The 144,179-nt window shown below is 36.8% G+C and overlaps 11 protein-coding genes and 7 pseudogenes across 11 annotated transcripts in view; 6 read left to right on the top strand and 12 right to left on the bottom strand.

Annotated features, from left to right (window-relative positions):
• Positions 1–4,639, bottom strand: part of LOC106548685 (olfactory receptor 5V1-like) — a 4,671-nt gene extending 32 nt beyond the window's left edge. The window contains exons 1-2 of the mRNA XM_087714533.1: positions 4,291–4,639; positions 1–918 (exon numbers count right to left, since the gene is read on the bottom strand). The exon at positions 1–918 is cut by the window's left edge and continues 32 nt beyond it. Coding sequence (XP_087570659.1) covers positions 1–918; positions 4,291–4,639 — 1,267 coding nt within the window. The remainder of the gene's footprint in view (positions 919–4,290) is intronic.
• A 6,891-nt stretch (positions 4,640–11,530) lies between these two features.
• LOC148046125 (olfactory receptor 5BS1-like) lies at positions 11,531–17,432 on the bottom strand (annotated as a pseudogene).
• An 18,675-nt stretch (positions 17,433–36,107) lies between these two features.
• On the bottom strand, positions 36,108–37,019 carry LOC148046124 (olfactory receptor 5BS1-like). The gene has a single exon (XM_087714532.1). It carries the CDS (start codon positions 37,017–37,019, stop codon positions 36,108–36,110), a length of 912 nt encoding a protein of 303 aa, XP_087570658.1.
• Positions 37,020–42,169: 5,150 nt separating this feature from the next.
• LOC148046123 (olfactory receptor 5BS1-like) lies at positions 42,170–43,107 on the bottom strand. The gene is given in 2 exon segments (XM_087714531.1): positions 42,170–42,882; positions 42,885–43,107. Coding segments are annotated over 2 exon segments (936 nt in total).
• Positions 43,108–53,352: 10,245 nt separating this feature from the next.
• Positions 53,353–58,677, bottom strand: LOC106549771 (olfactory receptor 5BS1-like). Its single transcript, XM_087714530.1, has 2 exons — positions 58,620–58,677; positions 53,353–54,362 (listed from the first exon to the last, which is right to left on the bottom strand). The coding sequence occupies exons 1-2, from the start codon at positions 58,675–58,677 to the stop codon at positions 53,353–53,355; spliced, it is 1,068 nt and encodes a 355-aa protein (XP_087570656.1).
• Positions 58,678–62,481: 3,804 nt separating this feature from the next.
• LOC106549772 (olfactory receptor 5V1-like) lies at positions 62,482–63,399 on the bottom strand. Its single transcript, XM_014067510.2, has one exon. It carries the CDS (start codon positions 63,397–63,399, stop codon positions 62,482–62,484), a length of 918 nt encoding a protein of 305 aa, XP_013922985.2.
• Positions 63,400–70,965: 7,566 nt separating this feature from the next.
• LOC106549773 (olfactory receptor 5BS1-like) lies at positions 70,966–71,880 on the bottom strand (annotated as a pseudogene).
• Positions 71,881–78,630: 6,750 nt separating this feature from the next.
• LOC106549774 (olfactory receptor 6B2-like) lies at positions 78,631–79,767 on the top strand (annotated as a pseudogene).
• Positions 79,768–83,905: 4,138 nt separating this feature from the next.
• LOC148046122 (olfactory receptor 6B2-like) lies at positions 83,906–84,934 on the top strand (annotated as a pseudogene).
• Positions 84,935–92,790: 7,856 nt separating this feature from the next.
• LOC106549775 (olfactory receptor 5BS1-like) lies at positions 92,791–93,708 on the top strand. Its single transcript, XM_014067513.1, has one exon. It carries the CDS (start codon positions 92,791–92,793, stop codon positions 93,706–93,708), a length of 918 nt encoding a protein of 305 aa, XP_013922988.1.
• Positions 93,709–102,514: 8,806 nt separating this feature from the next.
• On the bottom strand, positions 102,515–103,431 carry LOC148046121 (olfactory receptor 5V1-like). The gene is given in 2 exon segments (XM_087711904.1): positions 102,515–102,579; positions 102,582–103,431. Coding segments are annotated over 2 exon segments (915 nt in total).
• Positions 103,432–108,553: 5,122 nt separating this feature from the next.
• Positions 108,554–108,928, bottom strand: LOC148046120 (small ribosomal subunit protein eS26 pseudogene; annotated as a pseudogene).
• Positions 108,929–112,379: 3,451 nt separating this feature from the next.
• On the bottom strand, positions 112,380–113,300 carry LOC148046119 (olfactory receptor 5A2-like). Its single transcript, XM_087711903.1, has one exon. The coding sequence runs from the start codon at positions 113,298–113,300 to the stop codon at positions 112,380–112,382; it is 921 nt and encodes a 306-aa protein (XP_087568029.1).
• Positions 113,301–116,825: 3,525 nt separating this feature from the next.
• Positions 116,826–117,746, bottom strand: LOC148046118 (olfactory receptor 5A2-like). The gene has a single exon (XM_087711902.1). The coding sequence runs from the start codon at positions 117,744–117,746 to the stop codon at positions 116,826–116,828; it is 921 nt and encodes a 306-aa protein (XP_087568028.1).
• A 3,092-nt stretch (positions 117,747–120,838) lies between these two features.
• LOC148046117 (small ribosomal subunit protein eS26 pseudogene) lies at positions 120,839–121,196 on the bottom strand (annotated as a pseudogene).
• Positions 121,197–127,154: 5,958 nt separating this feature from the next.
• LOC106537698 (olfactory receptor 8S1-like) lies at positions 127,155–128,096 on the top strand. Its single transcript, XM_014051890.2, has one exon. The coding sequence runs from the start codon at positions 127,158–127,160 to the stop codon at positions 128,094–128,096; it is 939 nt and encodes a 312-aa protein (XP_013907365.2). The 5' UTR covers positions 127,155–127,157.
• Positions 128,097–131,568: 3,472 nt separating this feature from the next.
• Positions 131,569–135,965, top strand: LOC148046116 (olfactory receptor 1E5-like; annotated as a pseudogene).
• Positions 135,966–136,424: 459 nt separating this feature from the next.
• LOC148046115 (olfactory receptor 5V1-like) lies at positions 136,425–137,018 on the top strand. The gene has a single exon (XM_087714529.1). The coding sequence runs from the start codon at positions 136,425–136,427 to the stop codon at positions 137,016–137,018; it is 594 nt and encodes a 197-aa protein (XP_087570655.1).
• Positions 137,019–144,179: the final 7,161 nt, after the last annotated feature.

The following is a 144,179-nucleotide window of genomic DNA, read 5'->3' as shown; positions in this document are numbered from 1 at the left end:
GTTTCACTTCCTTGTTCCGTAAACTGTAGATTATGGGATTGAGTGTGGGAGTCAAAATATTATATAAAACCCCCACAAGCTGATATTTTTCAAATGAATGAGTAGATGTGGGATTGAAATATGTGAAGATAGCAGAGCCATAAAACAGAATCACAACTAGAATGTGAGATGCACAAGTAGAAATGGCTTTGTGATGCCGTCCTTTGTGGTCGTTGCTCATAATAGCATGAAGGATGAATGCATAAGAGACCAATGTTAAAAAGAAAGGGCTAAGACCTATAAATATGCCAACTGTGAAAATAGCAACTTTATTAAATAGTATATCAGAGCATGAGATACTCAATAATGGGGGGATGTCACAGAAAAAGTGACTAATCCTATTAGACTGGCAGAATGACAAACGGAATGTGAGTGTTGTATGGAGAGAAGAATTTACAAAACCACAAACCCAAGATATGGTAGCTAGCTGGAGACAGGTGCATTTAGTCATGAGTCTGGTGTAGACCAAAGGGCAGCATATAGCAAAATAGCGGTCAAGAGCCATGAAGGCAAGTAGGAATCCTTCAGTGCTCATTAAGGCAACAAGGAAATAAAGCTGTGCAATACAATCTGTCAAAGAAATGATGGGACACTGCACCCAAAGACTTGCTAACATTTTTGGTACAGTCACAGAGATATAACAAATATCCAAGAAAGAAAGATTGCCAAGGAAAAAATACATGGGTGTATGGAGAGATCGATTTAACATAGTTACAGTAATTATGAATGAATTTCCTGAAATGCAGATAATATACATAGTAAGGAAAAGGATGGTGAAGAAGTTCCTTCCATGTGTAATATTTAAAAATCCTAATAATATGAATTCTGTAACAGATGTTTGATTCCCAGTTTCTGATAAGAACATGATGTAGGTTTTCACTAGATATGGAGGGAGAAAAAAAGTAGTTATTATCTTATCACATTTATGCTTAATCATGGCTCCAGCCAATTTTTTTTTATTATTACGTGTTCATGGTGGAAACTCTTCGCCCCTTTATATACCATTATTTTAGATCCTCAGTTTCTCAGACTAAATACTAAATTGTTAGTATTCTGCATTTCAACACGGTCTTCAAGTTTCATTCATTCTCCCATCCTATTTTCATGGCCAGAAGTTTAAGATGCTTTCCCCATTTCCCATTCATAACAGGATAATTTTTCCTGAAAAAGTTTTAGCTTTGAATCAGAATATTTCAAGTTAAAATCTCATCTTAGTCAATATCAGATTCAGTTTCACAATATTTTTTAGTATCAAATTGTATCATGTATATAATTTTACCAAGAAACCCACTTTTTTTAGTTAGGGAATGCAAAAGAGACTATTGCTTTTTATAAAAATATAGTTATGTTACAATCTAGGCAGCATTTGATCTATATAATTAAAAAGAAGTCTGTTAAGGAAACTTTTGGACTGTTCCTATGAGAAGATTAACTTTTTATCATTAATGACTTTGTCCCTGATGTAGGTCCAATCAACACATACTTAGTGATTTATGTGTTTTTCATCAGTTTTTTTAACTTAATTTACTTTAAGATATCTTCCCATTACTAAAATGCTGAGAAAGAAATACTGGTGGGCAGAATGGAGTATAAAAGAGAGAAGACTGTAGTGAGGTAGCTACAATGGTATAGACTACTTTAAAATACAACAACAACAACAACAACAACAACAACAATAATAATAATAATAAAATCCATGACAAAATGTAACCAAACTTAAAACAGACTTGCCCAACACTCATTTGATTTGGATATTTCTTATAATAGTATTCATTTGGTTTCCCCTACAGTCATTTTTCTTCTCTAATTGTTAGAACTAATCACTGCATTTCTTTGTGAAATAAGTTAGACATCTAATATTATTATTGTTTAAAACATCAAAGATAGATGTAATAAACACATTTCACTTCCACTAACTGCTTACTTTTCACAAGAAACATTACTCTTGCTTCTTTTGAAGCAGTATGCTGTGGTAAAGCAAAGCAAAAGATGTCCATCTATGCCAATGGATACTTGAGGAGATCTAATTGATAAGAGGTAAAATTAATCAGGGATAAAACAATAATACATTACTGAAAACAATACAATGAAAGAAAAATACATCTATAGGTGACAAGTAGAATTCATTTGTAGCAGCAAATACTTCTACCATTTACCCTCAAGTCTGCCAGTAGATGAAATGCTTGCTTGTCTCCCAAAATCTTGAAAAGGAAGTACAACAGAATAACAGTGTGAAAAAGTTGTGTTTGATCTAATAGAAGATAGCATTGGTAAAATAATATGTTACCTATTGAAATGACTCTATGGCATTTAAAACACAGGTTTCTCCCACAGGTTTCAATTTCACAACCATCTCCAAGACTTTCTGCTCCCAAGTGGGCTTTATGGTTTTCTCAGGTCTCTCAGGATCCAGGTCTTTCTGATACACATTCTGAATACTATGTGATTTGAAGATTCTGCATTTCTATTATTGTTATTATTCCTTTTCACAGGAATCTATGGGTGGAGATTTTGCCATAGTTCTAGCCATAGTTCTATGCTAGTATTTAATAACCATGCAATATATTGTGTTGAGTTACATTTTTTCTTTAGAAAAGGACCAGGATTCTTTCATCTAGTTGAAGGTTTTTATTAGTCAATATATTTTCCTGGATTAACTTGTTATATAACACCAAGACTCCTTTTGAACATATAGCTCATAACTTATATGAAGTGGCCTCTTGTTTACAAGATTTTAGGAAGATTGGTCAAACTTAAGCAGCATCCCTATCTATATGTGTCTGTGTGTGCATGTGCACACATATTTCAACAGTTCAAAAAGTTGTGCATACTTTTTTAATGGGCCTATTCATATATTTCCCTAAACATGAAAGGCTTAAGGAAGAGTGTAGAGCACAAACATGGAGACAGTTTAGTTGACATTTAGACAGATATTTTTTTAAAAAAAACTAAGTATGATTTTAGTATCTCATGCATATGCTTAATAGTGATACATGATGAAACAAATTTGCATTTATAGCCTTTTTTTAACTGCTGCTGTAATATTTACATCCTTGTTTCCTACCACTGCTACATTTCAGGTGAAAATTCAATTCATATGTGGTGTGCATACATACATACATACATACATACATACATACATACATATGTGTGTGTGTGTATGTATGTATGTATGTATGTATGTATGTATGTATGTATGTATGTATGTGTGTATGTATGCTGGTCTTGTTGTATTTGGGTCCTTTTTTATTTAAGATTGAGATTGTCTTGGCAACCTTTCGGTGAGGTCTCACTTGCCATCTTCAGGCTGGTGTTTTTGGCTTAAAGGGTGGTCGGAGCTGCTGTCTTTCTATAAATCTTAGTGGGGGTGTGTGGAGTGCTGACTTTGTTTCAGTAAGTGGATTGATTGATTGATTGTGTGATTGTATCATGATTGGTAGATTGGTTCTCACACACACACACGCACACACACATGCACACACACATACTAGCTGTACCTGGCCACGCGTTATTGTGACCCAGCCTGGTTAAATGGAAAAGAAAGAAAAGAGAAAGCACAAGTTTCTAATATGTTTAATTTCACAATGCTTGTGGGTATACAATATTCTTTGTTCTTTCATTGTCTGTGCAGATATAGAGATTGTCTGGTTTGCCGACTTGAGAACATGCACCATATAATTGTCCATGTGAAAAAAATATTTCAATTGCTGAAAAGATGTTGGACTGTACACATTTATGAATAGCATGCGAAGAAAGAAACATTCCAAGGGTGATTTCCTCCGGGCATGGTCATGCTGTTGCTAGCAGCAGCAAGGTTTGTGAGGATCTTGCCCACCTGGTGAGCCCTGCCATTCGCTGCACCGGCCATGGTTCCCCCAGCAGAGGCGGCCCCCGCATGGAAGTGAGCCACGGTGGCAAGAGCTGCCATGGAAGACGCTCCCACAGGTCCCAGCCTGACGCCCTCCAAGCTCCCCATGATGGGCAGCCTCTGGAAAGATGGGCTGGATGGGGACCCTCCAGACATGGGCAGGGGGACCCCAGTGTGGGAGAGAGGCTGGGGGTGTCCCCATGGGTATAGTGGGGTGCAGTTGGGCGCTGCCATTGTTCAGGCCTGGAGGCTGCTAGGCCAGGTGAGGCTGGTTAGTGGAGACGGCACCAGGTCTGTCGGCCTCGTGGAAGTTGTTGAGCATCTCCTCAGAAGAGCTGAACTCAAGCTGGTGGCCCAGGAGAGCAAGACATCCAGTATCTCACAGGAGGAGAAGTCCTCGGTGTGTGACTTGTCCAGGTCGTCGTAGTTCTCCATGTCTTTGGTGCTGCTGTTTTTGGAGCTGAGGCTGCCCAAGATCTGTGCTGGGGTCATGCTGGTGATCTGGAAGCTGCTCTTCATCTTCAACTGGACGTCTGCCAGACCCCCGATGCCTCCTCCTCCCTGCAAGAGCAGTGCCAGGCTCTGTGGAGGAGGCACTCTGGGAGGGCAGGAGGAGATGGAGATGGTAGCGGAGGCCAGGGGAGGCAGGCTGGGCGGGAAGTCCTCCAAGCCAGCACTGCTGCTGCTGCTGCTGCCACCAGCCCATCGAGGCAGTATCATGGGCTGTACCATCTTCTTCCTCTCCTGCGCCTCCGCCTTTGAGTCACGCTGCTGCAGCTGCTGCTACATTGGGGGCCGGTGGGAGGAATATCTGATGCCACCACCGATGACAACGATGCCTCCCTCAGGCGCCATCCCAGCAGGGCTGAGGAGGAGAGGAGGAGGAGGAGGTCGCTGCCCCCGACCCGGCTTCCCTCAGTGGCAACAGTGAGAGGAAGTGACCGACGTTCCCTGAGGAGCAGAAGGAGGAGGAACGAGCCACCCCTGGTGACGTGGATGTGAGGCAGCCCCCACCAGCCACGGCCCCATCCAGAGACACTCGCAGGGCACGCAGTGGCCGCCCCAGCTCTGCTGCAACTCAGGCTGACACCACTGCCACCTTGATGAGGCCGTAGTTGGTTGCTGTGAGGGAGATGGGTGGAGAGCGTGCGTGGCTGGTGGGGCTGAGGAAATGCTCCACCTCTGCCTCCTCTGGAGCTCTGCTGGGCTAGGTGGGTGTAAGCCGGCCGCCCTGCCACAGACAGCAAAGGCCCAGTGGGAGGGGAGGGGAGAGAGGGGAGGGGAAGGCAGAAGGGCTTTGTCTCCCTTTGGCAGAAATGGCCAAAGCTCATTGGAGGAGGTGCAGAAAGGGGAAAGGATGTGGCCGCAGCCCAGCCACACATATAAAGGGACCATCGGGATAAAGCTGGAGAGAGGCCGAACAGTTCCAAATATACTATACTCACAAAATGAATGCTATGGTAAAAGACACAGCTCAATTCCAATACAATGTTACACAAAATAATTAAATCAAAATCAAAATACATTGAAATCTATGTAAATGCAATATAACAATGCAATCAGAAACATTGAAATGGAATCGTGAAATATTTAGTATAGTGTGTGTTACTTTTATGTCCAACAGATGGCCCTGGTTTTTAAAAAAGTATGTTTTACCTGTCATAGGTGTGATATCTATATAATATAGGTATATGAAAACATGTGCGTATTCGAATGCAATGTTGTGTCAAAATTTCAAAGCAATCAGTGAAGAACTTTAGGAGATTTAAGATTTTGAACAAACGAACATTTACATTATTTATTTATTTATTTATTTATTTATTCATTCATTCATTCATTCATTCATTTAGATGGATGGATGGATGGATGGATGGATGGATGGATGGATGGATGGATGGATGATAGATAGTTTCCTAGATTTTAGGAACAAAGATTGTTATTTTTTTTCTTGTCAATTTTATTTTTCTTGTTTTAGTTCTTTTGATGTGCCAGAATCATTAGAAGTTGGGATGTACACAAATGTGATAAGTGAATAATTTGTTCACATTTCTGTTTGAAAGATATGAACGATATCATAAGGATGATATTGATAAATGCAAGTCTTCAGTGTTCTAGTCCAGAATTAACATTTGGGATTATTGAGGGGCAAACCATTGGGATTATTTTATGACTCTATTAGGTTCCTTTCATTACTGGGTACTGTGATGGAAGTAACAAATGAATTGTCAGGATTCTGATGGATGCCCTAATTAAATCATGAGTCTCGAGTCAAGCTTCAAAAGAAATCCAATAATTTATTAGAAGCTTCATCTCCACACATACCAGTGGTGTGTTGCAGGCGGTACACCTCGGTATGGGTGTACTGGTTCCTGCCCGGAGTACCGGGTACCATTCCAGTATGGTGCTCTGGAGGGCCTACCTGCCTGCCAAGTTTCTTACATGTATTTGAGCTCTTTGGTGCTTCCGCACATGTGCACACAGCACATGGTGCCTGCGTGATGCTCCACCAAACAGCTAGAGTGTTGCGGAGACTTGCAGAGGCTTGCGGAGACATCACAAGAGGTAAAGATGCATGCACACACTGCAAGCATGTGCACGTGCACTATGTGTGTTCATGTGGTGTATGCCTGGTCCCGTTGCAACTGGTACCCACCACTGACACATACTCAAGTGAAGCCAGCTCTGACCCCATGTAATTTATGGCCCCAATCATGACTCTGTTTCCCCCTCTCCCTCCACGGTGTGTCAATCACATTTGCCAACAGGGGAATTTTGTGGGTTGTAGAGACCACTCCCCTCTGGCCACTGTAAGTAACTCTGGGATACAGCCTTAAAAGAGGTAAGTCTGGAATGTGCATCTGTCTTGTGCTGCCATGCGGTTTCATCAGTTTCCCATTTCTCCCTTTCCTATGGCAGCTCAAGAGCAGGTCAGGGATGTTTGTGAATTACTTCGCCTACTTGTAGCATGTTTTAACAGAAGTAGAAGCCATGGTAATTATTTTTTTTCCTCTTATGGAGAGTTATGAAGCAGAATGAGGTAATCATTCCCAGCATAGTTTGAAATCATATTGATTATAAAAATATTTGGTAGAGCTGAATAAATTGGCCAGTTTAGTTTTCTTCTTTCCTTCTGGAAAGAAAAAAGCTTGCTGACTTCAAGCTATTGTCTTGCTTAAAGCTACACTTGTAATTTAGTAAAAGTTAAACAGAACCTAGACATAATTGTTATTAGTTAGGCTATTGACATGCAAATATTTTATTTTTCTAAAAATAATGATATTATCACTGACTTCCTTTCATATTCCACTCTTCCTTCTACCCATTCTGGATGGTAATTTAAGTAACAAACTCCATAACACATAATCAATCAACATGCAACAGTTACAGTGAAGCAATACAGTATGATGAGCCAGCATGATCATAAGATATTAATGTTATACTGAAAATGTAATTAGAGAGACATTGCAAAGAAACAATGCCATTGTTTTTCTTCTTCCTATGCCATCAATCTTCCTGTATATATCTTTGGTTTGTCCTTTGTCTTTCATCAGTTATACTCTTTTACGTTATCTTTCACTAAGCAAAACCATATTGGTTGGAGCCATGAAAATTTCATTCCATTACATTAGACTAGACCAACTGTGAGGCAAAGATTGTGGACCTTATCAGATAAATATTTCTAACTAGTGAGGTGCAGGAAAAGAGCTTTCTCTGCCATTCTTTCCCCACAGGTGAGGCAGGTAGCAATTTTGGAAAGTTGTAAAAATATGGGATCTTGCTTGGAAGCTACAAAAGAGCATGCAGATGTTAGTACCCAGAAAGCTCTTCTACCTCTTCTACCTATTGCCAAAAGTATTAACTTACAACTGAATCTGATTATTTGGATGGGTGAGCGAATATTTTGACAATATAGTGTATCTTTTATTTAATGTTTAATATTAGTTTATGAGTCTTGCCTTTTTAAATTGTAAATTTTATATTCTGATTTTATGTTTCAATATTTTTTTATTTGTTCACCTCCTAGAGTACTGTGTTAAGGAAAATGGACAGTTCCAAAAATTCGATAAACAAATAATAAGAAAAGGAAAGGAAATTTAAAGATAGTTGTCATCACTTATTATTCACTGCAAAACAGAAGACAAATGTACCATTTTATTTATATACAAGATAAAATATGCAGAGTAGTATCGAAATATATTTATTTTTACATTTGGCAAATTGAAACTGAAACCTGCTTTACCACTTAGAAAAATGATTTCTGATATTTAAAGCTGGATTCAGAAAACTACATATTTTCTTCTTCCTCCTCCTCCTCCCCCTCCTCCTCCCACTTTCCTTCTTTTTAACAAGAAAAATTACCATAAATATGTCCCATCTGTTTAAACTTCAGTAGTCAATATGCTATCACGTGTTCACTACATTTACAATGCAATTGTATGTTGGTCTACAGAGAAAAAGGACCTACAGAGTAGCAACAGTTATTTCCAGATTGAGTGATTACAAAACTGAAAACAGAAGCTAGCATATACAACACAGTTTGTGTTCCCTTTGTAATATTTTTCAGAATAAAGACGATATTTATATGATTATAATGTAACTATAGCAGCAAAAATTGTATTTGCCCAAAATTGCAAATTAAATAAGCTACCAACAGATGAAGAGATAATAAAAAAGATATTAGATTGTGCAGAGATGAATAGGTTGATAATGAAAATAAAGGATAAAGAGGAATCGGAATACTTCAAAACATGGGGAAGATTTTTGATTGACTAGAGAAAAGAAACTAGAAAAGAAAGTAGGGAGAAGCTATAGAACCCAGACGATGCACCGTTAAATGAAAAGGGGGGAGGGAAGAAGCGAAAACAGAAAAAGAATATATATATATATATATTCACACACACACACACACACACACACACACACACACACACATTTTATTTACAGTCACTGACCAAAACACGAGTACTACAAAAGAGACGTAAGATAATTGATCATAGCATCATAGCCATCAGTCACCAAAAGCTTAACTAAGGGAAGTTACAGTGTTCTCCTCTAATGGTTACAGCTCTTAGGAAAAATTTGGAAACCTGAGAGGTAATGTATGAGGAGCCAAAATATTAAATTTTAGGAAGACTAAGGAGTTCCTTTATTCAAGGAATTATTTGGTGAACAACATAAACTCCTATGGAGTAATGTAACTGTTGAAATGGAGTGAAGTTAAGTACAGCAATCTACAAACATATTGTTCCTGTCTCAATTTATATTCAGGTATTACTAAAACATTTGTGTTGGTAACATTCAACTGAGTAAAACATAGGGCAATAATTTTTAACCAGATAGCTGAAATACATAAACTTGAAGAATATATCCAAATCCAGGACCCATGAAACCTGCGGGATTGAAATTCAGCAAATGTGTAGCTTCATTACTGGCCTGGAGATTGGAAACCCCGGACATAAACTGATCCCACCCTAGCCTTGCAGATCAATCCCCCCAACAGCCCCTAGAGGGCAGATAGGTGTGGTCAAGTGAACAAGAAATCATAATTTGCTCCTACTTCCATTGTTTTTTTTCCCCTTGGTCATTTAGATTCTGCAACACTTTGAAAATTATTTGGGGAAATTGCTTTAAAGTACAGTATACCATGAACATAATACAAAACTGAAACTCTGTAAAGCATTTTCAGTATTAAAATTAAAACATTCACTGCAAAAAAAGAATACTATAGAGTTGCATAGATAATAGTAAAACGGCAGCTTGTAAATTAATTAAAAATGGAAAAAAATCTGAAAGAAAACAGTTATCCAGATAAACTGCAAAGATGGTTTGATTTGTACATCCCAAATACCAAATATATAAACTGATGATAAAACATGTTTGTTTATGTGTAGATGTATATTGATATGTATATATACAGAGCCGAGGTGACGCAGTGGTTAAATGCAGCACTGCAGGCTACTTCAGCTGACTGCAGTTCTGCAGTTCAGCTGTTCAAATTTCACCGGCTCAGGGTTGACTCAGCCTTCCATCCTTCCGAGGTGGGTAAAATGAGGACCCGGATTGTTGGGGGCAATATGCTGACTCTGTAAACCGCTTAGAGAGGGCTGAAAGCCCTATGAAGCGGTATATAAGTCTAACTGCTATTGCTATTGCTATATCATTCATTCATTCATCTATCTATCCATTCATTCATCCATTCATTCAATTTCTATAGCCACCTACCTTAACAAAGTGATTCTGGAGGGCTTAGAATTCTAAATTTCTAAAATAGTTCAAATAACTTAAAAGTATTTAAAACAATAAAACATACACAAAATAAATAAGTATAACCAGTAGCCATGGTGAATCAACTAATAGTATACCCAAATAACAGGCCCCTTCACGCATTCTGAGGCAAGATACATAGTTAAGTTTTTAAAAGTTTGTGAAAAGTAAATAGGGTTGAAGCCATTCTAAAGGGAGAATATTATATAAGGCAGGGGCTGCAGCAGAAAAAGAAAAGAAAAACTTTTCTAGCTCCTGTCAGTTGGCAATCTTTGGCTGATGGGAATTGCTTGCAGCATGCTCAATCTGCTGAATCTGATCAGACAGGTAAAAAACAATCCCTGAGCTAACTTAGTTCCAAGCCATGTAGAAGCCCCCTCTGCATCTGACCTTCTATGGACCAAGAGATGAGACACAGGATCTGCTCAAATAGAGGCAAGTCCTCAGAGTCAGGAAGAAAATGCAGCACCAAGTTCAACAAGTTGGATATTTGCTGATAAAAAATAATGTCCACACTTTTAAGAGCCATTGTTCAACAGCAATTACACAAGAGAAGCAGACAACTTCTGAACCCACACAAAAGGTTGGAAAACCCAACTTCCCATCTACATGCCCCTTGAAAACATTTGAACTTAGCAGGGTGGAGCAGGTAAAGCCTGTCATAGTTTTTTTTTTAAAAAAAAAGCAAAATAACCCTTATTCTGTCATCAAAGGCCAGTGAGCCTCCCTAGGAGTTAATGTATGCTTTAGCAGTATATTTCATCCTCCACTAACAGGAGTTTCTAGAGTACAAAAGAGAAATAAAAAAATGTCAGTGATTAAAAATGTAGGTGAGGTGTCAGATCGATGGAATGAAGAACAGATGAGGAAACAGAATATGAGTGTAGGTAAATAAATAATAGTTTCATTAAAATAGATATTCACTATTTATTAGGTTGCATACAAATTTCTCACACAAAAGTTTGCACACAAGTGGGAAAAGTTTTGTTCTTCTACCAGTTATGATCATCCTCATCAATATCATATTCTTGGGAAAGGTCATAAAAATTCATTTGTTACTTTACACAACCACAGATTTTGAGAATTCCCACAGTATACAATAACCATCTGTATATGCTTCATAAATAGATATAGGGATGAATTTTTTTAGGGAAAAAACATCTTCCAATACATGTTGTCTGACTCAAAAAAATTTACTAAGTGCAAGCCTGCCAAACTTTACCAATTAAATTCACTTGTTTTGAATTCAACCAATATATTCTACATATACCAAACAATGTGTTTTAAATATATTTCCAAAAGAATACATTCATTTCTCAATTAAATTACCATGGAATGGCTAATTTATCCAACATTCGACTAATTTAAACAGAAGAAGGAATCAAGGGTTTGTAGCCCATTAATTTTTTTTATTATTTCCTTCACTTCTCTATTTTTCAGGCTGTAGATAAGGGGGTTCAGCAAAGGTGTTGATATCTTGTTCTGAATAGAGAAGAATTCATCCATAATAATTGAGGAGGCTGAGCTGGGCCTCATGTTTCTAAAACAGGCAGTTCCATAATACAAAACCACAACAATAAGGTGAGAACTACAGGTAGAGAAAGTTTTCCTTTTTGCTTCTGCTGAATTCAACTTAAGAATAGTTTAAGGTGACCAGATTTTCAGATTGGAAAAGAGGGACGCCCTTGACCGGGGGGGGGGGGGGGGGGGCTTGATTAAAAAAATTTTTTTTGTCAAAAAGTCACCCCAGGACACTGAAACCAGCATAAATACGAATCTGTTGCCAAACAAAATTTTGATCATGTGACCATGAGGATGCTGCAACGGTCGCTAAGTGTGAAAAATGGTCGCAACGGTCGCTAAGTGTGAAAAATGGTCATCAGTCACTTTTTTCAATGCCATTGTAACTTTGGTCACTATACCACCTTTCTTGCCACAGTTCTTAAGTGAATGACTGCTGTGTAACTTGCATGTGTGAGGATGACATACAGAACTTCTTGTACCTTTGCAAACTATTCTAACTGCTGAATCATACCCAAAAATTAGGTAATAGCAATACATTTTGATCCTATGTCCAGCAGGTTTTGATTGAGTAAAAAATACACACTCTTTCAAAACTACAATAAACACATCAATCTATAAATAAGATGTGAAACCATGTGGAGACAATATGTGTTGATTAGCATATAAATCCCCTCCTCCTTAAATTAATACATGGATGTGGAATATAGTATGGTATAGATGTCACAAATCATGGTGGGGAAACTTTTTCTTATGGAATGCCACTGAAAAACAGGAAAGACAATAACAAAAGATATATGATATAATGGATATGAGGTGATCCATGTAAGTGGATGAGTTTGCAACATTTGTATCTTTCTATAATTAATTACCCGTAAATACATTTTTAATTTAACACTGATTTAATTTCACTGGTTCTGGATTGATATAATTCCAAGCAACATGCTTCTTGGCTTAAACCAAATGATAACTGCAATTGTTTTTAACAAAGCTTGGAGAACAGCTGATATAATTTTCTTTTCAAGAAGCAAGTTACTGTCTTTTCCCTTATTACGTAAAGATATGAGGTGGTTTGATTGGAATATTAAACTATGGAGGTGGTCTTTTTTGTACTATATTTCATCTTTTTGTACTATATTCTCCTTGTCCATGGCTATTATGATTAATACCATCACTACCATTTGTGCCGAGTATCTGAACAATATTTTCAAAATTAAATCACCCTGTGTTTCAGCAGTTTAGAAAAGGAGGAAGAAAAACTTGAAGCAGGGCCCAGAGAGTACTACCTCAATTTGAGGAATACATTTTCCAGGAAAGAAGTCTATGTGCCAAATATTGCAAATTAAAAAAAGGTCATGTGACCATCTTCAATGAAGTACTGAGTATGTATACTTTATTTTCATAATTACTTCTTTTTCAATCATAGGAGTGAGGGCTATGATAATTTCCCATTCCCAAAACAAGGTTTATAATGGCAAAGAAAAGAGCAAATGCCTCTTTTATATAATACCGTTTCCAGGAGAAATCAATCAAACAACTAAGCAACAAATTTTAACAAGTAAAAGTTTACTTTGCCAAATAAGATATGTTCCAAGTGGATTGCCAATATCAACTGTTTCTAGCAGCAAGTTTTGTTTTCCAATGAAGGATGGCCAGTTCTGTCCCTTCCATTGTTTGGGAAAAGATTGCTTACTACCTACATTCAGATGTATTCTAAAATTATACCACAGCAAGTTAAAATGCCCATAAAATGACTGCAAGCTTTAAAGAATGTCTTGCTGTGTAGAATATCCTGGCATAATCTTAGCTATGGCAATATTTAAATTACATGAGTGTAAAGAGATTACAAGTGGTCCTTAACTTACAATAGTTCATTTAGTGACTGTTCAAAGTTACAATGGCACTGAAAATGACTTATGACTATTTTTCACACTTATGACCTTTGTAGCATCCCCATGATTATGTGATCAAAATTCAGATGCTTGGCAACTGGTTCATACTTATGAGTGTTAGAAGTTGTTGTGGCTTGTATGTCTAATAAATGGCATTTACAATAACTGTAAAGTAGAATATCCAGTTTACTGATCTTATAAATCAACATTAATGTTTTAATGCAAGCGAAAGCCTAGGAATCTGAATCAGAAAGTGATTAAATGCAAAAATCCAAGGCTTTGAAACTTGGAAAGCACATGGCACAGAATGGTACAGAAACAAGCTGCAACTAGTTCACAGAATCACAACTGTGAGTGCATCCTTTAGTTAGAACAGAAGCACATAAAACCACTTGTATATTTTCAGACCAAAAATGAAGATTGATCAGATTTTTTGCATCCTCAGTTCTATGTAATTTTCCTTCAGAAATCAGTACTGTTTTCTACCCTATTGTTACAAGTACATCCCTATTTAAATGAAACTGAAAAAGTTCCAGGACAGCAGAAATAATGTACAAGAAAATGGATTTTATTTATTAAAGGAAACCATGTGTTTACAATGTGAATCTCAAGTGAGAGCCATTTTAAAAAAAGACAGCACAGCTGATACCTACAGATATTGAAATGGAGAACAGCAAATTCCACTAATTTAGAATCATAATTAAAATAATCCATGGAGTACTATGAATTATATGCATATTCTATGTTCCATGTTCTATCTCTCTCACACACACACACACACATCCCGCCCTCCCAACTTCCAAGTAGAAAAAGAAATCTTACAGAATTATTCAAAAAATAATTTTAAAGAGAAAACACGTCTTCATGAGGTCTCCATTCAAAACACACACACACACACACACCACACACACAGCCAGCCAGCTCCTTGTTAAAGGAAATTCTTTGCATTTGCATTCTTTGAAAGTATTCAGATGCAGTCAAACTTTAAAAGTATTTAAATTAAAGTAAGAAGAAACTTCCCACAGCGACAACAATTAACCAGAGCAACAGGAAGTTGTGAGTGCTCCGATACAAGTAGAAAAAGAAATCTTACAGAATTATTCAAAAAATAATTTTAAAGAGAAAACACGTCTTCATCTCATCCGGAGATTCCTTCCCCCCCCCCCCCCCCCCGCTTCTCACCGCCTCAAGAAAGAGAGCAAACCAAGCAGCCGGGAAATAGATCACTCAGCTGATTTGTCAGTCGCCCTGCGCTCATCAAAACAAGCATGTAGGGCAGGAAGGGAAGGCTTCTGGCTGCTCCTGGGCAGCGATCCCACTGCCATCCCCCCCCCCGCTTCTCACCGCCTCAAGAAAGAGAGCAAACCAAGCAGCCGGGAAATAGATCACTCAGCTGATTTGTCAGTCGCCCTGCGCTCATCAAAACAAGCATGTAGGGCAGGAAGGGAAGGCTTCTGGCTGCTCCTGGGCAGCGATCCCACTGCCATCCCCCCCCCCCCGCTTCTCACTGCCTCAAGAAAGAGAGCAAACCAAGCAGCCGGGAAATAGATCACTCAGCTGATTTGTCAGTCGCCCCGCGCTCATCAAAACAAGCATGTAGGGCAGGAAGGGAAGGCTTCTGGCTGCTCCTGGGCAGCGATCCCACTGCCATTCCCCCCCCCCGCTTCTCACCGCCTCAAGAAGGAGAGCAAACCAAGCAGCCGGGAAATAGATCACTCAGCTGATTTGTCAGTCGCCCCGCGCTCATCAAAACAAGCATGTAGGGCAGGAAGGGAAGGCTTCTGGCTGCTCCTGGGCAGCGATCCCACTGCCATTCCCCCCCCCCCCCCGCTTCTCACCGCCTCAAGAAAGAGAGCAAACCAAGCAGCCGGGAAATAGATCACTCAGCTGATTTGTCAGTCGCCCCGCGCTCATCAAAACAAGCGTGTAGGGCAGGAAGGGAAGGCTTCTGGCTGCTCCTGGGCAGCGATCCCACTGCCATTCCCCCCCCCCCCGCTTCTCACCGCCTCAAGAAAGAGAGCAAACCAAGCAGCCGGGAAATAGATCACTCAGCTGATTTGTCAGTCGCCCTGCGCTCATCAAAACAAGCATGTAGGGCAGGAAGGGAAGGCTTCTGGCGGCTCCTGGGCAGCGATCCCACTGCCATCCCCCCCCCGCTTCTCACCGCCTCAAGAAATAGAGCAAACCAAACAGCCGGGAAATAGATCACTCAGCTGATTTGTCAGTCGCCCCGCGCTCATCAAAACAAGCATGTAGGGCAGGAAGGGAAGGCTTCTGGCGGCTCCTGGGCAGCGATCCCACTGCCATTCCCCCCCCCCCGCTTCTCACCGCCTCAAGAAAGAGAGCAAACCAAGCAGCTGGGAAATAGATCACTCAGCTGATTCGTCAGTCGCCCCGCGCTCATCAAAACAAGCGTGTAGGGCAGGAAGGGAAGGCTTCTGGCGGCTCCCGGGCAGCGATCCCACTGCCATCTTCTTTGGATGGATGCCCAAAGCCTTCCAGCCCACTCAGGGCGAGTCAGCTGCGGTGCAGCCGGTGGTGGGCAGGAAGGTTTTCGGGCAGCTCCTGGGCGGCAGGTGTCTGGGTGGGAAGAGCCGGAGGGGGTGGCGGTGGCATTTTCGCTGCAGAGAAGAGGCGCACGATCACGAATGGACTCCGCGGCAGGAGGAGAGGGTGGGGGGGCAGCGGCAGCCGCCCGCAGAGAACCTCCACGCTGCCGCTGCTCCCACCCTCTCCTCCTGCCGCAGCGAGCGGAAAATTCTCTGATTAGAATTAGATTACTCACCAGTCAGCGCAGCTGCAACCTCTTTCGTCTTTTGGCGAAAGGAAATTGAGACTCGCGCAGGCGTGCTGAAAATTTCCCATCCCAGCCAGCTCACTGATTGGCTGGAGTCCAGGCCAATCCAATCAGTGAGCGGCAGACTGGGCTGGCTTAAATTTGTAGGTAGGTAAAAGCACGCTTTTTTTGGCGCTCGCAGCTCCCGCCCATCAGCTGCTAGCTTGCTGGGCTGGCTCATCTGGTAGAGAACAGAATGATGAGCCAGCCCAGCAAGCTAGCAGCTGATGGGCGGGAGCTGCGAGCGCCAAAAAAAGCGTGCTTTTTAAAAAAGCGTGCGGGACGCGGGAAAACGCATTAGAAAGCGGGGGTGTCCCGCCAAAAGCGGGACGTCTGGTCACCTTAGAATAGTTGAGATGATATGGATATAGGAGAAAAAGATGATAATCAATGAAGAACTTGCAACAAAGCTACCAGATATCAGAAATGCCATCCAATTGGTGGATGTTTCTGTGCAGGATAATGCAAGTAGAGATGGAAATTCACAGCTGAAATCCTTGATAAAATTTGGTCCACAGAAATCTAGCTTCAAAATAGGTAATATGTTTACAAAAGCACATAATAAACCAACTGCCCATGCACCACCCACCAGCCATTTACAAAATGATTTATTCATTATTTGTATATAATGGAGAGGCTTGCAAATGGCAGCATATCGGTCATAAGCCATTGCAGCAAGGACACAATCTTCAGTACCTCCAGTAAGAAAAACAATGAATATCTGAATAAAGCAATCAGAATATGAAATAATCTTTTTCACCCAAAAAATCACCAACAGCTTGGGAACAGTAACAGAAGACAAACACATGTCAAGAAAAGCCAGATGAGCAAGAAAAAAATACATGGGGCTGGGGAGATAACTTGTTACTACTATAATCATCATATTTGCAAATAAAGTCAAAGCATACATCAAGAAAAATGTCAGGAAGAGAAAAGTATTGACTGGATAATTGTATGAAAATCCCAAAAGGACAAAAAAAGTCACTGTGGTGTTCTGATTTTTCGTTTCCATTTCAGATATAGTAGAAACTTCAAAGTAAGAAGAAAAAATATTTTGCTACATAATACAATTCATTGCACAATTAGATAGGAGGAGGCAGAATACCAGGGAAAAAACTATAAGAGAAACTAATAGTATATTAGGGCCAACACATTTTCAAAACCATCCAAAAGGGAGAAAAAACATTTATTTATCCCAAAGATTTTTTTAAGTTGTATTAATTTCAATATATGTATTAGTTGAGATTTGGAAGGAAAAAAAATAGAGAAGAAATCATATACATAAACTGATATATATAAATCAGGTAATGCTGTAACACATTTTTACTCTTTGTGTCTGTAGAGTTCAATTTCAGGATAGCTGAGATGAAATGGAAGTAGCAGACTAGGATAATAATGTAGAACTTGCATCAAAACTACCACATATTAGGAATGAGATCCAATTAGGAAGATTTCTGTGCAGGATAAGGCAAATGGAGCTGAAAAATTAATAAACATTTGTCAAAGCTGATTAATCATTTGAACATGATTTCAGAATTTAAATAGTAATATGCCACAAATAAGTACAACATATACAATATATATTTTCCAGGGATGCTGTTTTAAAATGTATTTATTGCAATACAATGTTATGATCAGGAAATTGTTCCTTGTAATGATAATATGTACATAATAGAGGCTTAATATAAGAGAGAGAGAGAGAGAGAGAGAGAGAGAGAGAGGGAGAGGGAGGAGGGAGGGAGATGGAGGAGGAGGAGGAAGAGGAGGAGGAGGAGGAGGAGGAGAAGAAGAAGAAGAAGAAGAAGAAGAAGAAGAAGAAAGAAAGAAAGAAAGAAAGAAAGAAAGAAAGAAAGAAAGAAAGAAAGAAACTGAAATGTATCAGTGATTTTAACAAATGTAGTCTTCAACCAGAATTTATTTGTGCATTTTTGCTGTCCACCATTAATGCAAAATACAAGCCATAGGTAGGAATGAAAATACATTGTACCATTAACTCTATTTGTATAAAATTATGTATTTCATTCCCAAGGAATTTATGACAGGATAAATACTAACAAAAACTTAGCTAATTTCAATGTATAGAAAAATGGACCACAGAAGTCAAAGAAAGTAAAAAAAAACCCAAAAAAACCCAAATCCTATTTCAATATTCCCTATAATATTTCCCAAACATGTGTCCTTCAGAAAAGCTTCCACAACTTGATGAAGAATTAAGAGAATTTTTAATGAAACCTATTTAGAAGGCATTATATTGTGAAAAACTTCTCTTCAAGTATTGGTAGCAATTCTGTGGAATAGTTAACAATGTCTTATTTTTTGCTGTCTGAACAATTCACTGAAAATTACACAGAATTAATTAGATGGGATTCTGCTTTGAGCAATTTCAGAGGACTAAAGCCAAACACCAATAAATTTTACTTTAATATAACACTATGTTAGATTTTCTTTCTTTTTAGGGAAGAAACATGCTTCCTTTTCTTAGAAAACTTACCTATTCATGTCTTTCTTCTAGAAGCTCCTTTCAAGAAATCTATAATCTGTAACGATTTTGAAATTTTAAAGTGCTGTATCCTTTCTTGACTGCTGAAGATCTGTGATTTCTCATTTGATATGCAGATCAACAATTTCTTTTGGGATAAATGGTGCCATACAGTCATAGGATTAATGCATCTACAAGGAATAACATTTGAATGTATTTCCTTTCCTTATTATATTTCCAACTGAGTTGCATATAGATCATCCAGGCTGATGAATTCATAGTAGACTCCAGGGCCTTTCCCTTTCCTATGCACATTAAGTGTGCATACCCTGTTGAGTTAACAACTCCTTTTTGGGGCATTACTGGAAACCTGGTTCTACTAACTCTTGTTTTTATTTCTTCACAATATTTCCTATTTTGGCTCTCAAGCAAATGTGGCCAGGATTTCCCATTCCTTTTATCAGCAATCATAAGAGTTTTGATAGATTTATTGATTAGTTTATTTGTTCATTCCTTTTATATTAGCTGCCGAGTTCAACCAAGAGACATTAAGTGGCTTACTGTTCCGAAATTGTAAATTGATTGACAAACTTCCCCTTTCCGATAAATACAACCCAGTAGAATATAGTCTTGATGACAATATATTTAAAGAGGCTGTCAGTGAAAGGGATTGCATTGGGTGCTCTAGAAAGGGTATTAAATATAGCAGGATGTTTTGTTCTCACACAAATGGAAGAATAAATTAGACACTGTTCAAAATAAATTCCAACCAGAAGATGTCAGCAAAAAAACTCTTGTTGCATTTCTATTATTTAAGCAATGTGCTGGAACTTCTGTAGGGTTATTTGTTGCAATTCAGCCACAGGGTGGTCCAAGAATCTCTTTGCTATCCAAAAGAACTGTAAACACTTTTATTGGTATAATTGTTGCTGTTTTTGGATAAGCAAGTTTGGCTATAAGTCAGAAGTTCATGGAAAGGATTTTCTCCATATCCCTTCCTCAACATCCCCCGCCCCAAACCCCAACATGACTAAAATTTGAACATGGCTTTTATATACAAATATGCTTGATTTTACCTACTATTTTTAATCAAACACAGGTTTACTTATAATTCTTCATCTTGTTGCTCCTCATTTGTTTCCTTCTCTTTATTTTTATTTTTAAACCATTTTTAGAATTGTCAGGTATTAATGTGTCTAGAAGTGTAAGGTTCTGCATGACAATTATAGTGATATGACAATTACAGTGATAACATTACAAAAGTTACTAGCTTTTACTTCCTGGATATACAGTGTATCATTTTATTGTTACCGTAATTAGTTTATACTTGTGCAGCCTCTTATGAACTGCTGTAGCAATTTATTGGATGAATTTCCTGACTCTGGACTTGTTCTCCACATACATAACATTATTGCCCCCCCCACTCTCATTTCTATCTAAATATCTACTCTATATTCATATCTACATCTATTTGTATCTATATCTATCTGTCTCTCTCATCTCAATCTCTATATCTATATTTATCTGCATCTGTATGTATATACTGTATCTCTCTCATTTATATCTATATTATACTGTACTGTTTCTTAATACTGGTTTGTAGTGTATTCTGGCTAAATGTAAGCTGTTTATTACATTAAAAAATTGTTACTAAAAGTACAGAAAGTGGCATTCCTGCTTATAGGATATATTAAAGTGAATAAATAAATGGAAAGAAATGTTAGTATGTCATGCAATAGTATCAAATTTTTATTTCAGCATCTGAATAGAGATGAAAGCCAGCTTGAATGTTAGAAAGCCCAGTCTTCCAACCTTTTGAAAGAATTTTAGTTCAGCAGGGTATTGGCAAGTGAAGCTTTCCACTTAACAAAGTATAACTCCCCAGAAGGAAATTTCCCCCATCTGGGAAAGATCTTGAGGAGACATGACTACCCAAATAGTTTAAAGATATAGAAACACAAAAATATATCTATACTTAGTAAGGTTGGTAACTTGAAATATCTGAGCAAATGCAAACATATTTTTCAAATAGACAACTATTTGAAAACTGCCTAAACATCTTAGGGAGATATTTACACTAGCAAGATTTGAACAGCTTGACACAATGGTCAGATATAGTAGATTCCATTCTGTACCCTACCATGAATATCTCTGCATTTGTAGAGGGATAGAGGTAGAAGACCTGCATTACATCCTATTTGTTGCCTGTATAAGAGGGTGAGAGACAGGTACCTTAGTCTATATACCAAATGAATGACCCATCAGAATCCCCATATCAAAACAACTTACCTTATGTATGGCCAGAATATGAAATTAACATTTAACATAGCACAGTACTTAAGCAAAATGGTTCAGTTGAAATCTGCATATGTGGGACTGATTGGGGTAATTGGAGGAATAGCACCAAAATATAATTTTATCATATTTAATCTATATCTCAAATAATTGCATTTTACTCCAACTTCATTCTAAATTGTATTTTAGTCCAATTTCATTTTAAATTACTTTTATCAAATTTTAGTAATAATTTGTTTCTGGAACTCTGCACTTTGATGTGGCCCAAAAACTAATCAATCATCAATAAAGGTTATTAAAGTTGAAGAGACATGGGTCAAAGAGTAGCTTTGAAGAGGGCAGTCAGAGAATAGCTGGAAAGTGAGTGGCATAAGATGCTCAGAAGGGCTCTCTATAGTTTCTTGGAGGTGGATAGCATTATATTTTCAGACTTGAAAAGATATTGTCAATATAGTTTTGCAAGTAAATAAATTTAACTCATCTGATTGTGTTTCTTTTCTGGTCTACCTAGTAAATCTAGCAGCAATTGCTTTACTTATATTTGCAGGGAGGAGAGGCAATCCTATGATCTTCAGCTAACTGGAAGTTAATATGGTGGCTTCAGGTTCTGAATAAAACAGAGTGGGGTAAATAGCCCCTAGATCATGGGACCTTAGCCTGATCTTAATGGGCCCCTTAGTGCTCCAAATATATTTCAGAGATTTATGAATTTAGATGTGAAAATGTCTTTTCACATATATTAGTTTCTTACAGGTTTTTAATTTTAATTTAATTTTAAAAACTATTTTTGATAGCTGTAGTTGATGATAATTGGGGTTCTTAGATTTAGATTAGGTTCCCAAAGGGGATCAAGCCCTAAAAGGTTAAGAAACTCATGTTTTATGGGGAAAACAATGTTTTTTTTTATTTTAATGTGAAATTGATTAATTCCATGATATATCATGACACATTAAAAATGTTTAGATAAATAAATATTTCATCAAAATGAATATTTCATCATTACATGCCTGTGTGTGTGCATATATATTTTCACATGAAGAATTAATACACTGTGTTTTTTGTTTGTGAGAGAGTGTGTGTGTGTATTCTTCATCCAAAAATACTTAACAAATGGGGAACTTTCATCCCTTTAGCAATTCTCATCATTGTTGTCATCATAATCATGATCAATATCATAAGTCTTAAGGATAGCCACACACCTTCACTTATTACTTTAGGTTGTCATGAAATCAAAAATTCTGAGAAGCTCTGCTACACAAAACAACCATCTGAATGAGACTCATCAGTAGAACCTATTTGGGCAATAGTCCCAAAATATTGGGCTTCAAAAGACATTATTAAAATGACAATTGATCACAAACAAGTGATCAATTAATAATCCACTTATTTTGATTCCATCATATCTGTTAATATATATATATATATATATATATATATATATATATATATATGCAAACAACAAGCTTTGGAATACCTTTCTAAAATAATACATTCATTCCTCAACTCATTGTTTACATGTTATTCAATCTACTTTATATCAATCCATACTACAGAATACAAAAAATCAATGGATTGCAGCCCATTAGCTTTTGGATGGCTTCCATCACTTCCTTATTTTTCAGACTGTAAATAAGGGGGTTCAACATGGGTGTGGAAATACTATATTGAATGGAAGAAAGTTCATCCACAATAATTGAAGAGGCTGAATTGAATTGTTCAAGAATCCGGAAAGGACAAAGGAGGTGATTATCGTACTTCAATTTTCTTTTTCCATTTTCATATGTTGTAGCAAATGAACTGTAAATAGGACAATTTAGGGTAGAATATGGTGCACAACTAAGGATGGGGATTGATTAGCAGAGAAAAAATAGAATTGAGAAAATTATCACTATCACTTATAACACAACAACCTATTCTCTTCTTTCAAAACAATGAAGAAAATTTGAATTCTTTTTAAAGTCTGAAATTGCTTTCAAAGTGTCCAGGGCTTTTGATTTGAGCTCAACATAGATGGATTGATGGGCAGATCATCATGCTGACTCTTAGCCATCACATTTACTCCATGATTATCTTATCATACATTCTTCATAATGATCTGATCACATTTCCTCCATTATGAACTTAACAAACACATTCTGTCCATCTTTCTCCCACTTGATTCTTCAGCTGTAAATATTCAATAAAAATAAATAAAATCAGAAAATAATTTCCAGGAAACACATAGCTATTTAAAACTGTACAGAGGCTATCTATATTTTTCTGAAGCACCTTTTGCACTAGAATCTGAAGCCCCCACTAATTTAATTTCATTAAATTAAGAAAAGTGTGCAGAAATATTTACATAAAATTAACCCTAACATATACTGCACCTACACAGAATTCTCTTCTAAAGCTTTTGTTCAACTACTTCAATTAATTTCACTATTAGACTTTCTGAATAAAACTTAAACTGAAGTTGTTTTGATGAACCAAATTAGAATTGGTGATTCTAATAAATTGGTTATTCTAAGTGGTTTTGCACAATCTTAGCAAAGAGATGACATAAAGTAGCAGTAAAATAACTTTTTATGGTAATATAACAAAATAATAATTAAAAAGTATTTATTCATTTACTTACTTATTTGAGTGTTTATATTTCACATTTCTAAACCACCCATGTGCACAAAATGAAAGAAAATATTCTATATTGAATAAGAATTCCATTATTCAATAATGGAATTCTTATTCAATAAGAATTCATTATTTCAAGCTCCATATTGCTATCACATTTGGATCAACCAAATGTCCTCAAAATATAGTTCCTACCATTGTAGCTAACATATTCTCAGAGAATTAAAATATGGAAAACTGCTTTAAATTGCTGGTATCATCTCTACTTTAAGTAAAGATTTGAAAGAAGATACATGGAAATTTCTACTCTGTACTTTAAAAATTGTAGGAAAAACATCACATTTCCGTCATGTTATAGAAATATTTATGTGGTATGAGAATGATATACAAAATTAAATACTTTAGCGGAAAACTGCTGGATTTATTTCTATGAAAAATTTGCAGATGGTTTATTTTATTTGTTTGGACTTCATCTGTCACTTAATTTCAACTGTCTTCTTCACAAAAGGAAGGAAAATTGATATTTGTTTGAGATTATAGAAACCTTGGTGTCTTGAGATACCTATGTTCCTGGAACAGGGTGATCTATTAATAATGCTACACCAAGAAAAAAAAGAAAAATAGAAATAACATAGATGTCAGGCCTGCAGTGTTGGCCTGCCACACTCTCTCTTATTTCATTATGCTGGAATGTGTTGTTGTCATTCTTTTCTAGAAGCTCAAGGTCATCTTTTGTCTCCACACCTCTACACCTGACTGGAACTAGCTGGGTGGAGATACCAGCGTGGAAGAAGAAAATTGGACCATATGATGGATTTGTGAGTGTGGGGACAAGATCATGAACTTTCAACTAGGTGGGAATCCAATGTAACTTCCAGAATTGGGATTTCACAGATGTACTAAGATATCTGATTTATTAAATTGGAACTTTAAGGATCATTTTGACTTGGACTCTGATTTAATTCTACATAGCAATAGCAATAGCAGTTAGACTTATATACCGCTTCATAGGGCTTTCAGCCCTCTCTAAGCGGTTTACAGAGTCAGCATATCGCCCCCAACAATCCGGGTCCTCATTTTACCCACCTCGGAAGGATGGAAGGCTGAGTCAACCCTGAGCCAGTGAGATTTGAACAGCCGAACTGCTGAACTGCAGTCAGCTGAAGTAGCCTGCAGTGCTGCATTTAACCACTGCACCACTTCGGCTCTTACGTACATGATACTTGGAAGGCTGACATTATCCCAATTCTCTTTTTAAAATAAATCATCAGCACCCCGGCAACCGGGACTGGTGAGGGGTTGCTGATTCCCAACACTGACCTGACCTGGTCAGCATAAAATAAAAGTGAACAATTAGGAGAAAACCTTTTGAAATAAGAAGCTGAGATGAGACGCTTCTCTTCAAATCTTCAAAGGTGAGGAATTTCTTTTCAAAATTTATTGCATTTGACAAGAGGCACAGCCTGAGAGGGATGACACAGAGGGGAATGGAGAGGCTTATTCTCCACACAACTAGAGGATGGCCAGAAGATCTGATAAATGGAGATCTCAGCCACCTTCATCTCTGATGGGCTTCCCGGACCATTTTGGACAACTAAATGTGAGTGCAGGCTCCCCCTCCTTCCCCCCAACCAAGGCTTGGGAAAAAAACTGGAGTGGAGATTTTGACTCCTTCCAAACAGTGATAAATGAAATGAGCCAATACCCTGCAATTGAGGTGAAGACAGATTCCCTATCAAAATGGGAAATTCAACCCAGCCAGCAAGAAGGGATTTGGCCAGCATCTTTCACTTGCCAGCCATAGGAACTTGGAACTTGTGAATGAAGCACCACCAAATTGGGCTTTCTTCCCAGAGTATGGATGGAAAAGTTGCCAGTGGGCACCTCATTGGGCATCAATATGGGAAAATCCTCCAAGTCAGCAGAGGGGGCCTTGGCATATAACCCCCCCCCCCCAGCCAGCCATCGTTGGTTGAACTGCAACCTATGAATCAGGCAACCCTGGGATGGGTCAACCCCAGGTTATGGATGGAAGGGATGCCAGTGGATACCGTCCTCCATCAGAAGATGGCACCATGGCATATAACTGGGCAGTGGCCAACTGAATGATTGACCTCCCCACCAGTTCCAGTCTCCCCTGCAATGTCCCAACAGGTTCTTACCCCACCTTCCTACAAAGAAAGATTCGCAACAATGGAAGAAGGGATTACCAAGGGGCAAGCTACAGAATGGATAGTGGAACAATGTGATGAGGTGGTTCCTAAGCTTAGAGATGTAACTAGGTTCCTTTCCTCATGGGGGCCAATAAAATGCCACCATTGCTGTCACCTTGGCCACACAGCGTCAGAGTGCTTGGCTCCAGTCCCAATGCCACATACGTGTGTACTAATCACCATGGCAGTAAAGAGAAGGCCCCAGATGCCACCACAGAAGAGTCATCTGGGCCAACAATCTCTGGAAGAGGATCCCCAACTTAAGGTGACAAAGAATCCTACTAATCATAGCAGCACGGGATTAATGGTTTTCCAGATTACTAGTGACATGGAATTTGTTGCCATGCCTGAGCTTCTCCATGTCTTTGAATGAATGGATGGACACGCTAAAGAAAGGATGGGAAAATATGAAGAAGGCTCTAGCAGATGCGGCAGAAGCCTACAAGAAGCAAGGTCATAAACACCACTCACTCCAAACCCCCTTCTGTGTGGGGGACAAGGTTTTTGTGCTTACCAAATACATAAGATTAAGAAAGCCTAGCAAGGAATTTGGTCCAAAATTTCTAGGTCCATTCCCAATAGTGAAGATAGTTAACCCAGTTACAGTTCAACTCAGTCTACCCAGAAGTCTAGGAAAAATTGGCCCAGAATTTCATTGTAGCTTGTTAAAACCAGTAAATGAGTCTAGCATAAGACCATCCACCCAAGCTTTCCCTCCTCCTGTAGTGATAGAAAGGGAAACACAAACTGAGGTGGAAAAGATTGTAGACTCCAGGCTGAATAGTGGTCATTTACAGTATTTAGTGCATTGGAAGGGTTACCCTTTGTCTGAAGCCACTTGAGTGAAAAGCTGGAACTTAAAAGTGGAAAAGTTAGTAGAACAATTCCATGAGAAGTTTCCCGATAAGTCAAAGGGTCCCCTGGGGGGGGGGGGAAAGAGGTGGTTAATTGTGTTATATTAACTTTTATGTTATTCTCTTTTCAGTAAATGTTTTTCTTCTGAGGAGAGGCCGCCTGTCAGGCCTGCAGTTACATCCCTTTTAGGATCTTGGGCCTGCCACACTCTCTCTTATTTCATTATGCTGTTTCATTAGTGTAGTAGTTGGGAGTGGGGAATAGAAAGGAGTAGAATTGTGGGGTGTGTTGTTGTCATTCTTTTCTAGAAACCCAAGGTCATCTTTTGTCTCTGCACCTCTACACTTGACCGGAACCAGCTGGGTGGAGATGCCACATGGAAGAAGAAAATTGGACCATGTGATGGATTTGTGAGTGTGGGGACAAGATCATGAACTTTCAACTGGGTGGGAATCCAATGTAACTTCCAGAATTGGGATTTCACAGATGTGCTAAGATATCTGATTTATTAAATTGGAATTTTAAGGATTGTTTTGCCTTGGACTCTGATTTAATTCTACATGATACTTGGAACGTTGACATTATCCCAATTCTCTTTTTAAAATAAATCATCAGCACCCCGGCAACCGGGACTGGTGAGGGGTTGCTGATTCCCAACACTGACCTGATTTATTAAATTGGAACTTTAAGGATTGTTTTGCCTTGGACTCTGATTTAATTCTACATGATACTTGGAATGCTGACATTAGAGGGACAAGGGTTATTCAGAGTGTCACATTCTTGTTTGAAAAATCAGCAATCCCCTCTATCAGGAAAGGAAGGGAGGGAGGGAGGGAGGAAGGAAGGGAGGAAGAAAGGAAGGGAGGAAGGAAGGAAGGAAGGAAGTTTAGTTTGGTTTAAAATTTAATGACTTACATTTTTAAGGGATCTTTATAGCTCTACTCACCAAAAATACAAAATATAAAAAAAGACATAAAAAAAACCTTAAACACAACTCATCGTCCAGCGTATAAAACCAACCTGGCACTTTCATCCTCCATACACCCCTTCTTCTCCCCCTCCAACTTTCCTTTCTCCCCTCTAACGATCACCCCACCTACTTCCTTTTCCCCTCCTACCTTCCTTTTTCCCCTTCCTCACCCTCCTTCCCCTCTCACCCTCCTTACATTCCCCTCTTCCTCCCTCCTTACTTCTCCCTCTTCTTTCCCTCTACTTCTCACTTTGGTGCATTTCTCTATTCATTAATCTATTCAATTCTTAACTACTAAAATTGAGCTAAAAAGGAAAAAAAAAGGAAAAAAAGAGAAAAATAAAAAGAAAAGATAAGGAACAACAGTATACAAGTGCATTCTTCTTATTCTATATATTGAAATTGTATTTCCACCCCCCCACCCCCCCACCCCAATGAACCCCCCTCCCTAATCCCCTCCGACTTCCCAGGTCCCACACCCGGCACAACTCTCTATCAAACACCTTGTAGGATATCTTATAGTCAAATAGATTAAAAATAAAAATAATGAAAAGAAAAAAAAAGGAAAAAAAGGGGAATAACCCAAAACAAGTAAAAAGAAACCCCCCCCCACACACACAAAAAAAGAACTCTTTGCAAATACTCAGTATATAAGTGATTGTAAAAAAATTGAAAATGAAAATGAATAAAATATTTGAAATATATATAAAAAATATAGTATTATATTATTTAATTTAAAACATGTTTTACTATGAAATTAGCCCACAGTGTTTTATTGTGAGTAATAATGAAGAATTGAGAGGCGGTAAAACATTTTAAAAGTTTACTTCTTTAATTAAAAAACTTACTAATTCACTCCTGGCTTCTAGACTCAGTGATGCTCTTGGTTGATTTCTTTAGCCTGAGAAATGCTGTATCTTTTATTGGCTGCTAAAAAGTTATTCACATGACTTTGACATTTAGCATAGTGAATCATTGGGACAGATACAGACATTTGTAGTAAGTATTGTACCTGCAAGAGTCAGCTTGGAGTTTTGTTCCTTTCTGTATTATGCTTCCAAATATAACTGAAGTGAAGTTTTCAGTTTCGCAAATTTTCAAATAGCTCTCATGAACCTCTGGAATTCCCCATAAGAGCTGTGGTGGCACAGTGGTTAGAATGCTGTATTTTGCTGACTGCCAGGAGTTCAATCCTCACTGGCTCAAGGTTTACTGACCTTCGGAGGTCAGTAAAATAAGAATCCAGATTGTTGGAAGCAGTATGATGAATCTGTAAACTGCTTAGAGAGGACTCTAAAACACTGTGAAGTGGAATATAGATCTAAATGCTACTGCTATTGCTATTGCATGGTCAAAATGAAGATTCCTGTCCTGGTTGAGTCTCCATTAGAAAGTCTAATCTTCCATCTTGGGAATGGGGGAAAAAACCCCTGAATCTTATAGCTGCATAGTTACACTACAGAAAGTTGTTTACTTTTCTTTTGAAAATGTTTTTCAAGGATTCTAGTGAGATGAAAATAAGTAATGATAATAGCAATAACAAAGCTGCTAACGAGTGAAAAATGCAGGATTATGTTACAAGAATCCAAAAATCTGGAGAAGAATTTGAGACCTCTAACTACGTATCCCATGAGTGAGTTTTCCTACATGCTGTTATATGGTGCGAGTGGGTACTAAAGGGATTCACATAGCGGAAACAGATTTTTCTTGTCATTGAACCTAGTTAGTGAGAAGTAATGCATATAATCCTAGTGGTTAAAGTTATCTGAACCTTGTCAACCATTACTTAGATTTATAACCAATTGGCCTACATATGCATCAAATCTGAATTTGCAAGTTGTCTGTTCCAAAATGATATCCAAATGAACCACATTGAGAGTTTATTGATAGATGCCTATAAATACTTCAACAGGAATTCTCTTGTGCCTGTGACATAAATGAATGTAATAAAGGATTGTTCCAGTTTCCATCATCTATAGACAATGGTGTATTATAATATAACAAAGTTTAGAGAGCCCAGTATCTAGTACACATTCCTCATTCATCAATGAATAATATTCACCCAAGGCACTTTAAATATAATATCTTACGCCAAAGAGGAAACATAAATGATCCTAATTTAACTATCATTTACAGAAAATAAAATAAAATAAAATGAGGTGGTAAATTTGACATGTTAAATTCCATAATAAAATAAATAGCAATAAATCACAAGAATTGTACGAATCACATGGATTTTCAAACTGTGCACTTCTTGGAGGCCACAAAGATTGAAATACAGATAAGAAGCTCAGAATTTGCAGTGATATGCAGCAATCTCTCTTATGGGAAGGCACAGAACATCACAAATATCTGAATGTAGGAGAGAAATCATCCCTGGCTCAGTTCACACTCCTCATTACATAGCTACTGATAAAAATGTTGCACTCATTCAATAGCTTCCCAAGCCATTACTGGTGATGTAATATCAACTGGCATGTGCGAGATTAGAGATGGCTGCTAGGCGTTCTTCTCCGTGCTAACTCAGACGGAAAAACGCTGGAAACCCCAAAATACCAACTTGCACCTTCTGTGAAGGGGTCCTCAGGGATGTCCGGAGTCTGGGGGATCTGAAGAGTCCAGACCTTTGCGGGGGCCGCCGTCTTCGGGCGGCCCCAGTTTGTTCAAACGCTGGAGGTCTGTGTGCTGCCTGTGCTGCTCGGCGGTGGGGGAGGCGATGCCATGCTGGGAGCGGCGGTAGCGTGCTTCGGCGTTTTCTTTGGTGGCGGCATCCTTCAGCGTTTTCCAACGGCTCCGGTGTCTTCGTTCTGCTGGCTGCACCTCCTGGGGACTTTGTTTGTTTGCCATCGCCCCGGAGTGTGAGCGGACGGACGGAGGAATCGTTGGGACTGTTGGCTGCACTCCCTGGGGGCTCTGCTCGGCCGCCATCACCCCGGAGAGAGAGCGGACAGATAAGAATATTGCTGAGGGTGAGAGTGTTGGCTGTACCTCCTGGGGGCTTTGCCTGGCTACTATCGCCTCGGAGAGAGAGTAGATGGACAGAATTATTGCTGGGACTGAGAAAGTTGGGCGGCTGGCTTTGCCTGGTGCCGCGGCAGTCCCTCCGGATGGCTCTCCTCCTTGTTCGGCCTCGTTTTTGCCCCGCCATTGCCCCCCCTCCCCCGCTCTTGCTTGGTCAGGTGGCTCCTCAGAGGCGATTCCATCTTTGCCTGTCCCCACTGCTGCGAAGCTTCCCCCTGTGTTTTCTGCCTGGCACTGGACTACTCTTCATTGTGGCATCTTAACATCTGGCCTCTTCTTGCCACGGCCTTTGGATTCCTAGGCTTGCTGGCACACCCCCACCTGGCTTTGACTATTGCCACTATTATCATCTGTTACTACCCTTGGGGCATTGCCCTGGACAGTGCCTGCGCAAGAAAGCCCTTTGCCATCTTTGACTGTTCCGGACTTGTTGGACCTTTTCAAACTTACAGAAGAAGAGGGGGATATAAGACACTCCCCCATATATCTTACTTGAACTGCAACTGGTCTCCAGCTATTCTAACCATCCTGAATGCTGAGAGCCAGTTATGTTATCTGATCTTGCACTTTTAATCAACTGCGCAATTTATCTTCTTTTTTCTTTCTTTTCTTTCGTCTTTTCTTCTCTCTTTTTGTATGGGATATGCACAGGATATGTATGTGATTGAATGAATGTCCCACTTTTTACTATTTATTATTGTTGTAATTTTTGTGTTTTTAACTGCTACGTGGGGATTGCCTGGGTGAGTGCATGATTATGTATGATTCGGAGGACCTGCCGGGGAATGCGGGGGGCACGGGGGTGGTTGAGGGGACCAGAGACACGGGAGAGGGTCGGAGCATTACGGTCGTAACAGGGAGGGGCAGATATGGCGGGGACTTTAGGGCTGGCCATTACCGGGGAAGGAGGGTTCGCTACGTTACAGAGATCCCTCCTTCCGGCCCTATGAGTCCCACTCTGAGGCCAGAGGGCGCAAGTAATCAGGACCCTGGTCTCAGGCTGCTGTCGCTAAATGCCAGGTCTGTGGTTCACAAGGCTCCTCTCGTCCAGGACTTAATTTTAGACGAGAGGGCAGACCTGGCATGTATTACTGAAACCTGGCTGGGCCCGGAGGGAGGAGTCCCCCTCGTAGAGATGTGCCCAGAAGGATTTCATGTGCTGCACCAGCCGAGAGCCCAGGGAAGGGGTGGGGGTGTGGCTATTGTTATCCGGGAGTCGTTAGCATCTCGTAGGATCCCTGCTCCGGAGCTTGTCGGGTGTGAGTCTCTGCTGGTAATGTTGGACCTCAAGGGTCAAGTGGGTCTGCTGTTAACGTACCTGCCTCCCAACAGCATTGCAGCAGCCCTCCCCTCGCTCCTCGAGTCGGTAGCCGAGCTAGCAATTGAGTTCCCTAGACTTATGGTCTTGGGGGACTTCAATTTGCCGTCGCTCGGTGAACACTCTGATGGGGCACAGGAGTTCATGGCTTCCATGACGGCCATGGGCTTGACCCAGGTAATCTGGGGCCCAACCCACTCAGCGGGTCACATGCTCGACCTCGTATTCCTCTCGGAGCAGTGGATTTGTGATCTTGGTCTGAGGGGTAATGAGATCATACCCCTGTCGTGGTCAGACCACTGCCTACTGAGGCTCGACTTCCGGAGACCAAACCCCCACTGTAGGGAGGAGGAACCGACCAGGTGGTTCCGCCCCAGGCGACTTATGGAGCCGTTAAGGTTCCAGACGGAGCTTGGGGTTATTCCTGATACTTTCGCCCACAGTCCGGTAGAGACTCTGGTTGCTGCCTGGCACTCGGCAGCATCGGAGACCCTTGACCGGATTGCACCACTACGGCCCCTCCGAGGCGGCGGATCCCGGAGACCCCCTTGGTTCACCGAGGAGCTCCGGGAGATGAAGCGCCGGAGGAGACGCCTAGAGCACCTATGGAGGTCCGACAAGTCCGAATCGAACCGAGCAATGTTAACAACCAGCACCAAGGAGTACATCAGGGCACTTAGGGCAGCGAAAAGATCCCACATTGCCACCTTGGTTGCGTCCACTGAGTCCCGCCCAGCTGCCCTGTTTAGGATAACCCGTTCCCTCCTAAATAGGAGGGATACGGGGGAACCCTTGCAGGGTAGAGCTGAGGATTATGCCCAATTCTTAGCGGACAAAATTGCTCGGTTTCGGTCGGATTTGGACTCCATCCCCGCAGTTCCAGCCGAGGCACAAGAGGATGAGGTAGACCACCTCTGGGCTGAGTTTCAGGATGTTGCCCCTGGGGATGTGGACAAAGCCATGAGGGCTGTAAGTGCCTCCACCTGTGTACTGGACCCGTGTCCCTCATGGCTGGTTGTCAACAGCAGTGAGGTGACACGAGGCTGGATCCAGGCGGTTGTTACCGCCTCTCTTCGGGAGGGGCACTTCCCCACCGCGTTAAAAGCGGCGGTGGTGAGACCCCTCCTGAAGAAGCCATCTTTGGATCCAGCTGTCCTTAACAACTACCGTCCAGTCTCCAACCTCCCTTTTGTGGGGAAGGTTGTTGAGAAGGTGGTGGCCTTCCAGCTTCAGTGGTCCTTGGAGGAAGCAAGTTATCTCGACCCCTTCCAGTCAGGCTTCAGACCCGGTTACAGCACAGAAACCGCTTTGGTCGCATTGACCGATGATCTTTGGAGAGCCAGAGATGGAGGCCATCCCTCCATCCTGGTTCTCCTCGACCTCTCGGCGGCTTTCGATACCATCAACCATGGTATCCTTCTGCGACGACTGCGGGAGGTGGGAGTGGGAGGCACTGTGTTACGGTGGTTCTCCTCCTACCTCTCGGACAGGTCGCAGTCGGTGTTAGTGGGGGGGGCAGAGATCGACCCCTAGGCCCCTAACATATGGGGTGCCGCAGGGTTCGGTCTTATCCCCCCTACTATTCAACATCTACATGAAACCGCTGGGTGAGATCATTCGAAGGCACGGGATAAGATACCATCAATATGCGGACGATACCCAGTTGTATCTGTCCACCCCGTGCCAACTCAATGAAGCGGTGGACGTGATGAACCGGGGTCTTGAGGCCGTTATGGACTGGATGAGGGCTAACAAGCTTGTACTCAACCCGGAGAAGACCGAGTGGCTGTTGTGTTTTCCTCCCAACAATTCGACCAGTGTTCCATCGCTCAGGCTGGGGGGTCAAATTCTACACCCCTCAGAGAGGGTTCACAACTTGGGAGTCCTCCTGGACCCACAGCTGACTTTCGACCATCATTTGACGGCTGTGACCAGGGGGGCATTTGCCCAGGTTCGCCTGGTGCGCCAGTTGCGACCCTACCTGAATCGGGAGGCTCTCACAACAGTCACTCGGGCCCTTGTGACCTCTAGGCTGGAATATTGCAATGTGCTCTACATGGGGCTGCCCTTGAAGAGCATCCGGCGACTTCAGCTAGTCCAGAACGCAGCCGCGCGAGTGATTGTGGGTGCACCTCGGTTCACCCACATAACACCTATCCTCCGCGAGCTGCGCTGGCTACCTGTTGATCTCCGGGTGCGCTTCAAGGTGCTACTTGTCACTCATAAAGCCCTTCATGGTAGTGGGTCTGCGTACTTGAGAGACCGCCTTCTGCCAATTACCTCCCTGCGACCAATTAGATCACATAGATTAGGCCTCCTCCGAGTTCCATCTGCCAGTCAGTGCCGACTGGCAACTACAAGGAGGAGAGCCTTCTCAGTAGTAGCTCCGACCCTTTGGAACGATCTCCCCGTGGAGATTCGTACCCTCACCACTGTCCAGGCCTTCCGCACAGCCCTTAAGACCTGGCTAGCCCGTCAGGCCTGGGGACAAAGATAACTGCCCCCACCCGAATGATGAATGAATGTTGCTTATTATTTTATTTTATGTTCCGTATGTGTTATTGTTTGTATATCCCTTCCCCTCATTTTATGTAAGCCGCCCTGAGTCCCCTCAGGGAAAAGGGCGGCCTATAAGTGTTAATAAATACTCTAAATACTCTAAACTGGGGAAGAAAAATAACACTCAGACCCATATCGAAAGATGGAAATATTTTATTCATTCCTGACTGTTCCTTAGAGGCATCTAAGCTCAGTAGAATGTGGTCAGGTTACTCAAACAACTTTTTCAATATGGTCTTAAAGATGCTATGCAATTAAAGGCTGGTAAGCCTATCCAAGATGAGGCTTCCATAGAAGTTTTACAACTAAATGCTTACTTTCATACATAGAGAGAAATAGTGATTCCATCATACTCAACCACTTAATTGACAATGAGTCTTGATGTCTTGAGCTTCTAGAATATAGAATACAGTGACAATTGTAGTAGCTATACTAACTGAAAAGGAAGTCTCATTGTTTCAGACTCAGTTTTATGAAATCAAGACAAAAAACAAGAAGTGAAATTAGTTAAACATCCCATACAAATTTCAGACCAATGATTGCCTAATCTCTTCTTTAAAGTCTATTTCTCAAAACAAAAAGCCCGTGGGGGTTGTTGACACTTATTTTAATTCTAGTAGCAGTTATAATTTTGGAAATCACAATCATCATCACCATGATTTATGGGGGATGGGAAGTCATACAGTTTACACAGCACTCAAATACATTTCTAAAAAAAAATGCATTGATCACTGATCAGTTTGACCTAGAGAGAAACACAAACACAGAAAGACAGGAAGTCACAAAAACACAGAGAAAATGTGTTTGACTATACATACATAGAGGGAGATAAATACATAAATGTATGCACATATATAAACATATGTGTATGTGTGCATGTATTTTTATAATATGTAATCAATGATTTATAGCCCAAATAAAGATAAAATATTTTGGCATATTTCTTGGGATTTTGGGAGGAGTGGATTTTATATACAAATCAGAGGTTTGTGGAAGTTACATGCAAAATTCTTAATTCAAAAAGTTCTATGTAAATGGAGAAAGATTAATTCCACTAGCATTCTCACCACCACCACCACCACCATCATTGTGGAGGGTCACATATATGTACTTATTATTAACAATAGTTCTTAAATTGTCTGGTGTTATCAGCTTTTATCTGAATTATAATTGATATAGACAGCTACACAAATGAAATCCAGTTATTTTGATCCAGCAGGCTTTCTTAATTTATATGAAAGAAACTAACAAAAAAACAATCCTTGTAATATTTTTTCCCAATACAACATATTCATTTCTTAGATCATTATCTTCATAATAATCAATTTGCCTTATGTAAAGCCATTTTACACAGAAATTATACATGTTTAGCCCATTAGCTTTTTGATGGCTTCTTTCACTTCCCTGTTTTTCAGGCTGTAGATAAGAGGGTTCAGCATGGGTGTAAAAATACTATACTGAATGGAGAAAATCCCATCTACAATAACTGAAGAGACTGAGTTGGGCCTCAGATACCTAAAACATCCAGTGATATAATACAAAGCCACAACACTAAGATGAGCAGTACAGGTAGAGAATGTTTTTCTTTTTGCTTCTGGGGAATTCAACTTCAAGATAGTAGAGATGATGTGAATGTAGGAAAACAGAATCACAGTCAATGAAGACATAGCAATGATACCACTAGTTATGAGTAATAGTGTCAAATTGGAGATTGTGTCCGTACAAGATACGGCAAGTACAGATGTAAATTCACAACTGAAATGTTTGATAAAGCATTTTCCACAGAACTCCAATTTCAAAGCATGAAATGTATTCATCAAAGCATATGAAAAAGCCACAACCAAAGCACCACCCACCAGCCATCTACAACATGCTTTGTTCATAATTTGTACATAATGGAGAGGTGTGCAGATAGCAGCATATCGGTCATAGGCCATTGCTGTAAGAATGCAAGTTTCATTGCTTCCTGTTAGAAGAATAAAGAACATTTGGACAAAACAGGCAGAATATGAAATTGTCTGCCTTTTATTAAAAATTCCTAAGAGCTTAGGCACAGTGACAGAAGACAAACAGATATCAAGAAAAGCCAGATGAGCCAGGAAAAAATACATGGGGCTTGGGAAATGACTTGTAACAACCATAATCATTATATTTGTGAGTAAAGTTAGCCCATAAATAAAAAAGAATACAAAAAAGAGGAAGACATTCACTGCCAAATTATTTGAGAAACCAGAAAGGACAAAGGAAGTGATGGTGGTATTTTGATTTTCTGTTTCCATTTTCAGATAATAAAGAAAATTCTAAGAAAAGGAGAGAAAATCAACACAAGAATGAATTAGAATACAATGAATTAGAGTATAACAAATTGCCTAACTAAACGTGGAGTGGAATAATAGAGGAAAAATTGGAATAGAGAAAATTGTGATTTCGACTTATTTGGCAACAAGCTATACTTTCAACTATATATATATATTTCAGCTATAAAAGGGGAGGGTGTCTGATGTCATTTTTGAAAATTTTCTGTTTTTAAATTTGGGACTGCTTTTAGTTCAGCATTGATGGATTGATGGGTAGATTATACACCATCAAATATTGTTGAATCTTAGTGACCACATGGATTGTCCATGATGATCTGTTTCTAACTAGATCCTTCAGATATTAGCATTCAAAACAAATAAATAAAATTTAAAAAATGCACTATCCCAGGAAAAAACCACAAGCAGGGCTATATGAGTATGTTCTGAAGGACTTTTTGGGGATAAAATCTGAAGACCATATTTAATTCTCTGTTATATATGAAGAAAAAGAAAGTCTGCAGAAAGAAGTTACAAAGGTGCTTTTTTCAGGAAGCAACCAGATTTTCTTGTTTTGTTTTCTTTTTTAAAACATTTTGCTTCACATCTACAGGCTTCTTCAGAAAGATTTGCATAATAGAAAAATAATGTAATACTGAAGTTAAGGAAAAGTAATCTTTCCTCTGTCAATGTGCTGCAAAAATTCTCCTAGCATCTCCCAGCTTCTAATACAAATTACACCTACACAGAATCCTCTTCAAAGGTTTCCACTTAGCTGCTTCAATTAATTTGGCATTTACTTCTACAATTCAACAGGCTTAGGATAAAAAGCAGTATTTTATTCTGCAGAATTTATGGGAAAGAAATATTATCTAGAACTAAATTCTATCATTGAACTGGTTTGGGATGAACGTCAGAAATTATAGTAGATAAAACTTATGCAAACATTATATTGAAGAATTTATAAAAGATAAATGTTATCCATATTTGTATTTTCTTTAGACAAGGCAGAAAATTTTCAATGTGAAATGGATTTGCCAAGCCAGCCTCCCTCAGCAACCAAGAAAGAAACCATTTAACTCCATTTTGCAGAATTAAGAGTACTTTTACTGGTTATGAAAAGATAGCAGCTAAGCAAAGCAAGATTGAGGCAAAAGCACATAAAATTATAGATATCAATATGTGACCCAACCCCTCCCCCTGGTAACCCCATCCCTAGTCCAATCTGCAAATCCCTTAGGTGTCATGTGAGTTCCATCTTCAAAAAGCTTCATCAGGTTGGTATGCAGGACAGTTGGCCTTGGCGGATCCCATCACTATCTCCAGCATGTGCAGTAGAATGGTGAGAACAAAACTCCCTTTACACAATCTCTCCTGTAATTAAAAATTTCCTTCCCAAATACCAGGTCTCCCCTTCCCCATTTTACTGGCAGCCGAAAGCAAGTAACGAAACAGAGGCTGACAGGAGTTCACTACAGTTCCATGGAGTGTTCCCTTAAACGTGAAAGATGCACAAACAGTGTTATTTCATGATCCCTATTTCCTATTTTCTGTCATTTTCAATAACTTCCAATAACTTCAAAATACACTTTCTAACCATTTTCAACTTACATATTCTTTGATAATTAAAATATAAAAATGTGCTGGGAAATTGCTGGCATCCACTCTTTTCTCCCTGAAGATGTTTGAAGTGAAATGTGGAACTTTTACTATATATTATAAGAATTGTAGGAAAAATATCACATTTCACTAGTGTTACAGAATATTTGTATTTTACAAAAATATCATAGAAAATTAATTTTTTTTCAGTGTCTTAAGACTTAGTGAAGGCTGTTGGATTTACCTGTATGGAAGACATGCAGAAATTATTATTTTTTACTTTGTTTCTCTTAACTTTAACTTTTCCTCTAAAGAAAAGTTCACATGTTTTCAGATTATAGAAGGCTTGGTGTCTGGAGCTGCATATATTGCTGGAATATACAAATCTTGGAAATAATGCTGTACTATTGTATTGGTTGGGGCATATTATTGTATTATGGGGAATGAATTATTCAGAGGGTCAGTTTCTTGCTTGAAAATTCCCCTGTATAAGGAAGGAAGGAAGGAAGGAAGGAAGGAAGGAAGGAAGGAAGGAAGGAAGGAAGGAAGGAAGGAAGGAAGGAAGGATAAGAATTGTTTTAACTTAGCTTAAAATTTAAGGAGATACATTTTGAAAGGAAGACTTTAATTTTACTAACCCCAAAAGAGAAGATAAGGTGAGATAAGATGAGATGTGATAAGATAATATTATAAGGTAAGGTAAGATGACTTTTATTATCATTTTTCTGTGTATACAACAATGGCACACATTAAAATAAAATTCCTATGCCCACTCTAGAAAGAAAAAAAAACACTACCCACAAAACAGTGTCACCATCCCAAGGATAATATAATAGCACTCACAGCATCCAAAAGGGCAAAGTTATACAGAATGATGACAATAATACACACACACACACACACACACACACACACACACACACACACACACACAAATCACAGTCCACTCTGAATACAGCAAAAGATGTTTAGTATTGCCTTAATTAATTTAAAATATGTTTTTATTGAATAATTCAGTATTAGTCAACAAAATTTTATTAGACGTAGATTGAAGAATGAAGAGTTGGACTTTTTTAAAAAACAGCTTCTTTTCTTAAGATACTTACAAATTCCTTTCTTACCTCTAGGAAATGAAATAAAAAACTGCAAATAAAGTTTACCTCATTCTCTTTCTTGAATGCTACATCCGTTATTGCTAAAATGTGCAAATGTACATTCTATATATTCACATGAGCTACCTTAGTGAATTGTTTCTCTTGGGACAAGATTACAGACTTTCATAACAATTAGAGTATTATACCTGCAAGAATGCTATATTTGATATCAAAACTCCTTGATTTTAATTTTAATTTTTGTAATATGTGTTTTCTTTTATGTTGTCTGACGCCCTTGGGAGTCCTTGGGAGAAGGGCATCATATAAATCCAATAAACCTAATCCTAAACTTGATTAGGCTATACTAATTGTCCCCAAAGAAGAATTTTGGAGTTACAGATGAAATGCTCACACTGGTGTTAAACATTTATACATATAATTACCCCAGGTTACTAGAATGGGACAACTCACTGCAACCAACTTGCTACAGCTAACTCACAAAGCCAACTTGCCTTGGGACAACTGGCATGTGGACAATTCAACAACTCAGTTTAATTATTCAAAATAATTTCAAAAATTCTCTAATTTTTGTATTTACATTTTATTTTGTCCCTCCTTTTACATCCTTTTTAAACAATTCTATTTCACAATTTCTTCACTATTAATGTAATTGTTGTCCTGTGGATAGTTGTCCCATGGTGAATTGGCCATGGCAAGTTAGTTGTGGCAAGTTGTCCTAGACCCCCAAGTTGTGGCCTTGAGTTGTAAAGAACCCAGTTACTGAGAGTTAATGCTGAGATTCACAGAAATGGCCTATGGCTGATGAAGAAGAGCGGCACAAGACTTAACTAGGTAAGGTTATGTCATGAGAACCAGCCTAAAGTTTAAAAAGTCCAATCTTCCATCTTCCAGCCCCTTAAAATAATTGTTGTTCAGCAGGATATGGGCAATTAAAATTTTGTTTCCTACAAAAGCATAATAAATCCCTAGAAGCATCTTTTTGCAACTGTTTGTGTGAAAGACATTGGCAGATAAGATGAAAACCTGCATTTTTCTTTCTTTTTATAATTTTTATCTTGTTGCACTTCTATCTTTTGTCTCTGTCTCTTATTTCTATTTCTTTCTTTGACCATTTGATTTGTTGGTTTTTATCTTTATTTTTATCTTTATATTATAAAAATTAATTGTTCTAGCTGAGAGAATGTGGTCAGACAAACGGAGGTGAGCCAGGACTTCAAGTCAGCTAACAGTTTATTTCTAACAGGTTGCCAAACGCGGCACTTCACATTTCACACGTATTAGCTAACTGGCAACAACTGAGCCCTGTTTGACAGTTCTTTATATACCCCAGCTGTCAAACAGGTATCCAATCAGTAACAAGGACACGCCCTCCCCAGCCAAACGGACCAGAGAGGAAACTGTAGTACACAACATTAATAAAATAATATTAATAAATAAATATTCACTTTTTTAAAGTTACATACAGAATTTTTAATGCAAAAAGATGCTACACAGATGGAGATAGATTCATTCCAGTAGCAGTACTCATCATTGTTGTTGTCGTCGTCGTCGTCATCATCATCATCATCATCATCATCATCATCATCATCATCAATATCAAGATGTTTGTAGGTTGTTTCAAATTCACATTATTTTAGTATTTCATACAATTGCTACATGAGATTTTTACCTATGAAATAGTATGGTGGTCATTAGAAGAAGATAACATATTTTTCAGAACATAAGACACACCAAGATTTTGAAGAGGCAAATTGAAAAAAAAAAGGTTTTGCACTCTGCAGATCTCCCCAAACCAGCCTGTTTTTTGTGAAAACAGGCCCATTCCCCCCCCAAAAAAAAGGGTACCAATAGCCTCTAGGAGGCATGTAGAGTGCTCGGGGGGGGGGGGAAGCAAGAAATGGCCCATTTCTTTTGCAAAAATTGGCCCATTTTTTCTGGGCCCATTTTAGCTGGGGGGCTATTTTTAGCTTTTAGGGGGCTTATAGAGTGCTCCTGGGGGTTGGGGGGATAAAATTGAGCAAAACACAGCCTGTTTTTGCTCATTTCTGCCTTCCCCAGCCTTCAGGAGCACTCTGAAAGCCTCCCAAAGGCTATGCATGGCCATTTTGGTGACGAGAGCAGGGTTTTGGGAGGCAAAAAATGCTGTATTCAGTGTATAAGATGCACCCAGATTTTCAGTCTCTTTTTTGAGGAAAAAAGGTGCATCTTATAGTCCGAAAAATACAGTATTTACCCAAAATGTCTGGTTTTATTAGATTGTATGTGAATCATAGCATATGGCTACAAAAATGAAATCCACTTATTTTGATTCTACAATATCAATTAATCTACGTGAAACTACACTCTTTGGAATACTTCTCAAAAATAATTTCTTCATTTCATAGCCCACTGTCTGCATAATTTCCTTCATATGAAGCAATTTTATACAGTACGAAAAATCAAAGGTTTATAAGCCATTAGCTTTTTGATGGTGTCCTTCACTTCTTTGTTTTTTAGGCTGTAGATAAGGGGGTTCAGCATGGGTGTGGAAACACTATACTGAACGGAAAAAAGTCCATCCACAATAATTGAGGAAGCTGAGTTGGTCCTCATATATCTAAACCACCCAGTGAAATAATGCAAAATCACAACTATAAGATGAGCACTATAGGTAGAGAAAGTTTTCCTTTTTGCTTCTGTGGAATTTAACTTCAGAATAGTGGAGATGATGTGAAGGTAGGAAAACAGAATTATAATTAAGGAAAATATAGCAGTGGTACAACTAGTTATGAGTAACAATGTCCAATTGAAGAATGTGTCTGTACAAGATAATGCAATTAGAGAGGGAAATTCACAACTGAAATCCCTGATAAGATTTGCCTGACAGAAACCCAGCTTCAAAGCAGGAAATGTATTTATTGAGGCATATGAAAAAGCCACTACCCAGGCAGGACCCATCAGCCATCTACAATATGCTTTATTCATAATTTGTACATAATGAAGAGGTTTGCAGATGGCAGCATATCGATCATAGGCCATTGCTGTAAGAATGCAAATTTCATTGCTTCTTGTTAGAAGAATAAAGAACATTTGGACAAAACAGGCAGTATATGAAATTGTCTGCCTTTTATTAAAAATTTCTAAGAGCTTAGGCAAGTGACAGAAGACAAACAAATATCAAGAAAAGCCAGATGAGCCAGGAAAAAATACATGGAGCTCAAGAGAAAATTTGTAACAATCATAATCATTATATTTTCCAGTAATGTTAAGACATAAATAAAAAGGAATACAAAGAAGAAAAAGAGATTAACTGGCAAATTATTCGAGAATCCACAAAGGACAAAGGAAGTGATTGTGGTACTTTGATTTTTTGTTTCCATTCTCAGATGATATAGAAACTTCAAGAAAAAGAGAGAAAACAAACTGTTATTAGGATGAATCAGGATGCCATACAGTGCATAGTAAAGTGGGGGCGGGGGAAAGGTGAAATAGCAGAGGAAAAAATTGGAATAGAGAAAATAAATTCCCACTTACAAATCTACAACCTATTATACTTTCAACATAATAAATAGAAAGAATAGTTTTTTTATTTTTTAAAAAAGTTCTTTTCATGGGTTTGACAATGTTTCCAAAACATTCAGGACTTTAGATTGGAGCTCATCATTGAAGGATTAATGGATGAATTATATGCCATCAAGTCATGTTGACTTTTAGTCACCCAATGGATTTCTTCCATGATGATCTGTTTCCAACATGATCCTTCAGCTGTAAGAGTCAATGCATATATATAAAATCAAAAATAATAATTGGATAATCCCAGGAAATACATAGTTGTTTAATAAAATATCAGGCAAGTTCTATCTATGTATGTTCTGAAGCACATTTTTGCACTAGGATCTGAACTCCCCAATGACATTAATGAAAGAAAAGGCTACAGAAAGATTCCTATAACAATGAAATGTTTTAGATAAAGAAAAATAAGCTTTCTTTTGTTGATGCAAAACCTCCCCTTGCATTAAAAACGTAAAGGTTCCCCTCACACATATGTGCTAGTCATTCCCAATTCTTGGCAGCAGTGCTCATCTCCGTTTCAAAGCTGAAGAGCCAGCATTGTTCAAAGATGTCTCTGTGGTCATATGGCCGGCATGACTAAACACTGAAGGCACATGAAATGCTGTTACCTTCCCACCAAAGGTGGTTCCTATTTTTCTACTTGCATTTTTACGTGCTTTCAAACTGCTAGGTTGGCAGAAGCTGGGACAGGTAATGGGAGATCACTCCATTACATGGTGCTAGGGATTCAAACTGCCAAACTGCTGATCTTTCTGATTGACAAGCCATCGAGCCTCTTGCATCACACAGCTTCTAATATAAACTGTACTTACACAGCAGCCTCTTCAAAGGCTTCCATTCAGCTACTTCAATTAATTTGACACTCATAGTTTCTTAATCAAAGTTAACCTTCTGATGAATTAAATTCTAATCAACTGACATTGTTTTATACAACTAGTATAGAGAGAACATGTATTGGTTGCAAAGCAGAATTTTAATATAACAAATATAATCAAAGTGAAAGAAAAGAAGTCACTATCTCACTTTAAGTGAGCAATTATTTTCTTTCCATTGATGGATTTACATTTTGTGATGTACTTATTTTGGATAGTCAACAGCCCCACATAAATAGTCATCACATGATAATATCACTGAAGAAGCAAGATGGAACCTGGGACCATTTTTTTAAAAATTTTACAGGGGCAGGAATAGGTTTTGTCAGTGATTTGCATGTTAAACGTCAGAGGAAACATAACTTTTATTTCCCACTGAAAATCAAGGTGTCTCTCCTGCCAGGTAAGTATAAATCAAATGTATATTGCTGGTCTTTGACCGTAATAAAGATCTTACTTACTCCCACTGAAAATTAGTGAGGGGAAAAATAAACAAACATATAGCAATTCAGTATGTTTGCCAAATGGAGCCATACACTTTTAAGATTGTCAGGACTGCCAGCAGAAGGATTTGTGGGTCCTTTGGTGGGTTCTTGATTGTCTTCAGGTCCAAGAATCTTACTAGGTCCATAACTCAAAACATTTATTCCTAGCTGAGATCTGGAAGATCTGTTACAACATGAAGTAGGAAATTCTAATAACCTATTGGCCATACACTAAGTGCCATTCTTTTCATTCAACAAGACAATGAATCCATTTTATGCTGCAATGTGCAGTGGGACAGTTTGTTAAATGTTAAAAGGAATGTCTACAAAATACTAATACTAATGCTGATTTGTTTTCTTTAAGAAAACATAAATGCAACATGTATTTTTATATGTACATTAAATTATACTCATTTACTACCTATTATATTAGCATATTATAATTTCCTTACATTGGAGAGTATTTTCTAGCCAGATTTTACCTTTGTATCCTTGATTCCCAGTGATAATACAATGTACATGTCATACATAAATGAATAGAAATTCTACCATTGAACTCATTTGGAATACAAATCAATATTTTATTCTGCAGAATTATCACAGATAAACGTTACCCACAACCAAACTCTACCAATGAACTGGTTTGGGATTAAAATCAGAAAGTATCACAGATAAACATTATGCAAACATTAATCATTATATTGAATAATTTATAAGATATATTTTAAAAAATGTAAAGAAAAGAAATCACATTTCCCTCATGGTCTACAAAGATATATATTAAACAAGAGTAATATAGAAAAATAAATGTATCTTGGTGTTTAAGAAAAATTAGGAGAAGTTCTGCTGATTTCACTTCTATGGAAAATTTGCAGAGCGTTTTTTATTTTATTTTTTTCCAATCTCTCTCTGTTTCAACTGTCTTCCCTTCAAAATAAGAGTTGATATATTTTTAACTATGAGGTTGATGTCAAAAGATACCAATGTTATTTTTGAAACTAATGACCCAGGAAACAATGGTACACCAAGAAAAAATATTAAAGAAATAAAAAATGTGATATGGATTGTGTCAAATCTTTGCTTGAAAAAACAGCAATTCCCCTCCACAGGAAAGGAAGGGAAGAGTGGGAAGGAAGGAGGAGGGGAGGAAGGGAGGGAGGAAAGGAAGAAGGAAAGAAGGAAGGAAACTTAACTTAGCTTAAAATTTAAGAACATACAGTTTCTAAGAATTCTTTAATTTTGTTCCCCAAGAATACAAAATATGGTTAGTTTAATTTAATATAATTTAAAATGTTTTACTACTGAATTATTCATAATTATCCCACAATGTTTTACTGGGAATAATAAGGAAGAATTGGAAACTGGTAAATGAATATATATGAATATACATGAAGTAGAAGATCCTAATAATGGCAGATATTCTTTCCATTACAGGAAAGAATTCGTTTTATACTGTAGCATACAGTGGAACATTATGTCAAATGTCAGGAGAAAATTGGTAATGAAAGAGAGATCTAGTGACTAATACTGTAATGATAGTTATGAATCACAATATAGAACCTATGTAGAACATTAATGCTCATTTTCCAAACAAAGAAGCAAACAAACAACACTAAGATAAAAATATAATTGAAAGATGTACATGTGGTACTAAAATGGGAAGAAGTATGTTTTGAAGTATTTGCAGATAGTTTAATACAATTCTTCGTAAACTCCTTAAACCAACAATTGCAACACAATATTAATGTTGTCCTTTTTTTAAAGGAAGCATACAACTACAAAATGTTTGCATGTATATTTATACTTCTATATTATTATACTATATTCTAATAATATAATTTCCTTCTTGTGGAAAATATTTTCTAGACAGAATTCAGCTGCTGTATGTATCATTGCTTGCTTCCCAGTATAATATAAAATATACATCATACCTAAATTCTAAGGTAAATATAGAAGTTTCTCTGACTTGTCATGTTGGAGCTTGATGATCATTTTGACCAAGGGATCAAGTGTTGTCTGAAGACATTTCCATACTCATAGACAGCATGACTATATGCCAAAGGCACACAGAATGCTATTACCTTCTCATCAAGGTGATACCTATTTGCATGTTTTCAAACTGCAAACTCACATTTGCATTTTTTCAAACTGCTAGATAGGCAGGAGCTGGGGCAAGTAATGGAAACTTATCCTGTTGCATGGCACTTTGGCCTTGAACTAGATGTTTGCTTTCCAGCTGACAAGCTCAGCTTCTTTAAGCACTGAGCAATCACTCCCTAAATTTTACAAGAATAGAATTTCTACAATTGAACAGGTTTGAGATAAAAATCAGTATTTTATTATGCAGACATTATGGGACATAAGCAATATACACAATCAAATTCTACTAGTTTGGGATAAAAGTCAAAAATTATAACACATAAACAATATCCAAACATTATTCTGAAGAGATTATAGTAAATACATGTTATTTATATTTGCACATCCTGAGACAAGGCAGGAAAATCTTCAATATGTAGTAGATCAAAGTTCAATAAAATTCCAGGGTATGCTACCTTAAACTGTGGAGAAGTCTTGTATTAAGTCAGAATAGTGTTATTTCAGGCTCCCTTTTTTCCTATCTCATTTGAATCAACCAATATCCTCAAAGTGTATTCCCTACCATTTTCAGCTAAGATATTGTCTGAGAATTAAAACATAGAAATCTGTTGTAAAATTGCTGGCATCAGCTTTTCCCCCTTAAGAGGTCAGAAGAGAAATGTGAAACTTTTACTGTATATTCTAAGAATTGTAGGGAAAATATCACATTTTCATTATGTTATAGAAATATTTATATTTTACAAAAATAGCATGGAAAATTAAATTTAAAATTAAATTTTAATATCAGTTTTTAAGATTAGGTGAAGGCTGCTGGATTGATCTTTATAAAAAATTCCACAGTTTTTTCTTCTTTCTCTCTTAATTTTAACTTCCCCATAAAAGAAAAGTGGACATCATTTCAGATTATAGGAATTGCCCCTCGAACATGGTCTCCAGGAAACAATTCTATACTATGAAGAAAAAAAACAGAATAAAAATGGATTGTTCATGTCTCAGCTCCTTGCTACATTTCTCCTCCAACAAAAAAGAAAGAAGGAAGGAAGAAAGGAAAGAGGGAAAGAAGGAAGGAAAGAAGATAACAGTTTTAGCTCAGCTTGAAATGTAAGGGCATACATTCTTGAATGCTTTTAGTTTTACAATATAGTTTTATAGTTATTAACTTAATTAAACTAAAACATGTTTTATTACTGAATTATTCAACATTAACCAACCAAGTTTTATTAGAAGTAATATTGAACAATTAGGAAATGGAATTTAAAAAAAGATTTAGAAAGCTTGTTTCTTTTCTAAAGAAACTAACATTGCCTTTCTTTCTAGAAAATCAAGGAAAAATGAATAAATGAATGAAGTTACCTGATTCTCTTTAGCCTGAAAAATGCTGCAGTTGTCATTGGGTAGTAAAAACCTATAAATGTTCATTTCATGCATTCATATGAGTTCAGTATGTGCCGTAAAGAATTCTTTCCTTTGGGAAAAGTATGCTGACCTTCATAATTTCAGTTATTATACATGCAGGAATCACCTTGGTATTTTTCTTCCTTTCTGTGTTATCTCTCCAAATAAAGCTGGTATGAAGTTTTTAGTTTCCCAAATTTTCTAATAGTTCTACTGGATCTCTGGAATTCCCCCTAGGAAATTACCATATTTACACCGTAGAAATAAAGATGCCATTATTAGTCCAGGCTTTTTCAGGAATCTAGTTTTGAAAGTTATTGTTTATTTATTGTACTTCCTATTTGACAAAGGTGACCAGATGTCCCGATTCTCGTGGGACAATCACGCTTCTGCACAAGTTGTCCCTTGTCCCGGGGCATTCTTAAAAAGACCCGATTTTTGTGACCGGACCCGGAAGTAAGCCTGCCCCGCCCCCAGCCCTGTATACCCATCCCAGCAGGCTGGTATTCTGTCCCTTCTGTCTCCCCATTGCTCAGAAAAGCAACTCTGGGAAGGTCCTTTGCTAGCAGGCAGGTTCTAAGACGCCTGCCACCACCAAAGAACCTTCCAGGAGTTGCTTTTCTGAGAAACGGGGAGACAGAAGGGACGCAATCTCCTTTCATTCTCCCTCTGCCTCATTCACTCGTTTGGGCAGCAGAGAAAGAAAATTGCATAGCCGAGGACAAAGGAGCCTGCAGCCTCCTTCATTGAAATGTTCAGGCAGCGGGGATGGGGGGGCCTTCTCGCATTCCTTCTTTCTCTGAAGCCACGCTGGATTCAGCGCATGCCCTTGGGATTGTGCAACAGCCGAAGATCGCCTGGTTAAAAAGGAGGAAGAGGAGACTCTGCTAGTCCGGAGCCCATCCACGGGGGCAGGGATACACACAAACACACACACACGGAGGGAGGAGAGACAGAGAGAGACAGACACACACAGAGAATGACAGAGAGAGAGACAGAGGGAGGGAGGGAGGAGTGTGTGAGGAGGGCGGATTTTCTAAACCCCATTGAATCCAGAGGAGGGGAGAGAGAGAGAGAGAGTGCACAGGAGTGGGGATTTTCTAAAAGTCCCATTGAATCCAGAGGAGGAGGAGGAGGAGAGAGAGGGGGGAGTGTGTGCACAGGAGTGGGGATTTTCTAAAAGTCCCATTGAATCCAGAGGGGGAGGAGAGAGAGAGAGAGAGAGAGAGAGCACAGGAGTGGGGATTTTCTAAAAGTCCCATTGAATCCAGAGGAGGGGAGAGAGAGAGAGAGAGAGAGAGAGAGAGAGAGAGAGAGAGTGCACAGGAGTGGGGATTTTATAAAAGTCCCATTGAATCCAGAGGAGGGGGGAGAGAGAGAGAGGGAGAGAGAGGGAGAGAGAGTGCACAGGAGTGGGGATTTTATAAAAGTCCCATTGAATCCAGAGGAGGAGTGTGTGTGTGTATGTCTGTGTGTGTGTGTGTGTGTGTGTGTGAGAGAGAGAGAGAGAGAGAGAGAGAGAGAGAGAGAGACTATTACTAAGTGTTGTAGCTTATGATTCTTGAATGTATTCTATTTTTTTTTATGTACACCGAAGACAAATTCCTTGTGTGTCCAATCACACTTGGCTAATAAACTATTCTACTCTACTCTACTCATTTCTATTTCAATTCTAATAAGGAGTTTAGCTTCTCTCTCTTGAAAATGTAAGCTAGCATAATGCATTTAGCTTTCAAACAATTCATTTAGTGACCAAAGTTACAATGGCATTGAAAAAAGTGACTGATGACCATTTTTCACACTTAGAGACCATTTTTCACACTTAGTGACCATTGAAGCATCCTCATGGTCACGTGATCAAAATTTTGATGTTTGACAACATATTCATATTTATGATGCTTTCAGTTTCCTGGGGTCATGTAATCGTCTTGTGTGACCTTTTGACAAGCCCCCCTGCCTCCGGTCAATGGTGTCCCTCTTTACCAATCTGAAAATCTGGTCACCTTATATTTGACTTTTCTTTGAAAGATCAAATCAGAATACACAATGAAGCAGTTTTGTAGATCTAAATATTTTTGTATTGAAATTTCAAAGATTGATTTTGTTTGAAATGTGTTCATTTCCCTTTGAGACAGAAGGACTGAATCATTTAGGTGCTCTACTAGAAGTTTCCTCCCCTCCTTTTCTTTTGGCATTTTTTGAGGTTACTTGGTGAGAATAAAGCTGTTTTTTTTAAAAAAAATAATGACTTAATTTGGAATGCAAGAGACAGGATCTGTTATGAAAACCCGGTATTCCTGGGGAAAATTTTGAGACCTCCAGCAAGTTACACTATGGTCTGAGTCAGCTTTGCTACATGCTGTTATATGGTGCCAGTTATATGGTCAAGTGCATAAAAAAGGGCAGGAAATAGCAGAAATTAATTTTCTTATCTTTTATTTATTTATTATTTTATTTTTCAATTTCTATAGTTGACCATGTCAATTCAACTGAATCTGTAAAATAATGTGATCTCCTCCTTTACCACTTTGTAAACATATAAACACCTGAAAGAAATGATTATGTGAAAATTAAGAAAGCCCAAGAAATCATAAAATTACCTAACTAACTGACCAATTTTTCCTAATGGTTGCAAACAAGAAGGACAGTTGGAGTTTTGGTTTAAATGCTTAATGAATCCAGAATTCACACTTCTGAACACATATGCCTATAATTACCCAAAGTTGTAAACTTGAGATGGAAAGAAAACTAGTTAGTGAGAGTTAATGCTGAGATCCACAGTCATCAACATTACTTGAATCTTGTTAAGCACTAATAAGTTTTATGATATTTTCCAAATGTGTCAAAACTGAATTTGCAGGTCAACTCAAGAAAGTTCACCACAAAATGATGTCCAAATAAAATAGGTTGAGAGTTTATTGAGAAATATGGCAGTAAATACCGTGTTTTCCCCAAAATAAGGCAGGGTCTTACTTTCTTTTGACCCCCCAAATAAGTACTTGGTGTTATTTTGGGGGCGGTCTTATTATTTTTGAGGTGCAGGAAGTGGTGAGAATGGTCACCCCGGGCTGCTGCTATATTGCAATATTTTTGGGGAGGGCCTATCTTCAGGGGAGGGCTTATTTTAGTGCACACACTCAAAAGTCTGTTTGGGCTTATTACCTGGGGAGATCTTATTTTGGGGAAAATGGTACTTCAGTAGTAACTTTCTTGCACCTTTGAATGTCATTCATGTATGAATTCCAATTACTAATTTCCATTTCCTACTAAATAATTTGTACATCTCATAATGTCCTCAAATTTTAGTGAGTCATAATATCCATTATATGCTCTTCATGCAACAGTGATCCATATTAAGCCCAAGGCCTCTAGTGACATGCTGAAATCTAATCTAAGCTACAATGATTTATCTGGACTCTCCGTTGTTAATTTATTGATTGATTATGCATTTACACCAATACAAGAAGCAATGTTTTAATGAATTTCAATTTTGAAGCTAGTATAAAGATGTATAAACAAAAGTTGGTTTTTAAAGCAGTACAAGAAAATAAAAAAAATATCACTCTAAAAGTCTATCAGTGTAACTAATGAATAAATATCATATATAAAAAAACCATAAGACCAAAAACATAAAAATATAAAACCAGATTAAAACGTAAGGAGGTAACAAATTTGGCATGATGATAAAAGCAAATAAAGTAAAATAAAATATATAGGAACAAAACATACACATTTTAAAACAAGAAAAATGATTATGCACATGAAAATTTAAGGAGTTTTACTTGGAATTGAAAAGACTCTAACGTATCTCACCAAGAGAATTTATCTGAGAAAACAGACTACCACTAAAGGAGAATATTTACAGCTCAGAGTTGAAATGAGAATCCCTTAGTGCTCTCTGAGTTTGGTTGTTTCCTTGCAGATCTTTCATTACTGAAACTAGGTGACATTATCAGTGCAGAATGATGTTATCTAGTTTGGGCAAAGAAACATTTGCAAGAAAACAACCAAGCTCAGAGAGCACCAAGAACTCATCATATAGACTACTAAAAATAAATCACTATTAAAAAGTCTCTCTATATATTTCATTAAACTCGGAATTCAAGAAGACATAAAATGATGGATAAAATGCAATCTTGATTGGAGTTAAACAATAAAGAAAGCATATTGCACCTCTTTACATAGTTATACATATTTGTTTTCTGTCAAACAGCATTTCTTGGAGACCTGAAATCTTCAGAGCTCTTTCTCATGGGAAGGCATAGAATATTACAAACATCTGAATGGAGGAGAGAAAAATGCTCTTATGCTATAGCAATAGCAATAGCAATAGCAATAGCAGTAGACTTATATACCGCTTCATAGGCCTTTCAGGCCTCTCTAAGCGGTTTACAGAGAGTCAGCATATTGCCCCCAACAATCTGGGTCCTCATTTTACCCACCTCGGAAGGATGGAAGGCTGAGTCAACCCTGAGCCGGTGAGATTTGAACCGCTGACCTGCTGATCTAGCAGTAGCCTGCAGTGCTGCATTTAACCACTGCGCCACCTTGGCTAATGGCATATAAAGTATGCCATTAGGGTTTTCTTTTATGTTTTTGCTTTTTTCTAAAATATTCATCTTTTGGCACGTCCATCTCTCATCTTTTTCCTCTATTTCTGTTTTCAATCTGTTCCTATGTTTGATCATTTGTTTTTCTTATTTTTTATCTTTATGGTTTATTTAAAATAATAATAATAATAAAATTATATAAATAAATAAATATTGATTTGAACATACATACAAAATTCTCTAAAAAAACATGCAAAGCTCTAAAAATGGGGGAAAGTTTCATTCTACTAGCAAGTCTCATGACTGTCATCATAAATATCACCATCAATATCATAATTTATTTATTATTTAGAATATCATACAACCAGAAACTTGAGAGGCCTTACTATACAAAACAATCGTTTGAGATCCATCAAGAGAAGATATTTGGACAATTGTTCTAAAAATATCTGGCTTCAATAGATTATCTAAATGACAATTCATCATATAAAATAGGCTACTAAACTATTTCTATACCAGATAAATGTTTGTTTGTTTGTTTGTTTTATTCTTCTATATGGAACAAATTAAGGAATAACTTTCCAAAACATTATGTTCATTTCTCAGTTCCCCATCTGCATATTAATCAGATTGTTTTAAATAAAGCCACTTTACTCAGTATGAGAAATCAAGGGTTTGTAGCCCAATAGCTTTTTTATGGCTTCCTTCACTTCCCTGTTTTTCAGGCTGTAGATTAGGGGATTCAGCATGGGTGTGGAAATGCTATATTGTATACTGATCAGTTCATCCACAATAATTGAGGAGGCTGAGTTGGGCCTCATATACCTAAAACATCCAGTGCTAAAGTACAAAACCAAAACAATAAGGTGAGCGGTACAGGTAGAGAAAGTTTTCCTTTTTGCTTCTGCAGAGTTCAACTTCAGTATAGTGGAGATGATATGAATGTAGGAAAATAAAATGAAACCAAATGAACATATGACAATGACGCCACCAGTTATGAAAAAGAGTATCCAATTGGAAAGTGTGTCTGTGCAAGATAATGCAAGTAGAGATGGCAATTCACAACTGAAATGCTTGATAAAATTTTCTCTGCAGAAATTGAGCTTTAAAGCAGAAAATGTATTTACAAAAGCATATGAAAAAGCTATTGTCCAGGCACCACCCACCAGCCATCTACAACATGCTTTTTTCATAATTTGTACATAATGAAGGGGTTTGCAAATGGCAGCAAAACGGTCATAAGCCATTACTGCAAGAATGCAAGCTCCATTGCATCCTGTTAGAAGAATAAAGAACACTTGGCCAAAACATGCAGAATATGAAATTGTCTGCCTTGCAGTCAAAATTCCTAAGAGCTTAGGCACAGTGACAGAAGACAAACAAATATCAATAATAGCCAAATGATTCAGGAAAAAGTACACAGGGCTCGAGAGATGACTTGCAACAACCATTATCACTATATTTCCCAGTAAAGTTAGCACATAAATAAATAGAAATACAAAGAAGAGGAAGAGATTAATTGGCAAATTATGTGAAAATCCCCAAAGAACAAAGGAAGTGATTGTGGTACTTTGATTTTCTGTTTCCATTTTCAGATGATGTGAAAACTTCAAGGAAAGGAGAGAGAATAAACTGTCAATTGCATCAATGCAATATACAACTAGGGATAGAACAGACAAAAATGGAATGGAGAATTAAATGGCAACAAACCTCTATACTTTCAAAACAACAAATTGATGAGTGAATTTTATCTTTGGAAATATTGTTTTCTTTGTTTGGCATTGTTTTCAAAACATGTAGAAATTCATATTTGAGTGCAGCATTGATGGATAGATGGGTGGATTATATACCATCAAGTCATGTTGACCTTTAGTGAATCTTAATTTGATTTCTCTTCATATGGATATGTTAGCTGTAAGGATTCAATACAAATAAATAAAATCAGAAAAGAATTATGTTCCCCAGGAAACATGTAAATACAGGACTAGTACTAGACAGGACTCTATGATTTTGTTGTGTTCTAGTACATTTTTGTTCTAGAATCTGAAACCTAGAATTATCTAACTCCCCTGTAAACTCTGCAGAATGTTTCACATATCAATCAAATACTTTAGAGAAAGAAAAAGAAACTTTCCTTTCTAATGCATTGTAAAATTTCCCCTGACATAACATAGCCTCTAATACGAACTGCACATGGACAGAATTCTCTTCAAAGACTTTCACTCAACTCCTTCAACTTCAACATTCATACTTTCTTAATCATATTTAACCTTTTCAGATTAGAATTGGTTATTCTCATCACCATAAACTGTTTTATACAATCTTAATAGTGAAAAGATATAAATTGCTGGCAAAGTGACTTTTACTGCAATAAATAAAATTATAAATGAAATAAAACAAATCACCATCTCAAATCACAGTATAAATTAACTATTATTTTCATTCTTTTCAGAATGAACATACATTCAACGACATACCTAGCCAGCAGCCCGAAGGAAATGGTCATCACATTATAATGTAACTGGAAAACTAGAATGGAACTTACAAGAAATCAGAAGTTAGAATGAAATTTACCTGATTCTCTTTGTTTATTTCTTCAGCTTAAAAAATGCTGCATCTGTTATGTGGCTAAAAACTTATAAATGTTTATTTTATACATTCACATGAGTTCAGCATGTGCAGTGGATAATTCTTTCCTTTGGGAAATTGTTTCTCCTGGCAAAAGCAGATCTTGATAATAATTGATATAGCTGCATATATCACTTTGGTGTTTTACTTATTTTCTGCATTATGCCTCCAATGCAGATGTTGTGAAGTTTTTATTTCCTCAAATATCCTAATAACTTGCTGAATCTCTGGAGACTGCCAGCAGAAGGATTTGTGGGTCCTTTGGTGGGTTCTTGATTGTCTTCAGGTCCAAGAATCTTACTAGGTCCATAACTCAAACCTTTATTCCTAGCTGAGATCTGTAAGATCTGTTCCAACATGAAGTAGGAAATTCTAATAACTTATTGGCTATATACTAAGTGCCATTCTTTTCATTCAACAAGACAATTAATACATTTTATGCTGCAATGTGCAGTGGGACAGTTTGTTAAATGTTAAAAGGAATGTCTACAAAATACTAATACTAATGCTGATTTGTTTTCTTTAAGAAAACATAAATGCAACATGTATTTTTATATGTACATTAAATTATACTCATTTACTACCTATATATTAGCATATTATAATTTCCTTACATTGGAGAGTATTTTCTAGCCAGATTTTACCTTTGTATCCTTGATTCCCAGTGATAATACAATGTACATGTCATACATAAATGAATAGAAATTCTACCATTGAACTCATTTGGAATACAAATCAATATTTTATTCTGCAGAATTATCACAGATAAACGTTACCCACAACCAAACTCTACCAATGAACTGGTTTGGGATTAAAATGCAAACATTAATCATTATATTGAATAATTTATAAGATATACTTTAAAAAGGGGAGGAAGGGAGGGAGGAAAGGAAGAAGGAATGAAGGAAGGAAACTTAGCTTAAAATTTAAGAACATACAGTTTCTAAGAATTCTTTAATTTTGTTCCCCAAGAATACAAAATATGGTTAGTTTAATTTAATATAATTTAAAATGTTTTACTACTGAATTATTCATAATTATCCCACAATGTTTTACTGGGAATAATAAGGAAGAATTGGAAACTGGTAAATGTGTGTGTGTGTGTGTGTGTGTGTGTGTGTGTGTGTGTGTGTGTGTGTGTATGTTATATTTATGCTGATAAATAAATAAAGGGAGACTAGTATAGATCTATTTCAAGCTATTTAGCTCTCATCAGCTAGCCATACCCTTGCTGGGAATCGAACCTGTGCTCTACGATTTGAGAATGAGTTCCACTCAGTGGGAGTAAGTGTCTACGACCACCAGGAACATCTGGCCATGGAAGGGAGTCACGAAGTCTAGGTGAAGTCTCGATCAGGGTCCCCTAGGCCAGTGTTTCTCAACCTTGGTGACTTTAAGTCCTGTGGACTTCAACTCCCAGAATTCCCCAGCCAGTTATGCTGGCTGGGGGATTCTGGGAGTTGAAGTCCACAGGGCTTAAAGTCACCAAGGTTGAGAAACACTGGCCTAGGCACCTCCCAGTCTCAAGGTGGTGCTGCTGGTGGCATAGGGCAGAACACATGGCACTGGGAGCACCAGTCCACCCAGGCTGCTATCTCGTCATCCATGAGGGGCCACCAGACATAACTCAGAGCCAGCACCTTCATGTGGGTTATGACTGGGTAATCCCCATAGAGGTGGGTAACCACCTGATGGTGGAGGGGTGTGAGAATGATAACCCTATCCCCCACAGAAGGCATCTGCTGGGTATTGACAGTTCCAACTGGTGGGTCTTGAAAGGGCAGAACTCCTCTGAGACCCTGCCTATAGGCCAGCCCCTCAAGACCCATGCCATGACCTGGGATAGGATAGGGTCGGCTTTGGTGTGGCCACCACATCAGTGATGGTCAGTGGTAGGTCGAGGGAAGCTATAGACAGAATTGACAAGCAAGGAACAAGTTGTGGGTCAGTAATGGGGAGGGGGCAGCAGCTGAGGGCATCAGCATGCCCCAGCTGCTTGCCTGGCCGGTATCTCAGCGCATACAAATACGCTGCCAGGAACTCCATCCAGTGGGTCATCTGAGGAGATAGAATGGGAGGGGTAGGATGGTCACCAGCCAGAAGTCCAAGGAAAGGCTTGTGGTCAGTGAAGAGCGTGAAATGCCATCCATATAGATAGTCGTGGAACTTTTTAATCCCAGACATGGCAGCCAGAGCCTCCTTGTCGATCTGGCTGTAGTTTCTCTCAGCTGGAGAGAGTGTCCGGGAATAAAAAGCTATGGGGGCTTCAGAGCCATTGGGAAGGACATGGATCAGGACAGCCCCAAACCAACAGGGGAGGCATTACATGCCAGTGTCAGCAGCAGATTGTTGCTATATTGCACTAAGACAGCCATTGATGTGAGCATGGCTTTGACAGCTGCGAATACATGCACTTTGCAGTTGCCACAGCATCAGGCCACAGATCGGTCGAGCAACTGATATAGCAGCTCTGCTAGTGATGCCTTATACAGCAAAAATGGTGCGTAAAAGTTTAAAAGGCCTAGGAACGCCTGTAGTTCTGCCTTAGAGGCAGGTGTTGGAGCATTCCTGATGGCAGTGACTTTAGAGGGAGTAGGATGGATGCTCTGGGCATCTGTCAAGAAGCCCAAGAATTCCACCCTGAGCGAAGCAAACAAGCATTTGCTGTGCTTTAATTTTAAACCTGCACCCCTGAAACGCTCGAGGACCTTCTGCAACACTTCGATGAGTCCTGAGCAGCTGTGTGCAGTGATCAGGACATCATCAAAGTAGGGTACAACACCAGGGAGCCCATGGAGCAATCGCTCCATGAGGCTCTGGAAGATCCCCAGGGCAACGGAAATGCCGAATTGAAGGTGGCGGCAACAGAAAGCCCCATGCTGGGTGATGATAGTCTGGAGCACTGGGCCTTGTCATCCACTGGAAGCTGCTGGTAGGCCTGCACCATGTCTAGTTTGGCAAAGATATAGCCCCGTCCCAAGGAATGGAGCAGGTGCTGCAACACAGGGACTGGATAGGGGTTTGCCTGGAGACCGAGGTTGATGGTCAACTTATAGTCGATGCAGATCCTGATAGACACATCGGCCTTGACAGGGACCACTATGGGGGGGGGGTCTCCCATTTGGAGTTGTCGATGGGCTCCAGGAAGCCCTGCGCCAACAATTTGTTCAGTGCCACATCAACCTTCAACCTTAAGGCAAAAGGCATCCTGCAAGCCTTCAGCCTAATGGGGGCAACCTGTGGATCTAAATTCAGGGAGATAGGGGTTCCTTATATTCCCCTAGCTTACCATTGAAGACGTCAGCAAACTCCACAATGACATCTTCAATGCCATGGAACAATGCCATGGTCTGATGCACCCCCACCAGTGACAGACCCAGCAAAGGGAACCAATCAAGCCCCAATAGGGCTGGTAGCAGCTTCTCCACAACTAGAACAGGGAGGCAGCTGTGAAACCCTCCCTAATCCACCCTCACAACATGACAGCCCAGGATGGGAATTTGAGTCCCCTGGAAGTCTTTCAGGATAGTGTCTGGTGGTGACAACTGGTCATGTGTGATGTTGGGGCATAACTGTGAGAAAGTGGCCCAAGACAGGAGGGAGCAACAGGAGCCAGAGTCAACCTCTATGGTGCAAGGTGATCCCTCCAGCAGCAGGGACACTGTCTTCGCCTTGCTGACCAACTCCGCAGTGGTGTTCAGAGGTTCACCGACAAATGCGCGCCCGACAAATGCATGCCAACAAAACCACCATGACAAAACGGCGATATTGAAAGCACGCCCACTAAAGTGCATTGACAAATGCACATTGACAAAAGCACGCCATTGAAAACAACACAAAAACAACGGTAACAACCCTAACCCTAACCCTAACCTAAAAACCCTAATCACACTTTTGTGGGTGCGATTTTGTGGGCGCGGTTTTGTCAGCGCGCTTTCAATGTTGCCATTTTGTTGCAGCAATTTTGTCAGTGCGCATTTGTTGGGCACACATTTATCGGGTCATGTGTTTGGAAGGGCCCAGTCAACAGCAAAGCAGTTGTCTTTCCTCCACTGCTGGCGGCTGCGCCTCCTGGCTGGACTGCGGTTGGGGCATCCGGTTGTGGGGGAAGTGGCAACGTAGCCCAGCAGACCTGAACCAGGTGACCCTTCTTGTTGCATCTTTGACATTTGACATTTTATTAAGATTTATAGGCCGCCCTTTTCCCTGAGGGGACTCAGGGCGGCTTACAATCGTAGGGAAGGGGGTGCAATACAAAAACAAACAATATGTGAACAAAATAAAATGATAAGGCACAACTTGCATTCAACAGTCAACACTCGGGCGGGTAAATTGAGAACCTATCCCCAGGCCTGATGGGATAGCCAGGTCTTAAGGGCTATGCGGAAGGTCTGGATGGTGGTGAGGGTGCGAATCTCGACGGGGAGGTCGTTCCACAGGGTCGGAGCTGCAACAGAAAAGGCTCTCCTCCGTGTAGTCGCCAGTCGGCATCTATGGCACACAGCTGCCTTTTTTGAAATATTTTTATTGTTTTAATTCAACAAACACACACACACACACACACACACACACACACACACACAAAGAATCATCCTTCATACATCTTGTAGAAAGCGTATCGATTGGTTACAAATACATTCCGTGCGTTTCTTCCACAATCCTTACACATACTTCATTGAAATTGAGTTGTACATTTTAAATCAAAAAAGAAAATGTATGTATTTTTCTATCCCTGTACCACAATTCTCATTTAAATACAATTATTTAAACATGTTTTTATCTAGAATCATTTGTATTTAAAGACACAACCACCACTGGCATTCATTTGCAGTTTCAATAAACCTCCAATAACATTACACCTTTATGACATATTCTGAAACAGATTCAGTTAAGTAAGATATCTAAGAATTTCCCCTCCCCATAACACCCCTGTATGTATCATTAAATATTATCCATTAACATTTCTTTGTTATTATTGTAGTTGACTAAAGATTATTTACTGTTTATATCACGTCTCCTCTCCACAGGCCCACACAAGATTATACCTTTATAACCATCTTTAAACAAAGATTTCTTAATAAGATTTATAGGTCTTTTTCCTCAGTCCTAAATTGATTAATTATGTGTTAACAAAATAAACATTAAAAATCTAAAACAATCTAAGAGATGTTAACATTTCTATTTAATAATCACCAAAAGTATGCATTAGCATTTCCTTATTTATATCACATCTCCTCTCTTCTGACTCAAATTATTTATATCTTCATAACAAGATCTAAACAAAAAATTTGTAAGATTTGTACATTTTCTCGCCGGATCCCAAATAACAATTTATGGCCCAGTTATGTATCCTAATTAAGGTTATTATTTCACTTTTGGTATCATAGTAAATTATATGTTAACAAATAAACATTCAGTGATAATCTAGAACAGTCTACAAAGTACTAAAATCTCTACTTATTAATTATCAATAATTGGCTAGCTTTTTTTCATCAACTAGCATTAGTAACCAGTGTCTTTCCAGTAACAAAATGGTCTTTTCTCTCTTGCCAGCTGTTGAGTCAATTTTCTTTTCAGGACCTTTCCAGGGTTTAAGGCTTCTCTCTGCACTTTGTAGCTTAAAAGATCTCTCATGTAGTTTCATTGCCCTTGAATTGTTATTAATGTAAGCTTAACTTTGGTTATCAAGCTTATTTCTGGATAGATTTGTCTTATTAACTCCATCTTTTTTGCTCTTTCTTTTTCTCCTGCATCTTGGAGTTTGGAATGAAGCACCACATTATCAAAGTCACTTTTCCAGCTTCCCTTCTTTCCGCCTTCACTCACATTTATTCCATTAATAAGTTCATCTAACATCTTATCTTTGTTTTCTGTATTTTCATTCACTTCTTTAATTTCTGGGGCTCCAACCCCATCATCTTTTTCTGTGATACTCCACAGTCTGTCCATTTTCTTATCAAATCTCTCAAGTCCTTCTAAGATGTTTTGAAGTCCAGCTAAAATATTTTGGATTATCAAGTTTTCTTCATCTGAGTATTGATCCAGTTTTCAGAGTAAAAAGAAATATAAACAAAAAGAAAAGGAGGAATTTGATAATTACTGCCACTCTAACCCATCAAAATTTTTTGAAGAATATGTCTATTTTTATTTTAAATCTTAAATACAAGTTCTTTTGTGGTTTTCAAAATAGAAGGGTTCTTATCTTTTTCTTTCCTTTTCCTACTCTTGCCAAAATATTTTCCACAAGCACCAGCAATACACTGATCATGACCTTGAGTCTTTATCAGGTTTTAAAAACCAGTGTTAATGTACTATGAACTATGGCACTTGAACTCAGTAGAATATGATCAGTTAATCAATCAACTTCTTCAAGGCAACCTTGCAAATATTGTGCTACTAAATGCTATTAGAGCTAATGAATATGAAGTTTCCTAAAGCAGTAATAAAGCTAAATGCTTGCTTTCATATGTAAAGAATGCTTGCTTTCATATGTATATGAAATCCAAGGAATTAATCAGCAAAGGGGGTTGAAGTCTTGAGCTTCTAGAATATAATACACTGTAATAAATGTCAGCAAGTGCATTAAAACAAGCCCCATTATTTCAGATTCAGATTTATGAAATCAGAGATAAGGGAAAAAGTGAGTTTGGTTATAAATAATATATGAATATGCCATGTAAACAATTTTCCTATGAAGATTCTCAATCATCTAGGACATGTTGTCCCAAAGATGTTTTTTTTTTGAAAAGGCAATTGGATTTCTTTTTTTAAAAAAAATATTTCACTTCTTATCCAAGAAACATCTTCAGTTCCAACATTGCTTAATGCGAAAAAGTCCAAGGGGTGAGGGAGAAGGCTTAATTTAATTATACTAGCTATTATTATTTTAAGCAGCATCACCACCATCACCACTGTCAATACTATGATGCTATGATATGGGAAGAGTCACACAACTTTACACTGTATTCAAATATTTTTCTAAAACAATACATTGAAAATAGTTTGATTTAAAGTTATACAGGTAGACAAACCCAAAGAGATAGAAAGAGAAAGCAAGGTACATTGTTTGTGTGTGTGTTTATATACATAGAGGCAGATGGAGATAAACACATCTATGTGCACAGACCTATATACATGTGCATTGGTATGGATTACAAGCGTTTGTACCCCATTAATTTTTTGATGGCTTCCTTCACTTCCCTGTTTTTCAGGCTGTAGATAAGGGGATTCAGCATGGGTGTTGAAATCTTATATTGAATAGAGAAGAGTTCATCAACAATAATTGAGGAAGCTGAGCTGGGCCTCATATTCCTGAAGCAGGCAGTGCCATAATACAAAACCACAACAATAATGTGAGAACTACAGGTAGAGAATGTTTTCTGTTTTGCTTCTGCTGAGTTCAACTTCAGGATAGTTGAGATGATATGGATATAGGAGACTAGGATGATTATCAATGAACAACCAGAAACAGCCCCACCAGATAGCAGAAATGCCAACCAATTGGAGGATGTTTCTGTGCAGGATAATGCAAGTACAGATGGAAATTCACAACTGAAATCCCTAATAAAATTTGATCCACAGAAATCTAGTTTCAAAGCAGGTAATATATTTATCATGGCACATAAGAAACCAATTGCCCATGCTCCAGCCACCAGCCACCTACAATGGGCTGTGTTCACAATTTGAACATAATGGAGGGGCTTGCAAATGGCAGCATATCGGTCATAGGCCATTGCAGCAAGGATATAATCTTCAGTGCTTCCTGTGACAAAGACAAAAAACATCTGAATGAAGCATCCAGAGTAAGAAATAGTCTGTCTTGCCCAGAAAATCACCAGCAGCTTTGGCACAGTGATGGAAGAAAAACAGATATCAATGAAAGCAAGATGCATTATAAAAAAGTACATGGGGCTTTGGAGATGACTGGTGACTACCAAAATTATGATATTTCCCAGTAAGGTTAGGGTATACATAAGCAAAAATACCAAGAAGAGGAAAGTAGTGATTGTAATACTGTATGAGAATCCCAGAAGGACAAAAAATGTCACGGTGGCATTCTGATTTTCCATTTTTATTTTCAGATGATTTAAAAACCTCAAATAAAGAAGAAAACAGAAACATTAATTACACAGTGTATGATAGACACTGTACAGCTAGATATATGAATGAAATGGCAAAACTATTACATGATTTATATTAAAACAAATATATTCATTTTTAAACATGTAACCCAACATGCAAATTATTTGTAATCTTTTGAAGTATGCAATTTTGTTGAATTTATAGAAACTTTAAAATGTGCCCATAAATCTCTCCAGGATTTTAGAGTTGATATAAAAATGTATGTTGAATCATTGTGCAGTATCACTGTGCACCTTAAGTTCTTAATGCAGTTAGAAAATTTTCTTTTCATTCTCTAGTGCAAATTGGTGAAAATTCCATTGTAGAATTCAATAATTTGGCCAAATTTCTTTTATAAGTTTTTGGGAAGACTGAGGACTGCAAACCAGATGATTTGGAGGTGAGGACCTTGATGACTCACCTTTTGTTCATGAATTGTAAGAAATGCAATTCAAACCTCCTTCCCTTTTTTCTTTCTTTTCCAGATAAAATCTACGATTTCCTATAGGGAAAATATAAATCTGGGTGGTAGAAAGAATGTACATTTAACCAAGAAGATATAGATTGAGTGAGAAAATTAGTATATCTGTCTGTGCATTTTCTGTAATGTTTCCCCCGTCAGTATTCTCCAGACACAACTCCCATCAATTCCAACCAGTATGCTGCCTGAGAATGCAACATATCTAAATATTAAATTGAGGAAAGTAGGACTACATTATTGATAGTGTTTATATAGAATTTCCATCATGATAGCCAATGCTGTAACATTTGAAAATTTAATTAAAGACAGAAGAGATTGAAGAAAAAGCTTTTGATATACTTATGTATAAAGTAAACTCCCCCCTCCCTCAATGATGCAGGAATATTTAACTTTCAAGGAAGTTGTATAGAACTTCAATTGGAACTTCCAATCAGTTGAAGATGTGGGAAACAACTTCTGCACTTACCTTAGTGAAACATTTGCTTAGAGTTTTCCTTTCCTCTTATTTTCAATGGTTTCACACCTGAGTGGAAAATGTGATGTGTTTTGAAATCAAAGCAGGCTTGATCTCAGGAGATCAGAAAATTTCTGGAACAGTGTGATGCTGAGAATAATGCACCTAGGCAATGTTCTTCTTTTCCAGGAACAGATATGAATTTATCAGTATAAAATTCCTGCTTGAAAAGTAAATAAATCCTTTGCCCCACTTTTTAAATCCAATGTTTAAAAAAAATCACCAAATATCAAAGATGGAAAAACAATTCCCAAATATGTTTTGAAGCTTAGATTTGATTAAAATATTTCACTCCTGTATTCACTAAGAATAATGCTTACATTTCTAATTTTGCATGTGTGTGTCTGGGAGCACAGAAAGAGGAAAGAGGAGAATGAATAAAAATCTGACTCATTTTCTTCATTAACTTACCCCTTAATCTTTGCTGCTACAAATTTATAAAAAGTATCTAGACTGAAATCTATCTGTTTGGTATAGATTCTTACTTGTAAACTGCTGCATTAATTTTTGTTCCTAAGAACTTGAAGATACTTATTTTGTACACTTATTTTGTACAATGAGTTTGGTATGTGTGATATCTAATTGCTTCCTTTGGGGCAAATGATGTCAAACCTAATCATGCAAATCTATTGAGGAGATACAAAATGTGTTTTAAGAATCACATCTGAATTCATTTTCTTTTATTCTCATGCTTCCAAATATGTAGAATGGGGCAGATAAAAGCTAATAATTTGCTTATAGTTCAGAGATTTTTGACATCCTGACAGAAGTCAAAATATGTACACTGTTGTGGGGATGATCTGATCAAGCACCAGTGATAGGCCATGCCTTGCTAATTCCTTTTTTATCATGTATGTATAATGTTTTCTTGGAAGTTATAGGCCCATGATGGTGAACTTATGGCGTGTGTACCAGTGGTGGGTTTCAAAAATTTTTGGAACCTACTCTGTGGGAGTGGCCAAGACGATGTCACTGAATTCTTTGCCCCAATGGATGAACTACAATAATATTAAAATAAGTACAAAAACAATAAAAGAGCTACTTACAGCAGGAAGATGACTATTCTTGCCAGTCTTCAGTACCACTGACTCCAATGAATGGGCTGCACAAAAAAGAGATACAGAAATGAACTCTTTCATTGCCATTATTGGGATGAAACCAGCACACAAAACAATAAAGACAGCTACTTACAGAGAGAAGATTACTGCTTTGCTGATCTTCTGCATTACCATCTCACCACCTTGCTCCAATAACCTGCACAAAGGAGAGACACAGAAAACAAGACTTTAATTGCATGCACTGCATTAGGATGAAACATGCACAAAAAATAATAGAAAAGGAAAATTACTGTCCTTTTTTGCATCTTCTGCACCACCACCTCACCATCTTGCTCCAATAACCTGCACAAAAGAGAGACACAGAAAGCAACACTTTACTATCTCAAGGATAAACCCAGCACAGAGCACACCCAGCAATAAAGACAGCTACTTACAGAGGAAGGATCACTGGTTTGCCGGTCTTCTGCACACCACTTAGGTCAGTCCAAGTAGCTATTCAGAAGTTAGTGGTTAGAAGCAATGGTAAAGCAAGATATGGAATTAAAACCAGAAATATTTTGTTGGCTATTTGAAAGGGAGTACAATATATATTTAATTTTACACATGTTAGCAGCTGCTGGAATTGTGTTTGCACAACAGTGGAAAACCAGAGATATGAAAATGAATAAATATTACAATGTGCAGGAATAAATAAATTGACAATTAAAATCAAGAAGACTTTGAATACTTTTTCACATGGGATTTGTTTCCTAACGGAAACTAACAGAAACAGAAATTAGAAATCCAAAAGTATGAAAGAAAACACCAATAATGTAAGGAAAGGTTCCTAAAATGTATAAGGAAATATTACTAGATCATTATTAATGTGTAGATAATTGCGGGACATTAAACACCCAAACCCACACAAACTATGACAGTGCCAGGAAAACACCAAAAAATAAGAATCCCCCCCCCCCCAAAAAAAGACTGCAAATGAAACCAGTTTTTCCCTAACCCTAAGGACAGGAAAGACGAAGCCATTGGAATAAAAACCATCAAGGCATTGTGGGAAATTTTGAAGGACAGTGCCAGGAAGCTCACAGAACCAGCAACTACCTCACAATTACCTAAACAACGAGGGTGAAACACACGAAATCTGGCAAAGCTGCCTTGCACCAACTTGGCCTGCCCATAGAAAAGCAGCCACTTTGAGACACATAAACCATGCACCAACCTGCACATTTAAAAGAAACATATTGCATCACAAAGAAAACTTGCAAAAAGGAATAACATTTCTTGTAGTAAATATATTTTATAAACAATTAAAAAATAAACGTTCCCTAAAAATAATTTTTTAAAAAGATATTTTATAAATAAAAAAATCCTTAAAAACCATTGTTAAGATTCCACCAGCAATAATTTATACTGTAACTATTTTAAGGTGTTGTACCAGCAATAGTATACTGTAACCATTTTTCCACCAGCAATAATTTATACTGTAATTATTTTAAGGTATTGTTCCAGCCATAATATACTGTAACAATTATTCCACCAGCAATAATTTATACTGTAACCATTTCAAACTATTCCACAAACAATAATTAAAAATGAAACCATGAAAAATATTCCATACACAATAAATTACAACAAAACTAAAAAAATAAAAAAAATCTATGCACAATACATTTTAAAGTATTGAGTATAGAATTTTTAAAAATGGTTTATTTTAATTAAAATAAAAAAATAAAAAAACTATTTTAAAAATTCTATGCACAATAAATAAAATATTATTTTAAAATACATTAAAAAAATAAAAGAAAAAAACCCAGATCACTTACCAGCAGGCAGAATCAGCAGCACTGCAATACAATGGATCTGATTCTGATGCAATGGATGGAAGCAACAGGAAGCAGGCAGGCAAAGAGGCAGCAGGCCAGGTAAGACACTGGATTGGAGCCAGGCAAGGCTGGAGGGGGTGGGGCGGGGGGGCTTTTGGCCATGTGGCTTCAGGCCTTCCCTTGCAAAAACTAGGCCACCACTGCCGCTGCTACCGCCAGCCTAGGGAAAGCCATGGGCTGGCATACACCACATGGCTGAAAGCCCCCCCTTGAAAGTGGGTAGGCCTAGCTTTCGTGAGGGAAGGGCTTCAGGCTGCCCTGAAAACTAGGCTGCCACCCACCCGCCTTCGGCCCCGTGGCATATGCCAGCCCATGGCTTTCACTAGGGAAGTCCTGAGGACCTTCCCTCGTGAAAGCTAGGCCTCCGCCACCACCCACCTGCTTTCAGCCACACGCATATGCCAGCTCGCAGCTTTTGTGAGCTGGCATAAGCTAGCCTTCCCCCTGAGTCCCACCCCCCCTCACACTTAGTTGCTTACCTGAGGAAAGCAATAAGCTCCTGGAAGGCGAAATGAAGAGAGGACCGATCAGCTCGGGAATGAGAGAGAGGAATTTTGGCCATTGGCGCCTCATGTTTAAACAGGTCGCCTCCAGCCTGCTAACTGATTGCCTGGGAGCAAGCAAACTGCAATGGGATGGCAAGGCGATATCGAGCGACAGGGCCAGTGCCCGCGTTCCCAGAAGTTACTTACTTTCGGGTGCACTGACCAACTGGTTCGTGAGGACCGGTAGAAACCCACCACTGATGTGTAGCACAGGTGGAACAGGGAGCCCTCTCTGCAGACACAGAAGCCACTGCCTAGTTCAGCTCCACCACACATGGTTGCATGCCTCCTGCCAGCCAGCTGATTTTTTGGTTTTGCCACACATGCGGGAGATATGCATGCATATGCAGGAGGAGCAGGGTGCCAAGAGACGTTTGGTCCCAAGAGGCTTCAGGGAAAGCCATCAGAGCCTGGGGAAGGTGAAAAATGGTATGTTCCTCTTGTATGTTCTGGAAGTCCAGAAACGGGCCTCTTCCTGACTTCTGGAAGCCTTGAAGTGCAGGGGAGGCCATTTTCGTCCCTTTGGAGGATTGAGGAAAGCCTCCAGAGCCTGGGGAGGGTAAAAATGCCCCCTCTTGCTGTGGTACAAAAGTCCAAGTAGGCCACATGGGGGGAGTCATGCATGAATGGAGGGGTCACACATATGCGCAGGGGAGGATAATTGTAATTGTGAGCACACACATGCATGCACAATAGTGCACGTGTACGATTTCAGCCCAAAAGGAGAAAAAGGTTAGCAATCACTGTTCTAGGCAAAGTATTGGTGGGGTGTCCCTCATTATTATCAAGAACCATAGGAATAGATTAAGATGAAATTGCTCCCTTGAGTATAGATTAATTGATTGATTGTAAATGTTTGAAATAAGAATTCAACAGATAAGATAGATGAGATTTGAATGGCCTATATTACTTTTTATATTCTTCTTACAGAGTACTTTCTTTACATATTTAAGACTAAGCATAATTCTTCTGGAAATCCTAAAATAAAATCCTATAAAAATCTTTCTTTAGCTGATTCATTTGTTAATTAATTTATATTTTATCATTAAGTCTATAGTCAATCTCTTGAATGGATGATATTATTTTTTATGTTGTACTGTATCCTGACTTTTACCTTCATAAAGATATAAATTATGGACTTAGAAATCAGTCTTTATTCCATCAATATCTAATTATTCTACACTATGGTATTTTAAAAGTGGTAGTTATTTCTGGACCAAATAGGCCAAATAACAAATGGTTGAGTTGACTGACATTCCAAGATACAGTCAAAGGTAAATCAAAATGTTTTAAAGATAAACTTTAGAGCTAAGCAATTTAAAGAGGTCCACTTTATCCAAAGGATAATTTGTCACCTTCTTTAAATTGGAAATAACTCAGCTCATAATATAAGCTTTTCATAAGCAAATGGTTTGCAGTAAAGGTTGATCATTAGTAGAACTGATCTATCATGTGTAGTTCACCCAGTTCAGAATGCATGGTGTTCCGCACAGATGAAATATTAAACTTTTGGGAGGATACAATAATTTTCTCCTTGTGTCCCCCCACCCAATTTATGAAAGAACCTCATCCTTTAGATCTGAAATTTACCCTGTTAAGGCTACTAAAATAAAATTTTATTTCAGGCCTTCCAAAGTTTGCATCCAACCCACCCAATTTTCTATGCACATGAGTACCATTTTATTATTATATGTATTGCAAAGCAGATTTCATGTTATTTATTTATTTATTTGTATTTATCCCATCTTTATTATTTTTATGAATAACCGAAGATGGCAAACATACCTAATACTTCCTCTTCCTAGTTAGTCTATACTAATTAAAATATAACTGCATAATATAATAATACTTCCTTTTTCAATTTTCAGCATTAAATACAAGTTTTATTTTCAGATTTGGAATGACAAATAGATCATGAAGGGAAATCACAGATGGGAAGCTTGTATTTAATTTAGAGTTTTTAGCACTGAATATTCTATCTCATTCAGACAGACTGCAAGTATGTTAAATTTATTTGTAATGAAGCACTTTTCCTCATCTAAATATTGTGCAGATCTGTATATTGCAGGAGTCTCAAACTTGCATCATCATTCATGTAACTTATCATGACACACACACCCGTCACTAAACAAGGCATTGGTGTGGCCAGCATGTGACACTTCCAGCCCATGGGCCATGTGTTTGACAGCCCTGGTATATTGCATGCCTTCTCATTCAATTTGCAGAAAAAAAGTAAGCAATTATCTGTGCAAAAGATTTGGAGGGATGTCTGCCAGTGCTGTTCTATCACTAAATTGTATAACTTCATATTAGGGGAGGGCATTCTGAAATATTGCTTTCCCAAGATTTGTTGAAGTGGTTGATAATATTTAATCAACAAAAGATATATTACCTATAGGTAGTGTGTTTGTCCTAATATAGAGCTTATGTACTCTGTCTGCCAGTCATTTGTAAGAAAACTTCCAGTGTCTGTGGAAGAAAAAGGGAGTATTTCAAATAAAATTACAAACAAGTCAGAGAACTGCCTGCTTGCAAAGGTCCTTAATTCTCTGTTTAATTTTGTCCTAAATTCTTTCCTGGCCCAGTCTACCAAGAACTGTATTGTATTCCTTCCATGAAGAAGTGTAACAATCTAGGAAGATGAGCTGAGCCAGAGTTACCTTTCCAAATATATGCATAAATCATCAGAAAATCAGCAGATTCTGACAGAGGCACAGACAAGCCACTGAGAAATTTTCAACAATAAAATTATTTATTTATTTATTTATTTGTTTGTTTGTTTGTTTGTTTGTTTATTTATTTATCAAACTTAGAAACCACCCAACTTCCTCACAGAGGGAGACAGACAGTTTCTGGCAATAAATCAGAAACTGTGGTAGTAGACAAGGACCAAAAGGTACCAAGATTCAATTATATCTATTCACCTGCACCAGACAAGAAGATTTGGGTAAAATTTCAAATATGTTTCATTTATTTTTCTGCTCAATACAACAAATTGATCAACATGTTTAACAACAAAATAGTTTAGGTTTTATATAATTAGGATTTGTAGCCCATTAGCTTTTTGATAGCTGCCTTCACTTCCCTGTTTTTTAAGCTGTAGATAAGGGGGTTTATCATGGGTGTTGAAATGCCATATTGAATGGAGAAGAGTTGATCCACAATAATTGAAGAGGCTGAGCTAGGTCTCATATACCTAAAACTTCCAGTGCTGTAATCCAAAGTCACAATAATAAGATGAGCACTACAGGTAGAGAAAGTTTTTCTTTTTGCTTCTGCAGAGTTCAGTTTCAGAATAGTTTAGATGATATGGATGTATGAAAGTACAATAATAATTAATGAACTACCCGCAAAGGCACTTCCTGTAATAAAGAATGCCAGTTTATTGAGAAAAGTTTCTGAGCAGGAAAGTGCAAGAAGATTTGGAAACTCGCAACTGAAATGCCTGATAATATTTGGTCCACAGAAACTTAACCTCAAAATAGGTAAAACATTTACTGTGGAACATAAAAAACTTACTGCCCATGCACCACACACCAGCAACCTACAAAATGCTTTGTTCATAATTTGCACATAATAGAGGGGCTTGCAAATGGCAGCATATCGATCATAAGCCATTGCTGCAAGAATGTAATGTTCAGTGGTCCCTATTAGAAAGACAAAGAACGTTTGACTAAAGCAAGCAGAAAATGAAATGGTCTGGCCTGCATAGAACATGACTAGCAATTTTGGGACAGTAACAGAAGAAAAACAAATATCAACCAAAGCCAGTTGTGCTAGAAAAAAATACATGGGGCTTTGAAGATGAGTTGTAACCACCACAATCATCATATTTCCCACCAAAGTTATGACATACATAAGGAAAAATACCAGGAAGAGGAAAAAAATTTCATACAGGTTGTATGAAAATCCCAAAAGGATAAAGGAAGTCACTGTGGTGCTCTGATTTTCCATTTCCAGACTGTGTAGGAACTTGAAAAGAGAGAAAAAGAAAGATCAAATAAACACATTTATATTTTATAAGGATATCAAATTTGGCTGATGACCTTTTAAAAGAAAAATAAAGTGATGTAAAAAAAATGGAACCACCTATAAGTTAAAGATAATGCTAACAAATTTGAAAGAATGTCATCTGATTAAGAACCAGTATGGTTTATTGATTAAGCCACTAGGCTAGAAATCAGGAATTTGAGTCCTACCTTAGGCATTGGGTTATTTTAAGCCAGTCTCTCTCAGCCAACAAAAGTAGGTTTGCGTGACAAGCAGTTTGGTCAATTCTTGCCGCCTCAAATGGATCATTTCTATGTTGATCTGAACTTGCAGGAAACTCTAGGAAGAAAAAAAATCTAAAAATAATTTTTAAAAAGTACATTGTTCCAATTTTTCAATTTTAAATCTATTATAGGATAAATAAATAAAATTACATCTAATTGTAAATTCATAAAAATAATATAGAGAAAATAAGAGGGAGGAGGGTCTTGAATGTTTGAAGATGAACAAGAAGACTAAACTTCATTAGCTAGTCAATATTATGCCATAGATTTAGTATACCAATCACAGTAAACATGTCTTAATTTTCTCAACCAGTTCCCAGATCTTCTAGAAAGAGTTCCCACTTTCCAAATAACACATTGACTAAAATTTAGAAAAGTTGTGCATTAAACAGATAATGCAGTTTAAATTTCAACACATTTCAAAGACTCAATTTTCCCAGCACAATTTTACATATTTACATCACACTGGGAGGAATTTTTTTCAGAGGAGAGAAGAAAAATCTGTACTGTTTTCATGTGATTGTATTGTTTCCTTGCTTCTCATTTTACAGAAAACAATGTAGAATAAATTCCAACTGATGCTTTCTATAGATTTGCAGTTTTGAGTTGTTGTAAAATGTTATTTTATTGCTTCCTTTGGGATATGATGCTAAATCCAATCATACATACCTTCTCAGGAGACAGATACTGTCCATGTGCAGGACTTACATTTGAATTTTATCTTCTCCACTTTTCTGTTTCCTGTTGTCCAAGGTGTAGCATTTTAAAGTTGAAAATTTCCTAATAAGTCTCTTGAGTTTATTAATTACCCCATAAGAAGTAAGAACACCTGCACTGTTGAAATAATGATGGTTTGTTTGTTTAGACTACCTTGTAAAGTCTGACCTTGTCAATTTCTTCTTTATTGCTTTTCTCTGAGAATTTGAAGGAACTCTATCTCATTTGGGTCTTTTCTTCCTTTTCAATAACTTCATGAATAGATTGAAGGAAAATGAGTCCCATTATTTCCATTATTTATATCTATAACATGACCCAGGCTCTATCAAAGCAAACCACTGACTTTTATGATGTTTTGTTTAGGCATTTGGCTATGCATCTATTTTCACATTAAGATATGAATGCATACAAATTTCTTTGGAGATCCCTTTGTTACCCACTCAGTTAAAACACTACATCAATTTTCTTACTTTGGTAGTACCCCTGTTTCCATATTTTGCAGAACAGTGTCATGTCAACAGGGAAGACATATACTACACAAGATTCAGATTATTATTTGCTGTCAGCTTACAAAATCATCTTCCACCTTAGGTAAAGGTTAGTCAGGATTTAATCAAAACACTCCTTGGATATGCAATGCATCTGGAAAAGAAGACCATTCTCTAATGATAATATTTCAGCAAAAATCTTTCGCCTTGTACGAACAAGATTTATCTTCAACATTCAAGAAATATATGGTCTTGCCATCTTCCATGTTAGAGGGAAAATTTCATGTTTTAACTAGGTTCGAGGTTCATTTTATTTATATGCCGCCCTATTCCCAGCGGGACTCAGGGCAGCGCACAAACCCAAGGAGGGGGAGGGAAAAACACAAAAACTACAAAAAGTACAGGGCATTTAAAACAACCAACAGCCACATGATTCAAGAGGGGAAGGGAACTCATCGATCCCAGGCCTGCTGACACAGCCAGGTTTTAACGGCTTTTCGGAAGGCCTGGAGAGAGGTGAGGGTCCGAATCTCTGTGGGGAGCTCGTTCCAAAGGGCCGGAGCCACCACAGAGAAGGCCCTCCCCCAGGTAGTGGCCAGATGACATTGTCTAGTAGACAGAACCCAGAGGAGGCCTAATCTGTGTGATCTAATGGGTCTTTGGGAGGTAATTGGCAGCAGGCGGTCTCTCAAGTACCCAGGTCCAATACCATGAAGGGCTTTATAAGTGACAACTAGCACCTTGAAGTGTATCCAGAGACCAATCGGTAACCAGTGCAGCTCGCGGAGGATAGGTGTAATGTGGGTGTACCGAGTTGCACCCACAATCACTTGCGTGGCTGCATTCTGGATGAGCTGAAGTCTCTGAATGCTCTTCAAGGGCTGCCCCATGTAGAGCACATTGCAGTAGTCCAGTCTTGAGGTCACAAGGGCATGAGTGACTGTTGCAATGCCTCCCGATTCAGGTAGGGACGCAATTGGTGCACCAGGCAAACCTGGGCAAATGCCCCCCTGGTCACAGCCGACAAATGACAAACTATAAAACATATTAAAATCACCATCATAATTATTATTATAGTCACCATTATCACCTTCATCACTCCCATCCTCACACATGGACTGACATAATGAATAACCATTTTATTCTGAAAATATTTTATTTTTATTTAACATAGGAAATGTTAAATAAACATTTTTTTACCCTATTATTATTTTTTGACAATTATATTTGTTCTCCTGCTATTTCAAAATTTAAAACAATGGATTCAGCATAGAAGTTCAAATACTATATTGCATAGATAATATTCATCCACAGTGACTAAATAGAATAGAATTCTTTATTGGCCAAGTGTGATTGGACACACAAGAAATTTGTCTTTGGTACCTATACTCTCAGTGTACATAAAGAAAAATAAATTAGAATACATTCATCAAGAATCATAAGATACAATACTTAGTGATAGTCATAGGTTACTAATAAGCAATCAAATTATACTAGGAAACAAATAAAACAATATAAATTTTAAGATAGTAGCAACATGGTTATATTAATAAGTGGAAAGAGATGGCTACTAGGAAAGATACAGGTACTAGGAAGGAAGAGAAGAATAATAGTAATACAGTCTTAGTGGATAATTTGACATTGTTGTGGGGACTAATTGTTTACAGTGATGGCATTTGGGGAAAAACTAATCTTGTGTTTAGTTGTTCTGGTGTGCAATGTAAAGCAGGCAACATTGCATAACAAAAACACAATAAATGATGGAAAAATAAGAGACATTTCCTTGTTTTCATTTGAGGTTATCTTGAGATACTATACATCATGAGACTTTGTATAAATAGTTAAAAATAATGTAAAAAACCATAGAGCTCTTTAGCATTAATGGAAACTGGTAATTTGTTCAGGATAATTTTTTATGCAAGATAAGGCAGGAATAAATGAAAATTCAGAAACATTTTATGTTTAGTCCACAGAAAATTAAATTTATAATGGGTAATACATTGACCAAGATAATGCTAAATTAACAGGATATAGGGAACTGTATATGGCAGCATAATCATTTACAAGTCAACACTGCATGAATGTTGCCTTAATTTATGAAAGCATTAAAAATAGCTGGACAAAACAAGTAATCTATGTTTATCTCCAGAGGCTTAGGTGTAGAAGCAATAGAAGCAACCTATCTATATGAAACATGCATAGGATTATTACAGTAATGATCTGTGATTCAAGAATAATTAATTAATGTTTTTATAATATTAATAAGTCAGAAATCTTTGAAAACTTTTTTTTTAATATGGGAGAGAGAATGGGGTAAAAGAAAATCATAAGACAAATATGTTGGGTAGGAAATCTACCCAACATATTTGTCTTATTTCACTTTGCTAACAGACAACATTTTAGTTAAAGTTGTAACTGGAATTCTTTGTAGATTAATTTTAAGTATAACGTTTAGTGTTTCTTGCAAAGTCTCTCTCATTGCTCATTTAAATTATGGGGTGATTTTTTTTGCATTTCAAATAGCTAATTGCTTTCTTTGGAAAATGATGTAAAGCCTAATGAACTAACATTGAACTTAGCTTTTCAAATTAACTTTTCTTGTACTCATTAAAATCTGTATTGTCAAAGAGATAATTAGACATGAAATCACTTATTGAAGCTTATTATTATTAAGTATAGGTTCATTAAAATATTGTTTCCAACCAACAATCATTATTGTGTTAACCAAGAGTTCAGAATTCATTATACATTGTTCCCAGAAACAGATAATGGATGAAGGGGTAATTTTGAGGCAACTAATGTAAAGACATGTAATCAGTTTCTTATTAATAATCCCCTTGATGGCTAACTATTTTACTTATATGTGAAAGTTGATACATCTCTTTAAAAAAAGCATCCATAAGCAAGTGATTTTGAATGCAAAAAGTTTTCAGTTTGTATCACACATACTGTCATGTACAGTACCTAGTGATGAAAATTATTTCTAATAGCAATTCTGTATAGCTGATGTAAGTATGTACTACATTTGGACAATATTAGATTGGTGGCATCAATATTTTTCGTAATAAAATACCTTACTAGAGAGATTTTAACTAATGTTTTCAATATATGAACCATTATTTTTCTACTTGGTTCATAGAATATAACTTAATAACTTAAAAACAAACTACACACACAGAGACACAGACACAGAACACTCTCACATAAATTATATAAATTATGCTGCTAAAGAGAATGTTTACCCAGTTTGTGACAAATGGGGACTGATTTTCATAATTCAACGTATCCTGCAAATTGCATTTCAGATGAATTGAAAGATGTATGTGTATACAGTAATTCTAAATCCACTGGACTTCCTCCACTGAAAAGAAAATCCCATTTGCATGGGGTTCCTAGTCTAGCTTAATTACTTGCTACATTTAATCTATTAAAAGACATAGGGGAAAATAATTTCCTAATTGTATACAAAACTCCTATGTTTTCATTCATTAGTTTTCTGGAGCTGCAGACACTGTTGGTCGACACTCAACTCCCAAAGAGATATAAGAATACAATATTTATAGCACTGCTTTCATTTTAAGGGAATGAAAAGGAGTTCCATTAGTTCTACATATTCTCTGGAGCACCACCTTTAATTATTACTAAATATGAAGAAAGGATATTTATTGAAGAATTCTTTGTATCTTGATTTCTCCAGCTGTCTTCCATCAATATCCAGCATGGTGCTACTTCTTTAACAACTTTTTTTAAAAAATAAAAATAACTTGGAAATAAATATTCAGCTGAAATTTCACTTCTTTTAGAATTGAAGATAGGTAAGTTTTATATTAAAGTAATCTTTCTATGCAGGTTGAAATACAATATAATAGTATCTAGGACAAACAGGTTTACTGTAATGTATGATTGAACTATACTTTGGAGTAATGATTAAAGGCATTGGAACAGAAACCAGAAGACATGAGCTTTAGATATAAGACTTGTTGCCTTAGGTGCAAAACCAGCTTGAGGGTCAATCACCCTCTCTCTCTCTCTCTCTCTCTCTCTCTCTCTCTCTCTCTCTCTCTCTCTCTCTCTCTCTCTCTCTCTCTCTCTCTCTCTCCTCCCTCCCTCCCTCCCTCCCTCCCTCCCTCTCTCTCTCTCTCTCTCTCTCCCTCCCTCTCCCTCTCCCTCTCCCTCTCCCTCTCCCCCCCCTCTCTCTCTTAGGAAGAAAGAAATACCAAACTGTTTCTGAAATATGCTGAAAAGAAAATTGTATGGACTTATCAATGGAGCTCCAAGGCCATGCTTAAATTACATGATTGTAATTGATGGGGCAAATTAATTTTGTTTAGCAATAACAATAGCACTTAGACTTATATATTGCTTCACAGTATTTTACAGCACCCTCTAAGCAGTTTACATCTTGCTTCCAACACTTAAAGTATATAATGCATAAAAAAGTATTTTTTATTTTATTCTACAAATTATTGTAATATATAGACATTAAACGAGTGACTCAGGCATGACACAAAACAGTAAAACATAGGTACAAAACAATCACATTTGTTCTTTTTTCTCTACATTCTTTTTGGTATCTTCTTCATTTTTAGAGATGCTTGAAAAAAGAGAGATTCTTTAGAATGTATAACCAGAAGATAATTTCATCAAGCATCATAGTCACATCTGAATTTTAGAATTATATAGATTGTAGAACTGCATAATTGATCATTTGTAAAATGACAAAAGAATAGATGATAGAATTCAATACTCAATTTTAGTATCATTCCATTTATAGAACTGAGAAAACTATTTTGTCCTCATCTTGAAACACCTTAAGATCTTTAAAAATTGCTCTTCAAGATTAGAAGACTCATAAAATACAAAATTCTGTTCTCCATAGGAAAAAGGCAATTCAAAATTGTACTATGTAAGTGGGCATCTCATCACCAGTAACAATAAAAATGATTATAATGATAATCAATGTATTTTATCTTTCTTAAAAAAAACCTGTTTTATACTTTATTCCTCATTTCTGCTGCTCACTTGTTTTCCCTCTCCTCTATAACATTTAAGCAAACTTTTGAAAGTAAATTATTGTGTTTAAAGTATAAACATTCACACAGTGACCAAAATTTAATAACAAAGAGATTTTGGCATAGTTAAATTTAAATTCTTGTTGTTATATTGTCTTATCTTGTTTTAATAGCTTTCATTTTCTTCTGCTTTTTCTTCTATAGGTCAAAATTATGATGAATGGCAATAAAACCGTGGTAACTTATTTTATCATTTTGGGCTTCCCTAGTCTGAAGAACTTTCAGTTTCTCCTCTTCTTTGTTGGCTTGTTCATTTATGTATTGACTTTAAGTGGGCATCTCACCATTATCAGCATTGTATACATTGACCGACATCTCCATACCCCCATGTACTTTTTCCTCAGCAGCTTCTCTTTCTTAGAGATATGGTACACATCCAATATTATCCCCCAAATGCTAGAAGGTTTCCTAACAAAAAAGAAATCTATCACTTATACTAGCTGTGTTGCCCAACTCTACTTTTTCATTTCATTTGGCACTGCTGAATGTTTTATTTTGGTAATCATGGCATTTGATCGCTATTTAGCCATATGTAATCCTCTACGATATCAAAATATCATGAATAACAAAATTTGCCATCGAATGGTTGCATGTTCTTGGATCGGTGCATTCTTAATTAATATTCCTCCACTGATGGAAGTTTGTAAGCTTCCATTTTGTGGACCAAATGAGATCAACCATTTCTTCTGTGATGTATCACCTTTACTGAAACTATCTTGTGTAAATCCAGATGAAGCTGAATTGTGCAACTTCATTGTAGCTACTAGTGTCATTGTTAGTTCATTTTCTCTAATTTTGGTTTCTTACATCTTTATAATTGTCAGTGTTCTGAAAATCCCCTCCACTACAGGCCGGCAAAAGGCTTTTTCTACTTGTGGCTCCCATCTGGCTGTAGTTACTATTTTCTATGGCACACTGATGTTCATGTATGTCCGTCCAACCTCAAAAACTTCCCAAAGTTCAGTGAAAGTTCAGATAGTATCTGTGTTTTATATAGTGGTCACTCCCATGCTGAACCCTATTATTTACTGCCTGAGAAACAGAGAAATTAAAGATGCCTTAAAGAGAGCTTTAGATGGGAAGCATGGAGTTAAAATGAAACCAAGCTGCATTGGAAATGGAATAATATATTAATCCTCCCTCCCCAAAAATATATATTATAACATTTATAGCTGGTATTGTGTAATAGCAGTTTATAGATTTTGTTTTTTAACCATAAAACCCATTAAAACCATCATCTTCATCATCATCTTCATCATCATTATCTACAAAGAACAGGACTATGAATAAACATTTTATTTTGGAAATGTCTTGTTTTCATTTTCTTTAATAGCACATTGAAAACATGTTGTATCCTACTAGTTTCTTTATAGTTGTATTCCTTCTCATGCTTCTTCAGATTTAAGGATTAAAACGTGTAGGTTCAAATCCTATATTGGATGAACAATGTTCATCTACCATGACTGAAGAAGTTGACCAGGTATCTGACATTTAAAGCAAGGTGCCTGCAGCAAACATAATTGAAAAATCTGAAGAAAATATTTGCTTTGTAATATAGGGATGAGAAGGAGTAAAACAAGCTTATTTTTCCTAGGAAACATACTTGCAAAAAATTTTCACAATAGCAGATGACATTTCATTTAAAGACCTAACTGGAATTCTCTGTAGATTGGTTTTCAGTGTAATTTCTAATCTTTCTCTAAATGTTTACTTACAGCTTAGGTGATTTTCTGTATTTAAAGTAGCTAATTGCTTCTTTTGTAAAATTAAGTAAAGTCTAATAACCTAATGTTATCTTACCTAATGTAATCTTTTCAAGATTAACTTTTCTTGTACTCATTAGAATCTTTATTGTCAATGAGATTATCATACACTTGTAATCACTTATTGAAGCTTTTTATTATTTAGGATAATTTCATTAAAATATTGTTTCTTTCAACAACCTTCATGGAAACAAAAGAGTAACCGCAAGTCAAGAAATCTTCCAGAATCCTTCCTCCCAGAAATATTTAATGGACCTAAGGGGAATTATGAGTTAACCACTATAAAGATTTGTAATCACTTTCTTATTAATAAGTCCCTTGATTAATAATTATTTTGCCAGCTATGTGGAAGCCATTATATGGCACTCAGAAATATATATTATCCATAAACAAAAGAGCTTTAAGGGAGAAAATGTTATATACAAAATAGCTAATGGTGAGAAATACTTTCAACACCAATTATGGGTAGCTAAAATCAGTACAAAAATGGACAAAGTTAAACCAGTGGTACCAATATAAACTTTTAATAATGTTAGCTTTCTGGAGGTATTTCAAATGATGTAATAGTACAGTGATGCTAACCTTTTTTTCCTTTTTTCCTATGGATGTGGGCATGCACGCGCCAAATGTGTGCGCGTGCATGCCCACATCCATAATGTAATGCCCCGTGCCCTCACATGCATGCACTCCCCCCACATTCCCCCACCCTGCACATGAGATCCCTGCACTTCCCCACCCCTGTTCATGTGCCTGTGCTCCCCTCGCCCCCCCCAGTGCATGCTCATGTGTCCCCTATGGCCTGTTTCGGGCCTCCCTGAATCCGCATGGGACCAAAAATGGGTTACCAGGCCATGGACCATTTTTGATCCCAGGAGGCTAGGCCCAAAACAGGATGTTGGGGGAGTTCTGCCACCACTGCCCCCCATGCATGTGTGCACTTTCTTGCACAAACCTGAAAATCAGCTGGCTGGCAGGAGGTGTGCATGCTTACATGGTGGAGCTGACCTAGGGCAACAGCTCGTGCCTGCAGAGATGGCTCTGTGTGCCATAGGTTCGCATCCCATAGGTTCACCATCACGGTTATAGTATATGAACCAGAATATTGCTTCAATGAATATTGATTCATAGTATATTATTTAATAACTTAAAAACAAAAATCAAACTATATATATATGTGTGTGTGTGTGTGTGTGAGAGAGAGAAAGAGAGAGAGAGAGAGAGAGAGAGAGAGAGACAACCCCTGGTATGTCCAAATATGGGACCATCCAGACAGAAACCCAATATTTTATATATATATATATATATATATATATATATATATATATATATATATATATATATATATATGTGTGTGTGTGTGTGTGTGTGTGTGTGTGTGTGTGTGTGTGTGTGTGTGTGTGTGTGTGTGTGTGTGTGTGTGTGTGCGCGCGCGCGCGCGCACGCGCGCGCACACACACATATATACATTGTCCAAATTTAGTTGGTAAAGAGAACATTTGCCCTGTTCAGTTTGTGATAACAAGAGATTGATTTTAAATTTGAGACAATCAGGAGATTGCATTTCAGAAAAAAATATTTATGTGCATATATAACTGTATATATGTAATTGGACTTCCTGATTGAAAATCCTATTTGCATGGGGTTCTTCCTTGATGCATTTAATATAGGGGAAATAATTTCCTAAATTTCCTAAATTGTACAAAACTCTTCTATTTTCCTAAATTAGTTCTCTAGAGCAATAGAAAATCTTTAACTCCCACAGAGATTTAAGTGGAACTTGTAACATTTACTACATTGCTTTCATTTTAATGGAATGAAGAAGTTTATTACATACTGTTCCCTGGAGCATCAGTTTTAATTATCACTATTTATGAAGAAAGAATATTTATTTAGTGTCTTGAGTTCTCCAGCTGCCTTCCATCAATATTCAATATAGTTTTACTTCTATACATTTTTTCATAGAAATAACTTTGAAATAAAGAAAAATTTAAAGTGGAATTTCAGGCCATTTAGGATTCAAAACAAGTAAGTCTTACATTAAAAAGCTCCTTCTATGAAGGTTGAACTATAAAACAATAGTATCCAGGAATAACATGTTTTTATTTATAGTAAAGTATGCTTGAAATCCAGTATATGTAATGATTTTTGTAGTTGCCTTAGGTACAAAGGCACCAGAAGAAGATACTAAATTTCTTCTAAAAAATTGTGCCAATAAAATTGTCTTGCCAATGGAATAATAAGGGCATGGATAACCTTTCATAGCTTATATGATTGAAATTGAATTGGTAAATGAATGGCAACTTGTTTAAGTCTTATTGATCAATTGTTTAGTCAAGGCTATTGGGATCCTATTCATTGAAGGGTGTGTTTTTTCCCTTTTACAAAATGAATGAGATTTTTAAATTGATCATATATGATACTGGAATCGGAGCACTGGAACATTGTTAAGATCCTATCAGGGGTGTTCTAACAAGAATTGTCATTCTTTACCTTCAGTAAAATCATCTGAAGTTGCTTACATTAAAATTGTGGCTAATGAAACAAACGAGAAACATTCAGAACTATTACTATGAGTTCTTATTATGAGAAAATAAGATTTTCTCTAAAATCTTGCCATAGTGTTGAATTCATTGGATGCTTTTGCAATTGTTTGTCATATAGCTTCAAATAAAAACTATAATTACTTCTCATCTCCCAACATAAAATAAAACACCAATCTACTGAATCTTGGCAGCAGTTCAGAATTATCCTCAGATCTTTATGGGGCTATAAAACTATCTCTGCTTAAAAGCAGAATGATATTTATACTCCAAGGTTAACCATGTAAAATAAATCATTGGATTTAAACCTTAATCATTATATAATGTAATTGATGGAGGAGACATGATTAAAAATTCTCCTTCTTATATAAATGGCAACATTTCTGGTTTCCAGAATTATTCTATTAGATACCTCATATCAAACATTATACATGTATACATGCACTGATATACAATCTTTACATAGCTCATATAGCATATAGTCTATAAATCCTTCAAAACACAAACATATTTTCACAGTACAAACAAAGTATTTTTAATTTAATTTAAAATTTAAATTAGTCTGGTTTCCAGATATTTCATCTCTTGGTATCTGAAGTTTAAAGTAACACTTATAAGCTTAAATTAATCATATTTCACTAAATCTTATTTTTAAGATATAAATGACAAAATATGTTTTATTAATATAAATACATTAATAAACAGACACATACAGAAAGGGACATATGTAGTAATTATAGTTCTATTTTTTTCCAAAATATCTTTCAGAATATGAGAATAGGAAAGTATCATAGTTTTATTTTACTCCCTTTTCAACCAACAACTAAATCTATGAAATTTGTGAAGGATCCTAACTGTGGTAGTTTTTCCAAAGATCATCTAAGTTTTTATATTTTAGTTTCATTCCTGTTTCTGACATATTTTCTTTTCTCTCTAGTGTTACTGCAATCTGTTTAAAAGTAAATGATTGTATTTAAAGTATAAATTTATTTCATTTCACAAAGTGACCACAATTTAATGGCAAAGGAATGTTCATATAGTTCCATTTTGATCTGTTGTTGTAATATTGTCCTATCTTATATTTCTGGTTTTGTTTTCCTTCTTTTTTTTTCATAGGTCGAAAATATGATGATTGGCAATAAAACCGTGGTAACTTATTTTATCATTTTGGGCTTCCCTAGTCTGAAGAACTTTCAGTTTCTCCTCTTCTTTGTTGGCTTGTTCATTTATGTATTGACTTTAAGTGGGCATCTCACCATTATCAGCATTGTATACTTTGATCGACATCTCCACACTCCCATATATTTTTTCCTGAGCAACTTCTCTTTCTTAGAGATATGGTACACATCCAATATTATCCCCCAAATGCTAGAAGTTTTCTTAACAAAAAACAAATATATCACGTATACTGGCTGCATTGCCCAACTCTATTTTTTAATTTCATTTGGTACAGCTGAATGTTTTATTTTGGCAATTATGGCATTTGATCGTTATTTAGCCATATGTAATCCTCTACGATATCAAAATATCATGAATAACAAAATTTGCCATCAAATGGCTGCATGTTCTTGGATCGGTGCCTTCTTAATTAATATTCCTCCATTGGTGGCTCTCTGTAGGCTGCCATTTTGTGGACCAAATGAGATCAACCATTTCTTTTGTGATGCGTCACCTTTACTGAAACTATCTTGTGAAAATCCTCATGAAGCTGAATTGTGCAACTTCATTGTAGCTACTAGTGTCATTGTTAGTTCATTTTCTCTAATTTTAGTCTCTTACATCCTCATAATTGTCAGTATTTTGAAAATTCCCTCCAGTACAGGCCGGCAAAAGGCTTTTTCTACTTGCGGCTCCCATTTGGCTGTAGTTACTATTTTCTATGGGACACTAATGTTCATGTATGTCCGTCCAACATCAAAAACTTCCAACAATTCTGTGATCTTCAATAAGCTAGTATCTGTGTTTTACACAGTAGTCACTCCCCTTCTGAATCCTATCATTTACTGCCTGAGAAACAGAGAAGTCAAAGATGCCTTAGGAGAGCTGTTCTTAGGAAACATGGACTTACAATGAAACCAAGCTGTGTTAGAAAAGGATTAATTAATTAGTATCCTCTCCTCAAACAATATATTTTCCACTTGTATTGGATTATAAAACTGTCAATTCCCAGCTTCATTGGATTCATACAATTGGTTGGAGTAACTATATAAATGGATCAATTTTTTTAGTTTATGTAATGGATTTCTTATTAAATAATAGAATTGTGCAAAGATCACTCAATTCAGTAAGTTAAAGGTTTCTTCTATCCAATATTATCTGAAACTAGGGGATAGGGTTCATCTCTGTTTCTTAGCCAAGGGAGACATCATTGTCTGAAGACATTTCTGCAATCATAACATTGCCATGCAGAGCATTTGGAGAAACACAGAACACTGTTACCTTCCTACTGAAGTGGTACTATTTATCTACATTTTACCTTCTTTCAAACTGATAGTTGTCTTCCACTGCTTTCAAATCAGATGGTGTGGCAGAACTTTGAATAGCAAGAGCTGATTTGAATGTGCTACAAAAACAGCAATGCAACCATATAGTCATAAAATACAGAATTTCTTTCAAGATCCTATGGACCCAACATGTATGTGGCAAGGTATTCGGGTTATTACTGATATAAGGCATCTTCCTGACATGTAAGGATGATACAGATTCCCTAATCAATCTAAATATGTTTTTTTTTATGTTTGAGGCCACAAACAACATTCCAGCAAGGAAAGCTGTTCTCCTTCCTGATGAGCAGGTGCTCATGTTTGATACAACTGCTATTTGGAAGGTCCTGTGAAAAATCAATGCTCTGAAAACTGTGGATCCTGATAATATCCCTGGGAGACTACTTAAGGAGTATGCTGACCAGCTATCCACTGTTCTCACAGATATCTTCAACCTATTGTTGCATCAGACCATGGTTTCATCATGTTTTAATACTGCAATCATTGTACCAGTGACCCCCCCAAAAAACACTATAATCACATGCCTTAATGATTACCATCTAGTTGCATTCATTTCCAATATGATGAAGTGTTTTGAGAAATTGGTAAAGGACAATATGGCTTCATGCCTTCCCCTTACATTTGATTCATTACAGTTTGCCTACTGGAAGAACTGCTCTATAGATGATACAGTTTCCTTTGTGCTTCATCTTAGCATAGCACACCTGCAGGAGAATACTCATGTGTGAATGCTATTTGTTGATTTCAGTTTGGTCTTCAACACTATCATTCCTCAAAATTTGGTCAACAAACTGAGCCTATTAGGTTTTAATGCTCCTTTATGTAATAGGATACTGGATTTCCTTATTGATAGGCCCCAGTTTGTGCAAGTTGGTAGAAGAGTTTCCAATTCCATCCCCTTAATGATAGGTCTCCCATAAGGCTGTGTCTTGAGTCCACTACTGTTCACCTTGATGACCCATGACTGCTGTGCCAAATCTGCCATGAATCATATTGTGAAGTATGTGGATGTCACGATAGTGGTGGGTCTTATGTGGGATGACAATGAAGATGCTTATAGGGAACGGGTGAAGGCTCTAGTGGACCGGTGCACTTCCTGTGTTGGATGAAAAGAACATATATTTCTCTTTCTGTCTGGCCACTTTTTACAAAGGCACAGAGTGAATACCACCCTTGACTAAGTTGCATACTAAAAGTTAATGCCTTCACATGTATGTTTGTATTTCCTTAGGATGGGACACCCACTGGAATGGGAGTGAAAGTGATATTAATGTATATGCCACATATTTCTAAAAAGGGCAGTTTTTAAAGTCAACCTGTTTCTATATTTTTTACAATTGAGAAGTAGTAAAATTATACTTTTTCTCAAGATCCCCATTTTTCCATTTAAAATAATTGCACATTTTTGACAGAAATTTATAATGTGTATGGCTTCTTTTTCAGAGAATATTTGCACTGATAATTGCAATAATATACCTGGATAATATTTATGATACCATTAATAAATTAATATAAACTTCCAAATGTGTTGTATTAGACTGTTGAAGTTTATTGTATCATCTCAAGCCTAGGCAAGGCAAGTAACAGAATTCTACATGTTATCCTGCATGTTTATTAACATTTATGTTTATTATTAACATTTATTATTAACATTAACATTTAACATTTATAGGCCGCCCTTTTCCCTGAGGGGACTCAGGGCGGCTCACATAAAATCAGGGAGGGGAAATACAAACAATGACGTAGACACATATAATAAAAGTAATAAGCAACATACATTCATCATTCGGGAGGGGCGGCTATCCTTGTCCCCAGGCCTGATGGGCTAGCCAGTTCTTAAGGGCTGTGCAGAAGGCCTGGACGGTGGTGAGGGTACGAATCTCCACGGGGAGTTCGTTCCAAAGGGTCGGGGCTACTACTGAGAAGGCCCTCCTCCTTGTAGTTGCCAGCCGGCACTGGCTGGCCGATGGAATACGGAGGAGGCCCAATCTGTAAGATCTAATTGGTCGCAGGGAGGTAATTGGCAGAAGGCGGTCTCTCAAGTATCCAGATCCACTACCATGCAGGGCTTTATGGGTGACTAATAGCACCTTGAAGCGCATCCGGAGATCGACAGGTAGCCAGCGCAGCTTGCGGAGGATAGGTGTTATGTGGGTGAACCGAGGTGCACCCACAATCACTCGCGCGGCATCAAATCTAAATTTTTGATTTTGGTTTCCTAAATAGAATGGAATAGTAATATATTTACATACATGCTCCTTTATTTCAAATAATGAAATAAATATATACAGGATGTAGGAAGACAAAAAACATAAACTCATACATGTGTATGTGCACACATACTAGAATTTTGTGTTGGTTGAAAGTGAAATAGAACAAATAAGATCCATTTCCTTCAAGTTTTAATAATATTTTAATTTGTGCAGCTTTAATGTTTTAGCATTTTAATTAGGTATTAATCGTTTCATAATTTGTAAACCACCCAGAGTCACCTTAGAAGGAATATGGGGAGAATATAATTTTTTTAAAAAAATATTAATAAAATAAAACTGCTTTAAATGAAAGACATACATCTAATGTAGCCTTTCATTTACCCTTTCTTCAGAGTGTTATTTTTGATCTCATTGTGTTTTATAGGGAAACACAATGATCATGATTTTTCATGCTAATCTTTGATGCTACCAAAAATTCTCGAAAAAGTCCTTAGAGGTTGGAGGAGAAATACTAGGATTGTTGGATTTGTGACTGAGAGACTATTCTTCAAATCAAAGTATCTTTTTCAATCAAAGTAATTATATGTTGGTCTTCCTAAAGGTGCTTTTTCAGGAGACAACTGGACTTTCTTGTTTTTTTTCTTTGAAGATGTTTTGCTTATCATCAAAGAAGTTTCTTCTGCTCTGATAGGACAGTGGAAAATGGAAGGATTTATATTCCTTGCAGACAGCTGGTCATTTACATCATTTTAGAGGGTCCTTGAAGCACTTGGAGATTTATCGGTGTCCTCAGAGACATTTGAGTAGTGTTCCTGTTCCCTGTAGTCTGCAAATGTTTCTCAGGAAATCCATTCCTACTCCCACACTTCCAAGGGTGTTCATTCCCACACTTCCAAGGGTGTTCATTCCAATTTGTATAGCTAAATGTCCGTAGAGATTCTCAGTCATCCAGGTCATCAGTTGATCTAATCACACTATCTTCTGATTGAGTACGAAGAGGAATCGTTGTGAAAGAATTTAACTATTTACTAAAGCCATTATTTTCCACGCTCCATCTATAGAACTTGTACAGGAAGTATTGGGTATTCCCACACAGAATGTATGAATGTATGTATGTATTTCATTCCATTGTTCATTTCCTCTCTCCCTCCCTCCCTCCCTCCCTCCCTCCCTCCATCTCTCTTTCTACTAATGTTATGAAAACCATAGAGCACAAATACATACAAGAGCTGTAGCAAAATAATACAATCACACAACTAATAAGCACAAAAAACAGGCCTGAATTCTCTTCATTCTCTGCTGTTTCTTTATTTCATATATAATTGAAGAATGAACATGAAATAAATGCTATTTTTTTCTTTATCAACTGGACATTTTCAGCCCAATCAACAAGTATAAGCTTCCTATATAATTCATAATACTTTTTCATCATGTTAGATTGAAGATATCTCAGACTTTGAACTGTTACATTAATTTCTTCAGGGCCATTTTCATGTTCTTATTTTTCAAACTGTAAATGATGGGATTTAACATGGAAGTTAAAATGCTATACTGGTAGCATTACTTTATCCAATTCTGATAATGAACTAGAAGTAGGTTTCATATGCCTAAAAATACTGACATGTAAAACAAGTCAACCACAAAAAGGTGTGAATTGCAAGTGAAAAAAACTTTACTTCTGCCTGTCATGGCTGGCATTTTGAGGATGACAGAGATGATCTGAATATATGAAACCAAGGTGAGTGCTGAAGCACTCATGATAAATATTGGCAGGGAAACCAAGAGCACAGCTTGGTTCATCAAGATATCAGAACATGATGAAATAAAAAATGGAGGCAGTTCACACCTGAAGTTGTTCACAATTTTGGGCCCACAAAAATGCAGAGTTAATATGAGAAGAGTATCAATAAGTGCATGGAAAAAGCCAATCACCCTACCATCAAGTTACACATTAATTTGTTCAGAATCTCTAAGCAATGTTGGAAAAGGCAAACAGGTGCATATTGGTCATAAGCCATAGTAGATAAGATTAAAATTTATGTGCATTCCAACATGATGATGAAAAATACACCCATTGCACCCATTGATGGAGATAGTCCTCTGGTCAGCAAGAAAACTCTGCAACATCTTTGGGGCTGAGATTGAAGAATAGCAGATTTCCACCAAAGATGTGAGAAAAGAAGAAATACATGGGGATGTTAGGATGAGAGTGTAGTCCAGTAATGAGAATGATAACAAGATTTGCAGCAAGAGTAACAATATAAATAACTAAAAATATAACAAAAAGGACTTTCCTCAGTTTTGGACCATTAGAAAGCCCTTCACGAATAAAATCAGTCACCACAGTTAAATTTTCTAACCAGGATTGTTTCACAAGGCTGTTAGCTTAAAAGAAAGGAGAGGCACAGGTGTAAACAGAAAGTAACACATATCCTTATAGGCATGTGTTCACTATGAAGGTTTTATACACTTAAATAAGTAGAATACTGTAATTTAAATACAATCATTTAGGAAATACATTATTTGGTATTACTGGAATATTTTTGGATACACACACAACTCTAGCAGGTACACACACACACACACACACACACACACACACGCACACACACACACACCATTCAGGTTATCTGAGCTATATCCATCCCAGTTATTCTCTATGAAAAACAACAATAATAATACAATTGTAGTTGTAGAGCTATCCAGATTCAAAATATAAAAGATTATTCTTAAAGTTCATGGATCTATATGACACTTCGATCATTTGTTCTTAAGTCAAATGTATTTTTACTTGGGTATGGGTCTTTCTAACTACAAAGAGCCTGAACAGGCAAATTCTTTAAGAAACGGCTGACAAATGAAACCTGTATACCCAGTCATATTCCAAATCACTCTTTTGCTATCATATCTGGATCACTGTCCAGTGCTAATCTGAACTTCCATCTTGTATGTCTTATTTAACAAGACAGAAAAGTTGACCCTGAAAACAAATGTCGGGCTACAAGAATGATATGAAAAAAGTCATGTTATTGGATATTCAAAATAAATTGCTTGATGCTTTAAAAAATCAAAAGAGAATTAAAAATAATAAAGCAATCAGAGTAACTTAGATAATTCTTTTATATTGAATTTACAAAAATAGTGTCAGGTTTTCAAAAGATGCTCTAATTAATTTATAAGCCTCTAGCCAAGTTTCAAAAGAAATCAAGTAAAATGAAGGAATATAAAATTGGTTTATTTGATCAAGATTAAAAAAGATGTTGTTATTTTTGGCAATGCTTAATGGATTTTTAACCCCAGTTTTGAATTAATAATTTTAAGGACTTTTTATAGTAAGAGTTGGGAAATGGGACGAAGGGACCATTGATTAGAAATTAAAAAGAGTAAAGTTACTGAAATTATTTATATTTGTTCTGATGAAGTTTGGAATACTTCTTTATACATGTATTTTCTTTTTTACTCTTTTTATTTTTTCTTATTATTATTCCTTTCCTTTTTTCCCTGTGCATGTTTTTTTTTCTTTTCTATTCCTTTTTCTTTCTTTTTCTTTTGTACATTGTATTCATTTTTAAAATTATAAGCTTAAATTGCATTAGTGTTTTATAAAAATGCAATAAATATGGAAATCCACAAAACTAGATTTGATCAGTTAGATGGTCAATCCTCCTAGGTAAACCAGGTAGGAAATAAAAATAGATTAGCTAATTATACTTTGTATTAAGGCTAAAGTAGCAGAATCCTACAAGTCTAATAGTAAAACCTTCCCATTGACACTTTTAACTGTTTGATCCATTAGGGCAAATTTTTCCTCAGTTTCTTTCTCTGACTATTAAGTCAGGAGGGGGCTCCTTCCTCTTTTATCTGATTGTGTCCTTGGCAGCATCTCTTTGCCTTGTTGTCTGAGATCATCCACAAATTCCATTACATCAGAATATTAAACTCCTCAGAAGTTCCTAAAGGAAACAGATTGTGGGTAATGAGAATGAAATGTAGAAGTATAGTTCCCATCTTCTCTTGACAACTCCCTGTGAGCACACAAGAAATCTCTTAACCTTTGCTCTTTTGGGAATTTACTGATCTGATATGTCTTGTATGTGTGATGTGAAAGGAGATGATTCATTTTCCCCAACTTGGTATACTCAACGCTCTCTTCATCCCAGAGAAGAGCTCCTCCTGCTTGTGTTAGTCATATTTTATTCCTGAAACACAGGTAGCTTCCTATGATGGAGTTTGTTGGGATATTACTAGAGATATAGGTATATTATTAATGTGATAATTATTGGCAAGAAGTTTGAAATGGGAGTATTTTCTCTTCTGGAATAATTGTTTCATGGGTAATAGAAATAGAAATATTGTCTTTATAGAAAACAGGTAATATTATGCTCAGAATACTTTCTGCCTGGGCATTTTTACAAAATACTTTTCATGCATTTGTTTCAATTAACTAAAAACTCATCTAAATGAGCTTTAACTTTGGGGTGTTTGCTCTCTTCATACTTAAAAGTTTATACTTATTTAAAAGTAAGTGCATTTTTTTCTGCCTCCTTTCCTGCCACTTCTCTCTATCTTCAGGAATCTTCACAATGACAAGCAGGTTTCTGAAATAGTAACCAATTCTTAAACCACATGAATGTTCCTCTCTATTTAAAATAGATTGTTCAATTGGGAAATACCCATCTCTCAAATACTAATAGGGTATCTGTGTATGGCAACTTTCATGCATTCTGGTTTTAAACTATCCCTTTGATATAAAGTGTTAAATTTTGTAGAGAGTTCTAGGCCATGTTCTAATTCAGCACACTCACTACAGTTTGAACATTTCGGAGATAATACTAAGTAGTGAGAGCTAAAATAATAGATGGTTCTTTTAATTTTAGGAACTCTAGTGAGCTTTCAGAAAAATATCCAGGTTTTTCAGCAACATGACTCGGTAATTGTCCCAATAATAGAATAAATCAGGAGGATCTTCATTTTCTTGCTTGAGTTAAAGCTTAACATTAACTTTTGTCCATGAGACAAAATTTTCTGTGATTTGGGGGGGGGGGTTTATTTGTAAAAGGAGCCAAACAGTTCATCAGTAAATGTAAGTGAATGTAATTGTGAGATGCAAGTGATTTGTCATTACTTGCTTCCTAGGTCTGCGACCCTAGCCTAATGTCACCCAGCTATCTTTGGGCAAAAGACTAGAATTCCTCACCTCCCAGTTTCTAGATGGTGCCTTTAACCAGTATATCACACTGGTTACATACATTTACTTGTATGTTATTCTTATTTTACAGATGAATAAGCAGAAATGGAGAACCAAACTGACTTTATTTTGCTTGGACTTTCCAGTGATCCTCAACTACAGATTTTCTTTTTCTTGATCTTTTCAATCATTTTTCTAATCACAGTGTCAGGAAACCTCACAATCATTCTGATAATCAAAATAGATCCTTCTCTCTGTGTACCCATGTACTATTTTTTATCTCATTTGTCCTTTGTTGATATGTGTTACTCAACTAATATTGTTCCTAAAATGTTAATGAATTTTCTTATGAAGCAAAAGACTATTTCCTTCACTTTCTGCATTTTACAAATGTTTTGCACCCTTCTATTAGGCGTCACAGAGATTTTCCTACTGTCAGCAATGGCATATGATAGATATGCCGCAGTGTGTCACCCACTTCATTACATAATGATCATGAATAAAGCAATATGCACTTACTTAGTTTTAGGAGCATGGCTAATAGGCTTGCTATCTGCAACAATAAACACAGTGCCTATTTTGAAGTTACACTTCTGTGGAAACCATGAAATTAATCACTTCAGCTGTGAGCTTCCTCCATTATTGAAAGCATCCTGTTCTGATATTTTTCTAAGTAATGTGATCCTTTTGTCTTTTGCTGCAATCTGTGGACTTGGTTCCTTCTTACCAACATTGGTCTCTTATGTTCATATAATCTCCACCATCATGAAGATCCATTCTGCAGAAGGTAGAAGTAAAGCTTTCTCGACATGCAGTTCTCATCTTATTGTAGTAGGTTTACAATATGTGACAGGAATGTCCCAGTACATGAAACCCAGCAATGTTTCCTCTGTTACACTGGATGAGATTATCTCTGTTCAATATAACATTTTGACCCCAATGCTCAATCCAATTATCTATAGTCTAAAAAATAAGGAAGTGAAGAGAGCACTTAAAAGACTGATCAATCCAATAAATATTTGATCTAATTTATGCTCATTAGTTATATATGGATACTTTAAAGATGAGTCTCTGTTTACCTGTTATTTTTGTGTTTTACAGCTTATAAACTACATTAACATTTGGAAAGTTTCAATTTATATCCAGGAGACATAAGTGTACAATACAGATGGTTATAATTTATAACTCTTTTTAGAACTTCCTATGTCCATTTTATTTAGCCTACCTGATTCTTTTGCAAATTTGTTCTCCAAACTGAACTTAAGTTGGTAAAGTCAAGAGGAGTGGTTTAAGCCATGGTTTAATGCTTATGAATGCAAAAATACATGCCCCAATATAATGTTGCAGAATTGATCAGATTGGAACCATGGTTTAATGTTGTTTCACAGTTATAATTGTCCTTGTTTGTAAAATTTTACTTGTTTGCTATTTCAATTTGAAGTATGTATCAATATTTATCAATATGTGTCAATATTTCTTTTTTTTTTACAATATTGTTTTTGATGACAACATTAATACATTCATTGTCATGGATTTATATATATTCCTCCTTTTGACCAACTATTTTTCTGAACATAAGTATCATTTATTAGCTGGTATTTGAAAAGGAGACCAAAAATGTCCATGGCTGGGAAAATGCATGAAGGAGAAAAGAGAGATTCTGAAATCTAGGAAAATGTTGCTATGTTATGATGTCTTTGTTAGGAAAAGTAGAAGTGCTTGTTGACTAAATTAGTGGCAAATATAGAATTGTTTAGAAGGAAGGAAGTGTTATGACACTTAAAATAATGGATAGCATAACAGTTGATAAACTCAGGTTTCATCTTTCAAACATTTACATCATGACTGTTGTTAGAAAAGTTTATTTCAAGTATGCCATTCTTTGGGTGAGATATACTACAAACATGCAATAAACTCCTCCTCCTCCTCCTCCTCCTCCTCCTCCTCCTCCTCCTCCTCCTCCTCCTCCTCCTCCTCCTCCTCCTCCTCCTCCTCCTCCTCCTCCATAGTCTCCACCACTGGAGGTTTTTAAGAAGAAAGTAGACAATCATTTGCCTGAAATAGTAGAGGGTCTCCATCTGTAGCAGGTAGTTGGACTAAAAGACCTGCAAGGCACCTTCCAGTTCTCTTGTTCTGTTAATTTTATTTCATTTCTTGCTCTTCATTTTGTTTCTGTTTGTTTTTGCCCATTTTTCAAGTTCTTTAATAGGTAGTGCTTATTTATTTCCCTAATTAGGGTTTTAGGTTAAAAGATACAGTAGGAAAGATTTATTTTGAGATCTCAATGTTTTTGAACTTAATGTGAAATGGAATGTCAGATTTTATTTCAAGTTGGTTATAAAACCTCAGAAAAATAAAATATTTTATCCCATGTCATTAATTCCCTAATAGTTTATAACAAAATATGGTTACTGCTTGACACTTGCAAGACTTTAAATGGCTCACAGAATTTACAATGTAAAACTGTAGATTTTAGACAATGAAATAAAATGCAAAAATTCCAAAATCATATTCACAATTTAAGTATTCAAAATCATTACTACAATTTAACATTTAGTATGACACTAAGTTTCCTAATGTTTTCACCTGCTTTAAGAAGGTCCTGAGTGGGAGCCATCCTTAATTTGTGGGTTAACTATTTCCAAATAGGGGAGATGCTACATGGAACATCCACTGTCAGGGACCCTCCCTCTATGTACCCCCTAATTGTTCAAATAGATCGTACTTAAACAATTGGCAATTGTTTCTAACATATTTAGGCTCTGGTATATAAAGGACTTTATAAGTAGAAACCAGTAAATTTAACTGCACATGAGAACTTACTAGCAGCTCCTTTAACAGATAAACAGCATCACATGACCATGTATATGTGTGCTGCTGGTCTCATGGTATCAGACCATATATCAAATACATTGTGGGGCTTGAAATATTTTTCTGAAAATGTTGAATTGCACACACCTTCAAAAAGAGTAAAGGGTCAGTATGGCTCCAACTACCCTCTAGTTTAGAATACAAATGAAAGAAATGTAGTGGTTCTTTTGAAAATTGAGGGATCTCTATCTCTATCTCTATCTCTATCTCTATCTCTATCTCTATCTCTATCTCTATCTCTATCTCTATCTCTATCTCTATCTCTATCTCTATCTCTATCTCTATCTCTATCTCTATCTCTATCTCTATCTCTATCTCTATAACTATATCTATATCTATATCTATATCATCTATATCTATATCATCTATATCTATAGCTATTTATCTCATCTATATCTATATCTATCTATACCTACCTCTACCTCTACAGATATCTATATCTACATTTACCTCTACCAGTGATGTGCAGTCACTAGAGGCAGGGGAGGTGGGGCCTCACCAGTTTCCTGAGGGAAAGGAAACTATTTTTAAAATAATTAAAAAGGGTTGGGGGAAGGAATTCAATTTATTTGTAACGTAAGTAGTTGTAATTTGTTTTTATTATGTGTATGTGCATGTGTATATGTGTGTGTGTTTTTTTTTAACCTGCCTCTGCTGGCGCGCGGGTTGGCACATCTATTTTTTTATTATTTTTTAAAGCCATGCTACCTCAGTGCGCCATAGAGCGAAATATGTCCTGGTTTGTGGCCGGGCGGCATGCACTTTAAAGTACAAGGGTGCAGCCCAGCCACAAACCAGGACATTTTTCGCTGAATGGCCAGCCGGCGCGAAGGGAAGCCGGCAGTTTAGAGCTCGGCCGCCATTCAGCAAAACATGTTTCACTGAATGGCGGCCGAGAGGCAAGCTAAAGTGCTGGCATGACTTTGAAGTGCCGGCTTGCCTTCTGCGTGGGCCCATGCAGAAGGCAAGCAGGCATTTAAAGGCATGCCGGCAGTTTAGAACTTGGCCGCCATTCAGCGAAACCTGTTTCGCTGAATGGCGGCCGAGGGGCAAGCTAAAGTGGCAGTGTGCAGTTTAAAGTGCCAGGGTGAGGGGGTGGATGGCGCGTGTGCACACACTATTCCAGTGGGTAGGGGGGAGGCAAAATGCCACAAGGAAAATCCTGGCACGCAAAGGTGGGCGGAGGCAGGGGGCTCTGCCAATGCCAGCCACTGCTGCCCCTCCTCGGTGCTTCTGGTGTGTGAGACTGCTCGGGGAGATTATTCATATCTTGCGTTCAGATGCTTGCCTTAAAGCCCCCGCCCCCCCTCACTATAGCAAGGGAGAGCGCGCTCGGAGAGGCGGGCTCCGAGGCGAGCCTCTGATCCTTATGCGGTGGGGAGATGAACCCTTCAGCTTGTCCTACCTCCCATCCCCAAGCGGGTGCCCTCCTCCTCCTCCTCCTCTCCTTCAAAGGCAAGAGGCTGGCAGTTTTTTTTTTCCGGAGTGGCTTGGACCCTGCCTAGATTGGAGGGGTGGGGGGAGGAGAATATAGAGGTCCTGCCTGCTTGCCTCACCAGCCGTGAACTTCACCGCACGTCACTGACCTCTACCTCTACCTCTACCTCTACCAATATCTATATTTATATCTATACCTATACCTATACCTATAGCAATATTTATATCTATATCTATCTCTACCTCTACCTATACATATACTTATACCTGTATCTGTACCTGTACCTACCTCTACCTCTACCTCTACCTATACCTCTACCTCTACCTCTACCTATACCTATACCTATATCTACCTCTTCCTCTACCTCTATGTCAGCCTCTGTTTTGCTGCTTGCTTTTCGGATGCCATTGAAATGGGGAGTGGGGCATGGTATTTGGGTGGGGGAAATAGTCTGTGCAGGAGGACGGTAAAAAGGGAGTTGTTCTCACTGCGCATGTGGCACAGACAGGAGTAGCCGCCAAGCCCTAATGTCCGGCATAACAACCTGATGATGATTTTTGAAAATGTCTCCCACATGACACCTGTGGAGTGTTTGGATTGGACTATGGGATGGGATTACCAAGGGGAGGGGAATGGGTCACATATTGATATCTATGATTACGCGTGCTTTTGCCTCAGATCTTGCTTTGCCTAGCTACTATCTACTCATAACCAGTAAAACTACTCTTGATTCTGCAAAATGGAGTTGAGTGGTTTCTTTCTTGGTGACTGAGCGAAGCAGCCCTGACACTCTACCTCTACCTCTACCTCTACCTATATCTATACCTACCTCTACTTCTACCTCTACCTATACCCATACCTACTTCTACCTATACCTATACCTATATCTATACCTACCTCTACTTCTATCTCTACCTCTAGCTCTCCCTATACCTATACATACCCATACCTACCCCTTTCTATCTCTACCTATACCTCTACCTATACCTCTACCCCTACCTCTAAATATGAATTAAATTTAGATCCAATTCAAAATCCTGGGATAAGGTTAAGCAAAAATAAATTCAATCATTTAATTTTTCTTACATATCCTTCCAAGTGTCCTCTTCACTTCTTTATTTTTCAAACTATAGAAAATTGGGTTCAGCATTGAGATCAAAATATTATATTGAATAGAGAAAATCTCATCCAATGTAATGGAAGACACACTGCTGTTTTTCATGTACTGGAATAGTTCCATCATACTGTATATAGCAAACCCACAACAATAAGGTGGGAGCTACAGGTAGAGAAAGAAAATTAAACCAGAAAAAAAAAATTGGAACTGAAATATATTGAAAGAATCAACAAGATTTTACATTTAGTGTTTACTATTTCATGAAAATGATAAAGTACAGCACATTAAATTATTTCAACAGTGTAAGAATTTAAATCCTAAACTAAAAGCTCCACATTTTTTTTCAAAATACAAAGAAAATAAAGAAACCAAAGCATTAAAGTATTATAGGTAACTTTCCTTTTCTCATATTCCAATTAATTTACAATATTGAAAAATGTTTATTTTTTATGTGCTTTGGAATTCAATTTTTTAGTCAGCTGTTTTTCTCTGCTTTAAAAGCAGATACTTTTGCTGTCCTTGCCATGCTGTTGCATAATATATAATATGGTGCTAAAAATCCTTGATGGTGCTACATGGAGTACAAAATATGGTCTAAATGTTCCTCTAAGTCTGAAGCTTATTTTAACTTTGTTTGAAATTCATTACAAACAAAATCTGAAATTATATCTTACATTCTGTCAAAAAAGTTTAACATTGATTTTTCAAAATATTAGTTACATATTTAATTATGATTTTCATCACTTTTTATTTTGTATTAATGAATTATTTGATGCCAAAAATACTTTGCTCAATTGTTTATATATTATAAAGTTTGAAAGTTTCAGAAATCTTGTAGACCTTTCTTTTTCCATGAATTCAATTGAATGACTCCATGTATTACAATTTGAGTCTATCACCCATTTATTTCTTCCTTTCTCTCTTCTTCCCTCCCATCTCCCTCTTTCTTTATCCATCTCCCTCTACAAAGTGAGTTTGAACAAAATATGTCTTACAAATTCTTTAAGCCACTTATTTCCACTCAAGTAGGTTTTCAATGGCAGATGAACTGCATTTTATTGTAGTAAGTGTTGTAGATGCTTAGAATAAAGTTTGCTGATTTCCTGAATTTTCTCTTCAGGTTGCAACCAAATGTTGCATTTTATTTCACATTCTTTTTTTTAATAAATGTTTTTTTTAATTTTAATTGAAACAAGTACAGCATCTTTCTTTACATCTGTAGAAAATGTATCAATCGATTACAGACAAACTTTGGTACATCTCGTCCACGGTCAACAAACATAACTCATATTAACTCAAGCATTATCATATATCCATTTTCATTTGACTGTAATTATTATTTAAAGATATTAATAAAAGTAATAATCTTGAACAATACCTGCCCACACCAGTGGGAAAAGAAAAAATCAAAAAGAAAAGGCAAAAAAAAAAAAAAAGAAGACAAAAACGACAAAGGACAAGGCAGGAAAAAACAAAAACAAAACACAGGTATCTATTATAAAAAAGAAGAAGTATATCAACTGGTTACAACATGCTTTGGTGCTTCTCTTCCATTAACTCATATTAATTCAAATATCTTAACTCAAATGTTTACCATATTCACATCATTATACCTCCAGTTTTAATTACCTATAGTTATTTAAACATCCTTCATCCTTAGCTATGCCAAAGAACTAATCCATAACACATGCTGACATTTCACCCACTCACCCGTAAAATCCTCCACCAACATCAAATCCCCATATCCTATTTTAGCTGAACATCCACAATATTTAATCATATCATATATCACAACATTTTCCCAGTATTGATTAACATTTAATTGTGTGTGTTTTATTTAGTTTTTTTATAATAATGATAATCATTGTAATTAGTACTCTTTATGTATAATCCAAAAATGTTTTCTCATATCCAATTGTTATTTATCATATCGACTCCACATCACATACATTACTATCAATATCAACCATTATTCAGCTATATCTGTTACAAAAATAACAATTAGGTTTAGCTAGTTTTCAATTGTATTCTTCAATCTATCAGCCAATTCCACATTATATACATTACCATCAGTATCAATTATTATTCAGCTATATTTATTACAAATTAAAGTAATTAGATTTAGCTAATTTTAAGTTATATTCTTCCATCTGTTAGCCTGTGTCCCTCCAATAGCAAAATTTTCTCAAACCAATTGCCATTCGTTGGATAAATTTACCAAATGTTTTTATAAGCAAGTCCAAACAAAGATATCTTCGCACCTTTTGGCTCTGAATGTCAGTGATGAAATAATAATGTTGTCCCGGGCTTGTAAAACTTTTCAAATTGACTTTAATTCTCAAGGGTGGGGTTTTCATTTCTCCTGCACTCTGTCTCTTTAAATGAATCTTCTTTATAGCTCCCCCCCTCCTTTCTTCCTCTGAGATAGACCAGACGCCATTTCTCACATTTTCCATTTGTATTTCAGGAACATTCAAACATTCAACGATCTCAGTTTTTCCTTCATATTTTAAAATCAGATGATCCAATTTTCTTTCCAGTCTCTGAAAAGAGTCAAAAAGCTCTCGGCATGTGGAAAAAAGAATCTGGAATGAGACCTTAGAAGTATTTTCAGACACCATGATGTGTCGCAGTTAGAAATTGCAAATAGAAACACGCTGGAAACTGTGCAATCTTATCTGATCATAAACACAGCTAAGTAATAAAAATGTCAGATCGTGAAGGGCTAATTAGTAGAAAATTGACTTTACGATCCACTTAGAAGGAATCAGTGGGGAGGGCTGCCGAAGAGTTCCTTGAAGCGTTTAAGAAATAAAGTAGCCACCAGCCATAAATCCATTAAAAAAGACCAATTAGCTGCTAGATTCTTCTATTCTTTGGTTTCAATTAGCTTAAGCTTTTAATGCGGACAGTCTCTCTTGGATAATAAAATCAGCTTACCAGATGACATCACTTCTGCCATTCTTAGGGGCAACCTGCAGTTTCAGTTAGCACACAGCTAATCCAGAAAGGAATTGGCACGAGGGGTTAATACCCCCCCCCCCAGAGACTTTGCGAATGTCTCTGAGGTCCTGGGTCTCCCCTCACCTTTCACTGTCGTCTCCGGGACAGCTAGGGTCCAAAGACCCGTCCAAAAATCCTTCAGAATAGAGGAATTTCAGGAATAGCCTGAAACTCCGTCTTCTCACTGCTAAGCCCCGCCTTCTTTTATTTCACATTCTAAAGGCCAGCTATTCTACATTTTTCATCCTATAATCATGGAATGGATAATTCAGGGAATGGATAATGATGCTGAGCTTTGCGTACTTTGTAAATTTGAAAACTGAGGATAATTTATATTCAAATAATATTTCCAAACCAAAGAGACAACACAGTCTTGGGGAAATTTTAGAACACTATCCAGTCTACTTTGTCGACTTCAACATAATAAGAAAATAAGAAAATAACATATTCTGGTTTGAATTCTTACTGCTCTATAAAATAAATCAACTTAAAAACTGAGGAAAATTCCATATTTTATCCCAAATTTAGGAAAAAATGTTATACTACTAGATGTTTTGTTTTCAATTTGAACATTTGAAAGTCATGAAATGTCATCAAAGTCACTAAATATCCATGTCACTAAATGCTGCTAAATCTATGCTAATGAATCAAAAGCAATGACATATTTTGGATCAAAATAAGCAGTTAATTAAGAAATAAGGGAAAGATGGCAAGGTGTTCTGTGTGTGTGTGTGTGTGTGTGTGTGTGTGTGTGTGTGTGTGTTAGAAATTGCTAACATTTATTTATTTAATATCAATATCTCACAGAATATAACTAAAAGGGAAGGACAAAATGGATGGAATTGTCCCTAAAAGGCAGATTTATCACGTCAGCACATTGAGTTTACAGTTCACTAATCTTTACCATCTTAAATACATCTTGGAGAGGGGAGACTTAAAAGACCCAGGCAAGTTCATAATATATTAGGAATTTTCTAAAGAATAAGTTATACATTACAAGTTGATAGGCTTCCCCATTGTATACTTTATATATTTGTAGTATAAATACCTTTTCAAATTTTTATCAAAATATAAAAGGATGCATTGAGTGGTAGCACAATATCCTTCAAAACTTAGATGGCCATAAAAATGCAGAGGCCCAATGGACCCTTAAATCCATACATACACAGAGAGTCCACACATAGAGTGGACAGTGAACATGAAAGCTTTCAAAGTAAATCATAACGTTTAATGTGTAAGCCCCAAACTCACTAAGTAGAATAACAATGCTTAGGTTTCTCATGAGTAACTCAGATCCATTTTGAAACTCTATACAATATGATTTATAACAATTCTAACATGAACTCAATAAAAAATTCTACAAAATAAAGCAACACTGACATAAAAAAAATTCTAGCATTTTACTTTTTTGTAAATATTCTTCTAAGTGCCTTCTTCACTTCCTCATTTTTCAGACTATAGATAATGGGTTCAGCATGGGAGTCAAAATGCTGTACTGAATAGAGAAAAGCACGTCTAGTATAATTGAAGAAACACTGCTAGGTTTCATGTACTGAGACATTCCTGTCACGTATAGCAAACCCACCACCATGAGATGAGAGCTGCAGGTGGAGAAAGTTTTTTTCCTGCCTTCTGAAGTATGTATCTTCATGATACTGGTGATGATGTGGATATAGGAGACTAAAGTTGGTAAGAAGGAACCAAGTCCAAAAATCAATACAGAAAACAGAAGAATACAATTATTAAGAAAAGTGTCAGAACAAGATGCTTTCAAAAATGGTGGTTCACAGCTGAAGTGATTAATTTCAGGAAGACCACAAAACTGTACACCAAATATGGGAACTGTGTTTATGATTGCAGTCAATAAGCCCATTAGCCATGCTCCTATAACCAGGTAAGTATATATTGCTTTATTCATGATCATTATGTAATGAAGCGGGTGACAAACAGCAATGTATCTGTCATATGCCATTGCTGAAAGTAGAAACATGTCTGTAACACTTAACAGACAATTGAAAAACATTTGCATAACACAACCAGTAAAGGAAATTGTCTTTTGCTTCATAAGAAAATGTATTAACATCTTAGGAACAATATCTGCAGAATAACAGATATCAACAAATGACAAATGAGAGAGGAAATAATACATGGGTGCAGAGAGAGAAGGATCTATTCTTATGATCAAAATTATTGTGATGTTGCCTGACAGTGTTATTAGAAAAATGATTGGAAAAAAAAAGAAAAAGAAAATCTGTAGTTGAGGATCACTGGAAAGTCCAAGAAAAAGGAATACAAATGAGTCAGTTTGGTTCTCCATTTTTGTTTGCTCATCTATAATACAAAAAAAGAAATATGTAAACATAGATATAAGGAAATGTACAATTCAGTTCATATGATATTAAACTTTTCTACTTTCAACTCTTCATTGATTCGATTAAAGTTTTGCATGAAAAGTTGGCTCTCTTTTACATGTCTACAAGGACACCCACTCATCCAAACCCCCCCCCACACTCACACACACACACACAGACAAACAATATTTTATCCGTAGGCAGAAGTTTTAAGATGCAAAGTTAAAACTAATAAAATTGGACAACATTTTAACATTAAGTTTAAATCAAACAAGAAAATGAAAAGGCATCTATTCCTGAGGCATTTATCAAGCTGAATTTTTATTAAAGCTTATTGTACTTCCTAAAATTAAAAAAAGGAATAAATACCCTGAGGGTTGTTTTAGCTATTATTGCTTAGAGTTATTTCCAAATGTCCAAATTGCAGTTGGTCAACTGAATTGGAACATTCCCTAAATAGTTCTGTACCAGACTCATCCAGTGAGTCCATATAAAAGTTGGTATATGAATATAGAGCATTTTAAAAGTAGCATACATTGGCATTCCATTAACATTTGAGAGGTACAATTTTTATGAATCTTTAACATTTCCTTTTAGTCAATTGTAACTATCAATAAGGTGGAAATGTATTTAGGTTTAGAATTGTTCAAGCAATATACATACAATTTTTAGAGTTAGAATAATGCAAGAAATGACCAAAAGGTTTGCACTTACCTTACTTTCAAAATAAACAGGAAGGTAGGAACTCATCAATACCCAAATTCATTTACTTATATTTCTGTTAAGGGAACAAAATCAACTTCAGAGTTCTTTTCGAAAGCAACATGTATGCTGCATTTATCGTTGACGTATTATTATTACCCATTCTATACAAAGGCATCATAAATTCCACAATCTAAAAAGATGGTATCTCAGAAGGGACAATATTCCCACATGAAAACTCCTTGCCAACAATTATCACAAGTTTATAATTATACTCATTTCTCCTATGAACCTCTCCTTATGACCTGTGGTGGTGCAGTGGTTAGAATGTAGTACTGCAGATTAGTTCTGCTGACTGTGGGCTGAGTACTATTTGATAGTCTGAATCTCACAAGGCTCAATGTTGACTCAGTATCCATCCTCCTGAGGTAAAATGAGGATCCAGAATGTTGGGGGTAATATATTGATCTGAAAATTGCTTAGAGAGGGCTGTAAAGCACTATGAAGCAGTATTGAACTCTAAGTGCTATTGCTATGACTGAACAATGAAAAGTGCCTGGATTCTTCATATTTCAAAAAAGGGATGAAAAAGGAAGAAAAACCTGATGAGAAATTATTTTTCTTTAAATGGGAAAATAAACAAAGCAAAAATAAAGAAACACCCATATCTTATAGAACATATTTCGGGTAATTCGGGGCCCAACTCACTCAGCAGGTCACATGCTCGACCTCGTATTTCTCTCGGAGCAGTGGATTTGTGATCTTGGTCTGAGGGGTAATGAGATCATACCCCTGTCGTGGTCAGACCACTGCCTACTGAGGCTCGACTTTTGGAGACCAAACCCCCACTGTAGGGAGGAGGAACCGACCAGGTGGTTCCGCCCCAAGCGACTTATGGAGCCACTAAGGTTCCAGACGGAGCTTGGGGTTATTCCTGATACTCTCGCCCATAGTCCGGTGGAGACTCTGGTTGCTGCCTGGCACTCGGCAGCATCGGAGACCCTTGACCGGATTGCGCCACTACGGCCCCTCCGAGGCAGCGGATCCCGGAGGCCCCCTTGGTTCACCGAGGAGCTCCGGGAGATGAAGCGCCGGAGGAGACGCCTAGAGCACCTATGGAGGTCCGATAAATCCGAATCAAACCGAGCAATCCTAATAACCAGCACCAAGGAGTACATCAGGGCACTTAGGGCAGCAAAAAAATCTCACATTGCCACCTTGGTTGCGTCCGCTGAGTCCCGCCCAACCGCCCTGTTTAGGATAACCCGTTCCCTCCTAAATAGGAGGGATACGGGGGAACCATTGCAGGGTAGAGCTGAGGATTATGCCCAATTCTTAGCGGACAAAATTGCTCGGTTTCGGTTGGATTTGGACTCCATCCCTGCAGTTCCAGCCGAGGCACAAGAGGATGAATTGGTAGACCACCTCTGGGTTGAGTTTCAGGATGTTGCCCCTGGGGATGTGGACAAGGCCATGAGAGCTGTGAGTGCCTCCACCTGTGTACTGGACCTGTGTCCCTCATGGCTGGTTGCTAACAGCAGTGAGGTGACACGCGGCTGGATCCAGGTGGTTGTTACCGCCTCTCTTCGGGAGGGGCACTTCCCCGCCGCACTTAAAGCGGCGGTGGTGAGACCCCTCCTGAAGAAACCATCTTTGGATCCAGCTGCCCTTAACAACTACCGTCCAGTCTCCAACCTCCCTTTTGTTGGGAAGGTTGTTGAGAAGGTGGTGGCCTTCCAGCTTCAACGGTCCTTGGAGGAAGCAAGCTATCTCGACCCCTTCCAGTCAGGCTTCAGACCCGGTTACAGCACAGAAACCGCGTTGGTCGCATTGACCGATGATCTTTGGAGAGCCAGAGATGGAGGCCATGCCTCCATCCTGGTTCTCCTCGACCTCTCGGCGGCTTTCGATACCATCGACCATGGTATCCTTCTGCGACGACTGCGGGAGGTGGGAGTGGGAGGCACTGTGTTGTGGTGGTTCTCCTCCTACCTCTCGGACAGGTCGCAGTCGGTGTTAGTGGGGGGGCAGAGATCGACCACTAAGCCCCTAACATATGGGGTGCCGCAGGGTTCGGTCTTATCCCCCCTACTATTTAACATCTACATGAAACCACTGGGTGAGATCATTCGGAGGCACGGGATAAGATACCATCAATATGCGGACGATACTCAGTTGTATCTGTCCGCTCCGTGCCAACTCAATGAAGCAGTGGACGTGATGAGCCGGGGTCTTGAGGCCGTTATGGACTGGATGAGGGCTAACAAGCTTGTACTCAACCCGGAGAAGACCGAGTGGCTGTTGTGTTTTCCTCCCAATAATTCGATCAGTGTTCCGTCGCTCAGGCTGGCGGGTCAAATTTTATACCCCTCAGAGAGGGTTCGCAACTTGGGAGTCCTCCTGGATCCACAACTGACTTTTGACCATCATCTGACGGCTGTGACCAGGGGGGCATTTGCCCAGGTTCGCCTGGTGCGCCAGTTGCGACCCTACCTGAACCGGGAGGCCCTCACAACAGTCACTCGGGCCCTTGTGACCTCTAGGCTGGAATACTGCAATGTGCTCTACATGGGGCTGCCCTTGAAGAGCATCCGGCGACTTCAGGTAGTCCAGAACGCAGCCGCGCGAGTGATTGTGAGTGCACCTCGGTTCACCCACATAACACCTATCCTCCGCGAGCTGCGCTGGCTACCTGTTGATCTCCGGGTGCGCTTCAAGGTGCTACTTGTCACTCATAAAGCCCTTCATGGTAGTTTGTCTGCGTACTTGAGAGACCGCCTCCTGCAAATTACCTCCCTGCGACCAATTAGATCACATAGGCCTCCTCTGAGTTCCATCTGCCAGTCAGTGCCGACTGGCAACTACACGGAGGAGAGCCTTTTCAGTAGTAGCTCCGACCCTTTGGAACGATCTCCCCGTGGAGATTCGTACCCTCACCACTGTCCAGACCTTCCGCACAGCCCTTAAGATCTGGCTAGCCCGTCAGGCCTGGGGACAAAGATAATTGCCCCACCCGAATGATGAATGAATGTTGCTTACTATTTTACTTCTATGTATTGTTGTGTCTATTGTCTGTATACCCCCTCCCTTCATTTTATGTAAGCCGCCCTGAGTCCCCTCAGGGAAAAGGGCGGCCTATAAGTATTAATAAATACTCAAATACTCAAAATACTCAAATATTTTAATTCATATTCTATTGAATATCTATCTATATAACCCCTATTTTTTTTTTATAATAGATCATGTTAGTTCTATTGATTGGCAAATTTGGGAAAAATTCCAGGAAAGATTATTCTAGGTTTTTGCACAATGAACTCAATGTTCAACGTTCTTGTTTTTCATTCAAATGAAATAAGCTTACTATTTACTTCCTTGGCTCAGAGATTGGAACCAAGAGATTGTGTACAATATATTTTAATAATTATATCCTATATTACCTAAGATTATATGCCTTATTGAAATGGATGAGCCACTGGGTGTTAAAACTGGGATCACTCATTTATTTTATTGATGAGTACTAAATGAAAGTATTTTCCATTTTTTTGAGTATGACAGCAGTATTGTAATATTGCTCTGGCATCTGTGCTTCTTGTGGACATTTAAATAGCACATCAATGCACACATTAAGGTTATGCCACTTTTATTGCAATTTTTATTTAGTAATTTTAATTATTTAACATATGCACGATATGTTTGCCAGAAGAACTCTGGGTGGGAATAGAAATAAAACATAATTGAATTACATCAATCCAATAAAAAAGAAACTGGGTTGAGGACCCTATATTATCAACATATAAATCTAAACTACAGAAATATTATAGCTCTATCAACATCATGAACCCAATGGCTTGAGGAAGGGTTAGAATTTCACAGACTTTTGAAATGCTGATTATGTTAGAGGCCATTCCACAGGACATGTGTTATAACAGGGGAAGCATCTTGCCTCCATACAAACTCGATAGTTCTGTGTTGTACCGACCTCAGAGGAAGGAGAAAATCACTGAAGATTTTCAGCCCTAATGACCAGCTGGTTAGGTGGAGATAGTTGGTCATGTGACTGTGTGGGCATGGTGAACTCAGTGTCACTCAGGTCGATGGGCGGTTCGCCTTAGCTGTTATAATGAGGGTTAACCGGAAAGGCAGTTTCTGTAAGCAGGGCAATAAAGATGAGGCTAGAAACAACACCAGAATATTTCCTCCCTGCCTTCCTTACAGGATTAGCTCTGCAAAGTGGGGAAAAATAAAAATAAAAATTCTTCCAACAACTGGTTCTCTGAACTGCCTAGAAAGTTTACAACCGGTTCTCCCGAATGGGTGCAAACCGGCTGACTCCCACCACTGATTATCAGTGATTGCACCACTGTTATTGTAAATGTATTTATTAACTCAATATTTGGACAATCTTTTAAAAATCTCCTTAAATAGGCTTCGGGGTGGTCTTGGGGCAGCACCTGCTGGCGTTAACCAGGGAGGGGTAATGCAGTCCTTCCAGGCCTTGTGGGATCAGTGCCTTACCTCCTTGCTGTGGATAGCACAGCTATCACAATAGTGAAGCTTCACATAAAGTTTGGGTAGCACATAGGAATCAAAGATGCTTGCTTCAGAGATATCTTGGATTGCAGCTGCTTTTGCAATATTTTGGATGACAAACCTCTTAATAACTTTATCCTTGGGGACACAATGGGTGCAGTTGATACAGCGTATATGCTGTACTTGTTTCTGGCCCTTGACATGGCCATGGTTTCTTCTCCTCTTTGTCATTTTGGTGGTGAGGGGGTGAGGGAAAAGCACCACTGTTATTGAAAAACAATTGATCTTTATTTTTCTTACATGCACATTTTCTGCAAAACTGCTTCTGATTTATGGTTCAGTGGAAAAGATTTTCTAGTAAAGTAATGAAACCCATTGAAATATATGACCTGAATCCATATATCTGCAACTTAGATTTAGCAGAAGATGGCCTGCACATATGCCAACAATGACACATGAAAAATATTTTATTGCCAAAGAAATTGAAGAACCTTTTAACATTAACAATATTTTTTTCTATATCTATATCTATATATCTATATCTACCTCTACCTCTACCTCTACTGATATATATCTATATCTATATCTATCTCTATCTCTATCTCTATCTCTATCTATATCTATATCTATATCTATATCTATATCTATATCTATATCTATATCTATATCTATATCTATATCTATATCTATATCTATATCTATATCTATATCTATATCTATATCTATATCTATATCTATATCTATATCTATATCTATATCTATATCTATATCTATATCTATATCTATATCTATATCTATATCTATATCTATATCTATATCTATATCTATAGCTATAGCTATAGCTATAGCTACAGCTACAGCTACAGCTACAGCTATAGCTATAGCTATCTACCTCAAACTTTAGAACCATCTAGTCTTTCCAGATTAAATATATGTTGAAGAGCAAACATGATCAAAAGTCTTCAGCATGGTCATAAAATGGGCACAGGATGATCTTTAAGAATCATTTCTAAAATTATCAATGTACAGACTTAATGAAGGACATGCATACAGCAGTAGAAAGAGATCTTATCTTGTACACATATATAAACACATGCAGGAGTAGAGAGAGAATGATAGACACCCATTTTAAACCTCCTGTCATGGAGAATGAGTTTAATTAATTAGATCCAAACACACCATATATTAGAATTAGAGTTTTTAATCCATTTTTTTAAAGAAATGTACTGCTCTAAATATGAATTAAATTTAGATCCAATTCAAAATCCTGGGATAAGGTTAAGCAAAAATAAATTCAATCATTTAATTTTTCTTACATATCCTTCCAAGTGTACTCTTCACTTCTTTATTTTTCAAACTATAGAAAATTGGGTTCAGCATTGAGATCAAAATATTATATTGAATAGAGAAAATCTCATCCAATGTAATGGAAGACACACTGCTGTTTTCATGTACTGGAATAGTTCCATCATACTGTACATAGCAAACCCATAACAATAAGGTGGGAGCTACAGGTAGAGAAAGAAAATTAAACCAGAAAAAAAAAATTGAACTGAAATATATTGAAAGAATCAACAAGATTTTACATTTAGTGTTTACTATTTCATGAAAATGATAAAGTACAGCACATTAAATTATTTCAGCAGTGTAAGAATTTAAATCCTAAACTAAAAGCTCCACATTTTTTTTTCAAAATACAAAGAAAATAAAGAAACCAAAGCATTAAAGTATTATAGGTAACTTTCCTTTTCTCATATTCCAATTAATTTACAATATTGATAAATGTTTACTTTTTATGTGCTTTGGAATTCAATTTTTTAGTCAGCTGTTTTTCTCTGCTTTAAAAGCAGATACTTTTGCTGTCCTTGCCATGCTGTTGCATAATATATAATATGGTGCTAAAAATCCTTGATGGTGCTACATGGAGTACCAAATATGGTCTAAATGTTCCTCTAAGTCTGAAGCTTATTTTAACTTTGTTTGAAATTCATTACAAACAAAATCTGAAATTATATCTTACATTCTGTCAAAAAAAGTTTAACATTGATTTTTCAAAATATTAGTTACATATCTAATTATGATTTTCATCACTTTTTATTTTGCATTAATGAATTATTTGATGCCAAAAATACTTTGCTCAATTGTTTATACATTATAAAGTTTGAAAGTTTCAGAAATCTTGTAGAACTTTCTTTTTCCATGAATTCAATTGAATGACTCCATGTATTACAATTTGAGTCTATCATCCATTTATTTCTTCCTTTCTCTCTTCTTCCCTCCCATCTCCCTCTTTCTTTATCCATCTCCCTCTACAAAGTGAGTTTGAACAAAATATGTCTTACAAATTCTTTATGCCACTTATTTCCACTCAAGTAGGTTTTCAATGGCAGATGAACTGCATTTTATTGTAGTAAGTGTTGTAGATGCTTAGAATAAAGTTTGCTGATTTCCTGAATTTTCTCTTCAGGTTGCAACCAAATGTTGCATTTTATTTCACATTCTAAAGGCCAGCTATTCTACATTTTTCATCCTATAATCATGGAATGGATAATTCAGGGAATGGATAATGATGCTGAGCTTTGCGTACTTTGTAAATTTGAAAACTGAGGATAATTTATATTCAAATAATATTTCCAAACCAAAGAGACAACACAGTCTTGGGGAAATTTTAGAACACTATCCAGTCTACTTTGTCGACTTCAACATAATAATAAAATAAGAAACTAATATATTCTGGTTTGAATTCTTACTGCTCTATAAAATAAATCATCTTAAAAACTGAGGAAAATTCCATATTTTGTCCCGAATTTAGGAAAAAAATGTTATACTACTAGATGTTTTGTTTTCAATTTGAACATTTGAAAGTCATGAAATGTCATAAAGTCACTAAATATCCATGTCACTAAATGCTACTAAATCTATGCTAATGAATCAAAAGCAATGACATATTTTGGATCAAAATAGGCAGTTAATTAAGAAATAAGGGAAAGATGGCAAGGTGTTCTCTCTCTCTCTCTGTGTGTGTGTGTGTGTGTGTGTGTGTGTTAGAAATTGCTAACATTTATTTATTTAATATCAATATCTCACAGAATATAACTAAAAGGGAAGGACAAAATGGATGGAATTGTCCCTAAAAGGCAGATTTATCACGTCAGCACATTGAGTTTACAGTTCACTAATCTTCACCATCTTAAATACATCTTGGAGAGGGGAGACTTAAAAGACCCAGGCAAGTTCATAATATATTAGGAATTTTCTAAAGAATAAGTGATACATTACAAGTTAATAGGCTTCCCCATTGTATACTTTATATATTTGTAGTATAAATACCTTTTCAAATTTTTATCAAAATATAAAAGGATGCATTGAGTGGTAGCACAATATCCTTCAAAACTTAGATGGCCATAAAAATGCAGAGGCCCAATGGACCCTTAAATCCATACATACACAGAGAGTCCACACATAGAGTGGACAGTGAACATGAAAGCTTTCAAATTAAATAATAACGTTTAATGTGTAAGCCCCAAACTCACTAAGTAGAATAACAATGCTTAGCTTTCTCATGAGTAACTCAGATCCATTTTGAAACTCTATACAATATGATTTATAACAATTCTAACATGAACTCAATAAAAAATTCTACAAAATAAAGCAACACTGACATAAAAAAAATTCTAGCATTTTACTTTTTTGAAAATATTCTTCTAAGTGCCTTCTTCACTTCCTCATTTTTCAGACTATAGATAATTGGGTTCAGCATGGGAGTCAAAATGCTGTACTGAATAGAGAAAAGCATGTCTAGTATAATTGAAGAAACACTGCTAGGTTTCATGTACTGAGACATTCCTGTCATGTATAGCAAACCCACCACCATGAGATGAGAGCTGCAGGTGGAGAAAGTTTTTTTCCTGCCTTCTGAAGTATGTATCTTCATGATACTGGTGATGATGTGGATATAGGAGACTAAAGTTGGTAAGAAGGAACCAAGTCCAAAAATCAATACAGAAAACAGAAGAATACAATTATTAAGAAAAGTGTCAGAACAAGATGCTTTCAAAAATGGTGGAAGTTCACAGCTGAAGTGATTAATTTCAGGAAGACCACAAAACTGTACAGCAAATATGGGAACTGTGTTTATGGTTGCAAACAACAAGCCCATTATCCATGCTCCTATAACCATAGATGTGCATAATGCTTTATTCATGATCATTATGTAATGAAGTGGGTGACAAACAGCACTGTATCTATCATATGCCATTGCTGAAAGTATAAAAACTTCTGTAACACTTAATAGAAGACTGAAAAACATTTGTGTAACACAACTGGTGAAGCAAATTTTCTTATGTTTCATAAGAAAGTTCATTAACATCTTAGGGACAATATCTGCAGAATAACAGATATCAACAAAAGACAAATGAGATAGGAAATAATACATGGGTGCAGAGAGGGATGGATCCATTCTTATGATCAAAATTATTGTGATATTTCCTGACAATGTAAGTAGAAAAATGATTGAAAAGATAAAGAAAAAGAAAATCTGTAGTTGAGGATCACTGGAAAGTCCAAGAAAAATGAAGACCAATGAATCAGTTTGGTTTTCCATTTTTACTCATCTGTAAAATAAAAATAAATATTTAAATAGAGTTATAGGACAAAGTACAATCAGTTTATATGATATTAAATTGTTTTGTTTTCAATTTTCTCTCATATTCTCTCAGGTTCATTGTTAGTGATCTATATGTCCTAGAAATTACTGCATATTTTGGGGGGAAAAAAGAACTCTACACAAATGTAAATATAATGAGCCAATATGAAAAAAGCTATGTGAAAATAGAACATTAAAAAAACTGAATCCATTAAAAAGGCAGATATTTTCTAAAGTTTTCTTGTTAGTTGGTTATAACAAAAAACAAAGTGACAATGTAGATTTCTGACTATTCAAGTAATCTTCACATCATCATGAAGATTTTTCAATGTCAAAAACATACTTGAATATATTTGCAAGAAATGAACAGATGGATTATACTTACTTTATTCTAGCTTTCAAAATACACATGAAGGTATGCATCCAACAATGACCACCCCCCTACTCCAAGTCCATTTATTCACACACATCGATTGTTGTGGTGGTTTTTTCAAAACAATATGTTGGCAGAATTTACTCTTGAGGTATTATTTTTCATTCTATATACAATCTAAATCCTGTAATCTAAAACAAGTATCCCATAAGGAAAAAAAAATCCCCACATGAAAACTATTTTGTAATGATTATCAGTGACTTATAGTTATTTCTCAAATGGTTATTTGTATGAGGGGGAGCTCATTAATTCTTCATATTTAAAAGAAGGGACGAGGAAGACAGAAAAACCTGATAAAAATGAATTATTTTCATTAAAAAGAAAATAATTCAAAAGAAAAGTCCTCCCTAGAAAGGTGATATAACAGGCAAAGTACACATCATCATATACATAGCCCACAATATTATCTGGAATTGATTTCAGAGGAAAGAGGAAATTGATGAAGAACCATTACCCCTCACTGGGTTTGTTCAGAAATAGACCATGATGGATGATATTGAAATTCACTGTAATGTCAAGGAAGACAAGGAGGGATATATTATTTCAATCAAAGTAATCCATATGTCTCAGTGCTATATCCTGACTTGAAAACTGATTGCAGTTTTCAATATTAATCATCTGCTTTCTCCAGAAATCTTGAAGGCTACAGACCTAATGCTCTCTCTATAAGAGAACAATAGGAAAACATTGGTAAATGTGCCTATAAAAATGGAGCACTTTTGTTGAAAATATACACTTGAGATAAGAAATTTAACTTCCTAAAAGATAGGGCACATAAAATATTTTTTAAACTTAGTACAAGTGAATTCTTCCAAATGATAAAAATACTAGAATTTGGTTGCTTTATTCAATATTAAAGAAATTTTATATCCATTGCAAGTTGTTTCAGAATAGAATGGACAGCAAATCAACTCAAGAATGCAAAAGCAAGCAAAAAGTGACAGCCTTTACCATATAGTTTTGGAAAATCTAAACAAAGTAAAATGTACTTCAAAACCATTCTTAAGCATCCAAAATTAAAATCTGATGGTTAAAAAAAATGATGCTCTAGGACAAAGAATATATGAAGTCAAAGAAAATAAAGGCATGTATATTTGAATAGATAGTCTGTATATGGTTCAGGTTTTGGTGATGCAATAGTCAGAGGAGATAATTCAGACAATTAGTCAAGAAATGTTGTGAACATGATAATGAAAATTTCCATCTTTTGGCAGAAATATAACAAGGTTTGATTATAGGGCAGAACATTTTTATAGAATAGAAACATCAACCCCAGAAACTATTGCACATTGTTAGACACAAAATCAATAATGTAAACCAGATTAAAAAAACCATGAATATAATTCTATATGTGAACATTTTGTGGGACATTGTGTAGTAGACAATACAACTGGAGTAAGATTATACATCTTTGGACTGTTTACAAAAATTAAATGTGTACACAATAATTTGAGAGGCTAGGAATATGATAATGCTAAAGAGACAATTTGGTGCAGTGGTTAAGTTATCAGGATAGAAATTGGGAAACTGTGAATCAGTTTTTCCTTAGACATAAAGCCAGCTATGGGACATTGGGCAAGTACTCTTTCTCTCTCAGCTTAACCCACTTAGTTTTTTGTTATTGAAGGCAAAATAGGAGGTGAGGACATTAGACATGTTTGATGTCTTGAACTGACCAAAATTAAAGATCTGATTTAAAAATCAAATAAAAAATAAAAAATAATAAATAAATAAATAAATAAATAAATAAATAAATAAATAAATAAATAATAATAAATAAATAAATAAATAAATAAATAAATAAATAAATAAATAAATAAAGCATAGAAAATTGAAAAGAAAAAGAAAATATATATATACAGCAGAACAAACTTCTCATTTTGTGCATTCTTTAAATTTGGTAGTGAATGATGCAGAAAAATAATTTTTGGCACCATAAAATTCTTTTATGTTATACAAAAATCATAAAACTATTTTTATGCTGAATGAAACAGTAGAGAGTATTGAAACATATTTATCAAAAATATGTTTCAAACTATGAAACATACTTTTGAAGAAAAACAAAACAAGTTTAAAAAGTTCTTATTACCAAAGAAATTGCGGGATGTTTTCTCATTGACACCAAATGCTCTCAATAGAAAGCAGCAGAAAAAAACAGGAAAAAGACTTATTTTGATTACCTATGATTACCTATCATCTCACCTATGATCTAAAAATAAATTTCAACCAAACTTTGTCTATATTAGATACAACAGCACTATCCTTAATATAAAGATTTATGATGTGTTTGGTATAGCCTTTTTAGTATCCTAGATCACATGGAACATGTAGAATCAAAATGAATATAATTTTTGCAGCTATGTAAACATTTACAATTGAAATTGTCAGGAACTTCACAAGGAATGTGAGATTGATAGTATACAACATGCATGAGGAATTCTAAGATTTAAATTGTTTTCTAAAAGCTGACATAACTTCAAGCAGTGCAATATTTTCACAGCAATAAATACACCAGATACATTTCTGAATACAATATTGAATTTTATATTGATACAATATTGAATTTTATCAATTCTTAGTCACTGGTGGGGAACATAACTTCTCAATATCAAAATTTAATTTAAAGTCATTCAAGGTCTATATTTTCAAAAGACAGATTGTTTAGTCACCCTTTCTGTAAAAAATGTGTAAGTACTGTAGGTTTTGAAACTGTAATAATGAATTCTGTTTCCACGGAAGTATCTGTTTCAATCCAAATGACATGCTAGTGATTTTGAATTATTAATATTGTGATTAAAAATTCAAACTTGCTATTCTTTTAGTAATTTGTTTTGTATAAAATATACAAGTTAAATAAAATACAATATACTAACAAGCAAAATTTAGGAAACAACAACATTTTTTCAGTATGATAGAGTCCCCATGAAAGTGAAGAAACTTCAGATCACAGAGTTGTTTGTATAAGAGAAGGTATTTTCCATCCAGAATGGCACTTTGTTCTTTCTGAACAAAGATAAATTCATTTTTGTAGTCCTGCACTTGTCTAGTATTTACTTTTTGGTAATTATTCTTCTAAGTGCCTTCTTCACTTCCTCATTTTTTAGACTATAGATAATTGGATTCAGCATGGGGGTCAAAATGCTATACTGAATCGAGAAAAGCTTATCTAGTGTAATTGAAGAAACACTGCTAGGTTTCATGTACTGAGACATTCCTGTCATGTATAGCAAACCCAACACAGTTAGATGAGAGCTGCAGGTGGAAAAAGTTTTTCTTCTGCCCTCTGCAGAACGTATCTTCATGATACTGGTGATGATGTGGATATAGGAGACTAAAGTTGGTAAGAAGGAACCAAATCCAAAAATCAGCACAGAAAAAAAAAGAATCCATTCATTAAGAAAAGTATCAGAACAAGATGCTTTCAATAGCAATGGAAGTTCACATCTGAAGTGATTAATTTCTTGAAAGCCACAAAACTGTAAGTCAAATATGGGAACTGTGTTTATGATTGCAGACAATAAGCCCATTAGCCATGCTCCTATAACCAGGTAAGTACATATTGTTTTATTCATGATCATTATGTAATGAAGCGGGTGACAAACAGCAATGTATCTGTCATATGCCATTGCTGAAAGTAGAAAAATGTCTGTAACACTTAACAGACAACTGAAAAACATTTGCATAACACAACCAGTAAAGGAAATTGTCTTTTGCTTCATAAGAAAATGTATTAACATCTTAGGAACAATATCTGCAGAATAACAGATATCAACAAATGACAAATGAGAGAGGAAATAATACATGGGTGCAGAGAGAGAAGGATCCATTCTTATGATCAAAATTATTGTGAGGTTGCCTGACAATGTAAGTAGAAAAATGATTGAAAAGAAAAAGAAAAAGAAAATCTGTAGTTGAGGATCACTGGAAAGTCCAAGAAAAAGGAATACAAATGAGTCAGTTTGGTTCTCCATTTTTGTTTGCTCATCTATAATACAAAAAAAGAAATATGTAAATATAGATATGAGACAATGTACAACTCAGTTTATATGATATTAAACTTTTCTACTTTTAACTCTTCATTGATTCGATTAAAGTTTTGCATGAAAAGTTGGCTCTCTTTTACATGTGTACATGCACACCACCCATCCATCCACCCACCCACCCACACACACACACTCACATACACACAAACAATTTTTTTATTCGTAGGCAGAAGTTTTAAGATGCAAAGTTAAAACTAATAAAATTGGACAACATTTTAACATTAAGCTTTAAATCAAACAAGAAAATGAAGAGGCATCTATTCCTGAGACATTTATCAAGCTGAATTTTTATTAAAGCTTATTGTACTTCCTAAAATTAAAAAAAGGAATAAATACCCTGAGGGTTGTTTTAGCTATTATTGCTTAGAGTTATTTCCAAATGTCCAAATTGCAGTTGGTCAACTGAATTGGAACATTCCCTAAATAGTTCTGTACCAGACTCATCCAGTGAATCCATATAAAAGTTGGTATATGAATATAGAGCATTTTTAAAAGTAGCATAAATTGGCATTCCATTAACATTTGAGAGGTACAATTTTTATGAATCATTAACATTTCCTTTTAGTCAATTGTAACTATGAATAAGGTGGAAATGTATTTAGGTTTAGAATTGTTCAAGCAATATACATACAATTGGGAACATTTTTAGAGTTAGAATAATGCAAGAAATGACCAAAAGGTTTGCACTTACCTTACTTTCAAAATAAACAGGAAGGTAGGAACTCAGCAATACCCAAATTCACTTATTTATATTTCTGTTAAGGGAACAAAATCAACTTCAGAGTTCTTTTCGAAAGCAACATGTATGCTGCATTTATCCTTGACGTATTATTATCCATTCTATACAAAGGCATCATAAATTCCACAATCTAAAAAGATGGTATCTCAGAAGGGACAATATTCCCACATGAAAACTCCTTGCCAACAATTATCACAAGTTTATAAGTATACTCATTTCTCCTATGAACCTCTCCTTATGACCTGTGGTGGTGCAGTGGTTAGAATGTAGTACTGCAGATTAGTTCTGCTGACTGTGGGCTGAGTGCTATTTGACAGTCTGAATCTCACCAGGCTCAATGTTGACTCAGTATCCATCCTCCTGAGGTAAAATGAGGATCCAGAATGTTGGGGGTAATATATTGATCTGAAAATTGCTTAGAGAGGGCTGTAAAGCACTATGAAGCAGTATTGAACTCTAAGTGCTATTGCTATGAATGAACAATGAAAAGTGCCTGGATTCTTCATATTTCAAAAAAGAGATGAAAAAGGAAGAAAAACTTGATGAGAAATTATTTTTCTTTAAATGGGAAAATAAAAGAAAGCAAAAATAAAGAAACACCCATATCTTATAGAACATATTTTAATTCATATTCTATTGAATATCTATCTATATAACCCCTATTTTTTTATAATAGATCATGTTAGTTCTATTGATTGGCAAATTTGGGAAAAATTCCAGGAAGGATTATTCTAGGTTTTTGCACAATGAACTCAATGTTCAACGTTCTTGTTTTTCATTCAAATGAAATAATCTTACTATTTACTTACTTGGCTCAGAGATTGGAACCAAGAGATTGTATACAATATATTTTAATATTTATATCCTATATTACCTAAGATTATATGCCTTATTGAAATGGATGAGCCACTGGGTGTTAAAACTGGGATCACTCATTTATTTTATTGATGAGTACTAAATGAAAGTATTTTCCATTTTTGTGAGTATGATGACAGCAGTATTGTAATATTGCTCTGGCATCTGTGCTTCTTGTGGACATTTAAATAACATATCAATGCACACATTAAGATTATGCCACTTTTACTGCAATTTTTATTTAGTAATTTTAAATATTTAACATATGCACGATATGTTTGCCAGAAGAACTCTGGGTGGGAATAGAAATAAAACATAATTGAGTTACATCAATCCAATAAAAAAGAAACTGGGTTGAGGACCCTATATTATCAACATATAAATCTAAACTACAGAAACATTATAGCTCTATCAACATCATGAACCCAATGGCTTGAGGAAGGGTTAGACTTTCACAGACTTTTGAAATGCTGATTATGTTTGAGGCCATTCCACAGGACATGTGTTATAACAGGGGAAGCATCTTGCCTCCATACAAACTCGATAGTTCTGTGTTGTACCGACCTCAGAGGAAGGAGAAAATCACTGAAGAAAGATATCTACCATTCAGCTTCAGATACCATGTTTAATTATATCAAAACTGTGTGAGATATCAAGGAGAATCAGGATGAATACATCCCACCCACCCCAAATCCATCAAAGTTATCTACTAGTTCAATCAATGCTGTCTCAATACTACATATTGACCTGAAAATTGATGGCAATGGGTATAAATAATCCATTTCTTCCAGAACTTTTCAGGGTTGCAGATCTACTGCAATGGTGAGCTTCAATTTATTTTATTATGTGTTTGCTCGTGCACGTGCACTTGCATACGTGATGCTTCTGCACATGCACAAAAGAAGTTTTCCTGATCCAGGGCAAAGCAGCAGAAACCAAACTCTCGTCTACTGCCTCTCAACACGTTTCCTAGTGCTGCAATATTACTATTGTCAGCTGTGGTGGGATTCAAATAATTTAAAAATCAGTTCTCTGCCCTAATGACCAGCTGGGTAGGTGGAGCTAGGTGGTCATGTGACTGTGTGGGCATGGTGAACTCAATGTCACTCAGGTCGATGGGCGGTTCGCCTTAGCTGTTATAATGAGGGTTAACCGGAAAGGCAGTTTCTGTAAGCAGGGCAATAAAGATGAGGCTAGAAACAACACCAGAATATTTCCTCCCTGCCTTCCTTACAGGATTAGCTCTGCAAAGTGGGGAAAAATAAAAATAAAAATTCTTCCAACAACTGGTTCTCTGAACTGCTTAGAAAGTTTACAACCGGTTCTCCCGAATGGGTGCAAACCGGCTGACTCCCACCACTGATTATCAGTGATTGCACCACTGTTATTGTAAATGTATTTATTAACTCAATATTTGGACAACCTTTTAAAACATCTCTTTAAATAGGCTTCGGGGTGGTCTTGGGGCAGCACCTGCTGGCCTTAACCAGGGAGGGGTAATGTGGTCTTTCCAGGCCTCGTGGGATCAGTTCCTTACCTCCTTGCTGTGGATAGCACAGCTATCACAATAGTGAAGCTTCTCATAAAGTTTGGGTAGCACATAGGAATCAAAGCTACTTGCTTCAGAGATATCTTGGATTGCAGCTGCTTTTGCAATATTTTGGATGACAAACTTCTTAATAACTTTATCCTTGTGGACACAATGGCTGCAGTTGGGTACAGCGAATAGGCTGGACATGTTTCTGGCCCTTGACATGGCCATTGTTTCTTCTCTTCTTTGTCATTTTGGTGGTGAGGATGTGAGGGAAAAGCACCACTGTTATTGAAAAACAATTGATCTTTATTTTTCTTACATGGACATTTTCTGCAAAGCTGCTTCTGATTTATGGTTCAGTAGAAAAGATTTTCTAGTAAAGTAATGAAACCCATTGATATATATCATCTGACTATATCTGCAACTTAGATTTAGCAGAAGATGGCCTGCACATATGCCAACAATGACACATGAAAAATACTTTATTGCCAAAGAAATTGAAGAACCTTTTAAATTAACAATATTTTTTTCAATATAGAAAAAAGAAAAAAAATATTTATTTCAACCAGAAATCCTATGATCAGCTCATCTACAATTCAAATGCCCTAGATTTATCTTCTAATACTTATAGTTTTTAGCAAAATACTTTTTATCAGAATGTGAATTATCCTTGACCAAACTGTGCTCAATCATATTCATTATTTGGCCAAAAAAAATCTTTATAATTTGAGAAAGTCTACTGGATAGCTAGGACTAGCATGTTTTTCTTTTTTCTAAAATTACAGCAGATTTTGCTTCTATTTTTTTTAATCTATATTAAAATAAAACCTTAGAACTTTGAAATAAGTGACTGGACATATTTTTTCATTTGAAAGCAGCCAAATAGTGCATGAGTTTGTTCTTTGCATTCTATATATTTATAAAATTCCCTAATTCTAGCACGTAGGAATGCACATTTAAATTGATTTAGGATACAAAGAAACATAAGTTTATTGCATACTACAAACATGATTATATGAATTCTCTTTGACAATTATTTTTCCATGAATTGATCTCATATTTTGATTTTTTTTTTTTATAAATCATCATTGCTACCACCATCACCACATATATGGATAATTATTTTTTTGAAAGAGAGATTTTATGAATATCTACTGAGAAGTAGATTAAGTACAAAAATTATATTTTACAAGCATGTATAAAAGAACAACCTGAATTAAGTAAAATAAATCAAGCTATGTCTGAAGAGATAGCTACAGTACTGTACTCTAGTTGTTTAAACCAGTTAGCCTGATTTATTTGTTGTACAGAAAGAGAGAAAGAAAGATATATTTATGATTTAGTCCAATCCCAATAATATCCAGACCTGTGTAAGCCTATTTAAATAGATATTTGTTAAAGTTACTGAAGTTACCCTATGGCTATGTGTTAAGTATTGTTTAGACAAAATTGCCATGGTCTATGATTTCTTTCACGAGCTCTGTCCTAAATATATTATAAGGACTTAAATCCACTAGGAATAAATACTGTAAGTTGTTTTTATATTTAGGAATTTTACATTTAGAGCAATCCCTTTAGATTTAATGTTTGTTTTTAGATTGTAATAAGATATCTGGATTTGGTGTTGGTGGTGATAACAAATTATCAATCAATCAATCAATCAATCAATCAATCTTTATTGATTAGCCCTTGGGCCATATCAAAACATCAAGTTCCAGAGACAAAAATTACAGTTTTAAAATGAAATTGAAGCAGACCACAATTTAAAATGTAAATGGAATAATATACAGTTTAAAATATAATCAGAACAGAGTGCAATAATGTAAGATACAAATTAAATATGCTTAAAATTATATTACAATGTCACCCGTCCGTCTACCCCATCAAGTGGTCTTTCCTACAATTTACCACGTTCTGCTGCACCAACTTTGTCCTTATTTCCATCAACTTTACAGTAAATTTGGCAATCCATTTCACCAACTGCAAATTAGCACTTAACAAACAATGTTGCAAAAAGCGCTCTTTAGACTTAGGGGTGCTAGTATAAAAGATCCTACCCAACTGGTGTTCCCTCAAATCTGAGTAAAGGGGGCAATCAAAAATTACGTGGGATGTTGTTTCGACTTCCCCTGTCCCACATAAACAGACTCTTTCACTTGCATGGATCCCCTTATACCTGCCCCAAAGCATGTTTGTTTGAAGTTGTTTCAATCTCAATTTGAAAAAAAAAATTCCTTATGACGGGAGATGCTGTAAAGGTGAAGTTAAATATTTTTTTTATTTTAAAAATTTGTATGTTTACTGATAACCAGGGGCAAACTTTTGCTGCTGTCACTTGTGCAATGTCTGATTGTGCACTTATGTCCTTAAATCTCTGTGCAATCCAAGTTCTGATCTGCCTAAGATTGTGCTGCTGCCAGTTTAAAGGAATATCAAAGCTTGATACCTGCTTCAAAATTATTGATAACCAATTATTTTTATTACTTGAGATAATCTGCTCCATTAGCACTTCCTTTACTAACCTCCCTTCCTCCATCTCAATTATTCTTAGCCAATAATAAACGGTCTTCAACATGGCCCTCGTGCCAATTGCATGTACTCCCAATTTTGCCCTCACTACGCATGCTGGGATTCCAGGGTACACTGCCAAGATTCTCCTCAAGAACTTATTTTGAGGGATTTCCAACCCAGGCAACTTAACTAACCCCCATATTTCTGCCTCATAGGTAAGTACTGGTTCAATTTTCGCCTTGGGACCAAAAAAGGTTATGAGGTATCTTCTAACCTCTGAGTACTGGCCTACAATTTGAAGGTTACAGTTGTATACCATTGTTAGAAATTTCCCCCCATCTTTATACTTTTTCCTATCTTGGGAGTCCCATGATTGTTGGTTGTGTAAATAACCATCTGGAATTGTACCATTTTCAACAAAAGGCTCCAACGAGGGGCCTTAAAATGGGCATTAAAATCTCCTGCCAAAATTAGAGGTGTTTTTATAATTTTTTCCATATATCTAATATCTTTAGCTCCAGTGCCTTTCATAGGTCGCCCATTGCTGGATTAACATACACATTTATGAATACTATTGACTTCCCTCCATATGCCAAAAGGGTTGCTTGAGAAAATAAAGGGCCAGAGTCTGAGCATATCGCGTTTCCCGTCCATCCTAATTCAGCTTTTACCAAAATGCACAACCCTCCTGAGGCTCTTCCTTTATAGCTACCCTATTTGCTGGAAGCTGCCAAATATTAAATCCAGGGAGGTCAATGGGGGCCTCATCACCACTAACCCAAGTCTCCTGCAAGGCAATTACCTGATACCTATTTAGAAATTTAATACAGTCATCTGTACACCAACTTCCTTTCCATCCTGCCACATTACTATGTGAGGAAGTGTATTCTTAAAGAAGGTGATTGTACGCTATTTCCTAGTCAGGCTTCTTGAGTAATCTCTCCCACCCATCCTCCTTCCCTCCACGATTCAAAGGGATCAGCCTTCTTCTCCATTAATTTAGTGCTCATCATGTACTAAGTGAACTGTGAAGCACTTTTTTCAGATTGTTGGGTTTTTCCATATGCCACAATGGACTGTAATGGGCCTTCCTTGAAAACGCAAACTTGCTACCATGGTGAGCTTCTGATGGGGAACATCTATAAGGACAATTAGCATTTAAGCTTGCAGCATTTTCAATTACCCTACAGACCACGGTGGAATTAATTATTTTATCACTGTCATTTGGTATTAAACAAGCAGTTGCAGAGTTGGTGATGATTACACTGACTGTTTTTCTCTCTCCAAAGTATAATAAACAATGTCCTTTATCGATAACAAATTATATGACCTAACAATAGGTTAAAACATAATATAAATACTATGGAATTAGTAATAAAATAGAAATTAAGTATGTAAAATTAGAATTAAAATTAAGATAAATAAGATTAAACAGTGGTGTGTCCATTATAGCTCATGCTCCAAAACTCCTGAGGAACAAAAGGAAGTGTAGGAATTATCTAGATTTTTAGGAAGCTTTTGTCTAAAGAATTGAATCATCACCAAGAGACCTGCCTCTGGGATTATATCAACATTAACAAGACATTGCCTTCTTGCATACTTAAATAGGATGTGTGGATGATTGGGAGAGCAATCATTCCATTAATATGAAATCAAGCTTAAATTTGTTTCATGCCAAACAGTCCTTATTACTCCAGTAGATTAGATCAAGGCACTTCCTACATTTCCTGCTTTGCCTTGGATTATACCTATAAACTAGGTATCATAAACCTCTAAGAGATCTGTTTTCTACTCCATTGGCCACCTCTAGGCTAATTGGCAGAGCTATGACTCCAAGGACTTTTGGAAGGACAAAAGGGTGGGAATGAATCTGACCTTGATCAGATAGGTGCAAAATGTTCTTACTCAAGGGCATCATGTAGTTGGTAAAAAGGAGTGGAGAAAGTACCAAGCCCTGAAGCATGCCACAAAGACGTAGCTGTGGACTGAACCTCTCACTCTCTGTCAACATCAATTGGGAAGACCCTGAAGAAAGGATCAAACCAGCACTAAATTGTGTCCCCCAGCTCTAAACCCCATAGTTGGCCTAAAGGATATCAAGAAATGAAAAGAAAAATAAATTATCCTCTATTCTTATAAAACTGCATAATTTAAAGGAAGAACTTGCTGCACCTTGTATAACAAACTTGATATATGAGTGAGTTTCATCCCTTTATATTCTCACATTTTAATGATACTATTTTTCCCTAGAAACCAATAGCAAAATTACTCTAACATTAATGTTCTACTTGAAATGTTTTTCCAATCAGTTCTCACTTAGTTGTTTATGTCATTTTAAGCTACTTTGTACAGTTAGTTGCTTTAGATTTTTTGAAATTGTTAAAAATTGCACCCCTTGTATTTTGATTTGTCTGCTTTTTCTTTTTATTAATATTCAGTATATTCTGTCTTCATTTGTCTTTCATGTGCATGGAAAGGATAAATGAGAATATAATATTTCTATCTAGTTAGATTTAAATACAATAGAGATATACTGTAGATGTAAATATAGATATTCTTTAAAAGGTGCTAAAATGTATTTCTACAGTTTTCTCAAAGTTCTCTCAGATTTTATATTGTTTTTGAAAGGATTTGCTCAAAAAGAAATATTAAAAAATCACTTTTACCTAAGGCAAATTTATTCAATGATCTTAAGATGCTCTACCTTATTGTAAGAATGCAGATTATATTAAAACCCCTTAAATCATGAAGTAGTTGGTCCACATATAAATAGTTGGTCTACATAAATGGTTATTATATTTCAAAATATTTTGTACAGCTTGGAAGAAAACAACAAAAGCAATTACTTCCCTATGGTAAGAAGGCACTTTAAAAAAAATGGAAATTAATATTAATTATATCATACATTTTGAGCTAACTTTGATGAACTGACTTTATTTCTATCTGTTAAATAACACAGTCATGCCACATTATTAAAGAGACATCAAAAATCATTTTTAAAAATAATCTTCAGTAAGTGTTTTTATGACAGCATCAACTGACCACGTGTATTACATTAAAAGTAAGCATTCTGGAATTGTTCAATCCCCCTAGAACTGTAATTCTTGTAGGAAAGTCAATATGCACTTTTCCATATTTATCATTTTATTTACATTTATAAACATGTTAGTACTGTAAAGCCAGATTTACCAGTGTAAGATGTTTCCAGAGTTGGGTGTTACTGAAATCATGAGCATATGTCTCATTCTGGACTTGGATTTCTACCCTTTGAGTGATTTTTAAAGTCAGACCAAGTAAAATATATTACACAGAAAATTATCTATCAATATCTGGAATGTTTCTAAAATGTAGTTTCCTCAGAATACATGAATTCCTTAATTAATATTGGCCCTAATTTTTGTATCAATTAAAACTAGTAACAGGAGAATGACAGTGGAAAAACCAGTTAAATCACATATATAAAAAGAATCTAGTAATGTTAAGTGATTTTGTTTTTTTCTTAAACAAACCAATTCATTTGTAATCTGTTCTTCACAGTGTCCTGGAATATTTATTTATATCTTAAAGAGAAAGATAGTTACAATTGTTTATTTGCTATTTCAAGTGATTATATTCATTATGTGATTATATTCATCATATATTAATCTTTATCTCTTTTACTTTCTTTTGGACAGATTTTATTTTTCTTGAATCATCTGAGATGGAAAATCAGACTGAAATAAAAGAGTTTATACTCTTGGGACTTTCAAAAGATCCTTATATACAAGATTTTCTTTTTGTCTTGTTTTTAATCATCTTCTTAGTGACATTATTAGGCAACATGGTGATTATACTTGTGACGAGGATTGAGTTTACCCTCCAGACTCCCATGTTCTTTTTTCTCAGACATTTAGCTTTTGCCGACATCTGCTTTTCATCAGTTACTGTTCCAAAATTGTTAGGAAACCTCATAACAAAGAAGAAAACAATTTCTTGGGAAGGATGCATTTCACAGAATTTCTTCCTTTTCCAAACAGTTTGTGCAGAAGTGTTCATCCTCTCAGCAATGGCTTATGATCGATATGTTGCTATATGTGACCCACTGCATTATACCATAAACATGACAAAAGAAACCTGTAAACAGTTAGTGGGTTTGTCCTGGGGAATGGGTTTCTTGTACGGTATGGCAAATGCACTGCCACTGTTAAATCTGCAGTTTTGTAGTGACAATACCATCAGACATTATAGCTGTGAACTTCCCTCACTTTTGGCTTTGTCTTGTAAGGAGAACATCATCAATTATATTGTTCTTCTTATCTCTATCTTTATATTTGGTTTGAGTTCATTTCTTTTCACCCTGGTGTCTTACATTTACGTCATTTCAACCATCCTGAAAATTAATTCAGCAGAAGGCAGGCAAAAAGTGTTTTCCACCTGCAGTTCCCACCTCATTGTAGTGGGCTTATTTTACATTACAGGTTTCTTCCGGTATACAAAGCCAAATTTAGAATCACTCATGGATTTGGACAAAGTGATCTCTATTCAGTATAGCATCCTAACACCAATGTTGAATCCCATCATATACAGTCTCAAGAACAAAGAGATCAAATCTGCTTTGGTGAAATTGTTTGGAAAATATAACCCCATTTCTAATCCATAAAAAAGGTCATCTGTAGCACTTCTCTCTGACCACCATAGTCCTTCTAGTTCCAATACAGCAGAAAAATGTCCAGATAATTTCCCTATTTCTCCATAGTCCCCACTAAAAAAAATGGGAGGATTATTATACCTGCAATGTGAGAATACCTCTTGTCTTCATTTGTCCCAGCTGGTATAAAGCCATAGATCTCCAACAAAACATATAAGGTTGCTATATTTTAATATAGATGCAGACATGCTATGTAACTCTGGAATTTAAATTAGTTAGATTTGTATCTTCCTTATATGCATGCCATTAGCTAACAAGTCATTCTGTGTGCATTATTTATAATACACTTTACACTGATTTGTTTTTAGGTATAAGAATTTAGTTGCAAATTTAACATAAATTGAAATATCTTATTATTATTTTTTGATTAAAGTTTGAGTCTTGTTTAATGTCTCTGTACATAGTTCACAATTGTTGAAAGTGTAACTGAAGGATAGTCTCATTGGCATTGTACCACCATGTAGAGAAATTCATGTATTAGAGGTACAATTAAGTTATGTGCTTAATAATAAATACTAAGGTGGCATTTTATATGCTTGATAATTTAACACCTGTTTACATTGTTATACTTAGATAATTTTAAGAAGTTAAATCAATAGCACAAATCTTTCTTCACTGCCCTTTTATTTAAATATATCATTACTTTCTTCTTTCTATAATTTATTCTATGTAATCATTAAAACTATGAAATGTAAGTACATTATTTTACTTTACACAAAAAATTCATAAGAGCTTTCCAGGTCAGCAATAAATGTTGACATTGCCTTTTTTTTCTGATCCAAGAAATTTGGTCATCTTAAGAAATTCCATTATCTTCATCAACCTTTCCTCCACTGTATACATTGCAGGATCTTTCCATCTTTGCGCAGTTGTTATATACAAAAAGAAATTTATATGACTTTTTACAACTTTTGTCCATCAGTCTCAAAAGAAAGATTTCTGGTATATCTGAATCAATGGATGAAATTGAATCCAAAATTTTCTAGCTTGTTAACAAGTCCATCAAGCATGACAAATGTCTTTCCTTCTTGTTCATATTTGCAATATAAATTTGAATATACATTGTAAACAACTTCTATTGCTGAGAAATTGAGTTTTGTGCAGAGATAATACATGGAAATTTCCTGTTTTTTCCCCTTATTTGGCTTGTCCCATAATGGTTTTGGGAATCAAACTGTTTTGATTCCTGAAAAGTAATATCTTTCAAAGAGTGAAATTTTGGCATCAGTGTTAATTATAATTGGCATTCTGAATATTCATTTTTTATTTTAATTTCTATGTTTTGTTTTCATCAATGATTGCTAGCATAACTAATAGACTATCCTTTGCAGATTTCCAAGTATTACTATTGTCCTTAGATTTCTAATCTTCTCTTTTAGTTTCTGACTTTTCCAAACTGAAATAAAAAAATCATAGCCCCGAAATTATGTAATCATTCTCTTTGCATTTTCATGCCAGGAGTCATACAAAGTTTGCCTCTTTCTTCATTTTTGTACTTTATTATTTATATTTAATTATTCAGTAACGTTCATAAGAAATATAGTTATAATGGTGATTATAATAAGTAAAGCATTCTTTTCTTCTGATCCTCTCCCTTCTTCCAACATTATACATGCTTTCCTTTGGGAAGAGGAATACACCAATATAAAATCTCAACAGAGTTTATGTTGAATTTCAGAAATCTCCTGTGATGAATTCCATAAGGTAAAAAAATAATATTACATCGCTGTCACTCTACCAACATATGTTCATATTATGCTTAATAAAAACATTGCAATTCTTAAAAGTACAGAGAAAATGACATTCTCAGCATTAAATTCAGGGGCTACCTATTATTCCCTTGAATCAAATAACATGTTATTTAATATCACTTTAATAAGAAAATTAAATCTCATTTCTTTTTCACTTTATTATGAATGATACTAAAGTAGATATAAATAGAAAATAGATTAGGCATTTTCCCACTTTTTCATGAAAAGAGTTTCATTATTTTCCCTGAAAAATCTTGAATTGTTGCAGAAATATTATCAGAATAAATTGCAGTCTCACTGTGAGTAAACCATAAAAATTCTGATTTGAGTATTTTTTTCTTTAAAACTTCATATCATAATTAATATATTTTGTATACTATTGTTCCTACCATGTAAAACTTTGCATATTATCAATATCTGAGAGAACAGTAAGTAAGAAAAATATAGGTAATTGTACATCTCCATATAGTCCCAAAACCACATGGAAATATTATCAAAATATCATTCCTTTATATTACATGAAAAACATTATTTTCCTCAAACGAGCTACTTTATTACCATTTCACTTTAAATAAAAATAATGCATTTTAAACATTGTGATCGAGGGAAATTGAAAAAAAAAATCCCAATATATCTTAGTCTAACTAGCAACTATCTAACTATTCTGGAGGAGTTTGGTAGCACATTTTCTAATGAACACACATTATGAAAAGATATACAGGTAGTCTTCACTGAACAATAGCAATTGAGCCTGGGAACTCCATTGCTAAACGTCATAGTCACAAAGTGTGACATCATGTGACAATGCTAACTTGTAAGGGCAATTGCAGAAATTTTAGTTGTATTTATTAAGTGAATTCCATGCAGTCATTAAATACAACAATATATGATTGCCATTTATGACTTTCTACAAGCTTTCCCATTCGCTTTGCTTGTCAGAAACTAACAGTGAATCTCACTAATTATAATTACGTAGCTGAGAGAAGTTGTGATCTTTGTGTTTCCTAGCTGGTTCCCAAGAACCCAAAAGTAAACATGTCTTGACTATTGCAATGTGCTTTACATGGGACTGCCCTAAAGAGAATCCAGAAGCTCCAGTTGGTGCAAAATGCAGCTGTCCACAGCTTCTGTAGAAGCTACATTGGCTGCCGATTTTCTTCCAGGTGCAATTCAAGGTGCTGTTTGCCACCTTTAAAGCCTTCACGACTTGGGACAAGGTTATCTGAAAGACAATATCTTGCCAGTCAGATCTACCTAACCCAGTAGAGTGGGAAGGCAAGGAATGTTACGGGTCCCACCACCTAGGCAGATACATTAGCAGGACTCAGAAGAAGGGGCTTCTCCATAGTGGCCCCTCTCTCTGGAACCTCATTCCTCCACAGATTAGACTGACTCCCCCACTCTAACACTCTTTCAGAAGGCATGGTTCTACTAGCGGGCCTAGGAAACCCAGAGTAGAATGGAGCCCATTAAATGGCGTATATGAATGTGTGTTGTCACCATGGTGGAGTGGTGGTGAAATTTTATTATTTTATTATCTTTTAAAAATTATTCTTATTTCTTTTATATGTTTTTTGTGTCCATGTAAGCCACCTTGAGTTGTCATGTGCGTCATAGGTGGCAATATAAATTTTCTAAAATAAATAAATAAATGTGTATGCAGGGATACTACGATGGCTGAAATTGCAAGAAATAGTTGTAAGTTTCCTTGATTGGCACTGCCATAATTTTGAATAGTCAGTAAATAAGTGTTTGATAAGTGAAGATTACTTATAAACTTTCATATAAGCTTATGCTTTTTTATAAAATGTGTTAGTCAGATCTTTTGCAACCATAAATGAAAACAGCTTTTTTCCTACAATGTGAGTCAAACTAAGAAATATAAAAAAATCCACATCATTGCTATAACTTAGACATTCCTTTCATGCAATGCTTTAAAAAAATTGCTCAACATTTTTTTCATTTAGCCAAAGGTACATTTTAAAAATTGATAGGTTAGCAATTGCATTCTATTCTATTCTATTCTATTCTATTCTATTCTATTCTATTCTATTCTATTCTAGCCTAGCCTAGCCTAGCCTAGCCTAGCCTAGCCTAGCCTAGCCTAGCCTAGCCTAGCCTAGCCTAGCCTAGCCTAGCCTAGCCTTTTCAAAGGCTAGAAAAATGGGGACCTGTTGAATCACTAGCAGAAGGATAATCCATAAGGTTGGGGCAGTCAAAATGCATCCAAGATCCCGTTAGATGCAGAATTTCAGGAATCTGCCTAACGTATCTGATATAGTGGTTTGCACAAATATTCTCCAGGAAAGGTGGTGCTACAAATAACCAGATCCTTTGTGGAACTTCAAAGGTGATGACCAGCATCTTTAATTGCACTTAGAAAGAACTTGGGAGGCAATCCAGGACATGCAACATAGGTGAGCAAGGATGTGAACACTTAATAATGTATTCACTACTACATTCTGGACCAATTGTAACTTTTGAATGATGTTCAAGAGTAACCCCATATTAAATGTATTGCAATAGGGCATGAAATGCAGGTAGTAATATCCATAGGATAAACCCAGATGATAAGATAAAAAATAACTGCTGTTACAAAGATTTTTATATTTTTAATGATCTAGATTACTTTCTTTGACCTAGTGATGTTGATTGCTTTCATTCATTATAACTTATACTACTGCTGGGGAAAAACAAATGGAAAATCAGACCAGAGCAACTTCTTTTATTATTTTGGGATTTTCAGGTGACTCATCAGTTCGGATTTTCCTCTTCTTTCTATTTGCTTGGAAACATGATGATTATTGTGGCAATCAATGTAAATCACCTCTACAGTCCTATGTGCTTCTTTCTAAACCACCTTCTTTTCTTGATATATGCTTTTCTTCCATCACTGTACCTAAGGTGCTAAATAATTTGACAATCAGCCAAACAATTTAATATAAAAGCTGTGTCACTCAGATGTTTTTCATTCTTCTGACAGCATGCACTGAAGTTTTCCTTCTTGCAGCAATGGGTTATGATCAATATACTGCTGTTTGCAAGCCATTGCATTATGTACAGATTATGAAAACAGAATTTTACAGATTGTTAGTGGGTCGTGCATGGACAATAAGTTTCTTTTATGCTCTGGTAAATACAATCCCTGTTTTGAATCTAACTTTCTGTGGACCAAATATTATTAGGCATTTCAGTTGTGAACTTCCATTCCTACTTGCCTTATCTTGCACAGAAACATTTCTGAGCCAAGGTGGCACAGTGGTTAAATGCAGCACTGCAGGCTACTGCTAGATCAGCAGGTCAGCGGTTCAAATCTCACCGGCTCAGGGTTGACTCAGCCTTCCATCCTTCCGAGGTGGGTAAAATGAGGACCCAGATTGTTGGGGGCAATATGCTGACTCTCTGTAAACCGCGAAGAGAGGCCTGAAAGGCCTATGAAGCGGTATATAAGTCTACTGCTATTGCTATTGCTATTGCTATTCTCTGTTTGTGCATATTCAATATTTATTATTCTAGTGTCCTATATCTACATCATTTCTACTATCCTGAAAATGAATTCATCAGAACCCAAAAAGAAAACCTTTTCTACTTGCAATTCCCATATCATGATTGTGATTTTGTATTATAGCACAGGTTATGGAATGGAATGGAATTTTATTATTTATATGCCGCCCTTCTCCGGGAGGACTCAGGGCGGCGAACAATTCAAAAGGGGGAAAAAGGGGAACATAAAAACGAAATACAGATAATAAAATAAGCAACAGTCACACAACCATACATGTCGAGAGGGGAGGGAACTCATCACCCCCAGGCCTGCCAGCAAAGCCAGGTTTTGACGGCTTTTCGGAAGGCCTGGAGAGAGGTGAGGGTACGAATCCCTGCGGGGAGTTCATTCCAGAGGGCCGGAGCTGCTACAGAGAAGGCCCTCCCCCGGGTGGTAGCCAGATGGCATTGGCTGGTAGACGGAACCCGGAGGAGGCCGACCCTGTGCCATCTAACGGGTCTATGGGAGGTAATTGGCAGCAGGTGGTCTCTCAAGTACCCAGGTCCAATACCATGAAGGGCTTTATAAGTAACCAAGATACTTGGTTGATACCTAGGACACTGGCAGCAACCCATATGAACCAGCACCAGTCAGTGGTATAATAATAATTATTATTATACAGCTTAGCATAAGTAGGATTGGTTAGTACCTGGGGATGAAAGTAGGGAAAAAAATCATGGTTGATAGGGTACACAGGAAATATTTTTAAAATCCAAAAGAAAGCAGTTGGAAATTATTCCTTTGCTTGTGCCAAGAAACTATGATAAAAGATACCATCAAATTTATATGATTTGTATGTGTGAGTAAATCTTAATGTCCTATCTTTTGCTCTAAATTTTACACAAGTTCCTAAATGTACATTTTCCAAGGCCTGGAATAGTCCTTCTGTATATGGTTGGTTTTTCATTGTATGTTAATACCTAACATACCAACAGTATAAGTTAGAATAAAAAAGAACCAACGTTGGGAAAAGTTACTGTTAAATCATACATTTAACATAGAAAAATATTAATATAAATAGGAAGTGCTTTAAAGTTGAAAGAAGTCAATAAGTTGAGGAATAGAATTCACATATAAGCACACCAGCAGATAGGCTGATCATAGTTTTAAGCAAAATACCATGAAAAGTACTATCTATGTATATATAATTTTCCTTGTACATATTCAAAGATGCCATTTTCAAACAGATATGACTTTAAATCTTGAAACATAGTCTCTACTTCCCTATCAATTCCTATTTGGCAAAAAATAGAGTTAATCCTGATATGTATTCCTGATACATTCCTTTGATAACAAATTAACATTTTTATGTAAATTTTCGATATTATTTGAAAATTCTTGTTTTATGAGAAAAACAGTATATCTAAACTGTGTATTAGATTAGTTGGATAGGATATATTCCCAATTGATTTTTATTCTTCTCAATTCCAGAAGGAATTGTGGCATCAGATCCCTCCTTTTCTTATTATCTTCCTCCCATGAAAATTTCCTCTGGCTTAAATGTCAATTGTAAAGATCCTGGGCATTTCTTTACTGCAGTGCAACTACATCTTAGAAGGTAACTGCTTATCTCATGTCTTTGTATTGCAAGAGGAAAGAATGTTTATTATATGAAAAAAATAGTTGGGTACTTTTTCCACATTTTAATCCTGAAATCTCTTTGCAGAATTACTGGAATGATTGGAAAGGTTATAGAAAAAAACACCCTTTCTATAAGATATATTAGCAGTACTTGGGTTAGATTATTTTGGCTACTACTGTACAAAATGATCATTATAGACATAGACTATTGATTTCTGTTCTTCATACACAGATATATTTCGCTTCAGTGTCAGGTGCTTCAATATTAGCAACAACTCAGAGTAAAACTATATGGCTAGATCTGAGTTTCTTGCTGAATAAAGTGTCAATACTATCAAAGTTGCTAGCAACCATTCACTTGAAAAAGTGAGATATTGGGTATATCTTTTCCATTCAGATTTTTTTTTCAAAACTTTCAAATACTATCTGAATCTTTCTTTCTCCAATTCATCACAACAACTCCTGACTACACTTAAACAACAACAACATCATGTACTTACTACATAAGTGCATGGCTGCAAAAGTGGGGTGAAGGGTGATGGAAATCCTGGAAGAAGATAGTAGCAAAACAATTCTATACTGTTTTTAAATCTATCTAGCAACCAGAAAACCAGAATAATACAATGATGTGTTTGTCAGTAAAAGGCAGGAAGGAGTTTACATTGGCTCCATGAATAGGAAATTTAGGAATTCTTATAGATAAGGAAGCAAGTGCATTTGCACTAAAACAGTGTATCTTCATCTTCCAAACATGTCTGTATTTTTAGCATGGCTATCCTTAGAAACAGTTTCTGTTGACGTAATATCTGACTGTAATTCATATGCCATACACAGGAAGTATATTTCATCTATACAGTGCACTATGCTGCAAATATAGCTTTAATTTTCTTTTTCTTCTCCCTAGTGTTTTCCTGCAAGTTCAGAGTTCAATTTCTGGATCAATAAAGTTTTAATCTATTTGTTGGGCCAGCCAGCCTTAACATTGTGGGCTGAGAGAGGGTGACTGGCATAAAGTGTCTCTATCAAATTTGATTCCTAATGATTCTTGAATTATCTGAGCTGGAAAATCAAACTGTAATAAAAGAGTTTATTCTGTTGGGACTCTCCAATGATCCACAGATACAAGATTTCCTTCTTTTCTTCTTCATGATCATATTTTTAATCACTGTCTTTGGGAATATGGTAATTATATTAGTGATCAGGTCTGAGCTTCATCTTCAGACTCCCATGTTCTTCTTTCTCAGACATTTAGCTTTTGTTGACATTTGCTATTCCTCAGTCACTGTTCCAAAAATGCTGGAAAACTTTATCCAAAAGCAGAAAACAATTTCCAAGGAAGGATGCATTGCACAGATTGCCTTCTTTTTCCAAATTGCTGGTGCAGAAGTATTCATCCTTTCAGCAATGGGTTATGATCGATATGTGGCTATATGTCACCCGCTACACTACAGTAGGTACTTGACAAAAGAGGTATGCAATAAAATGGTGGGTGGTGCTTGGCTCCTGGGTTTCTTTCATTCTATAGGCAATGCCCTTCCTTTGCTTAATCTCAATTTTTGCAGAAACAATGTCATTAAACATTATACTTGTGACCTTCCTCCACTCTTGGATTTGTCTTGTACAGAAACTCTCACTAATTATATTATTCTTCTAATATTTGTATTTGCATTAGGTTTTAGCTCATTTCTTTTCTCTCTGGTCTCTTACATTCGCATCATTTCAACCATCTTGAATATTAAATCAAAAAAAGGCAGGCAAAAAGCTTTTTCCACCTGCAGTTCCCATCTAATTGTTGTGGGTTTATTTTACCTTACATCTTTTTTTCACTATATGAAGCCAAGTTCAGAATCACTCATGGATCTGGACAAAGTGATCTCTATTCAATATAGCATTTTAACTCCAATGTTAAACCCTATCATTTACAGTCTGAAAAACAAAGAGATCAAATCAGTTCTATTGAAAATGTTTGGAAAATGGAGGCCCATTCCTCACCCCTGAAATATTTTTAGATCCTTATAAGAAACACAGCTGCAATCCTAGTAGCCATAAAATAAAAGATTTAACAATTTAGCTTAGCGTGGTTTAAGGGCATCTCCCTATCTCCATATGACAACTTCTCATTTGGAGTCTGGTATAATATTACACAATATTGAATAAGAGAACCAAGATACTAAAGGCTAAAAGGCAGTGGTGGGATTCAGCCAGTTCAAACTGTTTGGAGAAAAGCAGTTTGGAGAACCAGTTGTTGGAAGAAATCTCATTTTTGGTTTTTTTCCACTTTCCCGGGCTAATCCTAAAAGGAAGGCAGGAAGTAAACATTCTGGTGTTGTTTCTATCCTAATCTTTATTGCCCTGCTTACAGAACTGCCTCTCTAGTTAACCCTTATTACATTGTAACAGCTAAAGCAAAGCACCCATTGACATGAGTGACATTGAGTTGACCATGCCCAACCACTCACATGACCACTGAGCCATGCCTACCCAGCTGGTCATTAGGGCAGGGAGCCGGTTGTTAAATTATTTGAATCCCACCACTGCTAAAAGGTATAATAATATATTCAATCATATATTTAAAATTTGCTGAAAAAAAGAAATTTAATGTATGTGGATAGAAAGATAGAGATAAATATCTTTTGTGTTATCAAGTTTCTAAATTTTTAATACACTTCCATTAAAATGTATTTTTAAAAAGTGGTTCCACCAATTCCTTATCACATCTCCCCCCTTCTCTGTATATAATGTCTGTCTGTCTGTCTGTCCGTCCATCCATCCATCCATCCATCCATCCATCCATCCATCCCTGTAGTTCCTCCAAATCTAATTTCTAATCTCACACACACACAAATGAAAAACAGAAACACAAACATACCAGCACACATAAACACAACATGCAGTAAATAGATGATGAAGAAGAAAATGAGGTGGAGGAGGAGGAGGAAGAGGGGGAAGACAGACAGACATTGAACTGGTTATTTGCAATATCAAATCAATTGAATTTCTAATATATTTTATACTATAATGTGATCTGGATATTTATCTTGGAATTGGAATCTTTCATTTAATATCAGGTGCTGCTTAGAAACTATTAACTTTACATATCAACATAACTGTCATTAACAGTCTGATAATGTATTGCATATTTTCATCATGCAGTTATTTTTCAGTTGCAGAGGCTTTTGCTGTCCTTAAGTCATTTTTTAGTGCTCATCCATATAATTTGATTCACACTGGTAGACCTGCAAACAGATTAACTGTTCATTTTTATGTATGCTTTGTGAAGATATTTAAAGCATACATTACAAATGCTCTAAAAATATATTACTTGTCATATAATGACAATGATAAAGACCCATGCTTTTTAAAAATTGTTTATTGTATACTGTTTTTCTTCCTGAAACTATATCATGATAGAATCTCTCTCAGAAATTGAATTTTTTTTTGAAACTGGAACCAAAAGAACCCTCATCATGCCCTTGATTTCAGCAAATTTTGCTAGCAAGACATATGAAGGATATGAAAAGGCATGAAAGGTACAAAAATATGAACAGTTCAATTCATATACTATTGCTTTTCACTAGTCCCACCATAGTGGATTTATTACTATTACAAAGAATTAGGACATCTTCTGATCCACTATCAATCATGTCATAACTTTCAACAGTTATTGATGAATGGGTGTAACTTGAGGACTACTGATACATTGTAAGTGGAAAAAAACTGGAACACCATGGTTATTAATATAAATATATTAACAATAATTCTCATTCAATCTTCTCTGTGCCAATGCATCTGTTGAAATAATGTTGTCCATTAACCAAAATAATGAACACTTTGTCCAGTAATAAAAGCAAATATGTACCTCAATGGAACAATTAGTCCTGACCATGAACCTGCTTGTCTAGCAAAGGGGTTGGAATCAAAACCAGAAGCTAGCACAAATGGACCTTCTGTTTTCCGACTTTGGGTTTCCTTAGTTGTAGTAATCCAAGGAAATGTACTCATCTTCTTCCAAGTCAATTATATATTGGAGTCTCTAGAAATGTCAAAGACATGTAACATCATGAACTTAACAGACTTTTACTATTAATTTATTCCTAATAATTAGTGCTGACTACATCACTTATTTTTAGTTCTGTCATGACAGATGTGTAGAGAACAGAAGGACGTGATATATTCTTAACCTCTTACCCTAATTACTGTGTTATATAAAACTAATGTCTAATTTTTGTCATGAGTGTAGTTAGTATATACCACTTAAACTAAAACTGCACTGTCTAAAATGCAAAAGTGCAAGATACGATGTTTTGGAACTGTCAGTAAAGTTCAGATAGCTGAACTATATTTGCTGCAATGGCACCTTATTGGAAATTAACTAATTGTTCTAATTATATCACATCAGAATAACTTTTACACTTTAAAAAAAACTCAGAAAGAAGGAAGATATAGTATACTGCAATGTGCTCTACATGGGGCTGCCCTTGAAGAGCATCCGGTGACTTCAGCTAGTCCAGAATGCGGCCGCGCGAGTGATAGTGGGCGCACCTCGGTACGCCCACATAACACCCATCTTCCGCGAGCTGCGCTGGCTACCTGTTGATCTCCGGGTGCGCTTCAAGGTGCTACTTACCATTCATAAAGCCCTCCATGGTAGTGGATCTGAGTACTTAAGAGACCGCCTTCTGCCGATTACCTCCCTTCGTCCCATCAGATCGCACAGAGTGGGCCTCCTCCGAGTTCCATCCGCCAGTCAGTGCCGACTGGCGACTACGCGGAGGAGAGCCTTCTCAGTAGCAGCTCCGACCCTTTGGAACGATCTCCCCGTAGAGATTCGCACCCTCACCACAGTCCAGAGCTTCCGCACAGCCCTTAAGATCTGGCTATCCCGTCAGGCCTGAAGATAAGATCTTCATACACCCCACCCGAATGTTGAATGAATGTTGTGTTTTATTGCTATTTTTATTTGTACCCACATATTATTTTACGTTTTGTCTTGCACTCCCTTCCCATGAGTTGTAAGCCGCCCTGAGTCCCCTCAGGGAAAAGGGCGGCCTATAAGTGACAATAAATTAATAAATAAATAGTAGTCAACTTATTTCCAGAATTTCCAAATTTTCAAATTTTGGTTGTTTAGTAAAACCTTTGTTATGTGAACTTTTCCCATTTTACAATCTTTACAATCTTTTTTTCCACAGTCAGTCATTGCTGTTGTTAAGTTAGTTGGTTTAACATGGTTAAATGAATCTGGTTCTTTGACTTCACTTGTCAGGAGGTCATAAAAGATGATCACATGACCTCAGGGCCCTGCAATCCTCATGCATCCAAATTTTGATTATGTGACCATGAGGATGCAGCAATCATTGTAAGTGTGAAAAAATAAGGTGACTCCTTCTATATCCTAAATAATAGATGCTAACCTGGATACAGATTATAGTAATAACAAATGAATTTGTAATGGCACCCATGCACTTCTGCCTGAAGCAAATAGAACATCACTGATTCATAATTTTTAGGCTTATAAAAGTTGTTTAGGAGACACTGTTTACCCAAAGAAACTTTTTAAATGTTCTTTCTGAGCTGACTCAAATATTTGCATGCAGTCATTTGTTGGAAAAATATCACAATCCAAATACTGATATTCTTTCTGGCCCAGAGTCCATAATAAAGATTTGATTTGATATCATTTATGCCTTCCAGGCAATAACAATGTTAATTGCCCAAATGTTATTTTAGAAAACAGATCATACATTCAATATAAAATTTCAAAAGTAAATTTATTAGGAAGCTCATTTTAAAGGAGAATTATCCTCAGTCTTAAAGAAAACACGCTTGAAATTACTGGTGTTCTATTAAGGGCAGTCTAGAGACTAGCCTTAAAGGACCAGAGGAAGAGAGGCCAGGAGGTGAGGCAAGCAAGCAGAGGCTGAGGTAAGTGGGTGTCAGATCTGCAAGTCTTCTTTTCCTATGGACTTCAGGCCTGCCTCACTTTCTACCATTCATTTTCTATTGTGGGAAAATGGGAGGGGTGATTATACAGAGTTGGGTGATATGTAGCCATAATTATATTGTTTCTAAAAAGCCAATATCATCCTTGATCTCTGTACCTGGTCAGAACTGAATGGGTGGAAGGTGCCATTGTGGCAGTGGAAGATTGGACCATGTGATGGGTGGGTGTGAGGGCAGGATCTTGAACTTTCAGCTGGGTGGGAAAATCTGGGAAGCTTTAAGATTTGGGTTTTCCCAGATGTGCCAATATGGCTCTTTTAATAAATTGGAAATTTGAGGGATCCTTTGCCTCAGTCTCGGATTTAATTTTGGGTGCTATTTGGAACTCTGATAGCAGGAGAAGGTGGAGGTGAACAAGTGGAGGCCAAGGTGAGCATGTGGATGTGAGCAGGAGCAACCCAAGATGAGTGGGCAGAGGCCGAGGTGAGTGGGAACAGGCCTCCTGGCCTTCATTTCACTGTCAGAGGCCATCATTACGTATGTTACAAACCCAATTATCAGATTTAAAAAAAAAGAATAGCTGATTTGCAGAGACCTATCCCTATCAGGTTATTAGCTATGCATCTGGGAACAAAGTGACTGTCAAGGCAGTCTCCCTCAGTAACCAAGAAAGAAACCACTCAATTTTGCAGAATTAAGAGTACTTTTACTGGTCATGAGTATATAGTAGCTAAGTAAAGCAAGATCTATGGCAAAAGTGTCCGTAAACATAGAAATCAATATGTGACCCAACTCCCTCCCCCTGGTAACCCCATCCCATAGTCCATTCCACACATCCCTCAGGTGTCATGTAGGAATCATCTTCAAAAAGCATCATCAGGTTGGACAGTTGTCCTTGGTGGCAAATCCACTATCTGCAGCATGCGCAGTAAATGGTGAGAACAACTCCCTTTTTACAATCACTCCTGTACTGAAAACTTCCCTACCCAAATACCATGCTCCCCCTCCCCATTTCAATGGCAGCCAAAAGCAAGTAGTGAAGTAGAGGTTGACATCCGGCCCTCCACCAGGAAAGGAAGTCATCCCTGCAAGAAAAACAAACACACAAAAAACAACAGGAACAAGACAATTTAGAAATGTATAAGTCAATTTGGGTCAGGGCTTAGTGAGGTAGGCAGAGTAGAATTTACGCAAAAGTCTAGGAGCCCTAACATGGGACTTATCGACCCATTCAGCTTGGGAGGGGGGAAAATGTTTCCAGGAGACTAGATATTGAATCCAATTTCTATGTTTCCCGGACTCCAAAATCTCCTTAATCTCAAAATGTTGCTCTCCTTCAATGAGAAGAGAGGCAGGTGGTGTAGGTATGGGTGCCCGGAAAAAGGAAGTGTGTTCCGGCTTCAAAAGGTTTACATGAAACACCGGGTAAATACATTTAAGATGCTTTGGTAGTTCCAATTGTACAGAAACAGGATTAATGATCTTCACAATAGGAAACGGACCCACGTATTTAGGTCCCAGTTTCTTTGATTTTTGGGAGGTTTGGAGAAACTTGGTAGACAAAAACACTCGATCTCCAATTTTGTATTCCCTTTGTTTCACCCTCTTCTTGTGAGCCTGTTTCTTGTCTGCCTGATGAGCAGCTTCCAATGCTTTGCGGGTCATGGGCCAGATTTGTCGGAGATGGTCACGAAACTTGGAGAGGGACAAAACTTGTGGTTTTACTTGAGGTAATTCTGGAATAGATACACAATCCTGTCCAAACACAATTCTAAAAGGAGTGAAACACAGGAGTGCTGCTGTGAACAGAGATGTTGTAGGCCACTTCAGCATGTGGTAACAATTCAGCCCAATTATCCTGCTGATAATTAATGAAACACCAGAGGTACTGTTCCAAAACAGAATTAGTCCATTCACAAGCACCATTAGTCTGAGGATGGTGGGTGGAGCTTAGCCCCTGGGTAGGGCCAATCAGCTTTAAAAACTCCTTCCAGACGAGGGAGGTGAACTGGACCCCCCCTATCCAAAATTATGCATTCCTGTATGCCATGTAGATGGTATACATGTGTAATAAATAATTTTGCTAACGATTTAGTTGACGAGATCTTGGAACAAGACACAAAATGAACTTGTTTAGAAAACAGGTCCGTGATGACCCAAATCACGGTATTTCCTTGACTTTCTGGTAATTCGACAATGGGTCCGCAACTTAGGAGTCCTCCTGGACCCACAGCTGACTTTTGACCACCAGCTGTCAGCTGTGACCAGGGGGGCATTTGCCCAGGTTCGCCTGGTCCGCCAGTTGCGGCCCTACCTAGACCGGGAGGCTCTCACAACAGTCACTCGAGCCCTTGTGATCTCTAGGCTGGAATACTGCAATGGGCTCTACATGGGGTTGCCCTTGAAGTGCATCCGGCGACTACAGTTAGTCCAGAATGCAGCCGCGCGAGTGATAGTGGGCGCACCGCGGTTCGCCCACGTTACACCTGTCCTCCGCGAGCTGCACTGGCTACCTGTTGGTCTCCGGGTGCGCTTCAGGGTACTGATGACCACCTTTAAAGCACTCCATGGTAGTGGATCTGGGTACTTGAGAGACCGCCTCCTGCCGATTACCTCCCTTCGACCAATTCGATCGCACAGACTGGGCCTCCTCCGAATCCCATCTGCCAGTCAATGCCGACTGGCGACCACATGGAGGAGAGCCTTTTCTGTTGCAGCTCCGACCCTGTGGAACGATCTCCCCCCTGAGATCCGTACCCTCACCACCGTCCAGACCTTCCGCGCAGCCCTCAAGATCTGGCTCTCCCAGCAGGCCTGGGGATAGGTTCCTAATTCACCCGCCCGAGTGTTTGATTGTTGAACGAAAGTTGTGTTTTACTATTTTTTTCTTTGTTCACATTTTGTTTTGTTTTTGATGTTGCACTTCCCTCCCTTGTGATTGTAAGCCGCCCTGAGTCCCCTCAGGGAAAAGGGCGGCCTATAAATTTTAATAAATTCAAATTCAAATTCAAATTCAAATCCATTGATATCTCCTACCACGGGGCTTCAGGATGGGCCACACCTTGGAGCAGGCCCTGGGGTTTTCCCGGTGGGCGCTTCACAGCAGCACATATGGGGCAACTGGCCACATAGGACTCAATGTATTTTTTCAATGAAGGCCACCAAAATTGTCTTTTAATGAGATGTAGAATCTTTACAAAAGCAAAATGGCCTGCC

Source organism: Thamnophis sirtalis, unplaced genomic scaffold, assembly GCF_051295495.1.
Source record: "Thamnophis sirtalis isolate CommonGarterSnake01/CBP01778 unplaced genomic scaffold, rThaSir2_p1.2 scaffold_4, whole genome shotgun sequence".
NCBI lineage: Eukaryota > Metazoa > Chordata > Lepidosauria > Squamata > Natricidae > Thamnophis > Thamnophis sirtalis.
Note: the sequence above shows the minus strand (reverse complement) of the source record. Positions and strands in the feature narration are given on the sequence as shown.

What these genes read in the sequence shown, in the direction of transcription:
- LOC148046124 (XM_087714532.1), bottom strand. Translation starts at nt 37,019, where the DNA reads ATGGAAACAGAAAATCAAAATACCACCATCACTTCCTTTGTCCTTTCT.
- LOC106549771 (XM_087714530.1), bottom strand. Translation starts at nt 58,677, where the DNA reads ATGGCATTGTTCCATGGCATTGAAGATGTCATTGTGGAGTTTGCTGAC. An exon ending in GTTTGCTGACGTCTTCAATG is followed by an intron (nt 54,363 to 58,619) that starts GTAAGCTAGGGG and finishes TTCTATCCCTAG; the next exon opens with TTGTATATTGCATTGATGCA.
- LOC106549772 (XM_014067510.2), bottom strand. Translation starts at nt 63,399, where the DNA reads ATGGAAAATCAGAATGCCACCGTGACATTTTTTGTCCTTCTGGGATTC.
- LOC106549775 (XM_014067513.1), top strand. Translation starts at nt 92,791, where the DNA reads ATGGAGAACCAAACTGACTTTATTTTGCTTGGACTTTCCAGTGATCCT.
- LOC148046119 (XM_087711903.1), bottom strand. Translation starts at nt 113,300, where the DNA reads ATGGAAAACCAAACTGATTCATTGGTCTTCATTTTTCTTGGACTTTCC.
- LOC148046118 (XM_087711902.1), bottom strand. Translation starts at nt 117,746, where the DNA reads ATGGAGAACCAAACTGACTCATTTGTATTCCTTTTTCTTGGACTTTCC.
- LOC106537698 (XM_014051890.2), top strand. Translation starts at nt 127,158, where the DNA reads ATGGAAAATCAGACTGAAATAAAAGAGTTTATACTCTTGGGACTTTCA.
- LOC148046115 (XM_087714529.1), top strand. Translation starts at nt 136,425, where the DNA reads ATGGGTTATGATCGATATGTGGCTATATGTCACCCGCTACACTACAGT.